Source organism: Osmerus mordax, chromosome 26, assembly GCF_038355195.1.
Source record: "Osmerus mordax isolate fOsmMor3 chromosome 26, fOsmMor3.pri, whole genome shotgun sequence".
Lineage (NCBI taxonomy): Eukaryota > Metazoa > Chordata > Actinopteri > Osmeriformes > Osmeridae > Osmerus > Osmerus mordax.
The window spans coordinates 4,380,413-4,500,313 of record NC_090075.1 but is presented as its reverse complement, the minus strand read 5'-3'; the positions used below and the strand labels follow the sequence as shown (position 1 = coordinate 4,500,313).

Genomic DNA, 119,901 nt, shown 5'->3' with positions numbered 1-119,901 from the left:
GACCTTGAGACGCATTAAATTAAGTGGATGTAGAATAGCTGACAATGACCTAAACTCGAATGCCCCCTCATTGTCTTTCACACCTCGCTTATTTTGTTACACTGTGGCTGGGGAATATCCTGCCCATAGCTGGTGCGGAGCTTATACTGTAGTTACTGTCCTTAAATAATAAATAACAATCACAATGTTATTTCCATCAGTTAGTCACTTACTCGTTCACTCACACACACACACACACACATAATGATGTTTCATTTCCAGATGTTAAACTCACTCACCCATGTCCACCGAAGGGGCTTAATACTACAGGGGGATGCTCAATACACTAGAAAATGCCTCCCCATTTCTTCCCTCTCTCTATATCTCTTCATCTTGCCTCAGTTCTTCCACCTCTTGGCTGGGTGATGCAATCAGTCCTGATTTCCCATGAGTGCTCAGTGTTGTCCATGCCAGGCTAACAGGATATGGGTATCAGTAGGCTACAGCCACAATGGGGGATTATTCCATGTGATACTGGATGTAGCGTTAACCAGGAGCCACTGATGGAGGCTAATATTGAGCTAGCCTTAGTTACTTCTTTCAGGTAGTAGGAGGGAGCTGGAAGCACACACCACCCATTACACACACACCACCCATTACACACACACCACCCCACTACACACACCACCCATTACACACACACCACCCCACTACACACACCACCCCCACCACACACACACACCACCAACTACACACACACCACCCATTACACACACACACCACCCACTACACACACTCCAGCCACTACACACACACACACCACCCATTACAAACATCACCCCCACCACACACACACCACACACACACCACCCCACTACACACACACCACCGCACTACACACACACCACCCACCACACACACACACCACCCCACTACACACACACACCACCCACCACACACACACACCACCCCACCACACTCTCTCATACTTACATACTTGCTACTTGGTCTTACTGAGAACTGTCCCACTGAGGTCATCTAGTAATAACTACTATTATTGCTGGGAGGGCCTGACTTCATGATGGTATACCTTACTGTAGGAGAAATATAATAGTAGTTGGTAGTTAATTTGTAGTAAGTATGGATAATGTCAGGGTTTGACAATCCATGTTTCATAACAAACTTCAATCTGTGGTTTTGGAATGTAAAGTGTTATAAAAGTTTAAAGTTGATGCCATAAGTTTTTATGGCATCAAGGAGCCATCATTCACATGTGATGTTCTGAGTTAATGAAGAATTCACCTTCATGTTGTAAGTGAAGTGACTTTTTGAATCGAGTCAAAGAATTGTCCTGTTCGGCCATCCTTACTTCTAATGCAGGTGCTGTATGTTGTCGGCCTGTACACTTTCTTAATTATATTTATAGGCTCTTTACTCCTTGATGCTGTTGTAAAAAGTATGCATGTTGACTCCCAAAGGCAATCTCTAGGCAAGGCATGCTCTGTGTTCTCCTGTATAGTAGGTCAAGTCAGTGCAACCTGCACTGTACATACAGAAACATGGGTCTGTTTGGTCTGAGAACATCCTAACATGACTACTCCTCGCAGGCACAAGCCCAGTATACTGTACTTGCATATAACTAAAACTGACCCTGAGATGGGAGAAGCATTGCAGGGCTGAGTGGTAAATTATTCAACAAGCTATTTTTTTTTGTAATGGTTGCTGTGTTTGTGTTTGAGGCAGCTCCATCAAAATATGAAAGGTGAATGAGAGGATTGCGATAAATGAGGAGATGAGAGGATTTTGGAGACCCAAGGTTCTCCAATCAGAGTTCCCAATCCAGTTAATTGTATAAGACAAATCATTTCTGTTATCTAGTTATTTGGACTACTTGACGAACAGTGAGTGGAAACATAAATACAGTATAATTGGAACAAGAAGCCATCTTCAGCTGTTGAAAATAATCCCTGATAGGATGTTTGTTTTGAAAGTGGTATTACATTTACTTAACTGTAGGGATTGGGATGTCAGCTTGGATGATTGTTCAGGCATTTAGCATATTTAGTGCTTGCTTGATTGAATAGACTTTTGTGGTGGTAGTGCTTCATGTGGGCTCGGGTATGTCGAGGAAGTGGCAGAGAAAGGCTCCATCCATATGTTGGTCTTGGTTCTAAAACGTTTTTCATGGGTTATCTCACAAAGGAACAGCATTCACATCTTTTGAAGACCTAATGCCTAATCAGTAGGTGGGTGTAACAAATAGGTGTGTAGAAGGATGTGTAGGATCTCTTTGCATGTCTATCTTTACTGAGTTTCCCAGTGGTTTCGGAGTTGTTGAATGCATCATAGGCTCAACCAGGCGTTCTGAGCCGATGTCATGCTGTGTGTGAAGGGGTCAGAGCGTTGAAACGTTGCCAAGGCGACGCTTGTCAGCCCAGTGTATCTGCCAAGGTATATCCTTGGCACTGCGCCTCCCAGAACCTCCCAGAACCTCGGTCTTGGGACAGTAGCAGCCAGCATTGAGATGATTTGTATTCTGCTAATTAAGGGTTTTTCCAAACCAATCCTTTATATCCCCCTGCGGTTTCATCATTTAGATTCTGCTCTAGAGTGGCTGTTTTTTTAAGCTAATTATTAAACTCCTGATTGGTTGTGTGAATGCATACTTAAACACACTTTGCAGGGCATGATTCACTTACTGAAAGGCTGTACTGCTGACCAACACTTTGCTGTGGACACACAACACCGTCAGACAGATAACTGTAGGTCGTGGTGCTGTAAAACGAACGACAACGCTCGGTGGTTGGACACGAGACGAATCTCAGCACTGCTTTGTCCTAGAGGCGGTCCCCATCTCGTGAAGTTAAGCCCAGAGGCCTTCTCCTGGGAGCTGTTGATGTAAACAAAGCTGAAACGCGTCCCGCTCCGAGGCGCCGCTGAATAAGCTGCTCGCAGCTCTGCCCCAGCGCCTGAGCACGACATCTGAGTCTGACCGTCTGTCCGCCTGCCCGCCCGGCCGTCTGTCCTTGGAGTGAGACACGCGGGAGAGGCAGCGGGGAGGAGGAGGGGGAGGAGGAGGAGGGGGAGGAGGAGGAGGAGGAGGGGGAGGAGGAGGGGGGGGAGGAGGAGGAGGAGGAGGAGGAGGGGGGGGAGGAGGGGGGGGAGGAGGAGGAGGAGGGGGGGGAGGAGGGGGGGGAGGGGGAGGAGGAGGGGGAGGAGGAGGAGGCAGCGGGGAGGAGGAGGGGGGAGGAGGGGGGAGGGGGAGGGGGAGGGGGAGGAGGAGGAGGGGGAGGAGGAGGAGGAGAGGGGTGCGAGTCCAGCTGAGCTACTTGCATACAGATCTGCAGAGAAGCGCTGTGAGATCAACGCTTCAACATGTGGTGCTTTGTGCCGCACCATCACCGCGCAGCTGTAACAGTAGCGCGTTGACTCTGCACCACTGCTGAGGAATAGAAGTGCAGGACAATAGAAGTATATAGCATAGTAGATCATAGTAGAGTATCATTAGAAAATAGAGGAAAGATGTGTTGGGCAGCAAGTTTGAATTCCCTGGAAGAATACCGAAGCGTGGGAGTCTGAATGATGTTCTAGAGTCAGGTGGCTGAGCGGTTAGGGAATCGGGCTAGTAATATGAAGGTTGCCAGTTGGATTCCTGGCCGTGCCAAATGACGTTGTGTCCTTGGGCAAGGCACTTCATCCTACTTGCCCGGGGGAATGTCCCTGTACTTACTGTAAGTCGCTCTGGATAAGAGCGTCTGCTAAATGACTAAATGTAAATGTAGAGAATGGGACCTTGTTCCGGAACATAAGCTTATCCAAGAGTAGAGCACCGATGATGCTTCTGCAGTTTTCTGTTGACTACCCTTCCTGGCAGAGACTGTAAATTGGCTGAGGGGATTGGAGGACCATCTCTACTTCATAAGACCAATCCATACTGTAGTACTCTGTCGTCATTATTGATCCATGGCTTTCACGAGGGGGAAAAAAAAGGATTGCTTTTTACATTCTACGTCTAAATCAAGCAGTTAAACAAAGAATACTCAATATTGTCTATTTGTGTCTATTGACCCTTGAGCCATTAGGCTGTGTGCAGTGTGCTATATCCCTGACCTCTGTAATCCACTGGAAGGTCAGCTTGCTCTTCACCCATGTGTGTCTGTCAGGGCTGTCAGTGCTGGTCATGGATGTTACATCCATTGTTGTTCCCTGCTCCAAACCAATACTGCCATTATTTAACATATTGATTATAGAAAACTTGCAGGGGGAAAAGGGTTCCTGAAAGGGTTGAACCTGAACTTCCTGTTTGGGGAGCTCAGGAGGACCCATGTCCCGGAGTCAGGTGGCTGAGCGGTTAGGGAATCGGTCTAGTAATCTGAAGGTTGCCGATTCGATTCTTGGCTTTGCGAAATGGAGTCAGGTGGCTGAGCGGTTAGTGAGTCGGGCTAGTAATCTGAAGGTTACCGGTTCGATTCCCGGCTCTGCAAAATGATGTTGTGTCCTTGGGCAAGGCACTTCACCCTACTTGCCCCGTGGGGAATGTCCCTGTACTTACTGTAAGTCGCTCTGGATAAGAGCGTCTGCTAAATGACTAAATGTAAATGTCAGTTCACAGACAGAACCAGCCCAACCCGATCCTAAATGCTTTAGTCAAACAGGTTCCTGTCTTTAAGTTAGGGTTAGTCAAGTCTTTGTTTGTGACAGTCACAAAACACATTTCTTTATTCGCTTCTCATACGATTAGTCTGCTATTACCGTAGCAGAAGGAAACCTGCTGTTAGTCTTGGTGTCCTTCTCTAAAGAGTCCACCCTTGAAGCTCTCAGCCTCCTCTTCTCTCTCGAGCCTTGTTCCTTCACCCAGTCACACACGCGCTACGCGTCACGCCAAGAAGATAGACCGAGAAGATGTGCAGAGAGGGAAAGCCTACTGGAGCTTCTGATAAGAGAATTACACAAATTGCATTAACTCTGTGACCATGAATCCCAGTTTTTTGTGTTTTTTTTGTGAGGGGTGAGTAGGGTGGGGCGGAGGGGTGGTGGTGGTGGTGGTGGTGGGGGGGTGGGGGGGGAATGGGGGGTGAGGATAACGAGCCTGTGTGTTTCGTGCGCGGGGGAGGATTGTGGGGGTTTCCACATGATGTGCTCTGTGCCCTCTGAGATGTTGGAGGGGACGCCGCTGGAGTGCGTGGCTTCCAGCTCGGGTCTGACAAATGAAGCTGTGGAAGATGAGGGCTCCGCCCCTCAGCTGTTTGAAAGGGATGTTGATGCTGCAGAGAAATGGAACGGGGCTTGATTATCTAGTCGATCAAAATGCATTGAGCTGTCGCTGTCTGTTAGGCCCTCTGGACTGTGCGTTGCAGCGCGGGGTCTTGAAATCAAGATTGGTTTCCTCGTGTTGTTTGTTTTGTCATCCCTCCTTAGTTGGGAAAAGCAACAAAGTGAGTTAGACGGAGACATGAAAAGAGAGGGGGATAGAGGAGGGGTGAGAGAGAAAGGTTGACATGGGAGGAGAACGAGCCAAAAACAGGGATCCCCAAATACAGAAGAAGCGGTTGAAAAAGAAAGAAGAGAAGGGGACAGCAACAGGAAGGGAGGTGAAGAAAGTGACAGAGATAAAGAGCGACAAACAGAGAGAGAGAAATAGAGATAGATACAGAGAAGGATAGATAGACAGAGAGAGAAAGAAAGAGAGAGAGAGCCCTAACCCTGACCCACTGCCGTGTTGGATGTGCGGCAGGCGCGAGTCTGTTGGGAAGTCGACTACACCGTGCTCATCACACCCATGTCCAGCATACTGATTAGCCTCACGCCGAACGCGCTGTTCATTTAATATACGTGATGACCAGTAAAACCCCAGCACTGATGCACCACGTGGCCCAATCAATGCGTTCTCGCAAGGGGTTCATAGAGGGAGATGCACAGGGAGGCAACTGCTTGGTGCTGCGGTTGGGAAGCGCCAATCAATGTCTTGTAAAAATCCTCACCACGGATGAGGGGCTCATTCTGGTGAACAGAGCGATGGCCATGCAGCTGGGGTGAATCCGTAGAGAGGGAGAGAGGGCTTTCTCAGGCGGATTTATTCAAACTCAAAAGTGGATCGCAGGTAATATGCCGTTTCATCCATACTTGGAATATGTGTTAATGACAACCGAGGTCAAACCATGGACGATTTAGTGTGTCTGTCTGGATGGGCTTCCAATGAAGCCCAGGACCAGACAAGCTGTCTGATGCAGTGCACAGAGTATAGCTGCTTTGAATAGTCTTTAAATATACATGTGTGTGTGTGTGTGCATGTAAAGCCACTTTTTAAAGAACTATAGACCCAAAATGTTGAAGTAAGGCTCAATGTTTTTGTCCTGGTCTGGTCACATGACCTCTTTTCCGTGTCTCAGCTGGATGCCACAGTTGACAGAGAACACGTGCCTTCACAGCAGCCACATTGTGGAGGCTGTGGCACTCAGTTACTGTGTGTCTTATCAGTGTTTGGGCTCTTCAGGCAGTGTGAAGGGATTGAAGGCAGTGAAGGGCCCGGCTATTGTTCCTCTAATCTGGGCCCAGAGGTGGTGTGTGAGAATGGCTGATCAAGCTCTCTCCCTTGCCCCCCCCCCCCCCTTTCTCTCTCTCTCTCTCTCTCTCTCTCTCTCTCTCTCCTCTCTCTCTCTCTCTCTCTCTCTCTCTCTCTCTCTCTCTCTCTTTCCCTCTCTCTCTCTCTCTCTCTCTCTCTCTCTCTCTCTCTCTTTCCCTCTCTCTCTCTCTCTCTCTCTCTCTCTTTCCCTCTATCTGTCCTTCTCTCTCTCTCTCTCTCTCTCTCTCTCTCTCACACTCGCTCTCTCTCTCTCTCTCTCTCTCTCTCTCTCTCTCTCTCTCTCTCTGATGATCCTAGATGTGTGTGTAAATGTGCGTGTGTGAGAGTGTGAAATACCAAACGTTGCCCTAAAGTCCCACAATACAATCCAGAGCTGACACTTGCTTGGTCTGCCCACTGCTCGCAAATAATGACAGGATGACAACAGTGACACGGGGTGAAGAGATGGGATGAAAAGCTTCCGCTTGGATTGTTCCAGAAGATAGTGTGAGGGATAAGTCACATCTATTCATATTCACATTGTAGCTATACGTATTTGTATAGTGTGTTTATACACCATTTAAAAACGACAAGAAGAAGATAATAATCACTATGTAGTATAAAACGTATGATTATTATCGTCATTGTTTCAAGGCTACAGAGAATAAACAACACAAAGGACAAAAAGACTCTGGCTAGACTGGATTGTACAACTTACAGGGGACGTAACTGACTTCGAAGACATGAAATAGGATTCTGTCATGTGGTGCTGTGAGGAGAGGAAAGTACAGACTTGTTTGGTCTCTTCCTGCCTCTTCCTGTCTGGCAGGAAGTAGTGGCGCCCGGCGTTAGTTAGACTTCCCTGATGTGGCGGGGTGCCATCCACCTGCAGCAGCTGTGGGGTTACATCTCATTACACTGAGTCCTTAATCACATCTGCCCAGCTACTCAAACCCAATTCTGTCTGGCTGACTGGGACTTCCTCTGTCAAACCACACACACACACATACACACACAGTGGACGCGCACAGACACACACACACACACACACAGCGGACGCGCACAGACACACACACACAGCTGACGTGCACGGACACACACATGCAGGAACGTACGTGCAGACAAACGTAGGAACACGTGCACAGACACACACACACACATGCTGCGGACGCAAGAAGACAAAGATGCAGTGTGACACGCACCGACACAAAAGCGCAGGCACACAGACATGCGAAGACGAGCGTGCACATGCTCAAACGGAAAGGCAGAAAGGCATGTGCTGTAAACATTCAGGCACATACACACAAAAATGCACATGCACACACACAACGGAAAGGCTATACCCTAATTTGGTAACAAACTGCAGCTGCGTACACAAACGCACCAATAGAAAGAAGGGGAAAGGGCACGCATGTGGCAAACACATCACATTTACATTTAGTCATTTAGCAGACGCTCTTATCCAGAGTGACTTACAGTAAGTACAGGGACACATACAGGGACATTCTCCCCGAGGCAAGTAGGGTGAAGTGCCTTGCCCAAGGACACAACGTCAGATGGCATGACCGGGAATCGAACTGGCAACCTTCGGATTACTAGCCCGATTCCCTCACCGCTCAGCCACCTGACTCCATCAACAGAGGCTTCGGTGCAGACATGCTAACACGAGCAGACGTGCAATTTTAGAGTTGAACACCTTGTGCACGGGTGTGTGTGTGACACGCCACGGGACATCTGTCAAGGTCGTGTCGTGTTGCGTTTGTGTGTGTCGCACTGTGAAGAGGTGTCACTCTGTGGCCCTGCACGCGTCCTCCTGTGTGACAAACTGTGCGGGTCACGCTGTGTTCGACGGTGTGACAGACTTTGTCTTTGTCTTTGTCCAGGTCAGGGGTAGGTCAGGTGTCATGTAAAATGCTTTGTGTGAGAAAATAAGGGGCACATCCCTTTCAGGGTGCATCTGTGTGTGTGTGTGTGTGTGTGTGTGTGTGCGTGGGGGTATGTGTGTGTTTGTGAGTGTGTGAGGAGGGATGTTGTTGGTACTGAATAAACATTACTGTGGTAGGGTTGATCGAATATTATTGGATTGGACCTGTCGTGTAGCAAAACAGCCAGTCACACCTTTGGCTCAACATCTGGGTTATTCTGGTTATCCTTATTCTTATTCTGAGTGTTTATTTGTTTGTATGTACTGTGTGTTTGAGTTTGAAACCAAATGGGTCTGACGGTGTCTTAAAGGCTCACAATGGTATGCGTGAATGTGTATGCATGCGTGTGTGTCGGTATCCCTGCGTGTGTGTTTGCCTGTGTGTATGTGTGAAGGGATTGTACCTTTTGCTCAGTGTAGCCGACAGTAACTGCACATTCAGTGTCAAATAACAGCTGTCTTATGAAAACAAATGGGCCCTGGAGACCAAAGTAACAGACCACTAAGTGACTTTAAAGCCCTGCTCAGCATCCCGGCCGAGTCTGTGGGAATGCATTAGATTTCATTTCGTCATTTAGCAGACGCTCTTATCCATAGCGACATACAGTAAGTACAGGGACATTCCCCCTGAGGCAAGTAGGGTAAAGTGCCTTGCCCAAGGACACAACGTCATTTGGCCCGGCCGGGAATCGAACTGGCAACCTTTAGATTACTAGCCCAATTCCCTAACCGCTCAGCCACCTGACTCCTAGATACAGTGCATCCCTTACACTGGCATAACGTCTGTCATTCTAACTTTAGACCTTACAGCAGCAGTTGGCCATCTTTGGCCTTGACTTAACATGTAAGCATACAAAACGTATTGTGCTGTATTATGTGTGTTATATCAAGCACTATGTGGCTAATCTCGATGGGATGATACGTCTATGTAAATGAATGCAAGTTTTTTTTTTTTTTAAGAAGAATTTACATTTGACAGAATTACAGATTATGACTTGAATATGGACCAACGAAATACCATGAGATCTTTTGAGTCTGTGTAGTACTTAAGGAGCAGGAGACATACCTTGGCACTAGTCGTTTGAAGGAAGCAACATGTGCACTTTATACGGTTTTAAAGGACACCTGTACATCGTCATTCCTGCGCACAAAATACTGATATCGGACCAAACTCATGCTTTGCATTTTGCTTCACTGATATTTATTCTTTTACTGCCATCATGTGGTAAATTGTGGTACTTCAACACACTATACTTGTGCACAAGCATCTTTGTTATTTATGACAAAAGTCCTCAGTTTCATTATAAGTTTGTATTATAAGTGCTTCTTACTTCCTTCCAGGTTCAAGTTTGATCTTCCTCCTGTGTTGAGCATCTGTCCATCAGTTTGCCTGATCATTTACAACCTGCTGACCTCAGTTTCCACACACCTGTCCGCTAACACTCTTCTGATGTGAGTAAGGCAAAACACACGTTTTCATTGTAGAGCATATCATGCAGAGTGGAAGGGTCCCCACAATTCTTTCCTTTGTATGGCCATGTGGTGAGGTGTGAGAACTACACTGAATGGTGTCAAGAAGGGCTGTTTGTGTACTTCTATGTGGTCAGATACTTTCCTCAGAGCTGACATTGAATCCAAGTTGTTACAAGGGCTATAAATGTGACAGTTTAAACTGTCAGTACAAAAGTGTTTTGTGTGTGATTAACTGCACAACAGAAAAGCAATGTCTTCTTTGTGAACATTACATGTTTATTATTTATTATGTAATTATCTCTGTTCTGCTTTGTTTCAGGTGTTAAAGCACACTTTATTGAACGTAAGTACAAGTTTGTTCCCTGTAATCACATAAAGTACACAGTATAATTTGTACTGTTGCCAGATGTACTCTGTGTCTATTGTATGCATGCTGGCTTCATGATTATGTCATTTCCTGTCCTGTCAGAGTTTGATGGAGAGCTGGTCGGATGACAGCTGGAACTGTTGTCATAACCGGAGGAATTCTCGCCACGGTGATACTCCTGTGTATCATAGCAGTGCTCTGTTACTGTAGACTCCAGGTGGGTCTACTGCATGTGAATCTGTACAATACATATGTGTTTGTGTGTACAGTATGCTTGTGTCTGTACATCCAGGTATGTGTGGAATTTGTCTGCAAGTCATTTACCCTCAAGTACTGTACTGTATGTCTGTACTTAAACGTATGCCTGGTATTTCCTCAATTGCCCAACATTTGTGATTTACTTGCTCTGTTTTTTCCTCCTCCTCTCCCTGACATCTGACTCCTCCCCTCACCACCCTCCTCCCGCTCCATCTCTCACCTCCTCTCAGTACTACTGCTGTAAGAAAAATGGGTCTGACACCGGCTCCATCTCTCAGCCCCACTTTGCCTGTAATGCCTGCAGCGCTCCCAGGCTGGAGGGGGCGGCCATCACCCCCCTCTCTCTCACACCCGAGCCCCCTCCGCCGTCCTCCGCCGCCCAGACCCCCCGCGGCTACTGCCCCACGTGCTCGCCCTACGAGTCGCCCTTCTACATCCGCACCACCGACGAGATGCGCAACGGGGGCGAACGCATCACCTACATGCCCACACACTATCAGAACCAGGCCCTGGCACTGGCCTTGCCTCCTCTCCACGGGTCCCTGTTAAGTGCTGGTCAGTCACTGCAGCCGGTGCCGGACTTCTATACGAACACCCGCGCCATCAGTACTGAAGTGTGACCTTGGAGATGAGTTTAGACTGCGCTCATCTCTCTGAGTGTTGCTGTCTCGCCTGGATGCACTCTTGAGGACATGTCTACTGAGTGGTCTTGGGAGAATCAGCTGGGTTTGGGCTTCCTGCTTGATGCCAGTCCAGTCCCTAAAAAAAATTGTCAACCAGCTTCCACTTATATTTGAGGAAATTGAAATAGTATTTTTGTCTTCTATTCAGAAGTAGGTGACACTTTAGCTATAATGTTTGATGTATTTCCAAACCCATTGAGGCTCCTGCAGCACGGAGACAAAGGGCATTTACAGCAAGAGTCTGAATTTTGCGTTTAAGGGACGAGACCCATCCCCTGTCTATGAAGGTATAGTGTGGGTTCAGTAACCGATTGAGGGCTACCTACTATCACCAACAGCTACTGTTGTTATGTCCTGTATCTGCCAAAAGTGAAAATATTAAGAAAAATAATAATATTGTATACTGTATGAACTTCTTGAATGTTTCATTTTGGAAAGGAAATGAAAACCTAAAACATTTTTTGAGAATGAGAGACACTGGAGAAGAATAGAGGAACAGTCTTAGCTTTTTTCACTGATTGACACCAGTAGAGAGACTCTGACTATAGATCTTTCTCTATGCAAGTTGTAGCACTTCTACCACCTGAGACAGGTGTGAAGAGAGGCCAAACCACGCAGCTGTCCATCTTCTCAATGTTTATCTTTCAATGTTTGTTTTTTTGATTATGTAACTGAAACTCTTTTATTGTAGTGCATACCACTGTACCCAGAGTGTTTTGGGGGAAACTAGAAAATTACTCCGTACAAAGACTACTTGGACTTCATATTTTACAACAATTATGAAATTATGAAGATACAGTAAAACTGGTAAGTATGTCCTCCATACAGTGTGTAATCAAGTGAACTAGCAGTATTTTTCAAGCTTCAAAATACTTACACTAAGGTCTTACTGAAGTTGTATTTCTCTTTATTGATGCAAAAGGTGAGATATGTACAGTATATTAGCAAATCAGCAGTGGATGCATATTTGTCCCTGGATGAGCTGACTTTACATATTTATTCAGGATAGGTTTTTAAAATGAAGAATGCAGTTTCTTGTAAGTCTTGTATGATCTAGATGTAGTTTGTGCCATTTTGTCTCTGCACTCTCCCAAATGGTTGAGCCTGTGAACTGTACATTAATGTCATTCCTTTCCATATTTAAGGTGTTTGTTTTGACATGTTAACAACTTGAAATACAATATTTAAGAAATTAGAATATGTCATTATTAGTCTATCACTTTACATCGCTCACTTTTAACGAATATTAGAAAACTTTGCTTGCATTATATTATTTCAATTTGCCCCTTTTTATATTGTGTAAAAAACGATTTTAAAGTGAGATTGTTTGAATCAGCAAAGCAAAAAATAAACGTATAGTCATAATAATTTTGCTAGTTATCCTGAAAGTTATGTTGTGTGATGGATCTTTTTTTGGTACATAAACAATGCAGGTATAGGATAGCTAAACTCCATATTAAAGAAGAACACATGATTATTCCTACAACTCAGAACTAATGGTTCTGTTATACTGTAATTTGCCTACCTGCAGTAGGCTACATTCAGTATTAATGTAGAGCTATTAGTTCATCTAACCCTAACCCTACCACCATGTTAGAAATTACATTCAAATATCTAATGAAAGGCAGACAAGCAGTATTTAACAGTTACGTTTTGACATTAAACATTTTTATATACATAAAAATAAATGTCACTGTTTGTTACTGCCGTGTAGTATTGTTTTACAGTTATGTAGTTACTACGCTTAACACGCTTACCCGAATCTCTAATCTGACAATAATTTATCAAGCATTTACACGTTTCTTTAAAGTTGTGTGCGTGTGTGCACTACTACAGTACACGATGTGAGCGCGGTCCCGCAGCTAGAGCCCACAGAGAAGTGTACGCGCTTGGAACCGCTGGCTCCGCTGGTGGCTGGGCAGTCTCGTGTACTGCAACTCAGTGACAGCTATTGCTGTTTAGCAAGTCGTCCGGACTAGTCTACATACCTCAAAACAAGTAAGTTTGACAAATAGCTATATAATTACCCTACACCATGAAGCAAATGCATTGCATGTATTTAAGAGAACGGCTTGTTTGCGTGGTGCAGTTCGCGTTAGCGGTTCTCCTACAATAGTTTTTTTTACAATTTTTGGGCGAGGATGCAAATCAAGTGCTTCACTGTTTTGGTTTACCGACCGAGCAAGCCAGCCAGCTAGCTAACTAGCTGTTCTGGTTAGCTTAGCATATCATACGGAGGCTAACCACTTGACTTGAGCGTTCCAAAACTCAGCCTAGCCTAGCTATTTACTTAAACTTCCTGTTTGTTATGGAAAGATACCGTGAAACTGCCTTCTATAGTCCTCAATATCATTTCCGGTCCTGCGAATTTGCCTTCAGAATAAGGGCACGACCTGAGATGTGCTCATAACGTGTTCAATGTTCTGTAGTGCATTTCATTAATAATAATTAGTTCGTTATCGTGGTTTTATGACAAGTAGAACTAAGTTTAAAAAAAGTGTATTTTATTGAACTAAGATGTAAAATAACTTAATACCCTTCCTACCTTTTTGGGGACATAAAGTTTCATAAAGGTTCAAATAATACAAATTACATTTTGTTACCATACTTTTATTTTGGAGAATGTGAAAGAAAAGGATATGTGATTCCATACGGAGACTGGCTTCACGCTGCTGTAAAGATGGCTAGCTAGCCTATGTAGTAACCCAGCTAGTTTTGTAGTGACAGCTCTGTTTCAACCTTTCCATTGGATGATAACTCCTTAAACCCGATAGAAATGTTTCCATGAACTCGATAAAATAGCATGACAAACTCGCTTGTGTGACATTTTTTATATAACAGGCTAGCTGAAGCTATCTAGATATGCTAGTTACGTTTATTATCTCTGGCTATACCTGTAGCTAGCTATCGTTTCTTTCTATGTTTTCTACGAAACATACATACCAAACGATTTCGGTGGTTAACGTCAGTAAGTAAGCTTATAGACAAATGCAGGTAGGTAGACTAGGTGTTGTCAAGCAATAGCAACGTTATGTTGCAAGCGAGAAAATCGAGTCATGCCATGCTCGCTTATCTAGAATAGCAGGTCTTTATTTGTCTGTTCATGTGACTGCTACTATCGAAGTCGACTGCTACTAGTTCACGCAGAAGACTTATCATCCATTTGCATTGGTTTGCCAAGAAAAGGTATTGTTGGATACTTTGCTTTGTTGCCACACCTTTCCTGTACTTCATACTGTAACAGCTTTACAACCCAGACATCGTTAGGAAGTAGGACTACTTTAAGGACGCTACTAGTGTGAAGTTTTGGTCTGTCAGACTGACATTGTAAATGTTCAATACTGTCATTAAGATTCTGCCAACAAACAGTATTTCGTAGGATTCAGATGTAGACCCAACGTGCAAGACGTTATACTAACTGTGTGTGTAACTGAAAGGTGGACCAAGTGTCACTGCCATAGAACATAATTGCTTTGTTAGCCAGTGTGTGACGTTATTGCATTATAATAATATCTGTGTGCATATTTGCGTATCTGGTCAACACTGACGGTGATACTTGTATGGTTTAACATAAAGATATGGAGCATGGGGTTTTTCTGTCTTGCTTGGTGAACATCTGAATGGATACAGCAGATACTAATTGTTGCCAACGAAAACAAGTCAAAAAGCTATCCATCACATCATGGTCGAGCATTATCTTTTACTTAAGGAATCAAGTTTGGTTTACCACACAACAATGGCATTTGTGTGCCCTGTCATATATGCTAAATGTGTCAATTCACAGCAGATATTATATGAGAGGTTTCCAGACATTCCACCATCTTTTTGTCATAACTGAAGGGATATTAGGTTTGGGAATGTCAGATCATGGATGCTCCACCCTTCCTTTGTCAGACAGTTACAAAACAACTTGCCTTGAATTCATTCTCCCACCACAGAGCACAATGAAGTCAAATAAATACTCTATTGTGCACCGATGTTGTCTTTTGAAATCACTTTAACAACACTGTCACAAATTAGCTTTATTCTTGCTTAATGGGTGTCATTAACCTGGTTTAATGAGGGGCCCTTTTAATCAGTGTCCAAATGGTTCGCCTGGGAGCCAGTTACACCTGTAAGACAGTGGTGAACTGTAAATTGCCTAACCTTGATCTGCACAACCAGTTGTAATGGACCTAGTGTATTGTCTCTGTGTTTAGAGAGACGTTTTTATGACTTGGTGTTCACACCCATCCTAACTATCACCATTGCTTAGCTGACAGGCTTGGTTGCAGTGAGAGAAGGGCCTGTGGAACGGGCTTCGCTTTGGATGTAAAAAAGGTTTGGTAACAAATGACTAGGACATCATGTTGAAACAGGCCTACTGGATCAGATCGTTCTATTTGATTTAGGATTTAGAAAGGTGTGTATGATTGTGTTGACTCGGACCACTGAAATAGTGTTAGAACTATGCACTTCTGAGCCTTATTTTTCTCTCACTTTCTGTATGCACTATTTGTAGTTGCTTTGGATAAAAGCTTCTGGTTCATGAATAAAATGTAATGTAACGTAGAGATGCAGGCCTAGACCACCTGATCATCCTGATAGTTCTGCATGTAGCACAGTTAGTCATTGTGGCACAGACTTTCCCATAGCAAATGGATCTGAATTCTCTCACAGACCAGTATGCACTTATCACTGGGAACATTCATAATAATCCTCCCTCTGCAAGTTTGTAATGGGCATGATTGAATGAGTGTGATAGGAGCACATGACTCATAACTCTATCTCTTAAGTGGGGCACAGTTTCCAAGCCCAACAAGCCGTCTGTGTGTCCCTGTCTTTCTGTGGGAGCTCTGTCGCTCTGTCCACGTGTCGCACTGTGCGAGCGTTAGTTTAGGCAACCAATCAATCACCTACCGGTATTTGCTCTTCCTTGTTTTCTGTGGGACTGAATTTTGTTGAATTTCAAGGTAAATGTATCACCTGATGATACATTTACATGAATCAGAAACCTTTGTGTAGATCATTTAGGAGACCCCCATCTTAGCCTTATGGGGCATGGTTATACTGGCTACGTGCAAGTATGAAACATGTTGGACTTGTTGGATCATGTAGCCTAACTAGATACAGTAATACACAGATCAAAACTAACTATGATTGCAAGATCAAAAATAACCTACCCCTTAGAAGACTCCAGACAAGCTACATCACTCAGATCTATAAAACTGGTCAAAAATCTAAACTGTAGTCTGCCTTAACAAAATCACTTGATTATAAGAACTGCCAGGATGAGCTTTAAGCACGTTCAGCAGAAAGCATACCTAGGCTAGGCGTAATTTGACTGCTGAATCACTGGCATTCATTTCAGATGACATGGTATTAATAGAGGCTACGGGTAATGTCTAGGTTGGCATCTTTTCGGGGCACTCTGCTGTCAGCTCAGATTGGATGCCCTCTGTCTGTGCATTAGCACCAGAGACTGGCCTGTGTGTGGGATGGACTGCAAGATGGTTCTCCTTCCTCACACTAATGGCTTTTCACGTTGGTCTACAAAGACATCATGAGAACCTGGTGGGAATTTCACCAGCTTATTCCTAAAGCTTGGAGAGCTTTTACTCATTTGGGGTGCTGCATTTCTGTTTACTCAGTTTAATTCATAAGGGGAATTCTGGCTCTGCAGTATATTTGTTCTGGAGCATACCAGCTCATGTCAGTACCGAGATCACACCTGTTGGCTCTCTTACCTTCTGTTTCCTTGATGTGTGTTGACGTTTAATGTACCATTTACACATGCTTTAAGAACGTAAAAATCACCAGAATCAGTACATTAAAGTAGACTATGGATTCTGGGTACTGTAAAAGGAAATGTATCTGGACCAAAGAGACAAGCTGTACAATTGGACTATAAGCCTAGTTTCGAACTTCCCTACGGCTGTGTGTATAAAGTATACATTTATTTGTGTTCTCCCCTGATGTTCCCATGGCTGCAGCGTCAGGGCTGTGAAGGCTGCAGTCTGCCTTGTTCCCTGAGCGTGAGGGCAAGCAAAGTCGAGGGGGAGAGCTCTGGCCCGGGCTGGTCTCCGCTAGCAGACTAGCCAACTATGGAGGACAGCTCCTCTCTGGGCAAAGTCAGCGGCTCCACCGAATCGGTGGCCACCGTCACCAGCGAGGAGTTTGTGCTGGTGCCGCCCACCGCCGGAGGGTCCCCTTCAGGGTCCGAAGGGAAGCCCCGGCTTAAGGTGATCTCTCTCTTTCTCTCTCTCTCACTCTCTCTCCCCCCCCTCTCTCTTTCTCCCTTTCTCCCTTTCTCCCTTTCTCTCTCTCCCTTTCTCTCTCTCTCTCTCTCTCTCTCTCTCTCTCTCTCTCCCCTCTCTCTCTGTAACGTCTTCTTCTTCCATGCCCCAGATGTCGTGGAACGGTAACGAGCAGCTAGAACGAGCGATGGAGGAGGTGCTGGACGACGAGCTGTTGAAGGAAGAGAAGGGTGGAGAGGAGAAGCCAGAGAAGACCCAAGACCCAGAGCCCTCCATGGGCCTGTCCCCTCAGGCCCGGCCCCTGGGCCTGCTTCTGGATCCAACACCAGCAGGTATGGTAGCATCCCACTCAAAAGATACATGGGCTTGGTGCCCAAAGAGACAAAGAGACAGGATATGACATGATGGGGATCTCTTAATAGTTTGTTTGATAAATGGTTTGATACTGGAGTAACTATGACCAAAATAGATAAACCTGATGGAAAAAGTTGCACTCAATTACAACTTTCCTAAAATAAATAAAATATGGGTTAGGGTAACCCTATTGTCACAGAACAGTGGTGTACATTGTGTTTTACTAATTACGAGGATAGTTTCGCTGATCTTAGTGATGCATGGTGACCCAAACCTATGAGTGAAGAGGATCTTTACCACACATGCTGCAAGCCATGCCACACGAAGCAGAGGAGTGCAGAGTAGAAGAGCTACCAACACAGTTTTTCCATAGCATGATTCACCTTGGTTGATTGCTCCACACAGCATACGCCACCAGATGACTCATCAGAATGAAATCAAATGACTAAGAAAAGGTTCATTTACTGCTTATGTCACAAACATTTTACTCTGTAGGATTTTTCCTGTTTTGAGCAAGCGCTTCTCTTCAGACATCAATGCATTTCTGCTGCCTCCTTTAGAAGTGGCAGCGCAAAACTGTGTGTTTGACGACTGCTAGGCAGCTGCAGGTGCTGCACTCTTCATTGTTCTGCTTCCTGTTTGTAGAGTGCGAAAGTGTAGGTTAGACTGACCCCCAACTTCCTGTCCCCAAAACTTGCTTCCTCTGCAACGCTGAACTAATTTGGAACCGACCGATAGTGTTCCATTATTATCCTGGCTGCAAAAGTGAGGTGAAACTTTGAAATAGCGCTTCTTCTCATTAGCAAGGCATGAATCGGCATGCTGTTTCTCTACTTCCCCTGAAAACATTTTCCTCGCTTCCTTTCTATGTCAGGTAACTGCTGCGATCTAACCCTCCGTTCTACACTCACAATCTTTGACCTTTGACCCCCCCACCCCCACAGTTGCGGAGGTGTGTCCAGTGGCCAGCCCCACCGCCCAGGAGGAGGACAGTGTCCAGTTCAGCAAGCTGTCCTACCTGGGCTGCACCTGGGTGAAGGCCCCGCGCAGTGAGTCGGAGGCCCAGAAGGCCATGGCCACCCTGCGTGCAGAGAGTGCCATCCCCATCCCCGTCACCCTCCATGTGCCCAACGTGTCCGACGGCTGTGTCCGGTCAGTCTCATAGCCTCGTGCACACGCACAGATACACACACAAACACGCACACATGCACACGCTCACATCCACACATCCACCTTTCCCTCATAGCACTCTGTGTACCAATGTTACAGACGCGTATGGACACATACCCACTCATTCAATACAGTCTGACCAACCTTCTGTCATTCAAGTTATACACACACACATCAAATCTGAGGTTGTAGCTCAAGAATACCGCAACATGTAATTTGGCAGCCTGAGTATTGCACTTGGTAAACATGTGCAAAACCCCACAACCCTCTCACAGTCAGTTTTAAATGACTGTGCATCAGCTGTAACCTTTTAAAAGAGGAAATGGGCTAACTAGAGTTGCAAGGTTGAAACTGAGACCGTTATTTTGAAGAAATTACTCCATACACTTGACAGGATTGCAACAGAATTGTTATAGTGACATGACATCAAAACACACCGCCGAACCACTACTATCCCATTGTTTAAAAAAATAATAAAGTATGAAAAATACAGAAACCTGTTAGATACAGAATCCCTACCACTTCAACTGAATCCGATTCAGACACTGCTGCAGTGTTCATCACTATCTTGTAAGTGCACGGTAACTGGAGTGGTGAGGTGAAACCTCTGTTGTTGGGCTGTGCATCAGGGTGGTGGACCAGGCGTCAGGCACGGAGATCGCCTCCTTCCCCATCTACAAGGTGCTGTTCTGCGCCCGCGGCCGCGAGGGCCTCCTGGAGAGCGACTGCTTCTCCTTCACGGAAAGCTACCGCAGCTCCGAGGACTTCCAGATCCACGTGTTCTCCTGCCACATCAAGGAGGCTGTGAGTTTCCTGCCCTAAAACGACACCCCTGAACTACCTATCTCTCTCAGATGTTTTCCCTGGGAGGAACTCCTAAGCTAACTGGACTGGGATGGACGAGATCATGTTCTGCTCCAAGCAGGTGATACCAGTCCAGTCATATCCCATCAGGGACTTCCATTTATAATGATTGGATGCGGGCCTTGGAGTATTGAGACAGGGCCCAAATGCCATCTGAAATATTTGTGGTTGAAGCTAAATGTTCATGCCACGCCCTGTGGGTTTGTGAGAGCCCATCCGCTATTGATTCCCTTCATAATGCACACAGGAGGCTGTGTGAGGGTGCTCTTAAGACCAGCCTTGTAGATTTTCCCCTATGCTCTCCTCCAATCACAGGTGAGTCGTATCCTGTACAGCTTCTCCACGGCGTTCAGGCGTTCCTCCAGGCCAGTGCCAGACGTGAGGGACCCAGCCCTGCCCCTCTCCCCAGACAGCGACACGTTCACCTTCACCGTTTCCCTGGAGGTGCGCGAGGACGACAGCAAGGGCAACTATAGGTCAGACACAACCCACAGACCGCACAAACACCTCCCCGATACACAGTTATACAGACACGCGCATATATTTCCACAGCTTATGAAAGAAACTGGATTTTACCTTGCTAATGGATTTGGAAATAGTTGGCAAGGGGCATGCCGTTTACTAATATTTCACCATCATGTTTGTTATCTCAAGGATTGTGTTTGACCTCTTTTCCCGAAATAAACCGTCCATTGTTATTCATAAAGCTGGCCAAGTTGAGGAGATTCCATTTTTGATGAGGTCGATTGTTGATGGAAATATAATTTCTAATTCTATTTTTCCCGTTATTACTCCTCAGCCCGGTTCCTAAGGACAGAGACAAGTTTTACTTCAAGTTGCGTCAGGGTGTTCAGAAGAAGGTGGTGGTGACAGTCCAACAGATGAGCAACCAGGAGCTGGGCATTGAGAGGTGAGGAGGGATGGATGCTATACAAAGGGTCCTTAACAGCATAATGAACAACCCCTTTAAAACATTTTTTTTAAAGGGTCATGTTGGGGAGAAAAAAAAACACTGTACCCTAACCTATTTACAGAAAAGGTTTAGAGGCAAGTTACTGAAATAGTCAAAGAAAAACATCCACAGGAAATTGTGTCAAAGCAACTAGCACATTAGTTCAGAGGAACTAACCTTACCGTCTTCCCCCTGGTTATTGTGCTAAAACAAGTTCTTCATGTTATAAATAGGCACTCTTTGTCCTGTTTCTGAGTCAGTATTCTTTATAACTTAACCGTCATGGCTGTTTATTAATGTGCTTGATCAGCAACAACACCCAAACCATAATTGATTTATGGTCATCAAAGTAATAAAAAAAAACACATTTTATACAGAATTATTGTCAAGTGGTTCATTACTGAACTTTGGTTTACAATTTCTTTGTGGAAGTGCAGACAAAAATAGTGTGATTCTCACAGCAACCACTTGATGGCGCTCTGTCTTCATGACAGGAACAGGAAGCGTTTGGCATCCTGAAAAGATGCTACCATCGCCGGGCTCCAGTCCAATCAGATCGCACTGCCAAAATGTATTAATTTATTAGCAAAACCAGGCCCTTCACAAAGTCAACTGTCAATGGTTGTTTGATTGCTTCAGTAAAAAGAATAAATACAAATGTATTATTTTTATTTAGGGATATTCCAGTAGTGATGTTAATAATAATAATAATATTATTAATATTTTAATGTTATTATAGCACAAAGATAAGGTGATGAAATATGAGCTGCATTTTCTCACCCTTTGTTTCTGTTTTGTACTCCCTTCATCTCCACTAGGTGCTTTGGAATGTTGTTGAGTCCTGGACATAAGGTCCGCAACAATGACATGCATCTTCTAGATATGGTGAGTTCTCCTGGAGCCTGGGAATCAGATAGTAAAACTAGAAGCAATACTTCTCCACCACCTTTACCTGTTTTCTGATAAATTAGTGTATGTAAAGATTAATTAAAAGAACTGGTATAAAGATTTACCATGAAGTGAGAAATGTATTTATTACATTTGTAAAGATATTTATGAAGATAGATGGATGGATGGACAGACAGATAGATAACTGGACAGATAGATAGGTACTTCATTCATTCCTTGGGGGCGAGTGTGTGTGTTAAGTGGTGTGGTGTGCTGGTTGGTGTGTAGGAGTCCATGGGGAAGAGCTCGGATGGGAAGTCTTACGTGATCACAGGCATGTGGGACCCCAACATCACAGCCTTCCAGGCGCTCAACGAGGACACACCTAAAGGTAAGGCCCAGCATTCAACTCTGACGGGTTACTTTAGAATGAATACTGTTACCGTCAAATGTATATAGAAGGAGTAAATGAATTTGCTTTCAGCTCTTTTCCATTTGCTGACAGGGATGAAAATAAGAGAACTTTTGGAAAATATAATGTCAGGTGTTTGAGTGTGTCAAGTCATTTTCAACCAAAGATCATGACACAGTAGCCAATACTCCAGCCTGCAGTAGTCACCAATCGCATGTTAGCGACTGCAGAGTGGTTTCAAACACCAGTATTTGTCTGTGAAGCTCTTGTGTTGTATTAATAAATTCAAATCCGGTGCAGCCGAATCCACATCAGGACATCCCCATAGTCCTTGTGTGTATATCTTGGCGGCATGCTAATATATCCTTGGCTCCTTTGGTGGGACAGAGGTGAATGTGATGCAGGGCAGATTACAGGGTGATGGATGAAGGAAGGCTCTGGAGATTCTATCCTTTGCCTGTTAAAGGGTAAATGTGTGGATCTTGGAGAATTGCTAATATATTCTCAGTAATAAAAACACAAGATGGCAATATTTCATAACCAGGATACACGCAGGATGGGCCATAATCCAACAACAAAAAAACTATTGGAGTTCTTAAAAAGGCCATTAAAATAAATTGAATGCTCAAAATGATTGTTGTTGTTGAGATTCATGTTTCTCCACATTGTGTACACCGCAGTACAGGCATTTTAGAGAGTGGTGTTAGTGCAGAACCTCGCCTCAATGAACTCATTATATCAAGTAAATTAGAAAGCCCGGCAACTTGCTGACTCTTTAAGTCATGAGAGTTTGACTTGAGACTGTATGGCAGGTTGTCAAACCCACCTAGTTTAGGGGAGTTAGGTGGTCTGAGCCACAAGCCACACCAGCACACAGAACCACTCTTAAAAGTGTCGATTCTGATGAAAAAGGCCTGGAGGTTGGAGTATTGATAACTGACCGGTGTATGGCTGCAAGCAGGCAAAAAGCAGACCAAAAAAAAAAAAATCTAAGATATCAAAATATTATTGCTCCTCTTCTTTAAAGCACTTCCCTGTTAAAACATAGATATTTGCTGATTGACATACATCCTACCCTCAGAATAGATTTGAGTAAATTGGTGTTAAATTGTAACATCTACAGATCTAGATGAGGCCTTCTCTAGTTTTTCTAGTTTTCCCCAGACTCATTTCTCATTAATGTCACTGACACTGTTTCGAGACGGTGGAGAAAACTATCCTCTGCCAACTGAAGTTTGAGAGGATCTTGTTTTATGGAACATCCTTCCAAACCAACATTTTACGCTTGACTCTATCGTAATTGGAATCTATTTTAGGCGATTTCTTACAGGGGCGGTGTATTTTCTTTTTCAAGTTAATTAAAATAATAAAACCCTCTGAGTGTGAAAGAGGTTATTTGCCTCTGTAGCACAGTTTGTTAGATGGCTATCTGTTCTTGTTTTCCTCTTCTTCTATCATTGGGTTCCCAGTTGGAGAATCTGCAAGATTAGTCAGCCTGAATCACTTTTCTTTTGTACATTATATTTAATGGCAAAATCTGGTCTTTACTACAAACTATTTTGTCGAGATTTTAGTTATCTTCTTTCTTTTTCTTTGTCAATACTGTACTTCTCACAACTCCTCCTTTTGAGTAAATCTCAGGGAAATATGTAGCACTGATGGCACAAAAAATGCTTCTAGAGAAACCTTGTCGTATGGTGTTATGAATTATAAATCAAACAAACCACAAACGCAACATGCAAATCCAAGCCTGTTGTAGTGTACCGTTCTGTACACTTACATGGTGTGTCAACCCACAACAGTCACTTGGAATTGAGTCGGTGACACAATGTATGTTTTGATGTCCCTGTTGGCACTACAAACACCAACACTAAATCACCAAACCCTGTCCACACACCCTTTCTGACAGCGTGTCACCCCCATCACCATGTGTGCTCTTGTGATTTCAGATAAGCAGGTGTACATGACTGTGGCGGTGGACCTGGTGGTGACTGAGGTAGTGGAACCGGTTCGCTTCCTGCTGGAGACCCTGGTGAGGGTCTACCCTGCCAACGAACGCTTCTGGTACTTCAGCCGGAAGGCCTTCAGCGAGACCTTCTACCTCAAACTCAAACAGGTACTGTACGCGAACTCGGCCCGAGTTATTCTCTACGCGGTAGCTGCAACTGACCCTTACTTGAAGACACGAGATGGTTGAGGTGTTTCTCTGCGACAAACATCCGTTCTCGATTCGTTTGTCTCTCTCTGAATTCGCGATCGACTCCTCAAAGACGGCTCTCTCCTGAGACAAAGACACCAGACACTTCCACTGCATCCTTGTCAACATGACCACGCCCAAAACACTCGACCCCGTGCATGACCAAGCAGAAGTCCTGTCGTTAAAAATGCGAGGGTCAGGAGTCAAAGAGGAATCGATGACTTTGCATGCGGATACAGGGGTCCCCCAGACAAGTCATTTCCACAGGTGCTTCAAAAGCAACTGCAAGGCTTAAGCAGGAAGGTTCTCTTCACTATCCTCTCTGTTGTAAAAAAAGGCAAATCTCCTTAGCATACTCTTGGGGACCCCACCAAGCAGCAAACCGTCGGCTTTGTATCATCGGGAGCTAATAAGAGTCTACATCTCATTATCACGCGATAGCAATTAGCGTCGGTGCCTGAATCGCTGCCTGATTGCCTCTCTAGTTATCTCATCAGCACCAGGAAGAATGCCTGCGCTGTGGTTAAAAGCTAATTAAAAGATAATATGGTCTTGTTTGCATCAGATTCGAATCTGACGTCCGTATTATTTTATTCTTATTTGTGACTTCCAGGCCCTCTCATTAGGGCGGGAGGAATGGGTTCTAATCATAGCCGGCTGCCTCGCAGAACTGAAACTGGGAATGGAAAGCGTTTGGTGATTGCATTAAAACCAGTCTTTAGGCTGCAATACACTTTGTTTCCACTCGATTAATGTGACTGGGGACAGGATACAGTAGGGAATGTGTCTTAATAATGTGTATTATTTTTTTAATTTATAAAAAAAAATATAAAAAAATCTGAAGACTGAACTGCTCAGAGGAGACTAATGTCATCCTGACACATGCGGGTCGTTAAGAGTTTTAGCCAGCCATTCACCGGCTTGATGGAAGATTCTCACACTAAGCTGACAACTCCCCCATGTAGCCTTGGTGTAGATCCCTTGGCTGGTGGAGGCCAGCGCACAAGTCAAGTGCAACTGCCAAGTCAACACAGGGACAGACGTGCCAACAGGACTACAAACTGGAGTTATGACAAAATCTGCTAATTTTAGAAGAGACCTGCGTAGCTGAGCCGAGACACTGACTCTGACCGTGCCTGTCTCCCTGTGAACCCCATTACCAGACACTCTCTCTCCCCTCGCGTTCTCTCCTTCTCTTTCTCTCTCCTTCTCCAGCTCACTCACTCCCTCTCTCTCTCTCTCTCTCTCTCTCTCTCTCTCTTTCTCTCTCATTCCTTCTTTCTCTCCCCCTCTCTCGCTCTGTCTGCCAATTCTTCATTTAATTTCCTCCTGTACGTGTAATTATATTTTCCCTGCTCCCCCCAGGGCAGTGGCAAAGGTGATGCTAACTCTGGGATTGGCTTTCAAAGGTTTCAAAGCTCTAAACATATTGAGGTTGCAGAAGGGGGGGGGCCCCATTGCGACACTGCCGGCTCTAAGCTGATGCTATTTTCAATTTTGGGAGAAAAATATTGTCCTTGAGCCATTGTGGATAATAGCTTTACTTTATGTTCGATCCTAGTTTTACACACAGGTCTATTGCAAACTGCTTGTGAGCTTTTGGAGTGTGTTTTCGAATGAAATATTAAATCGAGTATTAAATAAGTGTTTTCCTCTGTGGTGTTTGATGGTGCTTGGTATCTAACCTATAAGGATGATCAGATTTTGATTGTGTGTGTGCAGGGCAGTGAGAAGGGCAGTCAGGGCGACGCCGTGTTCGAGGTGGTGAGCCTGCAGAGAGAGACGGAGAGGGCCACTGGAGGACGAGGGAGACTGGCCTCCCCAACTGAGGAAGAGGAGCCAGAGGAAGGTATGGATCTCGCTCTCTCTCTCTCTCTCTCTCTCTCTCTCTCTCTCTCTCTCTCTCTCTCTCTCCCCCCCCCCCCCCGCTGTTGTTTTCTTCCCCAGTTTCCTCCACTTCAGCCTTCTGTCTACTTTTTACCTTCTAAAAACCTGTCACCATCATCCTTCTTTTCCCCCTGTGTCTCACACTTTCTCCGTTCATCCGCTTTACCCCCTTTACCTGCACACCTACATTTAGCAAAATGTAGGTGTGCTGCCCTTTACATTTCTAACTCCCGAGGTCACGGCTAGAACTCTCTTCCCCCAGGGGAATCACGGTTTGTTTCACTCAGCATGTGAGAACTGATGCCGACATCATTTCATTATTACCAGACATGTCTTGATTGAAAATGTGCATTTTCCGTTTTCTGAAAATGCACAACATGTTCTGTTTCAGTAAAAAAAAAAAAAAAACGCTTGGCGTATTGGATTGCCTTCAAGGAATGTGTAATACAGATTGCTTTGGCGGAAATAGCTTGTTGGGAACAAATATTATTAATGTATATGTATTTTTTCAACCATTGTTCTTCCTTGGTAGCGGTAAGGTCGCATGCAAATGAGAGAATCTGTACACATACCCCTCCCCCCTCGCAAATTAAGTGCTATCAACATGTAGGCGTTCTTCACATTTTCTACAGACACCCTCCCCACAAACGCTCCTTTCTATTTGCCTGCTATGAATCAACTGTGAAGTTTAATTTTGTTTGGGCCCCCTGGAGAAGGATCCCTGGCAAGCATGTTTGTGTGCATTTTGTGTAGGGGGGGGGGAGGATGTGTGTGCGTGTGTTTGTGCATGTGTGCCCAAGTTGATGACTGGTGTGGACACGTATTGTGTCGATCGCCAAAGTGTGGCTGTTTTGTGGTCGGGTGAACGTGCTGTGAAACCATGGCTACATGGGCCATACGTGTGTGTGTTACCTGACTGTGTGTGTTTTTTGCGGTGGGTGTGTGTGTGTCAACAGCGGGGAAGGTGTTTCTTTTGGAACGGCCAGGACAGAGACTGTGAATCCCAGGGGCTTTGCAGGCTCAGTGAATTCACTGGACCAGAGTCCAATCTGGTTAAGTGGGGTTGGCTTGCTGTTGGAGCACCTCAGCATGACACCACCTGGTGCCTACCTTGTCCTGCTCCCGGCACCAACTCTGCTCACTAACCCAGTTTAGTAACAGCCTGGTCAGTCTGCCACTTGGAATGGTTCTGTTCTGATTTCTGAAAAAAATACATTTTTTGTTCTAATAATCATAATTCTTCCATTTTACCGTTTTGTATTGTATTTTTTGTGTATGTTTCGACAGGTACATAACTACCAAAAACACACATCAATCACGTGTCAGTAAAAGAACACCTTCAGAGGTTATCAGTAAGAACACAATATTTTGTTTAGCTGTCAATAAGGGTGTATTCAGTTTCAGGAAACTGGCAAAACATGAGAAACACCATGAGCAGTCCAGAAACACCAGCTCCTCTCCCACAGTGTAAACATGGGCCCCTCGTCCATATGAGCCCTGCCAGAGGACAGCTTACCTCAGCAAGGCACAGCCCTTTCCATGACACCGACATCGTGGTTTAGGCTGCAGAGAAACTGTTTCTGAACTGTAAGCAGGACAGTGATCAGAGTCCCCAATGTCATTGACTGGAGTGCTAAAATGACTTTTCTGTTCATTTGTTTTAGTTGAGCAATTTATTTGGCAATATTAAATATGATAGTTGACTCTAAAAATAAGAATCCTCATTCCAATGACCACACAATAACACGCAATTAAGTGTTCAGACGCCAAACAGGTTTTCGTTTCCCAGCATGGCGATCGTTTCAATCGAGCGATGAAGCAGGAGCTCTTATCGTGAACAAATGTCATTTTGAAAGGAGCCAAAAGTGGAGTTGTCTCTTAAGTTGGAGGTGGAGAAGATGTCCGCCCACCTGCTCGATCGCCGCAGTCGCCCTGGCAAAGACCCCAGCTTCCTTCAAGGCCCCTGGAGGCTGTCTTGTTAAAACGCGCCGTGGCGATGGTCCTCTGCCAGGGACGAGAAGGCATTCACAGGCATTTCTAAAGAATCCACCACTTTGCTCCAACTGTCAGAGAAGCCGGGTGAAAAGAGAGGCTTTCAAGGCATGTAGCTGGAGGTCAGCTTCATTGTCAATAGCCCTGAATGGTTTCCCAGTGTGAGAGCTGCACACCCCACCCCCCCATCTTCACCGTGATTGGCTGTGTATCTGCCACCATTGTCTTCCTGGTTCAGAAACGTGTGTTTTTCGACTTTATTTTCACCCTTCTTGCAAGGATACATGAAGAATCATCTTATCCGCATAACAGAATAGCCGGGTGAAATAAAGAGAGGAGACTTGCAGATTTTCTATCACCATTTTACCCCCCCCCCCCCCCCCCACCACACACACACACACACACACACAAACACACATACACACACCAAATCTGTTTTCAACATGGTTACACGAACTGCAAGCATGCGCGTGTGTGTGTGTGTGAGCTTTTACACCCTCTCCCATTGTACACCCGAAGTGAACCACAGCGATACTCCAGAGTGTTCGAGCCTGGCACCAAAAATATAATAACCACAACACATAATCACAAAGCTGAGAGACAACTCCATCCGCAATGAGTTGCCTCGCTCTTCAGATAAAAAGGCTACTGGCACCATGGTAATGACCTTTGTGTATGTCGCGGTTCACACACACACACACACACATTCTTTTTATTACCTTGAGAAGCAGCTTGCCGCTCGGGCGCTGCCATGTCACGCTTCACAGTCACGTGCCATATCCAATCACAGCCCTCTCTTCTCGCAGGAAAGCCAAGGGCCGCCGTCTACCACTTGAGTTTGACGAGGTCTCTGTGAACCCCATTGTATGGCCTACATAGCCCTACCAGAGTCCTTTTACTGCATAAGCAGTGCCCATGCCGCATAGAGAATGACTGACGCGCCAAGCTGTGTTTGGTGTTCCACAGATGCAATGACACTAGAAATAGTGTGAAAAGATATCTTTGATTGCTTTCCTATAAATAGGTTTTTCGGGGAAGAATTGAAATGGGAAAAACGGACTGCTAGCAGTACTGCAACAGTCTGGGATGTAGATGTATTTTACAAGGTGGCCCTGTGTTCTAGCCATGCCGATGAAGTTGTACATTGTGGCGGCTGTTTGAGACGGGTTACTGTGTTTTTACTGTTTATCTGTGTCACAGCGTTGTCTGAAGAGAAAGGGGGGGGGGGGGGGGTGGGGGGGGGAGCATGGAAATGGATTTGAGAGCCGGTTGCACCGTGAGATGTATAATGTATCTAGGGCCTCAGCATGGTTTTTAGCTGTGTGCATGGTTATTGATGTTATACTCGGTGACGCATCACTGCGACCCCGCAGGACTCCCTGTTCCCCGCCACCCACCGCGTGCGGACTGGAAGTGCTAGGTCAGCCTCACTCCTCATCACACTCAGCCGTGTCAGACGCTATGTTTCGGATCCAGACGCAGAGGCCAGCCACTCACTAAGGGAAATGCGTGTGTGTGTGTGCGCACGCCTGTGTGCGCGGGTACTCCAACATGAGAGCGTGCAGCCGCTCACAGCTGCACAGCAAATCATAGCCCTGTGGAAGGCTCGCCCCGTTCCCCCTTCAAGTGGCACAAAGCTGATTGTGTATTGTGTATAATCAGTTTAGGAATTAGAAATCTGTGTGTGCGGTGAAATAATGACACGCTATCTGTCGCTTCTGTGGTCGTTGCTGTTCTGCCGTTTAAGGGACTCGGTCCCTGTAGCGTATTCATGTTGATCAAACTGTTGTTCTCTCTAAGTTGTTTTTCTCTCTTGCTCCCCAAACTTGGCTTTTCCCAGTAAGACAGATACTAGGTATCCCAAAAGATTACAAACTCATTTTGATTCAACTATTTAAGGTAAAAATAAGACAGATGTTTGAAACGATTTAGTATGAGTGAGAATTTTACAACTGTGCACCAAATACATACCTGTACAAACACTCAACTCATCCTTGGCGTTGACGTTAGTCAACATAATTAACGTATTTTTTGTTTAAAATGGTTGATGTCATCTGCCACCTGACAATGGTTGTCATCGGTTTATTGCCCCCAGGAACACAATGACACTTATTGAGGGACTTGTTGCACTTGTTGGCTAGTTGTAACTTAATTAACTACTTGTACTCGCTGTGAATTATATTATTGTTGCTTGCCTTCCTCCAGGTAAACTCTAGCACCTTTGAGGATCATGTTGTTTAATTGTAATTTGTTAAACTACATGCTCTTCTGGTTCTACCCATTGGCACTTATTTGCTTTTCACAATGTATGCTTCATGTTTTGGCTACCCGCAATGTTTTTGAGGTTGAATGTTCGTTGTTTATGATCATTGACCTATGCACTTTTTGTAAAGCTCTTCCTTGTAAGTCGCTTTGGATAAAAGCGTCTGCTAAATGTGTTAATGTAAAAGTAAATATGATTTCTCAATTTATTGTGGGAGAGATTCTGTGGTGTTTCACTGTATTGTTTGATCAACTATGACCTCCCTTCCTGTATGACATTCTACAGATGTGTAACTTAAGATGTATTTCCTACAGATAGCGACAGTGAGATCTCCAGTGGCACGGGTAACGTGTCCAAGGATTGCCCGGAGAAGATTCTGGAGTCCTGGGGTGGAATCCTCAACAGATGGTGAGTGTCTCTCAGAACAGGGAGTCAGATGGCTGAGTGGTCAGGGAATCGGGCTAGTAATCAGAAGGTTGCTAGTTCGATTCCCGGCTATGCCAACCAAATGACGTTGTGTCCTTGGGCACTTCACCCTACTTGCCTCAGGGGAATGTCCCTGTACTTACTGTAAGTCGCTCTGGATAAGAGCATCTGCTAAAATGACTAAATGTAAAATGTAGAACACCTCAGACATGGCTAAAGTTGGCCAGTTGGTGAAAGAGCTACTTTGTTCATGTTTGATTAGCCTACACCAGCCTGTATTTCTTTTGATTCCGATTAATATATTGAACTCAACTTGTGTACGTGCCAGGCATGGGAACCTTTCGGCGAGGCCCAAAGGCCTGTCTGCGCTGGTGAGGCCCGGGGTCCCGGAGGCCCTGAGAGCAGAGGTCTGGCAGCTGCTCTCCGGCTGTCACAGTGACCAGGCACTGCTGGAGCACTACCGCATACTCATCACCAAGGTAAGCTTCTGACGTGGAAGATGCTGTCTCTCTCTCTCTGTCTGTTTCTCTCTCGCACGCACACACACAGTCTGACCAACCTTCCCATATCCATGTCATACACACACTGAACTCTTTCAGGTGGCCACTGACTGTACACACACATTTCTTTCCATTACATATCCCTTATATATACAAACACACACACACACACACAGCCTATGTTCGCTCAACACTCAACAGACACACTCAAACACGCCCTCTCACTTTTGCACGGCAGTGAATTGGGTTTTTGTTATATTCTCGCAAACAAACGCGGAAATAACACGGCATGCACCCAACCCGGGACGTATGGCGATTGTTCAGTGCAGCTACGGTTCTTTTGTCTCAACACCTGCCGAGCATTTCGCTGTGTGTGTGTGTTGGTGTTGGCGTGTGACCTCCTTGCCCACATCTCACCGTCCTTGTCTCTGCGGGGGGGGGGGGGTGTGGAGACCAGGCAGGAGCCGGAGAAGCTGAGACAACCTCCACATCTCCAGGGCATTCAAATGTCACTGTGAATATACAGTACCCTCCAGAGCTATGGACTAACCCTCAGCTACCCACATCAAACTCACGGTCCAACTCCGCTGGCTCGTTGTCAAGTCCTAAAGTACAATGGGGTCAGGGGGAGGCAGGGTGGACCACAATGTTTCATGGTGAAATATAATGGCATGTTTCGAGATATCGCCATTTGCATCAGGTGATGATATGGGGAAGTTAACAAGATGAAGCTCCCAAGGTTTTATGGGTAATACAATACCCATTCCCTGTGGAGAAAGTGGCTTGAAATACAACGCGGCAATCAATAAGCAGAGAAAAAAAGATTGGTGAAAGGTGGAGCGGGTGTGTGTGTGTGGGGGTGGCTGGAGAGAGAGGGGGGGGGGGGGGGGTGTGGGGGGGGAAATGGACCTATAAACAAAAGGTTGCAGCTGGAGGGAAATAAATAGGCAAAGTCACGTAATGAAAGAATGAAACAGGAGAGAGAGGCGACTGGTGTCTTACTCCTTGTGTATTTATATTGTGCCCACCTCCCACCCCCACCCTTGCCTGGTGGTGTATATTTCCCTCCCTGCCACGCTTCTGTAACCCACGGTCTATTTCATTCTTCTCTTTTTCTCCCTCCCCCCCTCTCTTTTTCTCTTTCTTTTCCTCCACTCTCCCTTTCTCCTCTCTCTATCTCTCTCCTTCCTCTCTCTCTGTCTCCACGCCTTTCTGCTTTTCTTTCCACTGCCTCCCACAGAGGCAGAAAATAGCAGCAGTCCAGATGAGTTGCTAAATATACCTCCACCACCCCCCCTACCCCCACCACCCCCCCCCACCCCCCCTTACGTAAGTTCAGGTTGTGTGACTGGAGAACAGAGCTCACACGCTCATTTAAATACCTTGAATGGGCCGCGCCCCTCCTCATGGAAATACTGATATTGACAGACAGACGGACGTTGACATTGATAGACGTTGACATTGATAGACTCACTCACTCATTTAAATACTGTGAATGGGCCTCGCCCCTCCTCATGGACACGCTGATATTGAGAGACGGATCGCCCGTGCTCTAATAATACCTGCTAGAGGATGGGAGAGATGTACACGGCCAGAGGACTGGGGGGTACCGCGCCATGTCAGCATTATTAATGGCTCTTGTCTCCCCTCGATGATGACTCTAATGCTGATTGAATCCTAAGTAATTGGGCCGTAGACAGATATGGGGGGGAGGAGGGGTGGGGGGGGGGATGGGTGAGTGGGGGAGGGGTTTGAGGAGGGATCGGTGTCATAAATTGGAGCACATTTCACACTGCTTGCTCCTTGACGCTGACACGCATTTGGATAATAATTTGTGGCACTCGAGACACAGGGTTTGGGTCTTACGGCTAAGACAGGAGGGTAGAGGTGTGTGTGCGTGTGATCAAGTCATTGGTGGAGCTCTGGCAGTGTGTGTGTGTGTCGTGTCGTCTGGGGAGTATAGCCGTCCTTCAGGGTATCAGACATGTTACTGCTGCGTTCCGTCTGGCTGTCGTCTGATCGGATGGGACACCCAGCGCCGGCTTCCCTCCCGAACACAACAACCCGGGAGGGGAAGCAATCAGGACGGATGGCCTGGCCCCGCGCGTGGTCGTCACCTCCCAACGAACCACTCTCACATGATTTATTGATCGAGACAATTACATAGTATTGAAAAGCAGCGCCTAAATACACGGGCGAGGATGAGAGAGGGATGAGGAGGGTGGGAGACACGACAGGAAATAGAGGGGACCTTGAGGATCTAACTAAACGCAATAATACCTGCTAAATGGTTCGTCTTTTATCGGTGTTATGCCTTAAGGTGTGTAGCTGCCCCTATCTCATTCAAATAGTAGCAACAATAATTTAATATTTTAGAAGGACCAGATAAGTTGGGTATTTTGTCCGTAGGCTAATAACAATTATTTGGATCATTTTGTCGTTCATAACATTGTCGTCGTCAAGAAAACTGCCGATTTAGAGCAAGAACGAACTTGTTGTTCTTCCTTCTCGCTTTACAGTATTTGGGCCATTCAAATACTGCAGGGCTCCAAATAGAAGTGATATTATAACTCTGCCGGCGTTTGAGGCATGAAGCGGGGTTGAATAGTTACATTACATTTACATTTAGTCATTTAGCAGACGCTCTTATCCAGAGCGACTTACAGTAAGTACAGGGACATTCCCCGAGGCAAGTAGGGTGAATTGCCTTTCCCAAGGACACAACGTCATTTTGTACGGCCGGGAATCGAACTGGCAACCTTCAGATTACTAGCCCGATTCCCTAACCGCTCAGCCACCTGACTCCCTGAATATAACTACTTTCCACGTGTGCACATGGCTTTGCCGCGAGGAAGGTGTGAAACTGACATTTTCCCAACCTTTCCCTCTCCCCAGAGAGTGCTGTGCCAAAAGGTGTGCTGTTGTTGAACCGTGGCTTTAAAAAACCCTGCAGGCTGTGTCTGGAGTGCTCCCCCAGAAGAACAATTTCACTGTAAAACCGACAATAAACTTACGGTTCCTCTGGCTGAATGAATCGAAAGCCATAGAGAGGTTTGATTGCTCCAATTGGAGCTGTAAGTGTACAGCCGTAAGTGTGCTCAGTTACAGCATACTGTAGCCCTATATACCAAATTAAAGGTCACAGATGTAGTATTGCTTTTCCTTGAATGAGGATTGATTTTAACTCTAAGCTACTCAGAATCTTTATTTCCTACCGTAGGGTCAAGAATCCCTTTCTCCAGTTTTTCCCTCGGAAACAAACTGAAACAGCCTGTACTTTTGTGACACGTTTTGTCTAAAATGAGGCAGTGGTTTGGTTATGTTGGGAAAGAATGTTCCTTTTTAGTTGTCTGAAAGATCTGCAGTTCTCTCACCTGAGCTTTGTCTCTCTCTCTCTCTCTCTCTCTCTCTCTCTCTCTTTCCTCCCCCCTTCTCTCTTTCTCTCCCTCCCTTTCTCTCTCCCTCCCTCCATTTCTCTCTCCCTCTCCCCCCCCCTTCTCTCTCTCCCTCCCTTTCTCTTTCTTTTTCCATCTCTCTTTCTCTCCCTCCCTTTTTATCTCTCCCCCACCTCTCTCTCTGGCTGATAATGAACAACTCCATTTGAGTCTTTATGAAGCATGTAATTAAATCTTAGATGAGGGGGATCTTTTATTTTTTTTCCTTTTCCTCTCACCTCTCCAATGGTGCTTTACATTTTTATGTACCGCCATATGTGGGCCCTGCTCCTGCTTTGCAGTGGCATTTAGTGATAGCCCGCAATCAAAGGTAGCATCAGTATCACAGACTCGGAAGAATTAATAAGGCGCCCACACATGATAACCCACATACTGTGAAGGACAATGTACATGGGATAAGCTGCCATGGAAACATGCTTGGATTTATTGAGCTCTCTCTCTCTCTCTCACACACTCACTCAGTCACTCTCAGCTTAGTGATGCCTCCTGTGCCAATTCTGCCTGTTGTCTCACCATTTTTTACTTGAGGCGCTTGTGTGACACTCAGAGATATCTGCATAATTATAATTTCTTCGCTGTGTGTGCGTAATTGCTATGTCGGTAAAACTTTTCAGCGCATTGCAAAAAGGTAGAAGAACAGTGTTGATTCTGTGGCTGGTAACAAGGATTCATCCAAATTCTTTGTTTAGAACAGGTTATTGTTTGACTAGTTGTTGGTTCAGGCATGGCACAACCTGTGGTGGGTGCTAATTTGCCATATTTGTCATTGATCTAGGTGATCTACTACTCAGTCATATTAACTAGGTAATTAAAATCTAATTAGGAATAATCCTTAATTTCAATGTATTACAGAGTGCTTCAACCAGTGCAGGCTGGATTATGATGTGATGTTGGTGTAATCTGGTAATCCAGTGGGATGAATCACCTGTAGTTTCCTCATGCGCTCCTGTCTTCTCGGTCCCAGTTCTCTTCTCCAGATCATGTGTAACCCCTTTTTCATACTACACTTCTGCATAGCAAATGCCTTCAGGGCTTTGCATGAGAGTGTGTCACTCACAATCCTTCCCTTCCCACCCCTTACCCCGGCCTTTTTGTCTTCAGGCCAGCTGCAGTGCTCAACCACAGGCGCCTCTGCCACACACACACACACACAATGTACTCCTTTTAACAGGCCACACTCCAAGCCCTATACATGAACCTTTTAACGGAGCCCACCACTGTCCTTGACTCAACTGAGCCATTCGCACAGCTCAGTGGTATACATTAGCATTAGCATTGCGTACCACGTCGCGGTTTCTGTACCCTCCATGGAGAATCCATATCTTGGGAGGGGGGGGGGGGAATAAGAAATGTATTTGATTTGGTTTTCTCCTGCTTTGAGGAAAAGGGAAACTGAGAAAGTCACGTCATCCAAATTTCTCCCTCTAAGCAGCTTTAACGTCTTACATTAAGCGTGGGAGTGTGTGTCTGTGCGTCCTGTGGCCTCCGAGACAATTCTGCTGACACAGAAATGACAGTTGAGATTACGGAAAGACACCCAAACGCCAGGTTTGCTGGTTGTGAGTGTGAGGACCACATCATAACAGTTCTGTCTCTCTATCTCTGGATCTCTCTTAGCCTACAATGCAAGGTTCAGTTCAACTTCAAACACAACAAACTTGCACTGAATTATTAAATAATGATAATATATATTGTAATTAATATCATTACATTACGGTAGATACATTTAAAAAATCGGGTAGTTTTGCCACCAATGAATGCTTTTACAATATAATTGTAGACTGCACCTTAATCACAGTTAACATTCCTGCATCACCGTCAAACGAATATATTGCCAAACCTGGTGTGTTATCAGGTCATATTTAAGCACAATATGATCATTTTGTTATTCAAATCCACTTTCCTGGAGGCGTAGTCATTAGCATCTGAGGTTAGCTTGACAGCTAAGGTCCTGTAGGTGCTATACGCGTTAGCACTGTCGGTTGGGGTTTGTTGATCTGCTGATAGCTGTATTTCGAAGCACTGATCTCTTCTATTCCGTCCCATTCAGCCCTCCCCAGAGGGTGTCGGGGGCAGTGAGAGCTGTACTTCACAACAGTAGCCCCCTATTCCCAGCCCCTATTTACCCAGCCGTGACAAAAAAGCATGACCAGGCGATGCCTGCTTATCCCAACACACAGCGATAGTGGCTCCCAGGGGGGGGGTGGGGGGGGTGGCAGGCTACTGTAGTTGTTTTTTTACCACCCTCTCCACCTTCCTTCTTTTATTTCTTTTCTTGCAAAATTGTTACAACGCAGTCTGGGCTGGGCTTTCTTCACCAGCCCATCACCAGGTTCAAAACGATCAAAGTTTGCCGGATTTACTCCGAGTGTGTCATTACTCACATGGGGGGGCTCTGTGTTGGTGTAATTTCACACCTCGAGAAACACAAGCACACAGTACTTTATATTTCACATCACGATTATTCCTTAGCTCATGGGGATGGGCTTTGTTGTTCTGGAGAGGGACTTTTCTTTATTTGTTCACTTTCTAGTGTTTGACTCAGTACCACCTCAGGACGGCCCTCCTCCTGCTTCCCCAGCTTGGCTCTGCCCGCTACATCTGCCCGGGGATGGTCCCGACTTTACCAAAATGCCTGGCAACTGTAACCAAGGGGCAGGGAAAGCCGGGCTCTGTCATCGGTTGGCAAATCTGACTCGGGGCACAGAGAGAGAGAGAGAGGGAGAGAGCGATGGAGGGCAGAAGAGAGAAAATAATGGGGGAGGGGGCTGGGTACTATAAAAGAGAATGGCCAAAGATTAGCTTAGTAAATTCGGAATAGGAAACGTTTCCATAAATAGCTCGGAGGGGGTTGGACAAAAGAGAAAGCAACAGAATAATGTGGCAGAGAATCTCAGGTGCAGCCAGAATGGGAGGGAGGGAGAGAGAGAGGGAGAGAGAAAGAAACTAGAGAGGGAGTGATAGAGAGAGACAGCCGGCTGTAGAGTGTCTGCGGGAGGTTGAGTGTGTGTGTGTGTGTGATAGAGAGGGAGGGAGAGAGAGAGAGAGGAGGAGGAGGGAGAGGGAACTGTAACCCAGTCACAGCGTATCCTTCTCACTGCACCGACGGCGAGGGACAGCACATCCCGTCGGCTCTATCGTAACGGATTACACCGTCTATCTACTAACTGCATCGGTGCCGAACAAAGCTTTTTTCCCAAACGTTTGTATTACTTTCGGACTTTTCACTTTGATCGAAGGATGCCAATGTGTTCCGTTAAGTGATTCGTTCATTAGTGTAAAGCTTGGGGCTGACAGACGCATGGAGCTAAAGAGGACACCTTCACAGGAACGACCGAGCTGAAACCGGGACCCGAACTAGGACTCTCTATTCTCTCTTTTGTGTCTTTTGTCCGCTCGACCAGACGTGGGCTTTTGAGTGTGGAAAACAAGAGTCAAAGGCTCGATGGCCACCTGAACAAAAAACAAAACGCATATTTCAACGGATCTATGCCATAAGTAATAACACCGGCTGCGGCAGTAAGCCCCTTTGCTGATGTGAAGTGCTTCTACCCCCACCGCGGTGTTGACGAATATCTTTGGCGAAACGGAAACCCCCAACAAGTTTCTGTTACGAACAAGCGGAATGCGTATTGATCCCACACCCAGTGCAGCTGGCGCCCTGAACAGGCTTTCTAAGAAGACGCTGTGAGGGGGATCACTGAGACTCAGCCAGCCTCTCTCTGCTCCTGTGGCATCCGTTGACCCGCCTGTGGTGGAAGATTTTGGGCTAAACAACCACCATCTACCCACCTGGACATGGGGGGGGGGGGAACTAAGCACTGCTCGGATTGAAATTTGGATTGAAGCCTAATCGCATCTGGATACTTTGATGTAGCTTCTTTAGTCCCCCTCTCTCTCTTTCTCTCTCTCCCTCTCTCTCTCCCTCTGACTGGGTAAACGCGTTGTAAACACTATTTTCCCGGCCCTTTGTGGAACCAGAGCTGTGACATCAACCCCCGTAGAGATCCCCCTGTTGTTCTAGCATGTGTCTGTGTTTTGATTTGGACAATAGCTGGGCAAACATGGGGTCCAGACACTGATGAGGGGACGACTCTAAACTCCAAAATAAAAGGATGCCTGCCACAGAAGTGAAAAACAACCTGACTGATACTGATGGCACGTTGGAACTTTTAAAGGGAGACTTCACATTGATGGTGTGATTCTCACACAGAGGTTATCGATTGTAATCTTCCTTCTGTGACTTTGTGTGGAGTGGATTGTTAAGGATCTGTTCCCCCCCCCCCCCCCCCCCCCCGAGCTTCATGCTGAAAAAGCTATTTTTGAAAGTCAAAATGACACAGCGAAGGTAAATGCTTTAATACCATTTTCTCTTATCTATTGACCTAAAATAGAGTCACATGCTCCCTGACTTATTCAATCTGTGGTAGAATCTACAGAGGAAGCAGAATGCCAACCTCGCACGTCTGGCCTCTCTAGTTTTTGCCCTTGCAAGGACAGCTCCTTCCCCCAAGCCCCCAATGGCCACCATCATTAGAATCAGAAGATGTGGCCACCGATTAGCAGTGTGAGTGGTGTGAAAGCCTAGCCCTTACGGTAGAGGCCTGGCGTAAACCTACCGGTTTTCCTTTTTTTGGGGGTTCGCAGAGGAAATATACCTTCACCCGCTACCTCCTTTAAGCATGACTGATTGGAAAAGTGCAGCTGAAATGAACGTCCTCCCTTCCCTAAGGCTGTATTGATTTTTCTCTCCGGTTGGCGTTCGTTCGGTTGAGACCCAGCTATGTGAGAGCGAGGCGGAAGAGAGAGCGAGCGAGAGAGAGGGATTGTGCTCCGTTCGCTAAGAGGAAGGTACACCGACGAGCCCGGGGGGGGGGGGGGGGGGGCCAGACGACGGTTCTACAGTTACAGACAACCTGTGCTGCCGGAGGCACGGCACAAACCTGACCTACCTGGATCACTCCCAGAACAATGAACCAGTCGTTACTGATGACAGACCTGGTGCCCACTGCCAACAGCAGCCTCGCAGGCCACCCAGGCAAGCCCGGGAACCACTCCTGCCCCTTGGGATGGGGCCAGAACGAGGGGCTGGAGGCCTGCGTCTTGGAGACGGCTGTCATCGTGCTGCTAACCGTGCTCATCATCGCCGGGAACCTGACGGTCATCTTCGTGTTCCACTGTGCCCCTCTGCTGCACCACTACACCACCAGCTACTTCATCCAGACCATGGCTTACGCCGACCTTCTGGTGGGCCTTAGTTGCCTGGTGCCCACCCTGTCCCTGCTGCATTACCCGGCCGGCGTTCAGGAGCCCATCACCTGCCAGGTGTTCAGCTACGTCATCTCTGTTCTCAAGAGCGTCTCGATGGCCTGCTTGGCCTGCATCAGCGTGGACCGCTACCTGGCCATCACCAAACCTCTGTCCTACAACCAGCTGGTGACGCCGTGCCGACTCCGCGGCTGCATCGCCCTCATCTGGGTGTACTCCAGCCTGGTGTTCCTCCCCTCCTTCTTTGGGTGGGGCAAGCCGGGCTACCACGGGGACATCTTCGAATGGTGCGCCCACTCCTGGCCCACGTCGGCCCTCTTCACAGGCTTCGTGGTGTGCCTGCTGTACGCCCCCGCCGCCCTGGTCGTGTGCTTCACCTACTTTCACATCTTCCGCATCTGTCAGCAGCACAACCGGGAGATCAGCGAGCGTCGGGCACGCTTCCCTAGCCAGGAGATGGAGGCCGGGGAGGGCGGCGGCGGCGGCGGCGGAGGAGGAGGGAACGGCAGCGGGCACCACGGCGGCCACGGACCCGATCGGCGCTACGCCATGGTGTTGTTCCGCATCACCAGTGTCTTCTACATGCTTTGGTTGCCCTACATCATCTATTTCCTGTTGGAGAGCTCCCACGTGCTGGACAGCCCCGCCCTGTCCTTTGTCACCACTTGGCTCGCCATTAGCAACAGCTTCTGCAACTGCGTCATCTACAGCCTGTCCAATAGCGTGTTCCGCCTGGGCATGCGCAGGCTGTCGCAGACGATCTGTTCCTTCAGCCACTGTGCTGCCGATGACAGAGACTTTGGGGAGCCCAAACCCAGGAAGAGAGCTAACTCCTGCTCCATTTGAAGGAAGGGGGTCTCAGAGGGAGATGTTTGCCTAAGCCAAGATTTGAAGGATTAAATCCTCAAGAAGCTGCTGGATGTGGACACAACAGAGCTTTCCCCAAAGAGAGTGCATTCCCACCACGAAAGAGTTGATTCCGTATGAAACCAATAACAATAAGTTGTGCAAAAGCATAATTTGCAAGAAAACTTGAGAGATGAAACGGCATAAAGAAGCAGTGAATGCTTGAAGGTGTAGTGTCTGAACCACAGGATATTTGACTGACAGGCTTTGAAGCTTTTGTAATGGGTTTTAGTTGGCAATCTATTGTAGGTGCATCACGTACAACCTAATTTGTTCATGGTTTATCTCAGGCTTCAACGTTTACATTTTCTGTGTCAGTCGGGTAAGACTTAGCAAACATACCCAGATATGAGTTGTAACACTGGAGAATAAATTATCTTAAACTTGACCACATGTAGGCTTTTTTCAGATTTAGTGGTGGATGTTGGTTTGTTGATTATTGGGTTACCAATGATGACCTAATCTTGAAGGTCTGCATTTTTTTTTTTTTTTACTTTCCTTCATAGGAAAGTTTTCATTTCATTAGCATAGACAAAGTAATCCTCATTTGCATAGACATTCCCTTGGTATGCGGGTTCAAATGGCTGACTAGACTTCAAGTGTTAATGCTATCACTTTTTACATCGGTCAGGATTAACAACAAAGGGCCTTAACCGGTATGAGAAAAAGGTTTTGCTGTGTTGGCAGAGTTTTTGTTAGCAAACACAACATCATTCTAAAGACTTTGGGTCAGCCCTAAGGCAAAAGTTTGTTTGTTGTCAGTTTTGTGAAACATAGAACATTCGGCTGGTTGAATTAGTCTTGTTGAATTGTTCTATTTAGATGTAAACTACTTAACCTGTGTCAGTTCTCGGATGACTGTTGAAGAGGGCAAAATATGGATTTGTTCACTTAATTTTATACTCTGGTTGGTTAACGGAGACATGTTCTCTAGTCTACTTAGATTAGCCTCCTACAATACTGTCCTCTCAACTTGTTGAAGCTATGTGCAAAGACTGTTTCCCTTTTGGGACTTTGTTGTACAAAATGCAGATGGAATGTGCAATGAATGCACCTTAATGACTGCATTTGGTAATTTATTAAACTGTTAAAAGTTGACTGCTGCACAGGCGCAGTCATTCCAAGTTCATGTTCTTGTACATTCCCAGAACCATCGGTTTTTATAGACAACGTCGAAAATAATTCATAGATGCACACAGTTCACAGCACCAAGTTATTGTGAGATCCCTTTCAACTGTTGTGATGGTGTAGGCCATTTGTGTTTAGACCTCTATGCCTGTACTGTATCTTTGACGGTGTGAGAAAAGAAAAAAAACACAGCAAGTCAAAACCTTCTATATTGTGACTATTGTACAACTTTATGCTGCTTAACAGTTACCTGTGTAAATCATCATCCCCTCTCTGCATTACAGATTGTTCTGTGTATGTGCCTAAAGATGTCTATTTTTTTTGGGAAAGAAAGAAGAAGAAGAAGAAAAAAAAAAGATGTCACAATGATTTCCATCCTTTTCCTGAAACAGTTACATGGACACCCTGCACTCTTATGACAGTGTCTGGCAGCATGGCGTTGTGTTTGACCATATCTTGTGACAAGGCCCTTTTTTCTTTTCGACCCATGAACTGTAACGGTCCCGTTTGTTGATGCAGTACTAATGAAATTAGTCTTTGATTAACTTTACAGTAAGGTTTGAATGCTTGCTTTCTTTTGTGGCAAACTCGATGAGCCAGAAATCATCAACGATGATCTACATTTACATTTAGTCATTTAGCAGACGCTCTTATCCAGAGCGACTTACAGTAAGTACAGGGACATTCTCCCCGAGGCAAGTAGGGTGAAGTGCCTTGCCCAAGGACACAACGTCATTTTTTAAATTTTATTTTTGGCACATCCGGGAATCGACCTCTATGATCTGAGTCCTACACAGCACTGAGTGCGGACACCTTCTCCTCTCTGATTGATACTTGATGTCTACTACTGTAGAATAGATCAGAAAATACGGGCGGTTGTTTATCTATGAAGTGCATTCTCAAAACATACGGTAGCCGTAGATCAGATAGGACCAAGCACATGCAGTATGTTTAAATTAATTTTAAATTTTCATTTAAGTTATATTAATTTGACACCGTGTCTAGTAAAAACCACGCCATTCCCTGGCATTTTATTCTTGCAGTCCGCCATCATGTCCTGGTTGTTGGGTTTTATGTACTCCTACATATTACACCCATTTTTCACTTATAAAAATAATCCCAGTCTAGATGTCTGCTTTACAGCCAGTCTTGATCTGGTGTTATGATTAAAAAATGTTGCTACATCTTTCCACAATCCTTAGGCCTTTAGACCAGATAACCTTCTGCATCTGGCGTCCCTTTGATCAAGACAGACATAGGAACCACTTGAAGATCAATTTTTGCTTTGCAGTGTTTAATTTTGGCTTGTTAAACAGATAAGGTTCAGATATAGGAAACAACTGCGGGGAATAAAAGTACAAAAGGACCCAGATCTTACCCAAATGTAGTTCACTTGTCTATTATATTTTATTTCTGTTTATTGTAGCCATGTTATTTCTTTTTTTATATTGGTGTAAATATATATATTTTTTACTCATGCACCATGGACTATCACTAGTTTTTGACTATCATTATGACCAAATGGGTTTCTTCTGAAATCATGGTAGTGCAGAAATATCAAGTGCATTGATGAGAGTGTTGCATCATATTATTTGATTTATACACTAAGTATATTTATTTATTTTATTGTTTCCAAATGATGAAGCTACTTGTGAAATAGGAGTGTGTGTACTGTGTGTTTTTACCCTGCTGTACAGGCAAAAAAAATCTGATGGCAAAATCTAAAAGGAACATTGGCGCATTCATTTGTGTTGATTCAGCTAGACTGCTGTGACTTTGAAGTATGATGTTTTTGACTAGGAAACAAATCGATTAATTACACAGTATCTATTTTTTTATTTCTGAGATTTTGTCAAAGGCTATTGTTTTGTTGTTGCTGCCAATCCAATAAAGGTTAAATGATTAGAATCAAATGATTTTCGTTGAATGGGACTAGTTGTGTGTGTGTCCGTGTGTGTGCGTGTGTCTGTGTGTGTAGCAGAGTTTTTAACACTGCATTGAAACAAAAACAGCTTGCTAAATGTTGGTTTCTCTAAATTATTCTGTAAATGTAGGGCACATGCTTGAACATTTCAACTCGTTCATGTCAGCAAGGGCAGCTCCAGTTAGTTATTTTGTTCAAAGCAGTTCATAGCCATTCCTTGAAAGAATTGAATTCAGTATTCACTGGTAGTGCATTGTCTTATGACACATTCATTGACTCAGACACGTCTGAAAAACACCCTAAATCAGATGTTTGTTTTTAGCCTTTAGCGCTGTCGGCTGACAGAGTTCAGAACTCTGAAAATGAGACTTCCCAGCATCGTACACTCAACAGGACCTGATCTCTGTAGGCTGGAACTCCAGAGGTCGCCGTGCTGTGAGGGTCTCTGAGGGGGTATCAGTTTGGAGCTCTATCAGAGAGAATTTGTTGTGACCTTTATCCCTTCCATCTAACGAGCACATCAAATATTTGTCTGATTGGGCAGGTCTTTGCACTTCCAGTGGGTTCATGAATAAAGGATGTGCAGACTTGCTCTTTAAGGCCCCCTCTCTGTTGCTGTTTCCAGAAAAGAGGTGGAATTGTTTACATAAATTGTTTCACGTGTGTGTGTGACTGGTGGAGTGTTCTGTATGGTCTGCGGAGGTTCAGGATTCTTCCTGTACTGTGCTGTATATCATCTATCTCTCTATTAAGAAGGGAGAGGCCCGGAGTAATGCTGTTTAATGGCCCCACAGCAAGTAATGGCTTTGCAGGTACCTTGCCCTTTACTGACATTGGGGCTAATGCATGCCGCGTCACAGGCTCTCCCACCGTAAAGAGCTGTTCGTTATGTGGCTGATCCTTCATTATCCCTAGCCCTCAGACAGCATGCCTGCTCCCATTTCACTCAGGGAAAGAAAATGAAACCAGAAGCAAATTGCCTTGGCGAAATCCATACATTCACCTCTAGATCGCAGTCAAGTGCCCGTGCTTCATATCCCAGGGTACTTTGATTAACGGGGCGATGGGCCAGTCGAGTTCATTTAAGGAAATGCCGGAAAAAAATCCTGTTGTAGATGCCCTCTCAGATCGGTCATGTTCTTGTCTTGTTTATCAGACGGGTGCAGAAAGAGGCGGGAGACATTTTGAGGGGTTCTAGTGTGTTCTGAGACGTCTCAGTGCTGCGTCCTCACGCGTTTCCTTTATTTTCGCTCTTTTTTTTTCTTCTTTTTTTTCGTCTCTGGGGAGGATAAAAACTATGCAAGGCTAGGTTGGTAGTGCGGGCGATCCCTCCTCCTCCTGCCTCTGGGTGCTAGCATGGCCCGGCCCCGGTTGGTGAATGTTTTCCAATCTTCCTCAACAGTTATTTTCCTTTATCGAGGTATGAAGGCAGAGACACAAATTATTTTCAAAAGTTAGTTATGTCCTGACCTGTTGAAGTTGAATTGAGGCTAGTGGAAATGGTTGTAGAAGTTACATTTCGTGTATTTGCAGCCCTTTCTCTAATTTCATTTCCTGACGTTTGTCCACAACATCGGTGGCCCAAGTGACCCTGTGTTTTTCCTCAACATCGATTTCCTCAGAAGCCAACGCTGATTAGACCTTACCCGTTGCTTTTGTGTGTGTGCGTTTCTGTGTATTTCTCTGTGACACAGACCGATCATTATCTGCCTAACCTTTTGCTGATAGATGGCGCTTAGACCCACAGACTCCAGTTTTGCGTTGCATGTTACACGGCTGCCGTTTGTCATACGTTTTGTCTTTCGTGCTCTTCGTATCGTACCACCTCCCCCCCCCCCCCGTCCTCCTGGTGTAGGCTGCTCGACATTTGTTCCTCCTGCCAGCCTTTCATCCATATGCATGACGCTAACCAAGGGGAGCTTACAGTCCAGAATGATGAATATGTATGCCCAAATCCTCTCCATGTAGACTGTATTATGAATTCTCTTTAATATTAATCGTCACAGCTGCACATTTGCACGTGCGAGAGAGAGAGCCTCATCTATTCCCCCCCCCCTCCCCTGCCCCCGTCAAATGAATGCACGGCCAATGGCGGGAGAAACACCTGCCCCCTCGCTGCAAGACGAGGGAAGCCCTAATCAAAGGCGAGCTGCTCACGCTCCCGTCCGAAACAATGGGCGCCCTCCGAGGCCTGCCCAACAGCTTTAATGGGGGCTCTGCCAAAGGAGCGCCAGATAGACAGAGACGCCACACTCATGTATTTTGCATGGAGACGCTCTTTGAAAAGGCCGGGAGTGAGTTAAACCGGGGGCCTCGCATATGCTGCCGAACAGGTGTCTGCCACATCACAGCGAGCCTGGGGCCTTTGTGTTATGACGACGGGGCTGTTTGGAGTTCTGTCAGATGTCTAGCAGGTTATGCGAACCACCCCGGATCTGGCTCTATCTAAATAGGGGGAAGCCCCTTATGCTGTGTTAAGGTTGAGGCACACCAGCCCAGAAGGTTCTAACTAGCTGGTTTGGGAACCAAGGGGTTACCGTGGAGTTTGGCGATGTTGGTAATTGTTTCCTTTTCTCATCCTGCAACTGCACCAATGGTCACTCTGCCGTCATAACCTCGGTCTAGACTGAGCAAGATCTAAAGCCGCCCCTTATAAGTGTCTCCTTGATCTCTCACTGTCGCCGTCATCTCCTTCCACAACCTACTGTTTCATTTGCAAATTGACACAGGTCGTAACACAGACGAATAGAATACAAAACTACGACCTGACAGCAACATCGTATCAATACAGGATTCAATTATCTCCTGGCCAAGTGTGTGTGTGTGTGTGTGTGGCCCCGTCACAGCTTGCACTGCTCCTGAGCACAGTTGATGATGGCAGATGAATGGCCCGCGGTCTGTTGATGCTAACGCTAGCAGACAGCTAGCGTTAGCTAGCTTTTTTTCCCACTCAACGCTATTAGGCTGGTCGCACCCCACCTAGCCAGCTAGCGCCATCTGGGGGTGGGGGGGGGGGGGGGGGGTGCGGCAGTGGCGTGAGAGCCAACCATCTGCGCGCGCGCCCACGCCATCATAAGGATGAGGGTGGCTGCCATCAACCACATATAGCTACAAATAGATCAGGTGTGTGCGCAGTGTGGCTAACCATTTGGCGTTTTGGGGTAAGGTTGAATGGTGCATATGCATATTCAATGGAGGATGTGCACCCTATATACACCCGAGATGTTCAGTATGTTCATGCAAGAACCCCGGAGTAATCGGAGCAAGCTCTCTGACACAGCAATGATAATGTGTCCCCAGATTCAGAAGACGTCTCAGCAATGTCATATCTGTTATGGATGGCAAATTGTTGTATTTGTCTCAATTACATCATCTCGCTCTCTTTCTCTGGGACTCTCTCTGTCTCCTCTCTGTCTTGTCTCTATCGCTGTCTCCTCTCTCTCCTCTCCCTGTGTCTCTCTCTCTACCCTTGGTCTTCTTATGCAATGCAGGCTCTAAAAGCACTCACAAAATCCATCTACTCCTCAGCACAAAACCATCTTCATGGCTGACCTCAGTTAGAAAAACCCATTTAGGTCAATGATATTATTTGGCCACCAGCATTTGATAATACGAGACGGCCCATGTTACAGAGGAGGACGTAATCCCCGTTTAGAACGAGAGTGGATTTCAGAATGATTAGGGCTGGCGTGATGAGGATTCTTCGGTTGTTTCTTGTTTGAATTCATGATCTTTGTTAGCTGTTAAGTGAGTGAGTGTGTTTTTGGGGCGGATGTACATAACTGTGTGTGTGTGTGTGTCTGTCTGTGTGGTGTATATATTTATAACTTTGCCCCACTGTGTGTGTGTGTGTGTGTGTCTGCTGGCCCCCCTTTAGGACCATTCCCCAGCTGGCGGTCTCCTGTGCTCTGCCTGACTCTGGCACTAACACACTCCTGCCACACACCCTCCATGACAGTGGTGCCAACCACAGACACACACCCACAGAGAGAGAGAGATCAAGGAAGGATATACGATTGTTAAAGGCATTTAGAGAAACAGGCAGATGAGCAGACATGTAATTGCCAGGAGCTCTGCATGTGCAGTAAACCTGGCCATGTAGTCCTTGTTGTCTAGCCCGGTAGAGCCAGTTCTTTTTAAGTAAAGTGTATGTGATGCATTTGGGTTATGGTAATCTCCTCTCTCTCCCTCACACATCCACACCGCACGCCCCGCCCAACCCCAGGTAGACTGGCAGACTGTCTAGTCCCAAAGCCTCTCTACGGGCGTTTAGCAGAATTAAACACCATACGACAGCAGAATAGCCCCTGCAGAAACCTGCTCTGCATCCCGGAGCTGCGTGTCACATGACCCGCACACTGCCATGCAGCTGATTAGTGTTCTGCCCCCCCCCCCCCCCCCTCCACCCCCCCCCCCCCCCCCTCCCCCCGAGCCATCATCAGTATGGTTAGTGCCACCGCCATGGTATTTGCACAGGAAATGGGAGGGATAGGGAATGGTGTGTGTGTGTGTGTGTGGTGTGTTAAAGAGACAGGTTAAAAGAGCTGACACACTCCTTTACTTGGCCCTGCTGAGCTTGCCTGGCTGCTGGGGCACTCGACAGCTTGTGGATCGTGGAATGTTTGCGTCTTGTGTTGTAGAACGACAGACATACACGTTCTCAAAATGCACATGATTAGTTGCAGCTCTGTTGATTCACGTGTGTGTGTGTGTGTTTGTGAACGCGCGTGCAGGGCATTTTCTTTACAAATATAGTAGCCTTAATTAGGTCAAAACCAAAAAAGAAAACCATGTTGATTTCGTTAGTTCGTTTTCAACAAAAAACCTTCACCCTTCTCCTTAAAATGATGTTTTTGCATGTCTCCGCTGAACGGCTATGGCAGTGTATTTGACGATGGACGCCAGGGTAAATCTCAAGATAAGAGAGGAAAAACGATTCGTAACGGGGCTTTATAATTGTCATGGAAACCGAGAGTGATGCTTCCCGACCGCATGTTCGCCCGCGTCGTCCTTCCTTCCTACGGCGCCCGTGTTTGGGATGCACCACATGCGTGTTCTCCCTCCCTTTTAAGAATCTCGAGCGTTTTTCTCCTAAGTGGAACCTCACATTGTTACCCTGTTGGAGAGCTGTGTGTCATCTGAGTCCGGCTTCATTGTTTTTCTGTGAAAAGCCCAGCCAAGGGATCATATGTCTCAGCTCCCAAAATAGAGCCTGCCATGGAATAACCAACTAATGTCATTAGGAGCTGAACAAACAGGTTATGAAGACCCACAGTAGAGACAGGGAGGGGGGGGGGGGGGTGGTGGTGGAAGAGAAAGTGAAAATTCACTTTCAGCTCCCTAAGGAGTGCTAACGTTATTTAATTAGCCCAACAAGTGGCAGCTTTGGAGGAGGGTTGTAACTGCCTCTCCAGGGAAGTGTGTGTGCGTGTGTGTGTTTGCCCAGTTGCCCAGATAACCAAGAACAATCGCTGTAGCTCATACGAGCAGCCTTTGAGCGATTGAAAGGAAAGGTCCTTGGAGTTTGAGTTCGACAGACAGTCAGCATTGAGGACTGAGCAGTGGATGAAAATGGCGTGTGTGTGTGTGTACGCGCCCGTGGTTGTCTGCTTGTGTGTTCCAGTGTTACTTTGCTTTTAAGAAACCAACTGTTCCCTGACACTGTCTATGTGGGCTGCTGGGAATGTAGAGATTGACAAGAGAACAGTGTGCACATGGCTTGGGAAGAAATGACCCCCCCCACACACACACGCACACACACGGACATGATGCACTGTCTCTAAGTAAGAGCATATCTGTTTGTGTGAAAATGAATGGACAGGCCAATGTGCACACTTATGTGCCCAATTCAACATAGCAGTTGCTGCTTACACTACAGAGCTCGTAGCATGACAACAGACGGAGATGAAAGCCCGTGTGCGTTTCCGTGGTTAGGAAATATGGAGAGAGAAAGGGTCAGAGGTTAAGGTAACATACGGATAACTGTCTACGCTCCAGTTTCGTGTCTTATCTCCTGGAAAAAACGGTATGTTCCGTGACTCCTTCACCATGCTTGCACACAACAGGCTACGACCTCGTCGAGGTAGTGTAGCTATGGCAACCTGGAGCTCTGGAAGGGAAGAGGATTTTCAGAGTTTATTTGAAGTTTATAAATAGGGTGCAATTAAAATGGATATTTGTGCCGCTCCGAAATAGCTACGTTGTTATTCATTCATGTATGCATTTGTTCTGAGGATAAACGGACTCGGGGAGAGAGAAAAAAAAAAAGAAAAGATTGGTTCCTTGAACTCGGCAGAAGCCAAGCTTTATACGTCTACCCTGAACCAACTCCATCATTGTTGTAGCAAGTAGGGGTCTTTAGATGGCTAGTGTTGAGACTGGAGGTAACCGTTTCTTTGTTCAGTCGATGCAACTGAAGTAGAACGTCTGTACTAGCCTCGCGTCTGAAAAAGTATTACACATTTGGAGGTGTACTGGGGCTCCATATACGTCCCAAATTCCACCCCCATCAATGCCGTCAGCTGTAACCAACCCTAACCCAAACCTTTCTCGGCTTCAGGAAGCTGTTTATATTTACGTACGTTGAACTGAAAGCGATACTTCTGTTCTGCCATAGGGCGCCGTGTGTAAAGGGACACCTCATGGCAGGGGTCTACAAGCTGGTACAAGTGCAATGAAGAAAGAGACCCTTGTCTGCGAGGACAGGAGGCACAGCTTGGGTGAACACACTGTGTACCCTTGTAGTCTTCGGCGGCTAGGTCGGAGAGGTGACCTGAGACTCGGCTGTCTTTGACATACACACACACACACATATACACACACGCACACAAACACAGTCCGACCGACCTGTGCGACCTCTCGGCTGCCTGCCCCAGCTCACCAGGAGTGCTGTCCACCTAGATCAATTATCCTGTCCCTGGAGTGTGTCTCTCACAGGAGCAAAGCTCAGCCAGGGCTGGGTGTAAAGAGGGACACGAGGCCATGTCACCCGCTAAAACACAAACGCAGAAAATGCCAGGTGTCCTGGGAGGGCTCTTCTGCTCTCTCTCAGCCAGGGGAGCGGTGTGTGTGTGAAGGGGAGGGGGATGGGTGGGGTGAGTGAGTCAGTGAGTGAGTGAGTCAGTGAGTGAGTCAGTCAGTGAGTCAGTGAGTGAGTGAGTGGCGCCCCACCCTTTCATCCAGCATTCCCGGTTTCTGAAGTGCATCTTCCGACTCGGAACACGCCTACAGTTTCAAACCAATTAGAATGCATAACCACTCGGCCCGTTAAGACCCACGGTGACAATAGTGCGACGGATGACTTTGCACTCTGTCAAGAGGACCAGCTGTTGTGTCCCCTCGAGGGACCTCCCCGAAAATTCCTCGCCGCGGCCCACGCTGAAGGACAAAGGTCTTGGAGGAAGGACTTGATTTTTAATTAACGGACTGCCGTTGTCTGAATATCTCGTTTATTATTGCCTGCCTTGGAAGATGAAGAATGATTCTGCATCCAGGCGTACCCAGGGATTATTGTTATCGTTGTGTTTCACTGGTTGTTTTGGATTCATTCAGGGTCGTACCATTTTTGATGGTAACACGCTTTAATGGACCGGCCTAGATTGCCAGGCAGCGCTAAAGGTGAATTCTATGTCAAGATATAGCTGGATCACAGCTGGACACTTTAAGGGGGCTCTCTAGCATCTCCTGACACAGATTGAGTTCAAGGTGTGTGTGTGTGTGTCTGTGCAAGGTGTGTTTATGCCCCCATGTTCTCCCCGTGACACACTTAATAACAGTCCGTAAGTACGATCACACACTGCGCACACATGCATTATGCATGAACAAGATTAATCTGTCTCTACTCTGGCACAGCTTAAAAGGCACCACACCCCTGTCCTCTCTCTCTCTCTCTCTCCCGCCCGTTCTCTTTCTTTTCCCTCTCCCTCTCATCCTCCTCCATCTCCACCTTTCCTTTGTGGCTCCATGGCAAGGTGGGGCCTATGTGATCAGGTTAATGCAACTGTTTGTCAATTTCAATTACGTGTTCCCTTTGAGGTGCTGGATTTCACCCGGGAGAAAAATAGACCCTGTAATATCCTTCCTGTCAATCCTCTCTCCTCCCTCCGCCTCCTTCCCTCTCTTCCTCCCCATCGGAGCAGTCGAGCTCCCTCCGTCCGTCCCTCCCTCCCTCCCTCCCATATCGGCACGGCATCGCAATCTCTCTCGGCTTGCCAGGCTTTTGGCTTTGCGCACACAAGTGCAAAGTGTAACGATTCAGGTACACAAACCTAATCTATAAATCTATGAAAGCCTCCGGCTTGGTGAGACGGAGCTCGGGAGGACTTCCTGGGAGACGTTCCAGGGGCGTAATCCTCGGACAGACGTGCCTTCAACATCTCCTCCTGTCTGTTCATCTGGGGCCTCTTAGTCTCCAGAAAATCGTGCCAAACGAACCCCCTTTGCCCCTCGTCCGGCACGCGACGTCATCGCTCGCCGGCGCATGTTTTGGTGTTCTCGCGTTTGGTGGTCCACCGAACTTCTCTCCGGTCAGGTGTGTCATGGAGTCGGCCCCCCCCCCTTTGGCCTCGCTCTCTTCAGGGTGCGTGAAGGCAAGCGTTGTTCCGGCATGCCCTCTCCCTGCATCAAGGGGCTGGGATGAGCTCGCTGGCGTCCCCCAGTGATCTGGGTCATGGCACAGCATGGTGGGCTGCTGGTGACAGCCCAGATCTCCCCCAGCCTGGCTGAGAACGCCTGCCTGCCTCTCAGAGCCTGCTGGAGAACCACAGGCTCACACGACACACACTCGCTCACACACACACCCACACTCATACACACTCACACAGACACACACCAGCGCCACAGAGGGATTCGGATGCTTCAGATATGTGTGTCATAGTAACCTGGCTTCTCCAGTCTTTTTTTTATACTTGTCTTTAAAGGTTTGTGCATGTCAATCTGAACGGAACTTCTGGGGAAACTATCGCTGCTGCGAGTTCTCGTCAGCCCAGGCAGAGAGAGCTGTCTCTCGCCCGCACAATACAGCTAGCCGTCTTACGCTACTTACGGTTAGCCTTGCGGCGGGATGCCAGTGGCAGTTGTCAGGCAGGATCTCCTGCCACACTTATTAGGCTGGCTGTCACGTCGGGCTTAATGGGGTCTGACTCGTCGTCTGTCTGAGCCCCACATGCAGCCCCAACTCAGAGGTTTAGCTCAGCACGGCTGCCTCTCAGCCGTGGGTCTAAAGCGAGCAGGCTCCAGTCAGCGCACGCCAACGCCGTGCAACCTTGGGAAGGGCACCATCAAGGATTGACAGCTGTTTCCAGCCACAGTTTGTGAGTCCACATGGTGGTTTTGGTGTCGAAGCGTTTGGGACAGAGTGGATGGGGATAGCCGAAGCACGGCCAGGACCCGTTATGATCCATCCGCCTTGTTGTATGTCCAGGCCTGAAAGCTGGAAAGACCTGATTTGACGTTGTGAGCGTTCAGAAACTGTTCACAAATTGTGAAGTAAGTTCCCTGAGAAACATACACTAAGGCCCAGTTTCCCAGACATGTACTAAGCCTAGTCCTAAAGTAAGAGAACATTTTTATGAAGATTTCCATTGAAAAGTTTTTTTTAGTCTAGGACTTGGCTTAATCCATGTCTGGGAAACTGGGCCTTAGTATTGCAAAAACATTGTGGAGTATTGTTATATTCTTTTTACTATACTCACGGTACTACCTTTTACCACAGCAAACGAGGAGAGACTCACAGCCACACGTGGCAGAAACGGGTTCAAATCCTTCCTCGGAGGTCGCTGGGTTTGTGTTTCCTCCTGAACGAGCAGCGAGCTGACAGCAGGCGGGCCCGCCTCAGACCAGCCATGAGCCTGTGGCTCTCTCCATCCATCAACATGGTGGAGGCAAGGCCACAGGAGAAGGGCTCGCTCTGATTTAGGCTTCGCCATCCACCGCAGTGAAATTACACAAAAGGAGGGTGGGGGCTGGGGGCTGACAGCATCTTATTGGATATTGGATTGGCCATATATATATACACACACTTGCCCACACACGCCCGCACACACCTTTCCACCCACATATTCCTCCTCTTGTGCGCCGGAGGCTGGCTTCACAGATGTTAGTGACTAAATGACCATTCGGAGCCCCTTCAACTCCCCCTGCTTATTCATGAATACGATTTGTTGAGAACTAGAGGCTTGTCGCTGCGGCTCTGAAGATGAAAGATTCATCTCCAGACTTTCAGAAAAGGGGGGGGGGCGGCAAGAAAGAGAGAGGGGGAGGAGGAGAGGAGGACAGGAGGAGAGGAGGACAGGAGGAGAGAGGGATAACAGAGCAGGTTCCTGTCTTTGCATAATAACCAGTCGCCATGCCTACAGCTTTTTTCCAGCTTGGATGACCGTTTTATTTTGGTATTTTCTTTTATTTATTTGTAATTTATTTTTCACTTTTCTCTAGAAACACACGACCCTTCCTTGGGGCGCTCGTTGTACTTATTTGTTTAACGCTATGTACTGTAAATTGCGTCTGAGCTCGGCACAATTTCCCCAGCCTCTTCATAACACATCGCTCACACACCGAAAAAGTCATCAGCATCCCTTAATGGTCTGACCTCAATTCACCCTGCTGGTGTTCCACTCAATTCCCAGTTTGATCCCAGGAGAGGGGCGGGCGAGAGGCACATTATAGGGCTGCTTATGACCAGTGGGGGGTTCAGAGGCTGGTGGGCAGTGCTGGGGCTGTTAGGCAGTTTAGGGGCGGGTGGGCAGTGCTGGGGCTGTTAGGCAGTTTAGGGGCGGGTGGGCAGTGCTGGGGCTGTTAGGCAGTTTAGGGGCGGGTGGGCAGTTGCAGGAAGCTTCGAGGTGGGTGGAGGAGGGGGGGGGGGGAGGGGGTAGCGTGGAGGGGGGGGGGGACTCGCTTGTGTGGACTCGACAGGGCTGAGTAATGCTGTGTCTGAGTATGGCCCCCTGGCTGCAATTAGAGGAAGTCTCTCCCCACCCCTGTGTCTCTGGCTGTCCCGGTGTCTCTCTCTCCTTCTCCCCCTCCCCTAAACAGTCAGCTTAAATGGAGCTGAGTGACTATTAGGAAGCACAGAGACACACATGCTTAAACAAGGACATACACCCACACTGACTTACACACACACACACACACACACACACACCCCCACACTGACTTACACACACACACACACACACACACACACACACACACACACACACACACACACACACACACACACACACACACTCACACACACACACACACACACACACACTCATCTCTCTTAGTCCCCTGGAGGACTAACTGTCAGCACTATAATATTATCATAGATGGAACAGCTTTAGCCTGCTACATCAGCTGTCTTGATTTAATTCCCCTGCCGTAGTTAATACTTAATATTGTTTCCAAATGCATGCATATTTATCTTGTCATCTACCACAATGTAGAGTTAGGCCTGGGTCTGACCTCAGGGCTACAGGGGTTTTTTCTTCTTCATGCAATTATATCATTACGTGAATGACGCATCACTATATGTCGAAAGGAATGTGTGTGTGTGTATGTTCACTTGTGTGGGTGTGTGTGTGTGTGTGTGTGTGTGTGTGTATGTTCACTTGTGTGTGTGTGTGTATGTTCACTTGTGTGTGTGTGTGTGTGTGTGTGTTGGCACGCGCCTACAGGAATGCCTGCGAACTCTCGGTGCACGATGTTCCTCAGACGTAAGTGGTGCTTATTAAAAGAGTGGATGAGGGAGTGTGGTCTTTACGCCCGGGGCAGAGCAGGAGTCACACAGCAGCACATGTTGTCCTCTGCCGGTGAGAGTCGCGGGCCTGTGGCCTCGCCTTATCTCTCCGCTGGAAAATAAAGCAGGTCAACGAGATACAGGAGACAGTGCACACATTTGTGCGCCCTCTCAGTGCAAGTAGGCTACACAATACTCCCCTTACACACACACACACACACTTTAGAACACCCTCTCAATAGAAGTAGCCGACACACAACCCCACACAGACGCACAACACGCATACACAAACGGACGCACGCATAGAAAACCACATGGAGGATCATGAACATATCATTGTTTATCAGTTTGTCCCATACTTAGAGCCCTGTGTTTCACAGAAGTAGAGACAAGGCCGATAGCTTTATTTATTGGCGTTAGTTGACTAATGACGCTGTTAATTGCTAGTGACATGCGCCATTAATTTAATCAAACTGTTTACAACTCACCCTGTCAACGAGATTTCTCCTGGCCCTGATTGATATTGCCATGGTATGGCTCTTTGTCTAATTATTGTACTACTTAGTTGAGATAGGGATGGAGAGTTCTGTGTCAGTGTGTGTGCGTGATGGTTGTGTTCATTCTCAGGATTGTCTGTTTGAAGCAACACGAGACACAACAAGAGGGAAGATATCGTCTCGGGTTTAAGAGCACTATGTACATAAAAAAAAAAATAAAAACCCTCCCCCCCCCCCACTACAATCACCACAGTAAGGAAACTGTTAGTTCCAATTTCCCTGCATAATACATTGTGCCATACCTCCCTCTCATTTCAAATCTCATTAAAGCGCTTCATGCAGTTTTGGCAGCCGCCTGCATCAAACCTTTTTAAACGGCTTGTTTGCCTGCTTAAAACCAACGAGCGCTTCCAGGCTATCTGGCACAAAGTGGATCAGAGGGGAAGAGCACGGCGTGGCGGCTCACCACACGTTATCAATGGCTGAGGTTTGTCTAGCTAGCTTTGTTTCGCACAACATTTGATCCTCCTGACGGCAGCCGGGAGGGGGAGGGGGAGGGGGAGGGGGGGGAGGGAGCACGTCGGCATACCCTCAGCTTTGACTCCATCACACACCGTCGTGTGTCGGGGGGGAGGGGGGGGGGGAGCACGTCGGCATACCCTCAGCTTTGACTCCATCACACACCGTCGTGTGTCGGGGGGGATGGGGGGGGGGGGGCACGTCGGCATACCCTCAGCTTTGACTCCATCACACACCGTCGTGTGTCGGGGGGGATGGGGGGGGGGGGCACGTCGGCATACCCTCAGCTTTGACTCCATCACACACCGTCGTGTGTCGGGGGGGATGGGGGGGGGGGGGCACGTCGGCATACCCTCAGCTTTGACTCCATCACACACCGTCGTGTGTCGGGGGGGATGGGGGGGGGGGGCACGTCGGCATACCCTCAGCTTTGACTCCATCACACACCGTCGTGTGTCGTTCACCTCCGTGAGTTGGTAGCTCCCCAGGTTTGATCGAACTGGGCACCCGGGCTCTGCAGTTCGGCACCTCCGACCGAGGAGGAAGAGAGAGAAACAGGAGCAAACATTTCTCAGTCTGACACACACACACACATGCACACAGAAACACTTTTCAAATGCACAAACACATTCACTGACACACACAGACACACCAGCTCGCAAACGCATTCACACGCGCGCACACACACACACACACACACACACCAGCTTGCAAACACATTCACACGCTCAGACATACACACCAGCTTGCAGCCACACACACACACACAGACAAGCGTGTCGAGCCGTCAGAGCTCAGGGCTGTTTTATCTGCTGCTTACAGTGGGCTGTGTGAGAATGCCAGGCAGCCAGTCTTCCTTGAGGTGTTGTTGCCGCCGCGCTGCAGATTAGAAGGCCAGACTAGGGCTGCCGATGTTGAATGGACTGGGACAGCCAGTAAGCGTTCAGAGCTACGCTTGCTATGATAAACCGCAGGAAAAAGCACACAGGTCCTCTGCAGTCTGTCGGTCTATCGACGTTTGTCATAAAGGAATATGGGGTTAAAGCCACTCAGCCACCAAGTGGCAATTACAGATATTTTGATCAAATGTATGTTGTGCCTCAGTCTTTCAGGCTTGGTAATGCAACGTTTACATGTGGTCATTTGTATCTGTTTCTTAGTTGTTGTTTTTTTCTTCCTCTGAGTAATGAACGAGTTCCTCTCATTTGTCAAGGAGAAGAGTCTTGAAGTGTCTTCAATTTGTGATGGTCTCCTCGGATTCTTTACCGAGTCTTCACCTATTCGTCTTTGGTTCTCCTCCAGGATTCAGCCCAGGAAGGGGTGATCACCCGGGACATCCACAGGACCTTCCCAGCACACGACTACTTCAGAGACTCTGGTGACGGCCAGGACTCCCTCTACAAGATCTGCAAGGTACGTCTGAGGCTCACAGGTGCATCCCACACGTGGTGTCTGATGATGCGTCTACAGACTAGGAGACTAATTCTAATGAGCATTATTGTTAAATCAAAGTTCAGCCATTGAATCAAACCAGACTTGGAGGGAGCTTGGAGCAGAAGCCATCCCATTCTCACCCCAACCACATGGAATGGGTTTCCCTACAGTTTGTGCACCTCATTTTAAACCGTGCCAAGATTGTCAACTCAAGTGCTGACAATTTGCAGGTTCTGCTTAAATTCAGAACTTGAAAAGTTGGTTCCCAGCTGAAGCCCCCCCAAAACAGTGGGTTTTCCATGATGGCTGTGACATACTCTAGTGGTTGGAAAGAGAGGATGGAGAAGGCAACAGTGGAGAAGTCTGAAACCCAATGCTTGGAGACAATCTGGTCCTTTCCTGAGTTTCAGGAAAATCTAGAAAGTAGCACGAGAGAGTAATCTGTATGCTTGTTGATGACACATCTTCGATTACAGTTGTTCAGCTGAATCTCCTCAAAGCTGGTGGAAAAGCGGCCTGGTTTGCAAAATAGCGCCTTGGTTCCAATCGTCCTGAACGGAACGGAACAGGTTCAAGAACCAGAGATAGTTTGGTGAGAAATGTGTATCTGCTCGAAGTGTCTGATGCCCAGTAAAACTTTATTTGAAAAGGAAAGCTTAGTCTACTTCCAAATAAAATACTAGAAAAGCAGATAAACATGTTCATATATATTTCCATTAATAGCACAACTATAAACAGAAACTGCTACCACTGAAGAATCACAGACCGGCAACCAGGTGCATATAGCTACATATAACACATCGTTTTAAACAGAGTTCTGACACGTTATATACAACTACCATATACAACTGAAACCAAATGTAATCTCTTTTTTTTTGGAGCGATGAGCGAGACTTGTGCCTCTTTAGTTTTGTTCTGCTCTGCCAGAAGTCTGAACTTTTCAGAAACACTCAACATCCCTTCCTGGAATAGAGTTGGTCATTTGCGAGTGCTCATTTGTATGCAAATACATGTAGATTGCCTCTTGCTAAGGGTTAGGTAGTTCCCTAAAAAGCCACATGTTTGAATCCCACAAAGCGATAGCCTAGTAAGCCTACAAATCTCAGGTAACTCCACAGTGCACCTTTTGAAATCGTTCCCAATCCTCTGCGGCCATGATTATAAATAAACTAGCTCAGAAGTAGACCAAACATAACAACCGCTCACGTCGTGAACATTGGGTCAGAAGTGCGCTGCCATTAACCTAATCACACGTGTCACGCCGTTCCCTAACCTAAACAAATGAAAATGAGTTGCGCTGATAAATGGGCCATGTCTGCCGTCCAAGACCCCTATCAGTCTACCGGTGTGCGCGGCGGCGGTGTGGTTAGCAGGAGGCGATGGTATACGCCATCAGATGTATATCTGTCTAACTGCACCCCAGACACCTAACTAAAGCGATCTCCTCAATTACTGCCATGCCAATTCCCTGCCAGCTGTGAGGCTACGTTGACATTTCACAAATGTCTTTTCATTGCCTTTTGGGCATGTTGCCCTTTATAGGTGACTTCCACGTTAACGCAGTCACAATGATTGTATGCTACATTTGTCGTATTGTAGTGTAAACCTTCAGCAGGTTTTCATACACATTCCAATTAACAATTTCTCGCGAACTGTTCTTACGTCTTTAGTATATACCTTGGCATATATTATTGTTATCCACACTGAAATATATATTTATTTTCTCTATTAACTGATATAATTATAGGTCTTACCTCCTGACCACTCTGACTTTGTGCCTCCATTTTATCAGGTCAGGATAAGACGGTCCCTCTTGTGTGAAATTGTGTCCTTTTGAAAAGCAGGGCTTAGCCGAGTTCCTCTACCATCTCCTGATTGCACATCCAGATTAAAGCCATGCTGGAGAGTAGAGCCCCAGAGGCTGTCCCAGGAAACAGCTAATGGCCAAGACAATCTAGCCTCCGCAGGAAACGGTACTTTGTATGCTGTTTGAGGTGTGCGTGAGAACATGCTGACAACTCCACATTTACTTTAGGGTTAGGCAGTCGGGGCACCACGAGCTGTGCTCTTTCTTCTTAAAAGACTGATGAGGATAAAAGGGAGAACTCTTTGCTTGAGAGGCAATTAGGAGTTTGTGTAAATTATTCCCATAATTTTTTTTCTTCTTCTCCTTTACTTTTCAATAACTTTATTACAGAAGATGCAGTCTAACTACCATGTCCGGTGTCTAGGGATTCGGCTTCACAAGGTCTCCAATGTTTTTTGTGCTTTTTTCCCCCCCTTCTCCCAGGCCTACTCTGTCTACGACGAGGAGATCGGCTACTGTCAGGGACAGTCCTTTCTGGCGGCTGTGTTGCTATTGCACGTAAGTCAGCCTGTCGTCAAAATGTCCTCCCAAAGGTTCATACGCTGCCCATGTGACATCTGCTCAATGTCCATGACCCGTCATGTGCGGGTGTTAAGAGGGGCGACGCGGAGAGGGAGGAACGAGCAGAGGGGCTGGGATTGATGCAGGGAGGAACGACCAGACCCGAGAGGAACTCAGAGACAGATGTGAGAGGATGAGAGATGAACGCGCGGAGCCGAAGCAAGGGGCGGAATCCAACCAAACTTGGGACGAGAGAGATTCAGTTGGCAGAGAGAGAGGTGGGAGGGATGGAGGAAGCTCGAGAAGCGACGTGTTGTGACAGAAGGAAACGTTTGACGGGAGAATGTGTGGAGGCCGAGACGAGCTAGGAGAGGAGAGTGTGAGAGGGGAGAGGAGAGGGGGAGGTAGAAAAGAAGAGAAGTCCTTCCGAACGCAGGAATCGGAAATAGATAGGTGAAAGACAGAGGGGGGTGAGAGAGAGTGTGGAGTGATCGGGGGGGGGGGGGAGGGGGGGGGGGGGTTGCGGGGAAGGAGAAGTGGAGAGGTCCTTTTGAATGCAGGAAGCCCAGGAGGTGTCAGGAATATTAATGGCTGTGCCTGTCTACCTGCAGAAGCCCATTCAGCCCGGGACACACAGGCTGTCGTACTGATTAAATACCCTCCTCTGTCCGTGTGTGTATCTACACACACACACACACACGTCCTATCCTCTCATGTGCACACTCCTCATTTATTGTCATATACGGATTAAAATGCCCTCGTCTTCGGGCCTCGCCTCCCTTCTCATCCACTCCACCAACTTCATCTCCACTGAGACAAAGAGTGATGGGTCTCAATATTCACTATTTACAATATTCGTATTCTCTCAGTTACGTCAAATATAATTACTTACAGTATCGCAGAGTGAACACTTCTTACCGATCACTCCTGATAAAGAAGCCTTGTGTTCTATTCTGATCTCCTCTTTCGTTCTTCGTCACCCAACTCATTCCCCCCCCCCTCTGTTCAGATGCCCGAGGAGCAGGCTTTCTGCGTGCTGGTGAAGATCATGTATGACTACGGACTCAGAGCTCTGTACAAGAACAACTTTGAGGACCTACACTGCAAGTTCTACCAGCTGGAGAGACTGCTACAGGTCAGTCTGCGCTGCAGCTGCCCTCCAGTGTCACCCGTCAAACCTTCAGAGGAATGCAGATATGGAGTGTTCCGGATGCGTTTGAATAATTTTGGGTTTTTTACAAAAACCTTGTTTTTGTGTGTGTTCGGCTTGGTGCCTGTCTCTTAGACGTGTTTTTTGTGTGTGTGTCGTGTGTGTGTGCTATATCCCACTGACACACACACACACACACCACTCTCAAGGAGGAAGTGCAAAGGTCCGTGAGTGTAAAGGCATGTGTTGGAGTCAGCTTGACTCTGACTTGAGTTGAGACTAAATCCACTCCTAATTGGAGTTTAATTTGGCACTCAAACCCACTTTACGCCCCCCCCCCCTATTCCTTAAGTGGCTTTCTTTCAGCATTAAATGAAACTGGGTTAGTATTGACAGCCTCCAATGGCAAGGGAGTTAGCATCGACTGCTAAAGGTTAGCATACGGGTTGGAGTCAAGCCAGTGTTTACAGCATGGCTTCTTCCTCTTTGCTACCGTCCTCTATCTGCTCCTACTACAAGGTGCGAGTTGTTAAGTTGATTTAGCCCCTGAGGTAACAGCCTGGCGCACGCTTGACACTTTGATGTCCAAGCATGCCCACGTGGTTCTCTCACACGCACTGCTGTTTTCAGGAAAATAATCATTCTACTCAACCATACAGTAGCTACAGCAGTCAGATAACAATACAGGCAATTAGCTAGGAGCTACCGTTGCCATCCCGGGCAAAACATCAGCAAGAGAGCTTGCTGATGTCATGGGCCCGAATATACAGTACAGTTGGTGGCACTTTTTCAAGAAATATCTTTTGGTGTGCTTTATTGGACAATTTTAAGTGAAATGTGACAGGAAAGGCTGGGAGAGTGAGAAGGAAAGACATGCAGCAAAGGGCCAAGGCCGGATTCAAGCCCAGGCCGCTGCTATATGGCCTCACCCTACATGGTATGTCCACTTATCCGGTCAGCTACCGGGGCGCCCCATTGCAGCCGTTTGTGTCTAGAAAGGTGTAGGCCTTTCGGCGACGATGAGTCGGACGTCGAAATCTTCTCAGTCTCCTCGGTCATCTTCTTCTCTCCTCGTCCTCAGGAGCAGATTCCCGAGCTGTGGTCCCACTTCCAGGAGATGAACCTGGAGGCCCACATGTACGCCTCGCAGTGGTTCCTCACCCTCTTCACGGCCAAGTTCCCCCTCTGCATGGTGTTCCACATCACGGACCTGCTGCTCTGCGAGGTACGCACAGCGACACGCTTCCACACAGAGAGACGCGGGAAGCACGAAGCGGCCAATCACCGCCGTCGGGGGCTCGGGCCTTGCTTTTCGAGCGTTCTTTCCACGCATACTTCCTTCGGTGTCTCAGGAAAGCTCACGTGTCTCCCCCTTCTCCTGCGTCTCAACGTGCCTCTGAGATCTCATTAGAAAACGACACCAGATGAAACGGTGACAAGAACCTCAGGGGCCGTCAAGTACACCCCTAGTAGATCCCTACCCCTGCACTCCTGAATGCTACCCCCAGGGGGAGCTCTATAGGATTCTCTTAGTGATTCTGCCTCTCCTCCTCCTTGTTTCATTTTCACCCCTCCTTCCCCCCCCCCCCCTCCCTCTCTCTCTCTCCCTCTCTATCCCCAGCCCCAGGCGGAACAATTAAAAGTTTCCTGGGCCTTTCTCAGCCAGTGAGCCGCATGATGAGAATCTGTTGCTCCTTGTCTTTGACCTGCTCACCGCTTCCTCTGATAGGTTGCCTCTGCTCTCCTCTCTCCTTGTTCTCTCTCTCGCTCTCTTTCCGTTTCTCCCTCACTCGCTCTGCTTCTCTCGTTTTGTGTTTGTTTCTCACGCACTCCCTCTCTGTCTCTCAATCTCTGTTTCTTTCTCTCACCCTCCTTCTCCCTCTCTCTCTCTCTCTCTTTCTCTCTCTCTCTGTTTCTAAATCTCTGTTTCTCTCTCTCCCTTGCTCTCTCTCTGTTTATCTCTGTTTTCCTCTCTATCTCTCTCTCTCTCTCTCTCTCTCACATACGCACACACACACCTTATTTGTTATCTTTATTTCATTTCACGTTGTACTGGACTGTCCTTTTCCGGTCATTTTTGTTGTCATTCTCTTTTCTCACGTTCTCTCTTGTCTTTCCATCCCCCTTGGTTTCTTCTGTCTTATCTTAGTTGGTAAGTAGACATCTGGACCTCACTGGCATGCGTGTGTGTTACGGTCTGTTAATTCCCCCTGTGTGTGTGTGTGTGTGTGTCCCCCCCCCCCCCCCGGTGACACAGTGACAGTCTTAACCGTAGGTAGACAAAATACTGCGCGCACATGCATTCCGTGCCCTGTGCTTGTGTGCTCTTTGCGTGCACTTTTACACGTTTGTGTGCGTTTTTCCGACCCACATCAAAGCCACCTCCCCAACTTGCTGACTCGGTTGGACTCCATCTCAGTTTGACACGCATGCGGACGCCTGTTGGCAGGCCGCGTGTGTAAAGAGTGTCGATGCCCCTAGACACACACACACACATTCACACACATGCACACGCACACCCACACACACACACCTACACCCTAGCGCCATCTAGAGCCAGTCAGAGAGAGGCAGATAGAGACCCTTCCTTTGGTTATTTATAGAGGTGGAGGGATATTTTTAGCTCCGTGTTGCCATGTGAACGGGTTGTCGGAGCGATGGAGGAGACGGGTGTTCCCATGCAGAGCTGACATCAGCATTGCATTTCGCTCCCTCTCACCCTTTCTCCCTCCCTCCCTCTCTCCCTCTTTCTCACTCCCTCTCTCGCTTTCTCACTCTCGTTTTCCCCTCACTGTCTCCTACCTCTCTCAAACCCACCTCATCATCACTCACTGTTCTATTTTCCTTTTCCTCTTATATCTCTCCCCCCCCCCCCAGCCCATCCCCTTATCAATCTTCCTCTTTGCCATCTATCCATCTGCCTGTCACTCAGTGGTCGTGATGTGTCCCCACCTGGCCATGAAAGGGACTGTCTTTTTTTCCTCCTCCTGCTGCCATCTGTCCCTCCCTCTCTCTCTCTCTCTCTCTCTCTCTCTCTCTCTCTCTCTCTCTCTCTCTCTCTCTCTCTCTCTCTCTCTCTCTCTCTCTCTCTCTCTCTCCCTCTCCCTCTCTGTCCCTCTCCCTCTCCCTCTCTGTCCCTCTCTGTCCCTCTCCCTCTCTGTCCCTCTCTGTCCCTCTCCCTCTCTGTCCCTCTCCCTCTCTGTCCCTCTCCCTCTCTGTCCCTCTCTCTCTCTCTCTCTCTCTCTCTCTCTCTCTCTCTCTCTCTCTCTCTCTCTCCTCTCCCTCTCCCTCTCTGCCATTCTTTAAGGTGATTATGTGACTCTTCATAGTCAGTAGAAGTCGCCCTCGAAAATGCTTTTGCGAGGTGTCCACGTGGACGGGCCAGTGTTTGGTGTTGAGAACTCGCAGACATGATGGAAGGGGAGGTTGAAATTGTGATACAAACATGTCAATGAGGAGCCTGCTCGAGAGCCCTCTGCGTTGTTTATTTTTTGCACTGGGATCTGTCGATGAAGGAACACCAACACACCGCAATTATGTTCCTAGAATAGACATGATGTTCTCCCGACACTACAGCATCATTGGTGTCTTAAAGTGATAGCCACATACTTGCTGTAGACACATATTAGTACAAGTCAAATATTTGCTATGGTTTTAATCATGTCCTTCTCTCATTCCCAGGGTCTAAACATCATCTTCAATGTCGCCCTTGCCCTTCTCAAGGTCAGTATTCATCTCATTTATTCCTGGTTGCTGTGTTCATTTTTCAGGCAAACTGTGTTACATGCTAAACCTTGTTTTACCCTCTGGCTCTACCGGAACCTTCTAATTTAGGGTTAAGATGATATGCTGCAACTTTGTCAAACACTCAGTCAGTGGAGTTTAACTCAATTCTGTGGACTCAACCAACATCGATATTCACAGTGGCTTCCACTTTGAGTCTGTGGTTGAGTTACACACGTTCAATCTATATCTGAGTGTGCAGTCATTAGTGCTGTTTGTTTTCTGTGGCTATAACTTTGGCCACAATCCAAATGTAAAGCTATCCAAAAATGCTTTATGTAAGATCGAAACAACTTTATCGCTGGTCTTTCTTCATAACGCGTACTCGCGTGTCCGGTTTGACGGGCGAAAAAACGTCTTTACTGTTCAAACTGTTCTCTATCTACCGCTGACCCCGCTCACAATTTAAAATTCACAGTTGCTCGAGGCGGTTTCCTCTGACAGGCTGGGTATTGTCTGAAACAGACTTCCTCTCTGGCTCCTCAAACAGAGCTGTCCACAGGTGCCTCAGAAGTACTGTATCACCTGGGAGTTGTTTTCAGACTGGATCTATTCCGTGCTCGGCCAATGATGTAAGGAGTGTTGGCTGCATGGGGAAAGTGGAGTGGAAGGGAATTCGTTAGCACATGTCTCCCCCTGCTGGGGAACAGGGAGGAGAGCTGTCTTCACTTCAAGGAAATGTTTTCTTGAAGCTGTCTCCTACTGCTGGTGTGACAAGAGAGAGGTTTGTCAGCTTAGCCGAGCACTGCATCTTCATCTGTTCAGCAGTCTCATTGGTTCTCAATTCACTCTGCAATGAAATCAAGACCATAAATCTGATCAACGAGAATTTTTTCTTCTTCTGTTGATTCTTCGTGTTGGTCATAATATTTTGTCAGAAAGACGTCTCTCCGGTTCATCAAGTGCTGTCTCACCCTTCAGGTGCTGTTCTGCCTTCACTCAGCCTGGCAACTTGTTTTCATATGTCAAGCTTTTGTCAAATTTCAACCTCTTATGGGGGTTGTAGCAGGGCGGATTTGGGCGACAACACAGAAAGGTAATATCTGTCAGCACATTAGCTATCCACTTTTCTTCAACACCCAATGCTGTTTTGCTGAAACCCATGTTAAGTTCACCTAAAATATCTCAGGGACCAATCAGGATCCCACATTTCTCTGTGCCAAGCGTCACGTGATTCCATGGCAAATGGAGGGAGCACATCGAGTGAGAATGGAATTCCCTTTCACTTCAGTATCGACGTCCTTCAGTTGTTTGTGAAATAGAAGCGTTCTTAATCAAAGCGTGACAGTATGAATGTAAGACCACGTAACAAAATACAAACCGCCATTCGGGAAATGGAAGAAGGAGAGAAATCAGAGTAATACTGGTGTCATCAGATCCAGCTGTGGTTGTATTGATCTGTGTGTGTCTTGAAGACGCCGCACACAATGGGATGATGACAGTATCACAGGTTCATTGATGTTGTCCAGACATTCATCTCCAGAGGTCCACGTGATCTCAGACAGAGAGATGCGGTGTTATCCAAGGCAGCACAGTCGACCATCGACACTCCGTTTGACTGAATGGATGAATGACCTCTTATATGATTACAACAATGTTATCCAGTGGGCCAAATGCTCACTGTGAATAAAAGCACCTGCTGAAAACATATTTAACTTTTTAATGAAGAAGACCTAGACCAGTAGGTAGTCGGGCAGAGTTCTAGCCTGGGAACCAGACCAATCAGGAAGCTCATGGTTTATTTGCTGAGGTACATGTCTGGCCACCCTCTCATTCCAAAAGATTTTCCTCCGGCATAAGTATCGCTTAGCCAATTAGAACCGTTTGACAGGGAGCTGGTTTAATACGAGGACAGTACAGAGGAGGGCCGTTGAGGCATTTTCGTAAAAAAACAAGATGGTGTTTTGTTGCTCTGATTGGTTGCATCTCCACTAATTGCTCCCAAATGCTTTTCGGTCTGTTCCTGTTGATAACTCCCCTTCAAACACAATTTCAACTTGTATTTCAAAGAATATACATAAAATCACGTTGAGACACATTTCATTCAAGCCAGACTGCCATTGCCTAAAAGTTCACTTCAAACAGGCACCAATACAGCTCTTGGCCTTACATGCACCACATCCCATTAAGGAGAGCTTATGCTTGTCAGAACCACATATGAGGGAGGAAGTGAAGAGGAGGCGCGAGATGGGGTCACTTAGACTCGAAGGTTGACTCATCCCTTCATACACCGCGCCCAGTCCGAGAGGCAGACAAAAGGAAGAGATATAGAGGGGAGGAGAAGGTGAAGAGAGGCAGACTATCTGTGAACTGGGGGAAGAGAGAGACGGAGAGAGATGACTGCTAGAAAAAGATGAAGAGGGACAAAAAGGCTTTGTAATGGAAACAGTTTGAGCCATCGCCACTGGAGGGGCTGTGGTCCCGGATCCTTCTAGTTGGATTGGAAGAAGAGACACTGGCTCTTCACATGTCTTCCAGTCTTTGTTATTATAATGCTCTCTTCTGCTGTAAGCTGGGGAGCTGCGCCACAGTTGTGCTCCGAAAAGAAAAGGCTGTGCAGGGGAGAGAGGTAGAGACACGCAGATATGAAAAAGGAACGAGTGTGAATGTGAGGGAAGGGAGGGAGTGAGCGGGGTTGCACTGCCTGTTTCTTATTGGCTAGTTATGACGACATGCTCCCCTGAGGCTCCCTCTACCCCTCCCCTTTCACTCTCTTGCCGTCTCTCGTTCTCTCTCTCGCTCTCCACCACTCCCTAGTGTCTCCCCCTGTGCACTTGCCTGTCAAGCCGATGCCATTTGGAGCGCGCACGCACGCACGGTAGCAGTAGCATCAGCTAGCGTTTAGCATTTAGCAACGGTGCAAAAACAAGAGGAAAGAGAGGTTGGGGGAGGGCGTTGCAATTTTTTCCCCAAGGGACGTCTACCTCAAGCGGATCGGCACAGCCAGTCCCCAGACCCCTCTCCTCCTTCTGTGTCCCTCCCTCCGTTTCTTCTCTTCTTTTCTTCTAGCAGTGGTCGCTCCCTCCCTTCCTGCTGCATGCTCGTTCTGTCTCCCACCTTCGCATCCACCTCTCTCTTTTCGCGTGTGTGTGCATGCTCTGCTGTGCACTGCCCAGCCCCTGAACTCTGCAAGGGAGAGCTCGCCAGGAGAGCGGCAATGGCAGTTAGCCGTTAGCATCACAAGCCTTTCAGTTTGGAGGACCACGAAACAGAGGAGGAAGGAGAGAGAGGAAGGGAGGGTTGGGACTCCGCAGTGGTCTCTTCACCTGCCTTGCCAAGCCACGACACAAACGCACGCTTCAGAGAACCCCCCCCTGCATCCCTCCTGTCTGCGTTGGGAACCCCCGTCTCATCAAATTTGACTTCTTCTGTCGAAGGACCAGACCCCCAGGGCCGGACCTATTTACTGGACATCTGCTTGAAGCTGCCAGGGTTTTCTCCAAGGCTAATTGCCCGACGTTGTCTTGTGCTTGACTTGGCAAGTGTTTGGGGTCCTCCTGGACAGGAGGTGGAAGATACAGACTGAAACTCTGTCTCATATTTAAAGGCGCCATCTGTCTGACTGGTTTGTCCTGCTCCGGCCATGGCTGTTTGTCGCCAGCCTGGGAGGCCAGGGAGCCGTTAGCGAAGCCACACTCACACGCCACATCCGGCTAACCAACCTAGGTCTCTAAGACAGAACAGTCCAGAAAACTCTCCTCTCTGCGAGGACTCGGCTGTGGTGGGTTGTAGAGAACAACCATTTTGGGAAGGAAAACCTTGTTGGTTTAAGTTTTTAAACTGTCAGTGACATCGATGATTATCACCGATATATAAAAGTTTTTTTTATATCATCTTCGATGTCTCCTCGCTGAGAGGTCTTCAGTGTTTGACAGGTTTTTTTCTCGCTCTCTCTTTCTCTCTCTCTCTGAAGAAGAAAGAGGAGGAAGAGGAGGAGGATAAAAGGTTTGATACTTGTCCGTCACCTGCCTAAATCCCAACCCAGTGTGCTAAGTGGATATGTTGCTAGGCAACAGCGTGCCTGCGTAAAATTTTTGGGGAAGAAAAGGCTTTGTGAAAGAAGATGAGTGTGGAGAGCTTGTGGACCGTGTTCCTGATCTAAACGGGGAGATCACTCCGGATCATCACACTATGCTAGCAGCAGTGCCTGTAGCACTCCATTTTATGACTGTTGTCTCATCAAGCCAATGGGCAGTTTGGGGCCTCTGACAGTGGATGAAGCTGCATGGACCTGAAGCTTACACTGTTATCAACATCTCTGTGGTGCACTAATGAACTGGATCAATTGTGCCCTGGGCTGACGTTCAGCCGGTTTTCTGCTGAGTTTGTACAATCCAGTCGACCGCATCTTGTTCTGTTCCCCGTCCGCTTGCCTCACCGTGTTGTGAGACTGCCCAATGAGGAAATATCGACTACCTCTCTGTAAAGGTCAGCCACGTTGTTCATCGAGACTTGGCCGGCTGTGCTAAGAGACTCAAAGGAGGGAGGTGACGAAACAAATCCCTGGACCTGACCCACGTAGCTCGAACTTGGACTCTGGTGGGACCGGTAGAGAGGGGGGGGGGCTGTTTTGACGACACGCTGGAGTCACCCGCCACCCTGGCCCCTCAGAGGGACTCTCCCTCTCCTCCGCCCTCCCCCCCCGCCCCTCCCCCGCTGCCCTGCCTGGACCCCCAGCTGGCCCCCATGGCGGTGCACGGGGCAGCAGAGGAGGCAGGCAGCCCGGGGGAGGAGAAGGCCGGGCAGGCAGACTCGGTCTGCAAGGTGATGGGGATGCTGGGAATGGGACACCGCCTCTTCGTACCACGGCTGCTGGCGGTGAGAGAGAGGGAGAAGGGGGTCGGGGAAATGGGGTACAGGATGACAGGCTGCAGACTAGAAGCTCTCCTCCCCCAGCAGAAAAACGGAATCTAGAGTTTTTAAAACAGTGCCATGCTCCCCTGAATAACCGGTTTGTTCTCAGATCGCTAACTCTGCTGTCGGAAGGACAACATATGGGTGGCATGAACTTGTTATGCTTGATTTCTACAGACGTTTTGCAACTTGCAGTGACTCTGGCTTTACTTACTTTGCGTTTTTCATTTTTTATTATTACAGTACAAAAACCGGCCACAAACTCTTACTTTCCTTGAAAAACACCAATACTTAAATGCATTGGAAGGTGGGATCCCAGACTGGTTGTTAGAAGTTGTACCATTGGGGGGTGCTAGAGTCATTGCAATGTTTTTTTTGTCTGATTTTGAAGTTGATAGAAGTTCTGTTTGGTCTTTTAGTTGTAATACTTAAATACGAATATTAACTATTATCAGGTTGGCTAAGGTATGAGTCTCACACACAAAGTAAGGTCTTACACGCCTCAACAGTGTTCAACTCCTTCTCAACTCAACTTAGACATGAGTGCATCTTGAGAGATTCTCTCTGGGAAATGCCAAAACTGAAACGTCTAAGCATGGTAGCGGATTCCAGCCGTCTTAACAGGGCCTCTCTCTGTGTCTTCTGACCACAGACGTCCAAAGAGGACCTGCTCCAGGCAGACTTCGAAGGGGCTCTCAAGTTCTTCCGGGTCCAGTTGCCTAAACGCTACCGGGCAGCCGAGAATGCCCGCAGGCTGATGGAACAAGCCTGCAACATTAAGGTAGGACGCCAATACTTACCATCGTTAAATACTACGCACACACAGACACCAGAACACACACACAAGTACACAGATACCAAGACACACATACAAATACACACACACACACACACACAACAGGACACATTCATCCCTCATGGCATGAATTGATCCAGAGCTGTGTTTAGTATTCATTGTTTTGAGTCTCTAAGCTATGATGTGCAACGGAACAACACACAAACCTCAACAATAACTCTACTCCCACATCGAGTCTGTAATGAGCTAGTGGGTATTTGAGGAATGTGCTGAGGTCAGTTGCGGGCACCCTTGACCCAAAGCTGACAGACAGGGCTATGAAGCATCCTTGACTCAAGGTTAAAGTATAGGAACGCTTACAGACATGCACACTATGTGAATGTGTTGTTTTTGTGTCTGTGTTTATCTGATTTCCCGTTCGAATGTCTTTCAGAGGAGCAGAATTCCTCAAATGATGGGTAGAATGCAAATGTAATCAAAACGAAATATTGGGCCCTGCTCAAGCATTTCTTCAGGGTTCTTGTTGTCTCGTTCATTCACTCGGGAGGGAAGAACAGGCAAGTGAAAGCTAGGTTTCCACATCCATCCTCTGTCTCACCCATTCTCTGTCTCACCCCGCCATTATCTCCTCGTCCCCTGTGTAACTAACCACAGGATATCCTGAGCAGAGAGACTTTGCATAAGTTATGCAATAATTGTGTCATAGCAGCTTATCTGTGAACGCTCCAGGAAAAATGTCCCCCTAGAACTGTTCATGTTTGAGTAGTGCAACTTATTAACGTTCACAAAGTTGACAATAAAAATTAAAAAAACTGTTCCCAGCAGCCCTGGTCGAAGAATGCATTTGTGATAAGACCACATGACAGTGTAAGGGGGAAATGTGTGTGTGTGTGTGAGAACATGAGTACTTGCTTGTAAAAAATGGGAGAAAGAGACAGGGAGTGAGAGGGAAATGGAGCAAACAAAGAGAGGGGGGTGAGAGACAAAAGGAGAGAGAAAGGGAAAGAGAACGGGAGGGAGATAAAGAGAGAGAGGGAGGGACAGTGATGAAGTGGAGAGAGAGGGAGAGAGGGAGGGAGGGAGCGAAAGAAACAGAAGGAGAAAGGAGAGAGAGAGGAAGGGAGATACGTGGCAGTTGCAACCTGCAGTGGCTGTAATGCTCAAGGTGAGCTGAACAGGTGCGTTCATCGTCTGTCGGACCATGACTCAGCAGGAGAAGAAGAGAGAGCAGAGAGACTCGCGTTCCCCCCCTTTCTCCCGGATGACGTTTGTGTCCTCTGGTCTGGCGCTCGGCCTCGGAGCGCGTCCGCTTGGAGATTGGATCTCACACGAAGTCGCTGCTTTGTGATTTATCTTGCGGGATGCGAAAATCCCCTTTCCTGTGAGGTGTGTCTATCTGTATGGCCGTGTGAAGCTGGGGACTGGTCGATTGCGATCACAGTGGGTGGAGATCCTGAGCCGTCAAAGTGAAACCAGCCCTGATCTCCGAAACTGCCTGACTGTTTCTTTGTGGCTCTGCTTTTACCAGCCACACCAACCAGGGAATACATAGGTGACCTGTGCTAATAGTTGCCATAGATATCCCTACATAAGACGGTTATTTTGGACAGCCTCGTTTTCGGACTTTTTCTGGCTGGTGGATAACTAGTTGCTGATCCTGGAGTTGTTTTGGAGAAGATCTCTGGATGCTGGATCGTAGAGCGAACCTAGGACCTGTCGTGAAAGACATTTTGGAGGTTGTCCTTTATGAGCCAGCTGGTCACCCTGACTCCGATTAGGTGTGAGGAGTGTGAATGTGCTGCTGTACTCACACTCACTGATACACACACACACACTTCAATGTATTGTACCGAGAACTTACTGCACAGGAGTGGCTGACATAACCCCCACCCAGCAAAAGTGAGAGAACAACAGAAAGAAAAAGAGAGAGAGAGAGAGAGAGAGAGAGAGAGAGAGAGAGAGAGAGAGAGAGAGAGAGAGAGAGAGAGAGAGAGAGAGAGAGAGAGAGAGAGAGAGAGAGAGAGAGAGAGAGAGAGAGAGAGAGAGAGAGAGAGAGAGAGAGAGAGAGAGAGAAAAGGAGAGAAGGCAAGAGGAAACCACATGGCATCTTGGGATTTTAATTCTCTCCTCAATTTCCTCTGAAGTGACACTCTGCCTGAGGAGGTTTGACAGAAACGAGGCTTGGCGCTGGAAATAGTCACTCTATTTTTGCAACTCATCCTCTATCTCGACACACTTTCTTTTCTCCACATACCTGTCTTCTTTTTTGTTTTGGAGTATCCTTTCTTAAGCTGTGTTTAGCGTGATGTTTCCTGGCAGTAGAAGGTAGAGAGGTGTGTTTGAGGTGGTGCGTGTGTGTGTTTGTACTTGCGTGTGTGCGCTTAGCTCTCTTGGGAGGAAAGCATGTAGAGAGAGAGAGAGAGAGAGAGAGAGAGAGAGAGAGAGAGAGAGAGAGAGAGAGAGAGAGAGAGAGAGAGGTAGCTTTGCGTTGCATCACATCACTGATCAGAGCTCTCTTCCATTAAAAGCACTCAAACTAGAACGCCATCTTCCAGACCCCAACCCACTTACCACCAGCGCTCAAGTAAAGACCAACCTCTCAACCGTCACGCTTCATGAATACGTTCATGAGAGACCCTGAGCTCACAACCTCTACCCTACAAAGTCTTCTGGACCATTTCATATTTTCCTCCTCTTAATTTTTTTTCTTCTTCATGTTGAGGTCTAAAGCGGATCAACTTGACTCGTAAGCAGCTTAGGAGAGGAAAATAATTCAACGGCACCTGCTTGATGGAGACAGGGGGCTAAGCTGTCTACAATCAACCCCAACCTGAAGGATTATGGCTGGAATTTGAATTTCACAGCCCTTAAACACCCCAAGGACACAGCCCGGAGACAGAGAGTTGCAAAAAAGAGAAACATCTAAAGGCCTTGAGCCTCTATAGTTTTATTGGCTGACAGGATAACTGGTTTGTGGATCCCTGACTGAAGATTTTCAGTTGGAGTTTGAGAGTTCTGCAGGATATGATTGGTTAAGCCGTTTGAGGCTTACACGTATATCTGCCTCGCCTCAAAAATTCCTCCGACTGACTCCGACTCAGCAGTTTCAGTTAAGAAGTCGAAGAGGCATGCTGGGGGAGAAAGAGAGTGGTACTTAATAAAGAAAGAGAGACATGCGTGGTTGGTAGGGGTTGCTACGATGCTTCTCCCCTGAGTGGAGGAAAGGGAGGTCCTACAGGGAAGTCTATCCAGAAATAACAAGACTCTGTTCCAGAAGTTTCTGATGCTACAGCTTAGTCCTCGGGAACTTTACTGCGCAAAAAGTAGTTCCATCTGCAAGTCTACAAATGGGCCGTGTTTTTGTATTCGTAACACACGTAATGGACAAACCATGGAGGCGTTGATGGTGTGGAACTGACAAGTCATTGCGGTCTGCCTGACAGCTCCAAGACTTCCTCTCTCTCACTCTCTCCCCCTCTTTCTCTCACACACACACTTACAAGGAGGGGTGTGTGTGTGTCACCAGAGTGTAACTAAACCAAACGTAATCTTACCGAGAACAGAGTGTGCAGGGGGGTTAATAACACTCAAAGCGCAACCTGAGAGGAGGAAGGACAGACGACACATACCTCCGCACAAGCAGACGAGCTGGAGAAAAGAGGGGGACAAAAAAAACAACCTGGCCGTTTGGAGAAAGAGAGGAAAGACTGACCATCCTCCTCAGCGCTTGAGAACGCCGGCCGAGCGAAGGAGAGAGAGAAACGGGAAGGGAAACAAACAGGTGTGTGTTGTTCCATTTGACACTCCCTCGGTGGCTCCCTCTCTCCCTCCCTCTGGGGGGGCGGGGCTAGTGCCCTGAGGGACAGCCAGGAAGACCAGTCAGTCTTCAGAATCAGCCACTGTGACACAAGCGAGTCCGCTCGGCTCCCATCTCCTCCTCATCCACCTGCCTTAAGCCAGCGTTCTCAAGATGATGGAAGAAATCTCGATCACGGTGGCGTACGACGCTCACGTCATCAACCAGTTCTGTGAGGAGGACGTTCTGGCCAACCTGGTGGCCCACTCCAAGCCCAGACACGTGGTAGGTGTCTCTCTCACTGTGGCAGGCTCTAGCTCGGATACCACACTGTCAAAAGTGTCGGTTGAGCACCTCTCTCCGACACTGTCAAAGTGAAAGAGGTCGTTTGTGACGTGTTTGTTCGAACAAGAAACACTTTGTGTCTTTTCCTGTGAGTGTCGAGATGGGATGTGTGAGTGTGTGTTGTGGTGGAGATAACGAATTGCCAGCGTAGAACAGTACATTCCTTGATTTGCCGTCTTTTCTCAAGTTTTGTGACATTAGCCTTCACCCAAACTCTGCTGGATGTCAGAATGCTAACAACATTACCAGTTGTCAATTTGTTTCAATTAGAGATTTTTTTCTGAATCAATGGAGACATTATTCTTAACCTTAGCGTGAGTGAGTGTGTGTGTGTGTTTGTGTGTGAGGCATGCACGCGGTAGTATGTGTGCCCCTCACATTGGTCTTTGAATTGAAACATGACCCAGTTTTTTCTGAAACGGACATTCTGACTTTCATCATTTGAGTATGCAAAGGCCTCTGGGTCTCCCTTACACAAGAGACAACCGCCTCTCCTCATCACTCTATTCTCCAACCGACTGTCCTGCTAGTTCTTAAAAGAATATCCTTTTGTTCTAGCTAGATGTCATTCTTGTTGGGGGAGGGGGGGGGGGGGGAGGTGTATTGATAGCTGTGAGATTGCTCGCAAAAAGAGTTAGACAAATATATTTGATAGTCTTATCAGTTAATTACCGATGCGGCAAGCATGGCTTCAGACACGCGAGCTGGCATGTGTGCGGTGTCTGTGTGTTTTGAGGGAGAGGCAGTGATTGGGGTGTGGAACCGCGTGTCGCTCAGCGCAGCTGCGGTACAGAGGGGGTTGTGAGACAGGTGTGCACATGTGTGACTGCTCTGCTATTTAACCTGCACTTACTCTGCCTTTCCTTTGCTTTTCACAGCCTCTTACGCTCTAGTGTGTAGATGCAGTATCGGGATGATAGAGTAGAGAGTGTAGCATGTTGGGAGGCCTTGTTCTATCCATGACTGAATAATTTAGGCACTGGTGGACTATAACATTTTGTTGTATTTCTGAACATTTTGAAATACTGTAGCTTGTGTGGCATAGTAGGCGCAGCAGATGTGAGGTGACATGTCTTTGCATTGTGGTAATGTTCCAGCTCCTGGAAAGGATGTTGTCACAAAGCTGAGCAGAGATGGGAAAATGGGTCTAGAACGTTTGAATAATCCAAAAGTCATTATGCCGTATCATACTGGCAGGCCCCCGTCAGACATGATGGACGGAAATTCAGGCGGCTGTTTGAGAAAGAAAACGTTGAATGTGTATCAAGTATATAAGTCAAATGTTGAATCTAATCTTTCCTACCTAATCTCTGTTCTTAGAAGTAGTGGTTGTGATCACACACACACACTCTGTTGGCTTCAGTTGTCAGGAACAGAGGGGCTGGGGGGGGGTGGAGAAGCCTCTTCCAAGGTGCCTATTGTTCCAAAACAAGGCCATTGGGTCATTAAACAGCCCCTCCATTTTATAACTTTAGCAAACACACACACACACTCGCCATACATGCCTTCTCACTATGACTGTTAAAAACGATAGATTGCTTGTTTTTACTGTTCCTTCCCTATAAGATACATTGTTGACTAAGTGGTAAGGACACCAAGTTACGACACAACGACTTTCTGAGGTAAATCTGAGATCTGAGGGGGCTGAGATGCGCTTGTGTGTTCAAGGGCATGACAATAGATCATCTGTGTGGTGGGTACCATGCGCTGGAGCATTGGTAACCCTGGGGGTGCGTGCATCCTGGGTCACAAAGGTCAAAGGTTGTTGCCCACGATCTGGGTCGGTCGGTTAGGAACAGTGTCACAATAGGCTCTCTTGACAGGCATCCTTCACAGGAGCAGTTGATACATCAGCGTAATACGTGACCATTGACTAACTTCCAGACCCTTGTCATGTGATAAGGGCAGTGTTTTGAAGGAAGTAGTGCTTTCAGTCTCACCAGATGTCATTGTGTGTTTTGAGGGTACTTAAAACTCCAGGCTTGACTGCCCGGGTGACTAAGGAGATTGTGTCTCTCTCTCTCTCTGTTCCTCCCATCTCCTATATTGTTTATTCTTTCGACACCATTTGTCAGCTTCCTTCTAACACCCATCTTCCACCCACCACACACACACACACACACACCAACACACACACACACACACACACTCATCATTTACTCTCTTGCCCTGTGATCGCATCACCTCTTTGCTTTCTTTGTGTGGCTCCATATTTCTTTCTTCTTTTTCTCAGCCAGTCGTCTCTTGTACATCTCTCCCTCTCTTCCTGTCTGTCGGTCGCCGTCATTCATCTCTCATCTCTCGTTCCCTTCCTCGCCTGCTTGTTTTTGGTTTCAGCCGTTGAGACCCTCTCATTCTCACACACACACACACCCTTGAGAGGCCATATCCATGAACATAGCTCCTCCCTGGCGACTGGTTTCTCCGCAGACTAACCTGTAACCTACCTCCTTAACAACAGGTGCCATGGCAACCCCACTTTCCACACAGGAGGGATAACGTTTCCCTTTCCTGGCTCTGAGAGCCCAGACTCAGTGAGCTACAGTGTCTGTGTCGTTTGAGCTAATGGTGTTCGGGAGCTTGTCTATACAAGTGCAATAAGACTTCACATTATTATCTTACTCTGCTGTGTTTACTACGTTGGAAAAACATTGTCTCATGATGATCGTGTACAGGCGGATGTAGATATTTGTGGAGTATCCACTGTTTTAACTATACTTTGAATGACAACTGAAGAAGCTCTTTCATAAAGGGACCTTTAATGGGTTCACGTTGCTTGTAGTAATGAAATAGACTTGGAATAGACCTCCATAGTACTACAGTATGTAGGAGAATCCCCTGAAGAATCCTCAGCCCTGCATGTGTTTCCATCTAGTGGTAGAAACTGTGAACTGCAAAATCTCGAATAAACTGTCTTTTCCTTTCGTCTACATGGGCTGACTTATCTTAAATTGACTCGGAATTAAATCACTTATAGATTAAACCCTGACTTTTAGAAGGTTACTCGACAAAACACCTTCAAAACCCATCAACCAACGCTAACTCCCCCACCACCTGTCTCTCTCCCTCCCCCCCAGGTGCCCACCAAGAAGCTGAAGAAGTTTGAGAAGGAGTACCTGTCCTTCAGGGAGAGCCAGCTCCAGCAAGAAGACCCTATCGACCGTTACCAGGTAAACCCAGTCTGTCAAACCCCCGCATTCAGCCGCCGCAGCTAACAGGCACCCCCCCCCCCTCCCTTTAACAAGTCTCTCCTCTCTTCACCATGAGAGGGTGAAACCGGTCATATTCTGGGGTCGGATGTTTGGTGTATCCAGCTCCAGCATGTGGCAGTCCCCTGAAATATACCCACAGTGTCCTCTTTAGTTAGAGCCTGGCATGGTGGATGTCCTCCTCCTCTCAGAACTGTCAGCTGTCTATTTAACCTGGTCATCCATACCAGGGGCTTGGTGTTGCTCATTTGACTGCAGATCAAGAGGTTGCAGGTTTAAATGTCCCTTGTACATGGCTTTGGATGGAAGGATCTGGAAATGAAGACGTTATTGTTATTGTTAATATTACACCCGTGACCGTTGTGTTGTGGCCTCAGAACCCAGTCACACCCACAGCCTGTGTCTCTCTCCCTGTCTCACACCCACAGCCTGTGTCTCTCTCCCTGTCTCAGTTCAGGTCTGTGTAGAGCGCTGCGTTGAACATGGCCGCCGACGCCACACACACACTCACACATGAAAGAGAGAAAGAGGAAGGGATTGGGAGTGAACTGAGACACTTTCACTGGGCTCAGACATGGTGGAAGTGGTTGTAGTGACAGTTTGAGCTCATTTCCCCTCAGTTGAAGTATTATTATTTTTTATATATATGTTTTTTAGATTCTTTCTTCAACACCTGCATTTGAAACTGGAAATAATGTGGCTTTTAATGATGTGAGATTTAATTTAATGTGTTTCTTCTTTCAAATACTGACATTTAAGTTATAATAATTACAGGGGTTTGTGAAAACAAAAGCTATTTTGGGGGTATTTTGTTTTGTCTCCATGTTCACTGACAATTTTTTTTAATGTTTATATTATATTAATTAAATTTGAATGCAGTTTTATTGTATGTGTTGAAAATTGTTAATAATAATTTCATTCTTGAAATGGGATATTACTAGAGAATTTTTTTATTTTCCTTTCGTGAACAAATCTAAATAAAGTGTCTATTTTATTTAAAGAAGCACAGTGGTTTGAGTGAGGTTTTCAACAAGCCGTAAGAAGCTGGTAAATTATTTTTAAAGGAAGGATCTTTCATTAGTAAGCTTAGACCAGGCAGTGTAAATCACTCATACTGTGCCTCCATCAGGCTTTATACCTTCCTCCTCTGCTTCCTGTACATCACTACTGACCCTGTCCCTGTCCCTGACACATTTCAATTGGAGCCATTTTATTTGGACTTCCTTTTGACTTCCTTATCAGTGGTAGGAATGAGTACAACCCTTCAAGTGCAATCTCCCTCCTCCCTGTTAACACCATGAGAGGGAGAGCGATAGAGAGTGGGATGGATAGAAAGAGAGAGAGGGATGGATGGAAAGAGAGCGAGGGATAGAAAGAGAAAGAGAGGTGGGGTGTGAGCAAGGGAGGGATGGAACAGAGGGAGGAGAGTCTCACCAGTCGAGAGAAGAGAGGCGATCAGAGGTGTTTCGGTGTGTGAGTCAGGACATGTCTAAGTTACTGTGTGTGTGTGTGTGTGTGTGTGTAGATAGCTGTTGTCTGGGGCCCTTGCCCTTGTTAGTGTGACTGGATAGACCCCAGTAAGAGCAAGGTAAGTTACCTCTCCACTTGGAGTTTGCGTCGCTAGCTCTGTCTTCGTCTGCGCTGCTTCTTGCCCGCCCGTGCTCCTGCCCGTAAACAAGGCAGCGCTCTTGTTCAGCAAAGAGGCGTGAAATCGGACGTCGTCATGTGATGAGTGGTGTGTGTGTGTGTGTGTGTGTGATGTGATTAGTGGTAGAGGAGGCTATAACTTAAGGGAGGACGAGATGAACATTCCAACAGTGTTGTCATGTGAGACAGACACGCTGTGCGAAGAGTAGGCCCTAGTCATGAGATCTTGTTAGTAGGAAACAATTGTATGTATGTGTGTGAGTGTGTGTGTGTGTGTGTGTGTCTTTGTGTATCTCTGTGTGCACATGCCGCAAAGCTTTGGAAACAGTGCCACTGGAGGTTGGAAGGTTTACCACCATGTTTGAGATCAACATTTGATAAAACCACAAATCGAAAGTGTTGTCTCATGTTGGTAAAGTCACGTGTTTTCATTGTGCTGGCTACAGTGTACGTCTTGTTGAAGTAGCATTGCAGTTATTTAAATTTATTTTTGTATTATCAAATATCAAGCATGTCTAATCAGCTATTGCGTGTGTCCCCCTGTGTGTGTGTGTGTGTGTGTGTGTGCGTGTGTCCCTGTGTGTGTGTGTGTGTGTGTGTGTGTGTGCGTGTGTGTGTGTGTGTGTGTGTGTGTGTGTGTGTGTGTGTGTGTGTGTATCCACAGAGGGAGAACCGTCGCCTACAGGAGGCCAGCATGCGTCTGGAGCAGGAGAACGACGACCTGGCGCACGAGCTGGTCACCAGTAAGATCGCCCTCCGCAACGACCTGGACCAGGTACTGACCCCTGACCTTTGAGTACCCCCCCCCCACACACACACACCTCACCTATCACTAGAGGAATACTTACAAGGCTCCTTTAAAATATCCCAGACTGAGATGTGACTAGTTAGTATATTGTCCATAATAGTCCTCAACACCTCATTTTAGCTGATCTATAGCCCGCTGTGACATTGCTTGTAAAAAGGGTAGGGTGATTGGGTAGGATGTGTGAAAGGCAGCTGCTGGGAGGACCTCCCCCTCCTTCATGGGGGTAGACACGCCTGTAGAGCAGGCTGCGTCTAGCCGGGGTAAACGAGCGTGCGATGGCGTTGCCTTCCAGGCGGAGGACAAGGCGGACGTGTTGAACAAGGAGCTGCTGAACACCAAGCAGCGCCTGGTGGAGACGGAGGAGGAGAAGAGGAGGCAGGAGGAGGAGACAGCACAGGTGACCCCCGAGCTCCGCCCATCACTTCCTGCTTGTATGAGCCTGGGTGGTTCTATCCTCCACTCTTTGCTAAAGTATCGATGGCGCCTCAAGTTGGCTACGTTTGAATGCAGAAAAAAAAAGCCGGTGTTGGATATTAACAAGTGTTAATGAAGGGTTTTGTGTTTAGCTGAAGGAAGTGTTCAGGAGAGAGCTGGAGAAGGCCGAGTCAGAGATCAAGAAGACCACAGCCATCATCGCCGAATACAAACAGGTACAGTGGGGGGACTCCACTTGTATTGGAGAAGCCTGGCATGTCATAGACAGCAGAAGTGGACAAAGCTGTTCTAACAGACACAAATGTTGTTCTTCTCCGTGAGAAGCGTATGCCACTCTAGGTTTTTTTATTTGACTGTGTGGTGTCTCTGCCCTCCAGATCTGCTCTCAGCTGAGCAGCAGGTTAGAGAAGCAGCAGGCCGCCACCAAGGAGGAGCTGGACATAGTCAAGGTGAGCCTGTCGGACTGACTGACTAACATACTGTCTGACCGACTAACATACTGTCTGACCGACTAACATACTGTCTGACCGACTAACATACTGTCTGACTGTCTTGTCTGTCTGTCTGACTAACATACTGTCTGACTGACTGACTAACATACTGTCTGACCGACTAACATACTGTCTGACCGACTAACATACTGTCTGACTGACTGACTAACATACTGTCTGACTGTCTTATTGTCTGTCCGACTGACTGATGGACTGCCTGCCTGTCTGACTGATTTACTGTCTGGTTGTTTGACAGTCTGAACGACTGACCGACAGTTTAACCCGTGTGTGTGCGGTCCGTGCAGAGTAAGGTGATGGCGTGCGAGCGTTGCCGGGAGGTGTTCAGTAAAGAAGGGCCCCTCCAGATGCCTCCGCCCAGCAGGGACTGCGGGCCCGGCGATCAGGACGAGGAGAAGGACTCTCTGAAGAGCCAGCTGAGGGAGATGGAGCTGGAGCTGGCCCAGACCAAGCTGCAGCTGGTGGAGGCCAAGTGCAAGATCCAGGTGAGACGCCGTCCGCTGAGTCGACTCTCTCGACTCATTCGAATGGGCCGCTCCTTAGTTTGATACCCATCACTGAATCACTTCAGTGACCGATCGAGGGGTTTTCCCCCCTTATCATGCTTGTTCCCTCCCTGACTACAATACGGATTTATATACATATACGTTCTTCACTCCTGTGTTGTCACGGCCCGCTCTGATTCCTCTCCCCACCTTGTTCTCCTCCAGGAGCTGGAACACCAGCGGGGGGTCCTGATGAACGAGATCCAAGCAGCCAAGAACTCCTGGTTCAGCAAGACCCTGGGCTCCCTGAAGAGCTCCGGCAGCTCCCAGTCCTCCCAGCCGCCCTCCTCCCCTAAGGAAGGGCCCCAGTGAGGCCCCGGCCCCAGAACTGAGAGAGGTGTGGAGGACACCATGCACATGAGAGCCCTGAGAACACGAGCTAAAGGAACGCCTACAATGATGCAGTATCCTCTTTCCAAACAAGGGGGGAGGCAGTGAACACAGGAAGTGGTCCTGCTTCTTCCTTCCAGTCAGGAGGGGGGGGGGGGGGGGGCACAGAACCATGCTTTCACTGTCCATCCCAAACCTGACCTGCCCCTCTCACAAGCCCCGCCCCCTCCCAGCCCAGCTGTCTCCAGACATTCACCTCTCTACTGGTGGAGATGTGGAAAAGGTGTTTATCGCAGGGTCACTTGCATACCCCCCCACCTGCTACGGCACTTAATGGGTCCAGTGCTTCATGTACATATACACATTATATTATGTTGGCCTGAGTATAGCGTGGACCTAAAACAAATATACAAACCTTGCATCGTCAAAGCAGATTAGAGATCTCGCCTCCAGGGGGCGATATTTCCTCCCCCGCTGCTGTGGAGTAATGGCTTACAAGCATGGTAGGCGTTGCCTTTAAGGCCCTACAGTAATTTGCTGGGTAAAGATTAAAACACCTTGGGTCTGCTTGATAGTGAAACAGTTACTGGCAAAAATCCTTTGTAATGGATGCTGCTTCAACTACCGAAAATATCTTCAGTGTAGTTCTTGTAGCAGCTTTGCGGAAGGGGATACTGCATTTAGAATCAAATACAATACATCTTTATAGTGATATTAAGTAACCAATGTTGTTATATAAATATGTATAACTAATTATTGATCATTTGTAATCTTGTACAGTTCTGTAGAGGAAGTTCTTTGTTTGTTTGTTTTTTACTGTTTGAAAAGTGAATGTTTTTAATGTGGATGTAATGAAGCACTGTGTCAGGTCTGAACACAGAGCGCCAAAGTGACATTCCCTCCTCAATCAGATCCCGCTTCCTCCAGCAGCGTTTCTGAAACTGCCATAGCCGCAGTACACAGAAAACACTTTTGACAGACAAAAAAGCGACTTGGTCAGAATCAGATACTGCTTAGCTTTGGTGCCTCTCTCAACTCATGCCGTCGATATTCAGCTTCTAGTCTCAGCTAGGATCTTCAATGCGAGGCATATCAGTGGTCATAACCCCAGACTTAAAGGAAGGTGTGTAATCCACTTCATACGTGAGAGCCCCTCTCGGCCACAGTACTGTTTGGGACTGCACCTATCCCAGTGTAACTGAACTTTACACACAGCCGCAAACAACCCACGACCTGTAGAAATCGAAGCGCTTTTACAGAATGGCACAATGCAATATCCCTTACCTACAGAGAGGTGGTGAGTGACAACAGAAATTATACCATTCCAAATATTTGCTTAATGGGTATCATGTGAATTGACCTTTGATCAAAAGTACACGTTTTAAAGCCAAGTCCAACTTTGTAAACGTCCAACCCGTTTATGGAGGGGTTATGTAAATGCACGTGTTTACACTGGAGGCCTGGGGACACAGCTCATAGCTGCAATACATGTGCCAAGAATACTGCTCTGACCTATGTCCTGCTCCATACCCTGTACCTGTGCAGGAAATCCCCCATTGGACTTGTGTGTGTGAACGTATGTGTGTGTGTGTGTGAACGTATGTGTGTGTGTGTGAACGTATGTGTGTGTGTGAACGTATGTGTGTGTTTGTCCTTGTCCTGCACTAAAACCTGATAGTTTTCCAGTTTAAATGGCTTTCTCACTTTGCTGCCTTTTTTTGTTGTTTTACTGTTCTCATCCAAACCCAGTTGACAGAATGAAGGAAGCCATTGCAAAATGCTTTGTACTTAGTTGGAGGATTCTTTCGCTGTGCCAAGACCAAACTGTTCTCTATCGGATGGCAGTTGGTAAGGACCTTGGCAAGAAAGTAGGATTCTGGGGCCCATCCCACTTCCTTGTCCCTGTTTACTTTGTCAACCACTGAGCTTGACAGATGTGCAATATGAAGCCTGTGCAGGACTTGGATATAACAGATATTGCTATCAAATCAGTCATTGTTATCTAGGAAAGAAAAGGACAGGAGAAGGATTGGAGGAAAGAGGATTTGAGACAGGCATGTTTTTGGTGTGCTATAATGGAGCAGCCAGCTAGTGTATCTGGCACGTCAGCGCTCAGTTGACGTCAAAGTGCTTGAGTCTGTCATTTTAAGTTTAACGTTAACGCTCGAAAGCCTGTGTCTTTTACCTACACTAACATTGCATACGTATTTTAAACACTATTTGACATGTTAATGTGTTCTTCCAAGTTATCGGTGAGAACAAAATCCTACAATTAATAATTGTTACTTTTTTTTGTTGGGAACTCAGCTGCCAAATCATAATCCGCCTAGATACCAGTAATGTACAACAATTGCAATGACATTTGTTTCCCTATACATCACACAGTAAGGATGCCCACTGACCGCTTGTGGTTTCATTTTAAGTTATCAGCCATTTCTCATGTCATGTACATTTTAGCCATCATTTTACTCCAGTTGTATTTTCTGTACAGTAACTGTACCGTCTGGCTAACTGTACATTAATAAAGTTTCCGTTTCTCTGTCCACTGACTGTTTAATTGTTGCTTTATTGGATTGCAGTTCAAACCCATTTTTTTAATTAGTGTCAAAATATTTGGAGACTTGGCTATACTTACATTTTCACCCAACTAAAGTTCAGCGTGCTTTTTTTAAAGATACATTTGATTGTGGCACATATCTGCTTAATTCGCGACAGATTAGTGAAGACAGACAAGTGAGATTTGAACCCCAGACCCTGCGGTAAGACCTCCACTTACATGGTACACACACTTAACCAGTGAGCTACCAGGGCCCCAATAAAAGCCAAATACATCTTTACAGTGGTGCTCTTTTTAAGATGCATTTTCATTCTATATGAAGGGGCAGGGGGCCCCCCAGTGACTCACCAGATAAGCAGGTGCACCATGCAGGCAGGAGGCCAAAACACAGGGGTCTAGTCTCGAATCCTGATTGGCTGATCATCACACTGATATGCACTTAGGAGAGGTAGCCACTCTCACAATTGAGATGCAGCTTTCTAGTCATGCACATCTAGCTCGCTGATGTCATCAAAGTAGCTGTCAGTGCTGCGCAGCATCTGGACCAGAGCAGTGAGGAGCAGGATGTCAGTGCTCAGGTCCAGCTCCAGCTCCTCGCTGTAGTTCTTCACAGGAAGCACACAGGACAGGGGAACACCGAGACGGACACTGACTTCCTGGGCCTACGAGAGATGACAAACGATACGTTTATCTTTCCTGTTACAGAAAACCCACGGACAAAAAGGCTCAGTCGTGACGTTGAGCGCTGTAGTTTGATGCGTGTTTCGTTTGTAGTTAGATTTTGGTACGTGGGTCTCGATTATTCATCAGCGCCATACTTAATAATATAGTGTAACCAACTTAACCAAAACAATATTTGTTTCATTGAATTCCTGTAGACAAAAAGTGCCTCACCTTTGTCCTAATGTACTGGCTGACGTAGATGTTCCTGAGGTCGTCTGCTACATCGGGACAGGCCTCATCCACTTTAGTCATCAGAACCAGCTGAGGGATGCCTGGAGAACAGATCTGCATTAGGGTGTACATGGCAGTATGACACATGGACACAAAAACAGACAATAGTTCTTTAGCAAATGTATTTTCTTACCAAAACATTTGACAATATTGTGCTACTACAGTTAATTGTCAGGTTCATTTAGCTATTCTTATGTTTTGGTGTTGGTGAAACTGAAAAATGCAGAGCTTACACATTCCAGGATTGGGGCAAGTGAAGGCAAACAGGTCTAAATTAAAACAAATTACCTAGCCGGTTGATCTTCCAGCGAATGGCAGACAGTTTTGCCTCCATTTTGGCAGACATGATGGAGACCTTGCAGCCATCGATAACATAGGCAACACAATGGATCTGATCCTGCAGCTGTGCTGACTTATCAACTGTTTGGAGAGGGACTGAGGGATGGAACTAGACCAAGTTGAAGGAGAAAAATGCAAATATTAGTTCACACCTTTGTGTGTCCATGTGTGTTTGTTAAGTGTGTGCCATGCCTTTACCTGGTGTCTGTTAGGCATGTGACCTTTAAGAATGCTGATGACATCATCCACATCTATTCCCGCCCCTGTGGCCTCCTCCAATCCCATGGTGTCACACAATATGATTGGCAGGGGTTTGCCCTCTCGTCCAGCCTTCACAGAGTAGGTACGAAACTGAGAGCAGAGTAGTTACACATTAACACCTCAGTCTCATACCATTATCAGAATAAAATGAATCGTTTTGAGTGATCACAAATATAGTAGTTAATTGGGTTGGTGTTATGCATAAAATACCATTCAATTTTGTTAATTTTGCTATTTATTTACAGTGTGATCTTACAGGTGTTTTATGATGAATAAACATGATTAACACACCATCTTAATTTACAGTTTTGCAGCTTACCCGAGTGGTGAGGCTGGTGCTAGAGCTTCCGGATAAAGCCTGGTTGGTCACATGCCCTCTGAAGATGGAGTTGATGGAGTTGAAGAAGCTGGACTTTCCAGCACCAATGGGACCAATGAGCAGAACCTTGATCTGAGACACTGAACTGATAATGGGCTTGTACTGCTTAATGGATTCTATCAGCTCCTTTTTTCTCCTGTGGAAAAACAATAAACTTTTTTTTGCCTGATTTACAAATGTTAATTAATTTACCTGCATGTCTTATTTTTATATTTTTATAATTTCATGTCACATTAGTCTCGAAGGAGACTAATCAACTCAAAGATGATCTGACTAATTGGATAGTTGGACTTACTCAGCTTCCCAAATTATGTTCCTCCATGGTTTCTCCAGAGTCCTACCCTCTGAAAGAAGAAATGTTCTGTTTGTAGTAAATACTTGCAGTTTGAAATAGGCCTTGTCATAATTTTTCGGGTTACTGTACAAACATACTTTTGGTACATAAAATATTGAATGCGTTTACCTTCCACTTGAAACACTTCACATTCAGTTAGTTGTAGGTGGTTGCCGTGCATTTCAGCGGCATCAAAGTTGTAACTGTATCCAGAGTTGGACTGAATGGATAATTGACCACTTGGTAAAAAAACCAAACTCTTTCCAAAAGAAGGACCATCGTGTCCGTTCTGCACGAGCGCCGACGAGCCATCTTGAACAGGATACTTAACAATCTGTCCCCGTTTGAAACTGAAAAGAAAAGCTTTGTCGTCATGTACGTACTGACCGGTTTGGTCAAAATCTTTACTTGTGTACCCTCCAAATATGTGCCCTTTAGAGTATCCAACAGTGAGTGTAGGACCCTTGCGATCACATTTCTGGTGAAATGCGGCTGCTTGTTTGCCGTGGTAGCTGGCCTTGTACAACAGACTGAGTTGGACGTTTCCAATTAGTCGGCACAACTCCGTTTCTTGCGCCTTCCTTAGTTTGGTTTCCATAATGGTCCTGTCCTGCGTTGCATTAGTTGCAAACATATCGTTATTTGTTATTTTTTACGTGCGTTTCCTAAACATGCGCGTAACTGTCTCTTACGTAGGTCTAATATATTGGCTCTCACAAGCCCCGCCGTCTCCCAGCCCAGCCGTCTCCAGACATTCGCCTTTCTACTGGTGGAGATGTGGAAAAGGTGTTTATCGCAGGTTAACTTGCATACCACCCCGCCTGCTACGGCACTTAATGGGTCCAGTGCTTCATGTACATATACACATTATATTATGTTGGCCTGAGTATAGCGTGGACCTAAACAAAATATACAAACCTTGCATCTTATATTGGCAACTTATATTTTATTGTATATTTTATTTAATTCTAATTCCACTTAGTACTGCTAGTTTATGTACCATAACGATAGTCCACATATTTAAATTTTAGGTCCCTATGTTTGTGTTTATTATTCATGGCGAATAAATTCTGATTCTGATCGTTAAAGCAGATTAGAGATCTTGCCTCCAGGGGTTGGGGTTAGCATGCGTTTTTGGGATGAAATTTACATTTACATTTTTTACATTTTAGTCATTTAGCAGACGCTCTTATCCAGAGCGACTTACAGTAAGTACAGGGACATTCTCCCGAGGCAAGTAGGGTGAAGTGCCTTGCCCAAGGACACAACGTCAGTTGGCATGACCGGGAATCGAACTGGCAACCTTCGGATTACTAGTCCGACTCCCTCACCGCTCAGCCACCTGACTCCCTATGACCAAAGGGGTTAGCACGTGGGGTTAGCACGTGTTTGGGATGAAATGACCACAGGGGTTAGCATGTGTGTTTTGGATGAAATGACCAAAGGGGTTAGCATGCGTTTTTGGGATGAAATGACCAAAGGGGTCAGCATGTGTTTTTCGGATTAAATGACCAAAGGGGTTAGCATGTGTGCTTTGGGGGAAATGACCAAAGGGGTTAGCATGTGTGCTTTGGGGGAAATGACCAAAGGGGTTAGCATGTGTGTTTTGGATGGAATGACCAAAGGGGTTTACAAGCATGGTAGGCAATGCCTTTAACCCATGTGTTACCTTAGGGTCATTGTGACCCACCATCGTGTAGCAACAACTTGACCTAATACAAAAATAAAGTGAAACATTTTCTATTAACCGTCGGGCTGTCTCAGAGCCCCCACAACGAGAACGTTAAAAGAAAATGCTTATTATTTATTTTTGTATTGGGTCAAGTTTTCGCAACACAACGATGGGTCGTTGTGAACCTTCGGGTCATTGTGACCCGAAGGCAGCACAAGGGTTTTAAGGCCCTACAGTAATTTGCTGGGTAGAGATTAAAACACCTTGGGTCTGCTTGCAAGGATAGTGAAACTTCTTTGTTGGTGTGTATCGACACTTCTCTTGTGCATGCTTATCCACATATCTCCTTTATTTCTGTTTGATACAAGCCAACTCGGTATTATGAATTCTGTTAGAAAAGAAAACTTTGTGTAATAAAAGTTGTTTACCAAACAAAAGTTGCATCAAAAGGCAGTAAGAAGTTTAACATCTACCCCCACTTTCATAAGGGTTGGTTTCAGGTAACTAACCTAAGACTTTGTACGAAAAGTATAAGCTGGTGGTAATACAACTATAGCCCAACAAAAAGGAATCCATGAAAACAGTACGTTTCCAGTATCCATATAACATGGGTTAGGAGTGTGTGGAAATGTGTGTTGGGGGCAGGAGAGGGAGGAAAGGTAGCCACTCCTGACAATTGAGATGCACCCATCTAGTCATGCACATCGCTGATGTCATCAAAGTAGTTGTCAGTGCAGCGCAGCATCTGGACCAGAGCAGTGAGGAGCAGGATGTCAGTGCTCAAGTCCAGCTCCAGCTCCTCGCTGTAGTTCTTCACAGGAAGCACACAGGACAGGGGAACACCGAGACGGACACTGACTTCCTGCGCCTACGAGAGATGCCAACAGTACGTTTAGCTTTGGAGTTACAGAAGGACCAGAGCTCTGAAATACAGAAAATGTTGTATCATTGCTTTAATTACAGGGGCCCTCACCTTTGTCCTAATGTACTGGCTGATGTAGATGTCCTTGAGGTCGTCTGCCACATCAGGACAGGCCTCATCCACTTTAGTCATCAGAACCAGCTGAGGGATGCCTGGAGAACAGATCTGCATTAGTGGCAGTTGACTTTGAAAAAAGGGTTAATGAATATGCATTTTACTCACTCCTACTATTGTTAAACCTGGTACTTACATTACATTTAGTCATTTAGCAGACGCTCTTATCCAGAGCGACTTACAGTAAGTACAGGGACATTCTCCCCGAGGCAAGTGGGTTGAAGTGCCTTGCCCAAAGACACAACGCCATGTGGCACGGCCGGGAATCGAACCAACAACCTCTGATTAATAGCCCGACTCCCTAACCACTCAGCCATCTGACCCCCTGGTACTGTATCCTATCATGAATCGTGAATGCAAACAGGTCTAAATTAAAACAAATTACCTAGCCGGTTGATCTTCCAGCGAATGGCAGACAGTTTTGCCTCCATTTTGGCAGACATGATGGAGACCTTGCAGCCATCGATAACGTAGGCAACACAGTGGATCTTATCCTGCAGCTCAGGAGAACGACGGTAACCATGGGCCTCTGGTTGAAGAGGGACTGCTGGATGAAACTAGACAGAGGAGAGAAAGTTCAAATATTAATGCACAAATGTGTGTGTGTGTGTGTACACACACAGGGCTGATATATATATATATATATATATATATATATATATATATATATATATATATATATATATATATATGTAGTTGGTGTACCATGTCTTCACCTGGTGTCTGTCAGGCATGTGACCTCTGAGAATGCTGATGACATCATCAATATCAACTCCAGCCCCTGTGGCCTCTTCCAGTCCCATGGTGTCACACATTAGAATCGGCAGGGGTTTGCCATCTCGTCCAGCCTTCACAGAGTAGGTACGAAACTGACAAGCAGAGAAGTTACATCAACACCTTAGTCTCATACCATTATCACAACAAAAGGAAACAGACATTTTTTTGAAGTAGCATGGGTGAGCTCATTACAATAGTAAAGTCAATGTTATGGTTGAGTATGTGTAAAAAATTCTAGTCCGTCACATCTAGATTCAAAGAGTTTAGACTCAAACTATCACATGTTTTTAAAAAGACGTCAACATTGAATTAAACGTTAAATACAGCAGCTTGGAGGAAATGGCAGCTCACTACCACTAACTTTACCTGAGTGGAAAGGCTGGTGCTAGAGCTTCCTGATATAGCCTGGCTGGTCACGTGACCTCTGAAGATGGAGTTGATAGAGTTGAAGAAGCTGGACTTTCCAGCACCAACGGGACCAATGAGCAGAACCTTGGCCCGAGACACTGAGCTGATTGTGGGCTTGTACTGCTTAATGAATTCTATCAGCTCTTTTCTTTTCCTGTGGAACAAGAAAACATATTTGCCGATTTACTAATAAGGAAATGTTCAAGTGTGTGCTTTACGTGCTCATTATGATATTCCAACCAGTGTAGAAAATGTTAGTGTTCTAATTACATTTACATTTGTCATTCAAGGTAAAACAAACTTCATTGATAAATTACAGTTGGACCTACTCAGCTTTCCAAATGATGCTCCGCCATGGTTTCTGCAGGATGTCACTGCCCTCTGAAAAGAAATTGTAGTAAATACTTTGACAATTTGGCCTATTTATCTGGACATAATTAGGGTTACTGTTAGAATATACTGTTGGAACATAGCCTTCAACATTGTGTGTGTTCTCACCTGCCACTTGAAACACTTCACATTCAGTTAGTGTCAGGTTGTTGCCATGCATTTCAACTGCATTAAAGTTGTAATAGTTTCCTGGAGTAGACTGAACAGTCCTCGTGTTATTTGGTAAAAAAATCAAATCATTTCCAAAATAGGGGCCAGTGCTGCCCACTTGATAAAGCGAGTGTGTGATATTTGTGACAAAGGGGGCGATATTTCCTCCCCCGCTGCTGTGGAGTAATGGCTTACAAGCATGGTAGGCGTTGCCTTTAAGGCCCTACAGTAATTTGCTGGGTAAAGATTAAAACACCTTGGGTCTGCTTGATAGTGAAACAGTTACTGGCAAAAATCCTTTGTAATGGATGCTGCTTCAACTACCGAAAATATCTTCAGTGTAGTTCTTGTAGCAGCTTTGCGGAAGGGGATACTGCATTTAGAATCAAATACAATACATCTTTATAGTGATATTAAGTAACCAATGTTGTTATATAAATATGTATAACTAATTATTGATCATTTGTAATCTTGTACAGTTCTGTAGAGGAAGTTCTTTGTTTGTTTGTTTTTTACTGTTTGAAAAGTGAATGTTTTTAATGTGGATGTAATGAAGCACTGTGTCAGGTCTGAACACAGAGCGCCAAAGTGACATTCCCTCCTCAATCAGATCCCGCTTCCTCCAGCAGCGTTTCTGAAACTGCCATAGCCGCAGTACACAGAAAACACTTTTGACAGACAAAAAAGCGACTTGGTCAGAATCAGATACTGCTTAGCTTTGGTGCCTCTCTCAACTCATGCCGTCGATATTCAGCTTCTAGTCTCAGCTAGGATCTTCAATGCGAGGCATATCAGTGGTCATAACCCCAGACTTAAAGGAAGGTGTGTAATCCACTTCATACGTGAGAGCCCCTCTCGGCCACAGTACTGTTTGGGACTGCACCTATCCCAGTGTAACTGAACTTTACACACAGCCGCAAACAACCCACGACCTGTAGAAATCGAAGCGCTTTTACAGAATGGCACAATGCAATATCCCTTACCTACAGAGAGGTGGTGAGTGACAACAGAAATTATACCATTCCAAATATTTGCTTAATGGGTATCATGTGAATTGACCTTTGATCAAAAGTACACGTTTTAAAGCCAAGTCCAACTTTGTAAACGTCCAACCCGTTTATGGAGGGGTTATGTAAATGCACGTGTTTACACTGGAGGCCTGGGGACACAGCTCATAGCTGCAATACATGTGCCAAGAATACTGCTCTGACCTATGTCCTGCTCCATACCCTGTACCTGTGCAGGAAATCCCCCATTGGACTTGTGTGTGTGAACGTATGTGTGTGTGTGTGTGTGTGAACGTATGTGTGTGTGTGTGAACGTATGTGTGTGTGTGAACGTATGTGTGTGTTTGTCCTTGTCCTGCACTAAAACCTGATAGTTTTCCAGTTTAAATGGCTTTCTCACTTTGCTGCCTTTTTTTGTTGTTTTACTGTTCTCATCCAAACCCAGTTGACAGAATGAAGGAAGCCATTGCAAAATGCTTTGTACTTAGTTGGAGGATTCTTTCGCTGTGCCAAGACCAAACTGTTCTCTATCGGATGGCAGTTGGTAAGGACCTTGGCAAGAAAGTAGGATTCTGGGGCCCATCCCACTTCCTTGTCCCTGTTTACTTTGTCAACCACTGAGCTTGACAGATGTGCAATATGAAGCCTGTGCAGGACTTGGATATAACAGATATTGCTATCAAATCAGTCATTGTTATCTAGGAAAGAAAAGGACAGGAGAAGGATTGGAGGAAAGAGGATTTGAGACAGGCATGTTTTTGGTGTGCTATAATGGAGCAGCCAGCTAGTGTATCTGGCACGTCAGCGCTCAGTTGACGTCAAAGTGCTTGAGTCTGTCATTTTAAGTTTAACGTTAACGCTCGAAAGCCTGTGTCTTTTACCTACACTAACATTGCATACGTATTTTAAACACTATTTGACATGTTAATGTGTTCTTCCAAGTTATCGGTGAGAACAAAATCCTACAATTAATAATTGTTACTTTTTTTTGTTGGGAACTCAGCTGCCAAATCATAATCCGCCTAGATACCAGTAATGTACAACAATTGCAATGACATTTGTTTCCCTATACATCACACAGTAAGGATGCCCACTGACCGCTTGTGGTTTCATTTTAAGTTATCAGCCATTTCTCATGTCATGTACATTTTAGCCATCATTTTACTCCAGTTGTATTTTCTGTACAGTAACTGTACCGTCTGGCTAACTGTACATTAATAAAGTTTCCGTTTCTCTGTCCACTGACTGTTTAATTGTTGCTTTATTGGATTGCAGTTCAAACCCATTTTTTTAATTAGTGTCAAAATATTTGGAGACTTGGCTATACTTACATTTTCACCCAACTAAAGTTCAGCGTGCTTTTTTTAAAGATACATTTGATTGTGGCACATATCTGCTTAATTCGCGACAGATTAGTGAAGACAGACAAGTGAGATTTGAACCCCAGACCCTGCGGTAAGACCTCCACTTACATGGTACACACACTTAACCAGTGAGCTACCAGGGCCCCAATAAAAGCCAAATACATCTTTACAGTGGTGCTCTTTTTAAGATGCATTTTCATTCTATATGAAGGGGCAGGGGGCCCCCCAGTGACTCACCAGATAAGCAGGTGCACCATGCAGGCAGGAGGCCAAAACACAGGGGTCTAGTCTCGAATCCTGATTGGCTGATCATCACACTGATATGCACTTAGGAGAGGTAGCCACTCTCACAATTGAGATGCAGCTTTCTAGTCATGCACATCTAGCTCGCTGATGTCATCAAAGTAGCTGTCAGTGCTGCGCAGCATCTGGACCAGAGCAGTGAGGAGCAGGATGTCAGTGCTCAGGTCCAGCTCCAGCTCCTCGCTGTAGTTCTTCACAGGAAGCACACAGGACAGGGGAACACCGAGACGGACACTGACTTCCTGGGCCTACGAGAGATGACAAACGATACGTTTATCTTTCCTGTTACAGAAAACCCACGGACAAAAAGGCTCAGTCGTGATGTTGAGCGCTGTAGTTTGATGCGTGTTTCGTTTGTAGTTAGATTTTGGTACGTGGGTCTCGATTATTCATCAGCGCCATACTTAATAATATAGTGTAACCAACTTAACCAAAACAATATTTGTTTCATTGAATTCCTGTAGACAAAAAGTGCCTCACCTTTGTCCTAATGTACTGGCTGACGTAGATGTTCCTGAGGTCGTCTGCTACATCGGGACAGGCCTCATCCACTTTAGTCATCAGAACCAGCTGAGGGATGCCTGGAGAACAGATCTGCATTAGGGTGTACATGGCAGTATGACACATGGACACAAAAACAGACAATAGTTCTTTAGCAAATGTATTTTCTTACCAAAACATTTGACAATATTGTGCTACTACAGTTAATTGTCAGGTTCATTTAGCTATTCTTATGTTTTGGTGTTGGTGAAACTGAAAAATGCAGAGCTTACACATTCCAGGATTGGGGCAAGTGAAGGCAAACAGGTCTAAATTAAAACAAATTACCTAGCCGGTTGATCTTCCAGCGAATGGCAGACAGTTTTGCCTCCATTTTGGCAGACATGATGGAGACCTTGCAGCCATCGATAACATAGGCAACACAATGGATCTGATCCTGCAGCTGTGCTGACTTATCAACTGTTTGGAGAGGGACTGAGGGATGGAACTAGACCAAGTTGAAGGAGAAAAATGCAAATATTAGTTCACACCTTTGTGTGTCCATGTGTGTTTGTTAAGTGTGTGCCATGCCTTTACCTGGTGTCTGTTAGGCATGTGACCTTTAAGAATGCTGATGACATCATCCACATCTATTCCCGCCCCTGTGGCCTCCTCCAATCCCATGGTGTCACACAATATGATTGGCAGGGGTTTGCCCTCTCGTCCAGCCTTCACAGAGTAGGTACGAAACTGAGAGCAGAGTAGTTACACATTAACACCTCAGTCTCATACCATTATCAGAATAAAATGAATCGTTTTGAGTGATCACAAATATAGTAGTTAATTTGGTTGGTGTTATGCATAAAATACCATTCAATTTTGTTAATTTTGCTATTTATTTACAGTGTGATCTTACAGGTGTTTTATGATGAATAAACATGATTAACACACCATCTTAATTTACAGTTTTGCAGCTTACCCGAGTGGTGAGGCTGGTGCTAGAGCTTCCGGATAAAGCCTGGTTGGTCACATGCCCTCTGAAGATGGAGTTGATGGAGTTGAAGAAGCTGGACTTTCCAGCACCAATGGGACCAATGAGCAGAACCTTGATCTGAGACACTGAACTGATAATGGGCTTGTACTGCTTAATGGATTCTATCAGCTCCTTTTTTCTCCTGTGGAAAAACAATAAACTTTTTTTTGCCTGATTTACAAATGTTAATTAATTTACCTGCATGTCTTATTTTTATATTTTTATAATTTCATGTCACATTAGTCTCGAAGGAGACTAATCAACTCAAAGATGATCTGACTAATTGGATAGTTGGACTTACTCAGCTTCCCAAATTATGTTCCTCCATGGTTTCTCCAGAGTCCTACCCTCTGAAAGAAGAAATGTTCTGTTTGTAGTAAATACTTGCAGTTTGAAATAGGCCTTGTCATAATTTTTCGGGTTACTGTACAAACATACTTTTGGTACATAAAATATTGAATGCGTTTACCTTCCACTTGAAACACTTCACATTCAGTTAGTTGTAGGTGGTTGCCGTGCATTTCAGCGGCATCAAAGTTGTAACTGTATCCAGAGTTGGACTGAATGGATAATTGACCACTTGGTAAAAAAACCAAACTCTTTCCAAAAGAAGGACCATCGTGTCCGTTCTGCACGAGCGCCGACGAGCCATCTTGAACAGGATACTTAACAATCTGTCCCCGTTTGAAACTGAAAAGAAAAGCTTTGTCGTCATGTACGTACTGACCGGTTTGGTCAAAATCTTTACTTGTGTACCCTCCAAATATGTGCCCTTTAGAGTATCCAACAGTGAGTGTAGGACCCTTGCGATCACATTTCTGGTGAAATGCGGCTGCTTGTTGGCCGTGGTAGCTGGCCTTGTACAACAGACTGAGTTGGACGTTTCCAATTAGTCGGCACAACTCCGTTTCTTGCGCCTTCCTTAGTTTGGTTTCCATAATGGTCCTGTCCTGCGTTGCATTAGTTGCAAACATATCGTTATTTGTTATTTTTTACGTGCGTTTCCTAAACATGCGCGTAACTGTCTCTTACGTAGGTCTAATATATTGGCTCTCACAAGCCCCGCCGTCTCCCAGCCCAGCCGTCTCCAGACATTCGCCTTTCTACTGGTGATGTGGAAAAGGTGTTTATCGCAGGTTAACTTGAATACCACCCCGCCTGCTACGGCACTTAATGGGTCCAGTGCTTCATGTACATATACACATTATATTATGTTGGCCTGAGTATAGCGTGGACCTAAACAAAATATACAAACCTTGCATCTTATATTGGCAACTTATATTTTATTGTATATTTTATTTAATTCTAATTCCACTTAGTACTGCTAGTTTATGTACCATAACGATAGTCCACATATTTAAATTTTAGGTCCCTATGTTTGTGTTTATTATTCATGGCGAATAAATTCTGATTCTGATCGTTAAAGCAGATTAGAGATCTTGCCTCCAGGGGTTGGGGTTAGCATGCGTTTTTGGGATGAAATGACCAAAGGGGTTAGCACGTGTTTGGGATGAAATGACCACAGGGGTTAGCATGTGTGTTTTGGATGAAATGACCAAAGGGGTTAGCATGCGTTTTTGGGATGAAATGACCAAAGGGGTCAGCATGTGTTTTTCGGATTAAATGACCAAAGGGGTTAGCATGTGTGCTTTGGGGGAAATGACCAAAGGGGTTAGCATGTGTGCTTTGGGGGAAATGACCAAAGGGGTTAGCATGTGTGTTTTGGATGGAATGACCAAAGGGGTTTACAAGCATGGTAGGCAATGCCTTTAACCCATGTGTTACCTTAGGGTCATTGTGACCCACCATCGTGTAGCAACAACTTGACCTAATACAAAAATAAAGTGAAACATTTTCTATTAACCGTCGGGCTGTCTCAGAGCCCCCACAACGAGAACGTTAAAAGAAAATGCTTATTATTTATTTTTGTATTGGGTCAAGTTTTCGCAACACAACGATGGGTCGTTGTGAACCTTCGGGTCATTGTGACCCGAAGGCAGCACAAGGGTTTTAAGGCCCTACAGTAATTTGCTGGGTAGAGATTAAAACACCTTGGGTCTGCTTGCAAGGATAGTGAAACTTCTTTGTTGGTGTGTATCGACACTTCTCTTGTGCATGCTTATCCACATATCTCCTTTATTTCTGTTTGATACAAGCCAACTCGGTATTATGAATTCTGTTAGAAAAGAAAACTTTGTGTAATAAAAGTTGTTTACCAAACAAAAGTTGCATCAAAAGGCAGTAAGAAGTTTAACATCTACCCCCACTTTCATAAGGGTTGGTTTCAGGTAACTAACCTAAGACTTTGTACGAAAAGTATAAGCTGGTGGTAATACAACTATAGCCCAACAAAAAGGAATCCATGAAAACAGTACGTTTCCAGTATCCATATAACATGGGTTAGGAGTGTGTGGAAATGTGTGTTGGGGGCAGGAGAGGGAGGAAAGGTAGCCACTCCTGACAATTGAGATGCACCCATCTAGTCATGCACATCGCTGATGTCATCAAAGTAGTTGTCAGTGCAGCGCAGCATCTGGACCAGAGCAGTGAGGAGCAGGATGTCAGTGCTCAAGTCCAGCTCCAGCTCCTCGCTGTAGTTCTTCACAGGAAGCACACAGGACAGGGGAACACCGAGACGGACACTGACTTCCTGCGCCTACGAGAGATGCCAACAGTACGTTTAGCTTTGGAGTTACAGAAGGACCAGAGCTCTGAAATACAGAAAATGTTGTATCATTGCTTTAATTACAGGGGCCCTCACCTTTGTCCTAATGTACTGGCTGATGTAGATGTCCTTGAGGTCGTCTGCCACATCAGGACAGGCCTCATCCACTTTAGTCATCAGAACCAGCTGAGGGATGCCTGGAGAACAGATCTGCATTAGTGGCAGTTGACTTTGAAAAAAGGGTTAATGAATATGCATTTTACTCACTCCTACTATTGTTAAACCTGGTACTTACATTACATTTAGTCATTTAGCAGACGCTCTTATCCAGAGCGACTTACAGTAAGTACAGGGACATTCTCCCCGAGGCAAGTGGGTTGAAGTGCCTTGCCCAAAGACACAACGCCATGTGGCACGGCCGGGAATCGAACCAACAACCTCTGATTAATAGCCCGACTCCCTAACCACTCAGCCATCTGACCCCCTGGTACTGTATCCTATCATGAATCGTGAATGCAAACAGGTCTAAATTAAAACAAATTACCTAGCCGGTTGATCTTCCAGCGAATGGCAGACAGTTTTGCCTCCATTTTGGCAGACATGATGGAGACCTTGCAGCCATCGATAACGTAGGCAACACAGTGGATCTTATCCTGCAGCTCAGGAGAACGACGGTAACCATGGGCCTCTGGTTGAAGAGGGACTGCTGGATGAAACTAGACAGAGGAGAGAAAGTTCAAATATTAATGCACAAATGTGTGTGTGTGTGTGTACACACACAGGGCTGATATATATATATATATATATATATTTGTAGTTGGTGTACCATGTCTTCACCTGGTGTCTGTCAGGCATGTGACCTCTGAGAATGCTGATGACATCATCAATATCAACTCCAGCCCCTGTGGCCTCTTCCAGTCCCATGGTGTCACACATTAGAATCGGCAGGGGTTTGCCATCTCGTCCAGCCTTCACAGAGTAGGTACGAAACTGACAAGCAGAGAAGTTACATCAACACCTTAGTCTCATACCATTATCACAACAAAAGGAAACAGACATTTTTTTGAAGTAGCATGGGTGAGCTCATTACAATAGTAAAGTCAATGTTATGGTTGAGTATGTGTAAAAAATTCTAGTCCGTCACATCTAGATTCAAAGAGTTTAGACTCAAACTATCACATGTTTTTAAAAAGACGTCAACATTGAATTAAACGTTAAATACAGCAGCTTGGAGGAAATGGCAGCTCACTACCACTAACTTTACCTGAGTGGAAAGGCTGGTGCTAGAGCTTCCTGATATAGCCTGGCTGGTCACGTGACCTCTGAAGATGGAGTTGATAGAGTTGAAGAAGCTGGACTTTCCAGCACCAACGGGACCAATGAGCAGAACCTTGGCCCGAGACACTGAGCTGATTGTGGGCTTGTACTGCTTAATGAATTCTATCAGCTCTTTTCTTTTCCTGTGGAACAAGAAAACATATTTGCCGATTTACTAATAAGGAAATGTTCAAGTGTGTGCTTTACGTGCTCATTATGATATTCCAACCAGTGTAGAAAATGTTAGTGTTCTAATTACATTTACATTTGTCATTCAAGGTAAAACAAACTTCATTGATAAATTACAGTTGGACCTACTCAGCTTTCCAAATGATGCTCCGCCATGGTTTCTGCAGGATGTCACTGCCCTCTGAAAAGAAATTGTAGTAAATACTTTGACAATTTGGCCTATTTATCTGGACATAATTAGGGTTACTGTTAGAATATACTGTTGGAACATAGCCTTCAACATTGTGTGTGTTCTCACCTGCCACTTGAAACACTTCACATTCAGTTAGTGTCAGGTTGTTGCCATGCATTTCAACTGCATTAAAGTTGTAATAGTTTCCTGGAGTAGACTGAACAGTCCTCGTGTTATTTGGTAAAAAAATCAAATCATTTCCAAAATAGGGGCCAGTGCTGCCCACTTGATAAAGCGAGTGTGTGATATTTGTGACAAAGGGGGCGATATTTCCTCCCCCGCTGCTGTGGAGTAATGGCTTACAAGCATGGTAGGCGTTGCCTTTAAGGCCCTACAGTAATTTGCTGGGTAAAGATTAAAACACCTTGGGTCTGCTTGATAGTGAAACAGTTACTGGCAAAAATCCTTTGTAATGGATGCTGCTTCAACTACCGAAAATATCTTCAGTGTAGTTCTTGTAGCAGCTTTGCGGAAGGGGATACTGCATTTAGAATCAAATACAATACATCTTTATAGTGATATTAAGTAACCAATGTTGTTATATAAATATGTATAACTAATTATTGATCATTTGTAATCTTGTACAGTTCTGTAGAGGAAGTTCTTTGTTTGTTTGTTTTTTACTGTTTGAAAAGTGAATGTTTTTAATGTGGATGTAATGAAGCACTGTGTCAGGTCTGAACACAGAGCGCCAAAGTGACATTCCCTCCTCAATCAGATCCCGCTTCCTCCAGCAGCGTTTCTGAAACTGCCATAGCCGCAGTACACAGAAAACACTTTTGACAGACAAAAAAGCGACTTGGTCAGAATCAGATACTGCTTAGCTTTGGTGCCTCTCTCAACTCATGCCGTCGATATTCAGCTTCTAGTCTCAGCTAGGATCTTCAATGCGAGGCATATCAGTGGTCATAACCCCAGACTTAAAGGAAGGTGTGTAATCCACTTCATACGTGAGAGCCCCTCTCGGCCACAGTACTGTTTGGGACTGCACCTATCCCAGTGTAACTGAACTTTACACACAGCCGCAAACAACCCACGACCTGTAGAAATCGAAGCGCTTTTACAGAATGGCACAATGCAATATCCCTTACCTACAGAGAGGTGGTGAGTGACAACAGAAATTATACCATTCCAAATATTTGCTTAATGGGTATCATGTGAATTGACCTTTGATCAAAAGTACACGTTTTAAAGCCAAGTCCAACTTTGTAAACGTCCAACCCGTTTATGGAGGGGTTATGTAAATGCACGTGTTTACACTGGAGGCCTGGGGACACAGCTCATAGCTGCAATACATGTGCCAAGAATACTGCTCTGACCTATGTCCTGCTCCATACCCTGTACCTGTGCAGGAAATCCCCCATTGGACTTGTGTGTGTGAACGTATGTGTGTGTGTGTGTGTGTGAACGTATGTGTGTGTGTGTGAACGTATGTGTGTGTGTGAACGTATGTGTGTGTTTGTCCTTGTCCTGCACTAAAACCTGATAGTTTTCCAGTTTAAATGGCTTTCTCACTTTGCTGCCTTTTTTTGTTGTTTTACTGTTCTCATCCAAACCCAGTTGACAGAATGAAGGAAGCCATTGCAAAATGCTTTGTACTTAGTTGGAGGATTCTTTCGCTGTGCCAAGACCAAACTGTTCTCTATCGGATGGCAGTTGGTAAGGACCTTGGCAAGAAAGTAGGATTCTGGGGCCCATCCCACTTCCTTGTCCCTGTTTACTTTGTCAACCACTGAGCTTGACAGATGTGCAATATGAAGCCTGTGCAGGACTTGGATATAACAGATATTGCTATCAAATCAGTCATTGTTATCTAGGAAAGAAAAGGACAGGAGAAGGATTGGAGGAAAGAGGATTTGAGACAGGCATGTTTTTGGTGTGCTATAATGGAGCAGCCAGCTAGTGTATCTGGCACGTCAGCGCTCAGTTGACGTCAAAGTGCTTGAGTCTGTCATTTTAAGTTTAACGTTAACGCTCGAAAGCCTGTGTCTTTTACCTACACTAACATTGCATACGTATTTTAAACACTATTTGACATGTTAATGTGTTCTTCCAAGTTATCGGTGAGAACAAAATCCTACAATTAATAATTGTTACTTTTTTTTGTTGGGAACTCAGCTGCCAAATCATAATCCGCCTAGATACCAGTAATGTACAACAATTGCAATGACATTTGTTTCCCTATACATCACACAGTAAGGATGCCCACTGACCGCTTGTGGTTTCATTTTAAGTTATCAGCCATTTCTCATGTCATGTACATTTTAGCCATCATTTTACTCCAGTTGTATTTTCTGTACAGTAACTGTACCGTCTGGCTAACTGTACATTAATAAAGTTTCCGTTTCTCTGTCCACTGACTGTTTAATTGTTGCTTTATTGGATTGCAGTTCAAACCCATTTTTTTAATTAGTGTCAAAATATTTGGAGACTTGGCTATACTTACATTTTCACCCAACTAAAGTTCAGCGTGCTTTTTTTAAAGATACATTTGATTGTGGCACATATCTGCTTAATTCGCGACAGATTAGTGAAGACAGACAAGTGAGATTTGAACCCCAGACCCTGCGGTAAGACCTCCACTTACATGGTACACACACTTAACCAGTGAGCTACCAGGGCCCCAATAAAAGCCAAATACATCTTTACAGTGGTGCTCTTTTTAAGATGCATTTTCATTCTATATGAAGGGGCAGGGGGCCCCCCAGTGACTCACCAGATAAGCAGGTGCACCATGCAGGCAGGAGGCCAAAACACAGGGGTCTAGTCTCGAATCCTGATTGGCTGATCATCACACTGATATGCACTTAGGAGAGGTAGCCACTCTCACAATTGAGATGCAGCTTTCTAGTCATGCACATCTAGCTCGCTGATGTCATCAAAGTAGCTGTCAGTGCTGCGCAGCATCTGGACCAGAGCAGTGAGGAGCAGGATGTCAGTGCTCAGGTCCAGCTCCAGCTCCTCGCTGTAGTTCTTCACAGGAAGCACACAGGACAGGGGAACACCGAGACGGACACTGACTTCCTGGGCCTACGAGAGATGACAAACGATACGTTTATCTTTCCTGTTACAGAAAACCCACGGACAAAAAGGCTCAGTCGTGATGTTGAGCGCTGTAGTTTGATGCGTGTTTCGTTTGTAGTTAGATTTTGGTACGTGGGTCTCGATTATTCATCAGCGCCATACTTAATAATATAGTGTAACCAACTTAACCAAAACAATATTTGTTTCATTGAATTCCTGTAGACAAAAAGTGCCTCACCTTTGTCCTAATGTACTGGCTGACGTAGATGTTCCTGAGGTCGTCTGCTACATCGGGACAGGCCTCATCCACTTTAGTCATCAGAACCAGCTGAGGGATGCCTGGAGAACAGATCTGCATTAGGGTGTACATGGCAGTATGACACATGGACACAAAAACAGACAATAGTTCTTTAGCAAATGTATTTTCTTACCAAAACATTTGACAATATTGTGCTACTACAGTTAATTGTCAGGTTCATTTAGCTATTCTTATGTTTTGGTGTTGGTGAAACTGAAAAATGCAGAGCTTACACATTCCAGGATTGGGGCAAGTGAAGGCAAACAGGTCTAAATTAAAACAAATTACCTAGCCGGTTGATCTTCCAGCGAATGGCAGACAGTTTTGCCTCCATTTTGGCAGACATGATGGAGACCTTGCAGCCATCGATAACATAGGCAACACAATGGATCTGATCCTGCAGCTGTGCTGACTTATCAACTGTTTGGAGAGGGACTGAGGGATGGAACTAGACCAAGTTGAAGGAGAAAAATGCAAATATTAGTTCACACCTTTGTGTGTCCATGTGTGTTTGTTAAGTGTGTGCCATGCCTTTACCTGGTGTCTGTTAGGCATGTGACCTTTAAGAATGCTGATGACATCATCCACATCTATTCCCGCCCCTGTGGCCTCCTCCAATCCCATGGTGTCACACAATATGATTGGCAGGGGTTTGCCCTCTCGTCCAGCCTTCACAGAGTAGGTACGAAACTGAGAGCAGAGTAGTTACACATTAACACCTCAGTCTCATACCATTATCAGAATAAAATGAATCGTTTTGAGTGATCACAAATATAGTAGTTAATTTGGTTGGTGTTATGCATAAAATACCATTCAATTTTGTTAATTTTGCTATTTATTTACAGTGTGATCTTACAGGTGTTTTATGATGAATAAACATGATTAACACACCATCTTAATTTACAGTTTTGCAGCTTACCCGAGTGGTGAGGCTGGTGCTAGAGCTTCCGGATAAAGCCTGGTTGGTCACATGCCCTCTGAAGATGGAGTTGATGGAGTTGAAGAAGCTGGACTTTCCAGCACCAATGGGACCAATGAGCAGAACCTTGATCTGAGACACTGAACTGATAATGGGCTTGTACTGCTTAATGGATTCTATCAGCTCCTTTTTTCTCCTGTGGAAAAACAATAAACTTTTTTTTGCCTGATTTACAAATGTTAATTAATTTACCTGCATGTCTTATTTTTATATTTTTATAATTTCATGTCACATTAGTCTCGAAGGAGACTAATCAACTCAAAGATGATCTGACTAATTGGATAGTTGGACTTACTCAGCTTCCCAAATTATGTTCCTCCATGGTTTCTCCAGAGTCCTACCCTCTGAAAGAAGAAATGTTCTGTTTGTAGTAAATACTTGCAGTTTGAAATAGGCCTTGTCATAATTTTTCGGGTTACTGTACAAACATACTTTTGGTACATAAAATATTGAATGCGTTTACCTTCCACTTGAAACACTTCACATTCAGTTAGTTGTAGGTGGTTGCCGTGCATTTCAGCGGCATCAAAGTTGTAACTGTATCCAGAGTTGGACTGAATGGATAATTGACCACTTGGTAAAAAAACCAAACTCTTTCCAAAAGAAGGACCATCGTGTCCGTTCTGCACGAGCGCCGACGAGCCATCTTGAACAGGATACTTAACAATCTGTCCCCGTTTGAAACTGAAAAGAAAAGCTTTGTCGTCATGTACGTACTGACCGGTTTGGTCAAAATCTTTACTTGTGTACCCTCCAAATATGTGCCCTTTAGAGTATCCAACAGTGAGTGTAGGACCCTTGCGATCACATTTCTGGTGAAATGCGGCTGCTTGTTGGCCGTGGTAGCTGGCCTTGTACAACAGACTGAGTTGGACGTTTCCAATTAGTCGGCACAACTCCGTTTCTTGCGCCTTCCTTAGTTTGGTTTCCATAATGGTCCTGTCCTGCGTTGCATTAGTTGCAAACATATCGTTATTTGTTATTTTTTACGTGCGTTTCCTAAACATGCGCGTAACTGTCTCTTACGTAGGTCTAATATATTGGCTCTCACAAGCCCCGCCGTCTCCCAGCCCAGCCGTCTCCAGACATTCGCCTTTCTACTGGTGATGTGGAAAAGGTGTTTATCGCAGGTTAACTTGAATACCACCCCGCCTGCTACGGCACTTAATGGGTCCAGTGCTTCATGTACATATACACATTATATTATGTTGGCCTGAGTATAGCGTGGACCTAAACAAAATATACAAACCTTGCATCTTATATTGGCAACTTATATTTTATTGTATATTTTATTTAATTCTAATTCCACTTAGTACTGCTAGTTTATGTACCATAACGATAGTCCACATATTTAAATTTTAGGTCCCTATGTTTGTGTTTATTATTCATGGCGAATAAATTCTGATTCTGATCGTTAAAGCAGATTAGAGATCTTGCCTCCAGGGGTTGGGGTTAGCATGCGTTTTTGGGATGAAATGACCAAAGGGGTTAGCACGTGTTTGGGATGAAATGACCACAGGGGTTAGCATGTGTGTTTTGGATGAAATGACCAAAGGGGTTAGCATGCGTTTTTGGGATGAAATGACCAAAGGGGTCAGCATGTGTTTTTCGGATTAAATGACCAAAGGGGTTAGCATGTGTGCTTTGGGGGAAATGACCAAAGGGGTTAGCATGTGTGCTTTGGGGGAAATGACCAAAGGGGTTAGCATGTGTGTTTTGGATGGAATGACCAAAGGGGTTTACAAGCATGGTAGGCAATGCCTTTAACCCATGTGTTACCTTAGGGTCATTGTGACCCACCATCGTGTAGCAACAACTTGACCTAATACAAAAATAAAGTGAAACATTTTCTATTAACCGTCGGGCTGTCTCAGAGCCCCCACAACGAGAACGTTAAAAGAAAATGCTTATTATTTATTTTTGTATTGGGTCAAGTTTTCGCAACACAACGATGGGTCGTTGTGAACCTTCGGGTCATTGTGACCCGAAGGCAGCACAAGGGTTTTAAGGCCCTACAGTAATTTGCTGGGTAGAGATTAAAACACCTTGGGTCTGCTTGCAAGGATAGTGAAACTTCTTTGTTGGTGTGTATCGACACTTCTCTTGTGCATGCTTATCCACATATCTCCTTTATTTCTGTTTGATACAAGCCAACTCGGTATTATGAATTCTGTTAGAAAAGAAAACTTTGTGTAATAAAAGTTGTTTACCAAACAAAAGTTGCATCAAAAGGCAGTAAGAAGTTTAACATCTACCCCCACTTTCATAAGGGTTGGTTTCAGGTAACTAACCTAAGACTTTGTACGAAAAGTATAAGCTGGTGGTAATACAACTATAGCCCAACAAAAAGGAATCCATGAAAACAGTACGTTTCCAGTATCCATATAACATGGGTTAGGAGTGTGTGGAAATGTGTGTTGGGGGCAGGAGAGGGAGGAAAGGTAGCCACTCCTGACAATTGAGATGCACCCATCTAGTCATGCACATCGCTGATGTCATCAAAGTAGTTGTCAGTGCAGCGCAGCATCTGGACCAGAGCAGTGAGGAGCAGGATGTCAGTGCTCAAGTCCAGCTCCAGCTCCTCGCTGTAGTTCTTCACAGGAAGCACACAGGACAGGGGAACACCGAGACGGACACTGACTTCCTGCGCCTACGAGAGATGCCAACAGTACGTTTAGCTTTGGAGTTACAGAAGGACCAGAGCTCTGAAATACAGAAAATGTTGTATCATTGCTTTAATTACAGGGGCCCTCACCTTTGTCCTAATGTACTGGCTGATGTAGATGTCCTTGAGGTCGTCTGCCACATCAGGACAGGCCTCATCCACTTTAGTCATCAGAACCAGCTGAGGGATGCCTGGAGAACAGATCTGCATTAGTGGCAGTTGACTTTGAAAAAAGGGTTAATGAATATGCATTTTACTCACTCCTACTATTGTTAAACCTGGTACTTACATTACATTTAGTCATTTAGCAGACGCTCTTATCCAGAGCGACTTACAGTAAGTACAGGGACATTCTCCCCGAGGCAAGTGGGTTGAAGTGCCTTGCCCAAAGACACAACGCCATGTGGCACGGCCGGGAATCGAACCAACAACCTCTGATTAATAGCCCGACTCCCTAACCACTCAGCCATCTGACCCCCTGGTACTGTATCCTATCATGAATCGTGAATGCAAACAGGTCTAAATTAAAACAAATTACCTAGCCGGTTGATCTTCCAGCGAATGGCAGACAGTTTTGCCTCCATTTTGGCAGACATGATGGAGACCTTGCAGCCATCGATAACGTAGGCAACACAGTGGATCTTATCCTGCAGCTCAGGAGAACGACGGTAACCATGGGCCTCTGGTTGAAGAGGGACTGCTGGATGAAACTAGACAGAGGAGAGAAAGTTCAAATATTAATGCACAAATGTGTGTGTGTGTGTGTACACACACAGGGCTGATATATATATATATATATATATATTTGTAGTTGGTGTACCATGTCTTCACCTGGTGTCTGTCAGGCATGTGACCTCTGAGAATGCTGATGACATCATCAATATCAACTCCAGCCCCTGTGGCCTCTTCCAGTCCCATGGTGTCACACATTAGAATCGGCAGGGGTTTGCCATCTCGTCCAGCCTTCACAGAGTAGGTACGAAACTGACAAGCAGAGAAGTTACATCAACACCTTAGTCTCATACCATTATCACAACAAAAGGAAACAGACATTTTTTTGAAGTAGCATGGGTGAGCTCATTACAATAGTAAAGTCAATGTTATGGTTGAGTATGTGTAAAAAATTCTAGTCCGTCACATCTAGATTCAAAGAGTTTAGACTCAAACTATCACATGTTTTTAAAAAGACGTCAACATTGAATTAAACGTTAAATACAGCAGCTTGGAGGAAATGGCAGCTCACTACCACTAACTTTACCTGAGTGGAAAGGCTGGTGCTAGAGCTTCCTGATATAGCCTGGCTGGTCACGTGACCTCTGAAGATGGAGTTGATAGAGTTGAAGAAGCTGGACTTTCCAGCACCAACGGGACCAATGAGCAGAACCTTGGCCCGAGACACTGAGCTGATTGTGGGCTTGTACTGCTTAATGAATTCTATCAGCTCTTTTCTTTTCCTGTGGAACAAGAAAACATATTTGCCGATTTACTAATAAGGAAATGTTCAAGTGTGTGCTTTACGTGCTCATTATGATATTCCAACCAGTGTAGAAAATGTTAGTGTTCTAATTACATTTACATTTGTCATTCAAGGTAAAACAAACTTCATTGATAAATTACAGTTGGACCTACTCAGCTTTCCAAATGATGCTCCGCCATGGTTTCTGCAGGATGTCACTGCCCTCTGAAAAGAAATTGTAGTAAATACTTTGACAATTTGGCCTATTTATCTGGACATAATTAGGGTTACTGTTAGAATATACTGTTGGAACATAGCCTTCAACATTGTGTGTGTTCTCACCTGCCACTTGAAACACTTCACATTCAGTTAGTGTCAGGTTGTTGCCATGCATTTCAACTGCATTAAAGTTGTAAAAGTTTCCTGGAGTAGACTGAACAGTCCTCGTGTTATTTGGTAAAAAAATCAAATCATTTCCAAAATAGGGGCCAGTGCTGCCCACTTGATAAAGCGAGTGTGTGATATTTGTGACAGGATACTTAACAATATTCCTCCCGTTATAGCTGAACAGGAAAGCTTTGTCATCCTGGACGTATTGACCGGTTACGTCAAAATCTTTGGTAGTGTATCCTCCAAAGATGCACCCAGAGGAGTTGTATCCTATAGTGAGTGTGGGACCTTGGCGGTCACATAGCTGGTGAAAGACAGCCGCTGTGTGACCATGGACAGTGGCCTTGTACAAAAAACGGAGTTTGACGTTTCCAAGTAGGCGACACAACTCGCTTTCTTGCTCCTTTGTTAGTTTGGTTTCCATATTATCCTAGATAATCTTGGTCACTGAGGAACTGAAGCTTTAAGTGTTGATGGGTCTTCTTGGTTCAGTGTTGTTCCTTTGGAAGTTAAATTAAAATTAATTATATTTAATATAGGGACCCCAAAGATAATACACTGTCTAATGAAGACAATCTTTCACAAATGCAAAGCCCACAGACTTTCCCCCATCTTTCTCAGGTGAAGTTATACTGTGTAGACAAAAGTACAGTAGTGGGACACCTACACATTACACCTACATTCTAAATCCAAAGGTAAAATATGGACTTACATAGAACCAGAAACACAAACACGTAGCACCAGAAACTCCCAGGTGTGATGGTCAGGTGTCCCAATACTTTTGTTCATATAGTAACTACAAGTATTTAATGTTATCTTCAGCCTCAAATTATTTAGCTGAAAGATAAGTTTCGATTCAGCCTGCACTGCACCGCCCTTTTCCTTGCCTTGACGAAACGAAACCAAATTTAGGCAAATGGTGTTTGCTGATATGTGCTAAAATACTATCATACATTCAATCTAGAAACAACTTTAGAATACATGACCTAGTAATGAAAAACTCAGGGGCTTTGCTAGAAATAAAGATCTACTGGGCCACAGCCTGCTGCGTGCAAGAAGTGTGCAACACAATGCACTGATAACCGACTATTCCTTAACTACAATTCCTTCACCACAACAAATACTGGGAATGTCATCTACAGCAGCCAATAATGTTTGAGTACAAATAAGATCGGTATTATTTAGAAACTTGCTTAGTTTTGTCATGTTTCCATAGCCTACCTTAGTTCCAACTTGCGTGCCGACACCTGGACTTCTGTGCGCGCGCTGCAGTGGCTTAGAGCAGGCAAGCACCCAGGCGCGCAAGGATATTAATTTCTGCGCGCAAGCATCATTGTGTTCGGTTAAATCTCCGTTGCTTGTGTTACTGCGTTGCATTTAAATAAATAAACAGTCCTCCGTGATTATCAATCTAAATTAATTAATTGCACATGCCCCAGTAAAAATAGTCTGAGTCAGGTTTATGTTAATATAGTGACCATATTTCTAAAGAAAATATAACAATTTACTAAAACAGATCAACTCACTGAGACGAATTGCTCCCTCGAACATCTGGTTCAAATGAATGGGTCATTATCAAGCTCAGCAGAAGCCTGATAATCAGGGCTCTCAAATTGTATCAAAAGTTTGGCGTAAGATTACCATACCTTTTGTTTGGTAACAAAACGTTGGTGGCATTTACCTTTGTATAACTCGAGACAGCCATCAACTCGCAGAAAACTTCCCTCCGTATTCCTTCATCTCGTCCATTAATTGTTATCCCTTACTTCTCAGCGTGAGAAATGTTTGACATGTGTGAGACTTGAGAGCCCTGCTGATAATTATCCATTCGTTTGAATCAGGTGTGTTGAAGCAGGGAAACATCTAAAACATGCAGTGGGCCCTGAGGATCAGGGTTGAAGACCACTGCAGTCTAGTTCATTAGTTATGAGCTACTGAAGCTTTTTATCTCCCTGAGTCCACCTCGATTGGGATTCACCTTGCCTTCCAGTCCTACTAATACGACATTTGTGTCTTGTTCCCATATAAACACTATTACAAACTGCCACTGCACATGTTGAGTTATAAACACAAGAAATTAATAAAATGTGTAACTTTATATTTGTTGACCTTGCAGAAAGACTTCATTGAGCAGACATGTGTAGGCAGTACATTATTCTTTATTCATTTACTTTTTGCAATGAGATGAATGAGATACAAAATTGCAGACTGTGTTTTTGTCAAACAGACGGTTTAGGTTCTAATCTTCGAGCAGCTCAGGGATCACATCAGTGATCTTGGTGAGCAGAGAACCATCAACGTCATTATGATTTCAAAGAAACAGCTTCAAAATGAAGAAGGGTGTTTACTGTCTACTTCCAGGACAATGTTGAAACAGATTCTGTTGCAACATTGTCCTGGAAGTAGAGGTCCACATATTGCAGGATGTGGTTCACAGCACTTAGCAGGAGGATGTCTGTGTTCTTGTTGAGATCAAGCTCTGATGAGTAATTCTTCACCGGGACGATGTAAGATGTGGACATGCCCAGTAGAGCCCCAGCCTTGTTGATCTGGAACACACACATACACACGATTCAATGTGAAAACCTGTTCAATTAAGTGTGGCCTGTACCACTATTGGCACAAATACACAAAAAAAGTAAGCGATATGTTCAGGAGAGAGTACCGTCTGGTGAACGATCATGCTCTTGTACACCTGGGTGATGTCTCGAGCCGTGTCTGGACAGATCTTGTCCACATGTGTCAGCAAAGCCACTTGATGCACACCTGGACGAAACACAACATTCCCACCCGTTTTGAGAGAAAAAAACACCCCTCTTCGTTCGGAAGCCGTTTCTTTGATAACGTAATGACGTCGATGGTTCTCTGCTCACCGAGGTCACTGATGTGGTCCCTGAGTTGCTGGAAGGTGTCGCTCAGGCTTTTGGGATAGGTGGAGATCTTCGAGGCGTCCACCACAAAGACCACACAGTGCACCTTGTCCTTCAGAAAAGGCTTCTTCACATAACCCACCGTCTCCGACCTCACTGGTTGTTCTGGGCTGAACTACAATGTAAACATGAATCAGTGTTTGTCTGATTGGGCTGAGATAGCCTGAACCCTTAATATACAGTGCATACAGGCTGTATGGGGTTTTACTTGAGGATCCCCCGTCCATAGACTCCCATTCATTTGGGACTTTTAGAGGTTTCATGCCTTCTCCATGGTTCATTACCTACCTTGTGTCCCTCTGGTGCATGGCCTTTGATGACAGCAAGGGTGTCGTGAAGTGTCAGTCCAGTGGTCCCGCCCTCGCCCAGGCCCATGAGGTCACACAGGGTCAACCCCGCCCCCTGTTCTGCCTTCGCCAGGCGGACGGTGTAGGACTGAAGCTACAGGACACACAGTCGGGGAAACTGAGGAATTTCATTTTGGAGCTATTTCATGCTTATGTTTTTTCAACAAAAATAAATTAAAGATCCTTTCATTTTGTGGTGAATAGTTCATTAATATTTACTCTTAGTAAAAACACTGGAAATAGATACTTTACATATGAAGGTTGCCTAGCTTCAGTTTAACCAAACTGAGTATGTTGTGTAGACTTTTGTTCCAGCCCAGCCCAGCCCAGCAGTAGTCCAGACTAAGCAGTGCTCTGACTCTGGAATCAAATCCAATTTTACTTGTACAGCCCTTATTAAAAGGAATGTCACAGAGTGCTTCACATATGGCCATAGAACCAACCTACCCCCTCAAGGAAAACTCCCGGGAAAACTCATAGAGAAAATCGAAGAAACTTGCAATTCAATGAGAGCTCTCCCCATCCAGAGGATAAACTGGTTACCTGAACACCTACCTTCTTGGTGAAGCTGGCTGAGGAATTGCCCACCATAGCACGGTTGGTGACCCGGCCGCTAAAGGCAGACTGAACCGAGCTGATGAAGCTGGACTTGCCGGCTCCGACCGGCCCGAGTAGCAGAACCCGGGCCTGGGACACGCCCTCACAGCTGGGCTTGTAGCAACTGATATACTCCATCAGGGTGTCCTTCCGACTGTGAATACGTATAACAGCCATACATTTACATTTTGTCATTTAGCAGACGCTCATATCCAGAGCGACTTACAGTAAGTACAGGGACATTCCCCCGAGGCAAGTAGGGTTAAGTGCATTGCCCAGGGACTCAACGCCATGGGAATCGAACCGGCAACCTTCTGATTGGTAGCCCGATTCCCTAACCGCTCAGCCATCTGACCCCTGTCACTCAGAGGACGGTGTAGCGGGTTAGCAATGAAGTAAGAGGGTTTAGGTTGGCTGTGTAGTGTGTGCTGATCTGTGTAGTTCTAGTATCATGGTGCTGTTACTCACTCCTCAGACCACTCCACCTCTCGCCATGGCGACGCTTGCAGTAAGGATAGTTCTGAAAAAGAGAGTAAAAAAAAAACTCTGTTGGGAACCTTTAGACCACTTTGGAGGAACCGTTAACATTGTTTGGTAGATTACCAGAAGACCCAAGGAGAGACCAGAAGACACGGGCACTGATCCTGACATTATAACAAGTACAGCTATACTTTTAATTACCTTTAAATATGGATTTGTTCTCCTCTGGTTGCACGGCTGTTTTGGCAGCCGTACCAAAAGCAAAACCTGAACCAAAACACACACACATGTTGACACAGATTTAATCAATTTATGCTTATTTATAAAATACATAAAAACGGAAATGGATGAATGTTTGTGTTCATTATTTGTTTCTAATTGTTTTTTAGGATATTTTACGCTATACTACAGTCTTTTTACCTGCAGGTTTTAAGTTGGGGAGAGCTTTCTTCTCCTCAGCGTGAGATATATTTAGCGATGAAGCTGCAAGGGAGAAGACTGATTGTTCCATCTTTACAACTCTGTTCATGGCACAAATATGAAAAAAGACAACATAATACACTTCATGATCAAAACATTTGCAACATGTATTTATAGGTTTACATTTGTTCATAGGTGTTGGACTTCCTTTAAGTCCTACACACATATCATGTTTCACTGAATATGAAAACTTTGTTGGTAGTATTTTATCTTCACTCAACTTGAATGCACCATCAATGAAAAATACATACATTAAATATATCAGAACGTTGCAGTATACAAATGTACATACCTCAAACGACTAAATGTTCTTTGGGGATCTGATCTGATCGACTTGTTGAGTGCTACACAGAAGTCTCGGTTTCACAAATTGTTTGTTTAGTCTGCTTACAGACAAGGGATGAGGACTTCGAGAGAAACGAAAGTGATTCTTTCGTATTGATTTAACTGAATCTGCCTGCTTCTGTGTTGCAGGGACATCTAGTGCTAGAGCGGGGTTAATTCAAGGACTCGCCTTATCATTGAGATATCGGCCTACGTATTGCACTTATTTTTCACACTTTATGTGAACCGAGTTGGTTAAAGTAGCACACTGTTCCTCATTCAACATAGCTACAATATTTAGTTTTTTTGACATAATATCATATATTTACAAGCCTCATACATTAATTTCAGTTGACTGAATTTTAGAATGAGCTGTTAACAAAATCTTGCATGTTGCGTTGATATTTTTGTTCAGTATAATTAAACCACTAAGCCTAATTGACACTTAATTGTCTTCTTAATCAGGCCAGAATACTAAGCCATCCATGTACCCAGGGAAAACTAAATGTACACAAAGTTAATCTTCTGTGTATCGTTAGGGTTAGGGTTATTCCTAACGTGTGACACTAGAGGGAGCACAGAGCCGTCACATCTAAAACAAGGCAGATTTTTGCTGAGTGATGGCAAAGTTCATATGCCGGCCATCCGTGCTTCACTCTTTGAATTCAACCTGGACAATCTGGTCCTTGTTTCTGACAGGATCTCTCAGCACAAACTCTGAAAAATAATACTTCCTGAAAGTTGCCTAACCAAAACTTGTCAATGTGTGTAGTATGTGTGTAGTATGTAGTGATACACAGTACACACTGTGTAGTACATACACAGTATTTAATTAGGAATATTTTTTGACAGTGGTTTGAGATTTGATTTTGTGTGTGTGTTTGTGTTGGGACAAGCACCTGCAAGTGTTTGTATCATGTTTTTTGTTCGCATTTCCATCTGGGTCAGCTTGTTAAAACCGCCCAAGTCCCTGCAAACAGCAACCTTGATGCCCAGCAGTAAAGATATGTGCTGTTTCAGTAAAGCTCAGTCAAGTGTTGATCTCTTCTATGAACGTGCAGTGTGACATGGGACAGAGAAAGCCAGTGTGTGGTTCCCATGGTCACAGCCGACCAAGGAAGAGATGATGAGGAAAACCCACAGTACGGGATGTTCCCAAACAGGAAGTGACACGAAAAGCTGAATAAGGTCAGTTTACTTTGGGGTCAGTTGACATTCTTGGCAGTTCACCTATAGTGTCATCTCACCAAAACTTAATTGCACGTATCCCAGAGCAGCTGTTGTCACATTTTATAATGATGCAGAATAGATTGTATAAAATGATGACCAGGGAGAAATCACAGATGTACATTCTTTAATGTAGAGATTGTGACAAGAAGCAGTTTCCTGGTCTAACCCTACAGCTGTTGTGTACTGATCCAATGTTAGTTTACCTGCTAACAGTAAAAAGTAGGCGTATCTCAGACGGACCAAATGTCTTAGCATGTCATTTGGTTCACCTGCTACAGACAAACAGGTCGCTCTCGATCACGCAGCTCTCGTTAAGGCAGCTGCAGTCACTCTGGTCCCTTTGACTCAGCAAACACCTTTTTCTGGTGTTCCCTCCCGCCAACGTTTCTTAGGGGGGGTCACATACACTAAGAGAGAGAGAGTGACAGAGAGAGAGAGAGTGACAGAGAGAGAGAGAGAGAGAGAGAGAGAGAGAGAGAGTGTATGTGTGTGAGACAGAAAGAGAGAGCGTGTGTGTGAGAGAGATGGGAAGGAGGAGGGGGAGGAGATAGAGAGACAACTAAACAGGGAGCAATGTCAGCTATGTAGCCGTGTGACACTGCAGTCTTTTACTAGCGCCTCTTCATTTTACACTCTCTAGCAGACACACGCACACACGTAGACACACACGCAAACACACACACACACACACAGCAAGTCACACACACGCAAACACACACACACAGCAAGTCACACACACGCAAACACACACACACACAGCGAGTCACTCACACACTGGAGCACATAAGCTGTGTCCCCTCACCCTCAGGTCCTTTCCCAGGATCCTGCCAGCCGGCCACCTTCAGCGGTATTTCCACTACGCAGCCTGCCGGCCAGTGGCCTCGTTAACCCAAAGTGCTGAGAAGATGGAAACCAAGAGCCGGCAGGGATCAGGATCAGACCGGTCCAAGGGCCCAGAAGAAAAAAAGAAACTAACAAAAGACCTCGGACATGTTTTTATGAGGCCATTTTTTGGGAGTAATGTGGTTTGAGATGATTGACGCGTTGAGCTTTATGATTTATACTGAATGTGCTGAAAGGTCAAGTAGACATCGGAGAGGGCCAGACAGACAAACAGCACACTGCCACCTCATTGGTTGATGGGGACTGTAATAATGTCATGGCATAGAACATGATTGGTGGCAAATAGACCGTACTGTATACTGTGAAGTGTCAGATGCAAGGATCTATTTCTGGTTTGTGACAAGCCTCATTAAGTCACGTTTTCATGAGTTGTTATTGGTTTAAGGAGTAAACCAATAACTGTAAATCTGAAAAGAGAACTTCGGGTGGAGAAATGTAATCATGGGAGAAGGATTTACAATGCTACAGATGGATAGATAGGGAGATGCTTTAGGTAACTTTGGACCCTACTGTGTAGTTATTTGGACCTTTGACCTCAATAAGAATTTTTTTTCAGAGAGGATTATCAAAGTACGTGGTGATATCTTGGCTGCGTATTCATTTTTCATCCGCCAACTTCATGACTAAAATTTATGGATTCACCCTTGAACGTGTAAGTCAGCTTTGTCCAAACATTCAATCCAACAGCATTCCATGAATCCGTCTATTTTATGATGTCAATTCAGAAAAACAGTACCCAAAGTCTCTTCAACCAACACTTAAACCCCTGTTGAATTTCACATCAACACCTACTGTAGCTGGACTCGGTAATGTCCCAATTTGGAATTCACAAAACACAGTTTTTGACTTTCCCTCATTAGATTTGATTCCTCATTAGAGTCGACAATGATAACATGGGAAGAGTGACAGTGTTCTTGTTTCTGGCTGCTATGGAGAAACCCACTAGGAGGAGCACTCATATCCAGGTCTAAAAAGACAAAACGTGGTGTTCAATCAGTCAGTTGGCTCAGCCTGTGTTTTTATGCCTCTCACCAAGACGTGTGGCTCAAGTCAGTAGGATGATGATTATGATGTCGTCTCGTTTTCGAGACGTGCTGATACCTGCCTCGCCGAAACCGGTTTTGGTGGTTTTGTGTTTTCAACCCAAGCACGTGCACCATCACAGAACACCAGGCACAGGTACTTGACCTCTTTTGGTGTGTGTTGTTGCTCTGGCTAGGGGAATGCTCAACCTTATCAAGCTGAAACATGACACAGAAGCCTTTTATTTTGGTGAAAATACTTGACACCAGACCCATTTATAAGTGATCATAAAATGTATATTTTACAAAATATTATTTGTGCATTACATCCTATTGTTCAAACTGTATGGATTCATCTGCATACCTTTATGTCTGTTAGAAAGGAGGAGGTTCGTGGTTCATGACTAAGGACCCTCTGACTAACACGTGTGAGTACAGCAAATCTGTAACAGGCTTGACCATTTGGAATGAGGAAGTAATACTGGGTTCATGTAACTCGTCATCAGTGCTACTTTGAGACTTGTTTGTGCTGCAGACATTGGCACAGGCTTCTCAATCTGAAGGTCTCATGAATAATGGCTTCAGTACATTTAGTACATATTGATCAATGTATTTTATATTTTTTACATTTCAGAGATATCAATTTTTACTTTTTTTTTTTTTTTTTACAAAATCCAAACTGATAATACAAATATCATCCCAGATTGGAAAATTATGTTTGAAAAGTTTGTGAAATCATGGTACAGCTTTTCTTTTGTTTCATCATGTTAGTCTTGTTAGTCAGCAGCTCTGGAATGGGACAGTCAATGGTTTTGTTGCACATCAAACTTTGATTTTGAATTCCTCTAAATGGCTGAGATGACTTCCTCATCCTGAGAAGAGAGGAGGAGAACCCTGAGAGCATGTGGGATAAGCTTTCTTAGCTCTTCGACTTGACGTGAATGTTTACATACACAATGTTTTCGCTACTCTCATCTGTGCCAGCAGTCCCAGCTGCCCTGTCTACAGTCAGGCAGCCGCCGCTGGAGGGGTGCCCTGCGTCCAGCGTACCGCGTCCAGCTCCTTCGCCTCACCTAAACACTCTGGAGGACTGAGAGCCTGAGTGGATACGCTTCATCTCTCTCTCTCTCTCTCTCTCTCTCTCTCTCTCTCTCTCTCTCTCTCTCTCTCTCTCTCTCTCTCTCTCTCTCTTTCGCACGCGTATCATCTCTTGGTCTTTCTCTATCGGTCTGTCTGTTCATTTTTCATTCCTCTTTCCATATCTGTATCTCATTCCACAGTCTCTCTTTCTCTCTCTCTCAAGCTCTCAAGACAGTGGTGAGTAATGCTGGCTGAAGGCCAGGCCAGTATTTACATGTATGTGAGGGTAGGAGAAGAGAACTGAACGGAAGGAGGAGAGAAACAGGAACCGGTCTGAACCAGCGCGCGCCGACTCTCCGGGCTATTCCAGAAGTCCCCCCCCACACACACACACACACCCCGTCCTCCTCCTCTCTTCTTCCCCCTTTCTCTCTCTTCCCTCTGACTCAGATGAGGACTGGTTGAACTTTCCTCAAGCACTTTGTCACATTCTGTCTCCAGGAAGCCGAGCCTGTACACGTTCCTGAGAAGTGAAACGGGATCCCCCCTCTGACACCCCTCACCCCCCTCTCTCCCCACAACTGCACAGCAGCCCAGTGACGGTGGCTCGGACACCTCTGGCCTCAGAGGCGGTGGCATCGGGATCACAGGGGGCAGGTGTTTTTTTTCACAGTTGCATGAGACATCATGGGGGTGTCATAGGGCATGTCAGATAGTTGTTGATCATGCTGAGCACACCTTAATTGAGTAGCTCGGGGGTCCATGTTGAGCGCCACATGGCTCGTGTCTCGGGGTGGGAGTGGAGAGGGGGTGAAGAGGGGGGATGCCTCTACCATGATGTGGCTTAATTTGGTACGGTGGTCACCGCGCGGCTATTTATGGCGCATTTACGTTGTAGATCTATATCAGGACATGATGAACGCTGTGACACGCTTGACCTGTCTGCTGAATGAAGCTCTTGTCAGGACCTTATTAGCATGTCGTGAAAAGGAATGGTACGTGTCGCAAATCAACACGCTTATTCTGTTGCGTGTGTG

At 45.8% G+C, this 119,901-nt stretch overlaps 10 protein-coding genes across 15 annotated transcripts; 3 read left to right on the top strand and 7 right to left on the bottom strand.

The window, feature by feature from the left end:
* Positions 1 to 10,429: 10,429 nt before the first annotated feature.
* fam163ab (family with sequence similarity 163 member Ab) lies at positions 10,430 to 11,183 on the top strand. The gene is made up of 2 exons (XM_067230083.1): positions 10,430 to 10,522; positions 10,794 to 11,183. Exons 1-2 carry the CDS (start codon positions 10,430 to 10,432, stop codon positions 11,181 to 11,183), a joined length of 483 nt encoding a protein of 160 aa, XP_067086184.1.
* A 1,958-nt stretch (positions 11,184 to 13,141) lies between these two features.
* On the top strand, positions 13,142 to 82,920 carry rabgap1l (RAB GTPase activating protein 1-like). Of its 5 annotated transcripts, none has more exons than XM_067229557.1 (26): positions 13,142 to 13,244; positions 17,219 to 17,467; positions 17,634 to 17,814; positions 18,781 to 18,988; positions 19,636 to 19,810; positions 20,186 to 20,346; positions 20,670 to 20,780; positions 21,641 to 21,707; positions 21,999 to 22,101; positions 24,072 to 24,238; positions 26,042 to 26,168; positions 30,776 to 30,869; positions 31,216 to 31,366; positions 58,106 to 58,216; positions 60,528 to 60,602; positions 61,615 to 61,740; positions 62,837 to 62,980; positions 65,437 to 65,478; positions 71,045 to 71,173; positions 78,407 to 78,499; positions 80,850 to 80,960; positions 81,286 to 81,390; positions 81,560 to 81,643; positions 81,806 to 81,877; positions 82,225 to 82,422; positions 82,648 to 82,920. In XM_067229557.1, the coding sequence occupies exons 2-26, from the start codon at positions 17,330 to 17,332 to the stop codon at positions 82,792 to 82,794; spliced, it is 3,120 nt and encodes a 1,039-aa protein (XP_067085658.1). In that variant the 5' UTR covers positions 13,142 to 13,244; positions 17,219 to 17,329; the 3' UTR covers positions 82,795 to 82,920. The 5 variants fall into 5 exon arrangements, with proteins under 5 accessions (XP_067085658.1, XP_067085660.1, XP_067085661.1 ...); XM_067229558.1 differs by lacking the exon at positions 13,142 to 13,244 and adding an exon at positions 14,235 to 14,432; XM_067229559.1 differs by lacking the exons at positions 60,528 to 60,602; positions 61,615 to 61,740; positions 62,837 to 62,980.
* On the top strand, positions 39,814 to 40,956 carry gpr52 (G protein-coupled receptor 52). The gene has a single exon (XM_067230053.1). The coding sequence runs from the start codon at positions 39,814 to 39,816 to the stop codon at positions 40,954 to 40,956; it is 1,143 nt and encodes a 380-aa protein (XP_067086154.1).
* A 2,438-nt stretch (positions 82,921 to 85,358) lies between the features above and the next one.
* LOC136935885 (interferon-induced protein 44-like) lies at positions 85,359 to 88,346 on the bottom strand. The gene is made up of 7 exons (XM_067229562.1): positions 87,766 to 88,346; positions 87,598 to 87,646; positions 87,243 to 87,438; positions 86,861 to 87,013; positions 86,612 to 86,771; positions 86,264 to 86,364; positions 85,359 to 86,031 (listed from the first exon to the last, which is right to left on the bottom strand). Exons 1-7 carry the CDS (start codon positions 88,268 to 88,270, stop codon positions 85,849 to 85,851), a joined length of 1,347 nt encoding a protein of 448 aa, XP_067085663.1. The 5' UTR covers positions 88,271 to 88,346; the 3' UTR covers positions 85,359 to 85,848.
* A 970-nt stretch (positions 88,347 to 89,316) lies between these two features.
* LOC136935891 (interferon-induced protein 44-like) lies at positions 89,317 to 92,228 on the bottom strand. Its single transcript, XM_067229568.1, has 7 exons — positions 92,028 to 92,228; positions 91,859 to 91,910; positions 91,488 to 91,683; positions 91,061 to 91,213; positions 90,730 to 90,901; positions 90,282 to 90,382; positions 89,317 to 90,176 (listed from the first exon to the last, which is right to left on the bottom strand). The coding sequence occupies exons 1-7, from the start codon at positions 92,077 to 92,079 to the stop codon at positions 90,000 to 90,002; spliced, it is 903 nt and encodes a 300-aa protein (XP_067085669.1). The 5' UTR covers positions 92,080 to 92,228; the 3' UTR covers positions 89,317 to 89,999.
* Positions 92,229 to 94,318: 2,090 nt separating this feature from the next.
* On the bottom strand, positions 94,319 to 97,300 carry LOC136935887 (interferon-induced protein 44-like). The gene is made up of 7 exons (XM_067229564.1): positions 96,726 to 97,300; positions 96,558 to 96,606; positions 96,203 to 96,398; positions 95,821 to 95,973; positions 95,572 to 95,731; positions 95,224 to 95,324; positions 94,319 to 94,991 (listed from the first exon to the last, which is right to left on the bottom strand). The coding sequence occupies exons 1-7, from the start codon at positions 97,228 to 97,230 to the stop codon at positions 94,809 to 94,811; spliced, it is 1,347 nt and encodes a 448-aa protein (XP_067085665.1). The 5' UTR covers positions 97,231 to 97,300; the 3' UTR covers positions 94,319 to 94,808.
* Positions 97,301 to 98,043: 743 nt separating this feature from the next.
* On the bottom strand, positions 98,044 to 100,926 carry LOC136935890 (interferon-induced protein 44-like). The gene is made up of 7 exons (XM_067229567.1): positions 100,726 to 100,926; positions 100,557 to 100,608; positions 100,186 to 100,381; positions 99,759 to 99,911; positions 99,466 to 99,637; positions 99,018 to 99,118; positions 98,044 to 98,912 (listed from the first exon to the last, which is right to left on the bottom strand). The coding sequence occupies exons 1-7, from the start codon at positions 100,775 to 100,777 to the stop codon at positions 98,736 to 98,738; spliced, it is 903 nt and encodes a 300-aa protein (XP_067085668.1). The 5' UTR covers positions 100,778 to 100,926; the 3' UTR covers positions 98,044 to 98,735.
* Positions 100,927 to 103,016: 2,090 nt separating this feature from the next.
* Positions 103,017 to 105,998, bottom strand: LOC136935886 (interferon-induced protein 44-like). Its single transcript, XM_067229563.1, has 7 exons — positions 105,424 to 105,998; positions 105,256 to 105,304; positions 104,901 to 105,096; positions 104,519 to 104,671; positions 104,270 to 104,429; positions 103,922 to 104,022; positions 103,017 to 103,689 (listed from the first exon to the last, which is right to left on the bottom strand). The coding sequence occupies exons 1-7, from the start codon at positions 105,926 to 105,928 to the stop codon at positions 103,507 to 103,509; spliced, it is 1,347 nt and encodes a 448-aa protein (XP_067085664.1). The 5' UTR covers positions 105,929 to 105,998; the 3' UTR covers positions 103,017 to 103,506.
* A 754-nt stretch (positions 105,999 to 106,752) lies between these two features.
* LOC136935888 (interferon-induced protein 44-like) lies at positions 106,753 to 111,205 on the bottom strand. Of its 2 annotated transcripts, XM_067229565.1 has the most exons (9): positions 111,153 to 111,205; positions 110,693 to 110,788; positions 109,424 to 109,971; positions 109,255 to 109,306; positions 108,884 to 109,079; positions 108,457 to 108,609; positions 108,164 to 108,335; positions 107,716 to 107,816; positions 106,753 to 107,610 (listed from the first exon to the last, which is right to left on the bottom strand). In XM_067229565.1, exons 3-9 carry the CDS (start codon positions 109,893 to 109,895, stop codon positions 107,434 to 107,436), a joined length of 1,323 nt encoding a protein of 440 aa, XP_067085666.1. In that variant the 5' UTR covers positions 109,896 to 109,971; positions 110,693 to 110,788; positions 111,153 to 111,205; the 3' UTR covers positions 106,753 to 107,433. The 2 variants fall into 2 exon arrangements, with proteins under 2 accessions (XP_067085666.1, XP_067085667.1); XM_067229566.1 differs by lacking the exons at positions 110,693 to 110,788; positions 111,153 to 111,205 and adding an exon at positions 110,184 to 110,292.
* Positions 111,206 to 111,612: 407 nt separating this feature from the next.
* Positions 111,613 to 114,716, bottom strand: ifi44g (interferon induced protein 44g). Its single transcript, XM_067229832.1, has 9 exons — positions 114,598 to 114,716; positions 114,246 to 114,346; positions 114,027 to 114,092; positions 113,814 to 113,865; positions 113,304 to 113,499; positions 112,690 to 112,842; positions 112,345 to 112,516; positions 112,137 to 112,237; positions 111,613 to 112,020 (listed from the first exon to the last, which is right to left on the bottom strand). Exons 2-9 carry the CDS (start codon positions 114,334 to 114,336, stop codon positions 111,823 to 111,825), a joined length of 1,029 nt encoding a protein of 342 aa, XP_067085933.1. The 5' UTR covers positions 114,337 to 114,346; positions 114,598 to 114,716; the 3' UTR covers positions 111,613 to 111,822.
* Between the last annotated feature and the right edge of the window lie 5,185 nt (positions 114,717 to 119,901).

Coding starts and splice junctions, on each gene's coding strand:
- fam163ab (XM_067230083.1), top strand. CDS start 10,430: ATGACAGCTGGAACTGTTGTCATAACCGGAGGAATTCTCGCCACGGTG. Junction 10,523..10,793: donor TCTGTTACTGTAGACTCCAG/GTGGGTCTACTG, acceptor ACCTCCTCTCAG/TACTACTGCTGTAAGAAAAA.
- rabgap1l (XM_067229557.1), top strand. CDS start 17,330: ATGGAGGACAGCTCCTCTCTGGGCAAAGTCAGCGGCTCCACCGAATCG. Junction 17,468..17,633: donor AAGGGAAGCCCCGGCTTAAG/GTGATCTCTCTC, acceptor TCCATGCCCCAG/ATGTCGTGGAACGGTAACGA. Junction 26,169..30,775: donor GGAAGAGGAGCCAGAGGAAG/GTATGGATCTCG, acceptor TATTTCCTACAG/ATAGCGACAGTGAGATCTCC.
- gpr52 (XM_067230053.1), top strand. CDS start 39,814: ATGAACCAGTCGTTACTGATGACAGACCTGGTGCCCACTGCCAACAGC.
- LOC136935885 (XM_067229562.1), bottom strand. CDS start 88,270: ATGTTTGCAACTAATGCAACGCAGGACAGGACCATTATGGAAACCAAA. Junction 87,014..87,242: donor GCACCAGCCTCACCACTCGG/GTAAGCTGCAAA, acceptor CTCTGCTCTCAG/TTTCGTACCTACTCTGTGAA. Junction 86,772..86,860: donor ACATGCCTAACAGACACCAG/GTAAAGGCATGG, acceptor AACTTGGTCTAG/TTCCATCCCTCAGTCCCTCT.
- LOC136935891 (XM_067229568.1), bottom strand. CDS start 92,079: ATGCATGGCAACAACCTGACACTAACTGAATGTGAAGTGTTTCAAGTG. Junction 91,214..91,487: donor GCACCAGCCTTTCCACTCAG/GTAAAGTTAGTG, acceptor TCTGCTTGTCAG/TTTCGTACCTACTCTGTGAA. Junction 90,177..90,281: donor GCCAGTACATTAGGACAAAG/GTGAGGGCCCCT, acceptor CATCTCTCGTAG/GCGCAGGAAGTCAGTGTCCG.
- LOC136935887 (XM_067229564.1), bottom strand. CDS start 97,230: ATGTTTGCAACTAATGCAACGCAGGACAGGACCATTATGGAAACCAAA. Junction 95,325..95,571: donor CTGGAAGATCAACCGGCTAG/GTAATTTGTTTT, acceptor TCTGTTCTCCAG/GCATCCCTCAGCTGGTTCTG. Junction 94,992..95,223: donor GCCAGTACATTAGGACAAAG/GTGAGGCACTTT, acceptor CATCTCTCGTAG/GCCCAGGAAGTCAGTGTCCG.
- LOC136935890 (XM_067229567.1), bottom strand. CDS start 100,777: ATGCATGGCAACAACCTGACACTAACTGAATGTGAAGTGTTTCAAGTG. Junction 100,382..100,556: donor AGCATCATTTGGAAAGCTGA/GTAGGTCCAACT, acceptor CTTGTTCCACAG/GAAAAGAAAAGAGCTGATAG. Junction 99,912..100,185: donor GCACCAGCCTTTCCACTCAG/GTAAAGTTAGTG, acceptor TCTGCTTGTCAG/TTTCGTACCTACTCTGTGAA.
- LOC136935886 (XM_067229563.1), bottom strand. CDS start 105,928: ATGTTTGCAACTAATGCAACGCAGGACAGGACCATTATGGAAACCAAA. Junction 104,023..104,269: donor CTGGAAGATCAACCGGCTAG/GTAATTTGTTTT, acceptor TCTGTTCTCCAG/GCATCCCTCAGCTGGTTCTG. Junction 103,690..103,921: donor GCCAGTACATTAGGACAAAG/GTGAGGCACTTT, acceptor CATCTCTCGTAG/GCCCAGGAAGTCAGTGTCCG.
- LOC136935888 (XM_067229565.1), bottom strand. CDS start 109,895: ATGGAAACCAAACTAACAAAGGAGCAAGAAAGCGAGTTGTGTCGCCTA. Junction 108,336..108,456: donor ACATGCCTGACAGACACCAG/GTGAAGACATGG, acceptor TCCTCTGTCTAG/TTTCATCCAGCAGTCCCTCT. Junction 107,611..107,715: donor GCCAGTACATTAGGACAAAG/GTGAGGGCCCCT, acceptor CATCTCTCGTAG/GCGCAGGAAGTCAGTGTCCG.
- ifi44g (XM_067229832.1), bottom strand. CDS start 114,336: ATGGAACAATCAGTCTTCTCCCTTGCAGCTTCATCGCTAAATATATCT. Junction 114,093..114,245: donor CCCCAACTTAAAACCTGCAG/GTAAAAAGACTG, acceptor GTTTTGGTTCAG/GTTTTGCTTTTGGTACGGCT. Junction 112,238..112,344: donor GGACCACATCAGTGACCTCG/GTGAGCAGAGAA, acceptor TGTTTCGTCCAG/GTGTGCATCAAGTGGCTTTG.